Raw genomic sequence first — 144,135 nt, forward strand, 5'->3', positions numbered from 1 at the left:
CAAAATATGGGTTCCCAAAGGGACCAAGATCATTTATTTATCCAGACTTTTCAGCCATTTCGGTATTTCTGAGTGTCAATGCCATGTGTAAAGGTTGAATCAGCTTGAAACCAATCCACTGAAAACACTCTAGGTGTTTGCTTAATTTGGTCCATTTAAAACGCGTTTACTTTTAGGTGCAGCCTACCAAACCGCACCTTTTTGGAATTTATTATCCATTTTCCTCAGCTCTCTGTCTGATATGGTCTTCACTTGTTTACTAAAAAAAGAAGTTTGAACCTTTTCCATACTGGTTCATTTGCAACGATGCTTTTCTGGTCAGAGTTTCGCGTCATTATGTATGTGAACAATGCTGAATTGTGAATGGATGTAAAATGTGAGCTGAAAACACAAGTATCTGCTCTAATATCAGTCACACCTGCTTTGCAATAATGTTAAAAAGTCAACAATCTGAAAAGTTCAAGCCCCTCTGAGATATTTTTGGATTACCTAATAACATAGCTAATAACAGTGAATTGAAACATGTTTCATTTGGATTTCCATAACTACATGTTTTAATGTACAAGATAGGAAATGACCTGTGTCTTGTGTTTCCAGGTGGAATTTATGATCTTTAACCTGTATGTGTTTGGCAATGAAAGATCAAAATGCCGATCAAATAATACCAAATAAGAGGCCTAACAAAATAACAACGTGGGAGCTTTGTCAGTCAATTCTGTGGTTACAGTGGCTCAGTTTTCCATCTCATAGAAAGTCTATTTAGTGATGCACTGAAAGATTATAAGAAGTATAAGACATGTAAGGTAGTAATATTTGCTTCTCAAAGTTTCTTTTTTTATTCTAATCAAAATTATAGAGTTTATTAACAACTAAATGGAGTAAAAACATCTGCCACTGCTTTTGAACCACATTGGGCGTATTCGCAAATCAGCTAATAAAAAGAAAAAAGGTGCTTGATTTAGTTTTCCTCTCCATTCACGTTTGAAGTAACTTGCAGCTCTCAGTGGTCCCGCTGTATTTGGTTTCCTCCTTGTCTTGTTCTGTCAGCATGTCAGCACCATGTTCAGCTCACGCTGGGTCTCCACCTCCGCACTGGAATCGCTCTTTGAACTTCAACTTGGGAACGAGGAAGAAGTCACAGGCTGCCAAATCCAGTGAATAAGTAGGGTAGGAGGTGAAATTCAAGCTAGTGCTACTTAAGACCGATTTCGATGTGCTGTGAAGGGACATGTTGGTGTGATGGCGCATACAGAAATTGACTAACATTTTCATTAAACTGGCAGCCATAATTACAGTATATGGGGTAGTGTTCACAGACATCCTCAAGAAGTTTGTGTATCAAAAACACTTTTAAGTGGATTTGCGCATGGTCCCACTCACATGTGTTACAGGTTCTGAAGTTGACAACAACATAAAATACTGTCAACAAAAAAAAACATATGTGTGCTACAATCCAGTAAAGATCACTTATTCCTGCGATTCAAGTGTTCAGTAGTGGAGCTACCTTCCAATATGTTTGTCATGGGCAATTTTGTGATGGGGAAAATGTTCTGCTGATGACTGCCAAGTGTTGACATGAAGTTGGTTATTGTGCTGCTTTTTTATAAGCAGAGTTGGCCGTGCTGAGGCAACAAATCATGTACATGATCAATACAACCTGTGTAAAGCTGGCCTGAGTGACATTACACAGCATGCCAGACTATTTAGTCTATTTGGTCCAACTTTTGCTTGTTCAGAGAAATGTTGTTTTGGACAAAAAAAAAATACACATTTTAAAATTGCGGTGACAATTTTGATGTTTAGATAGTCAGAGAAATTGCATTGTTTCACTTATATTCAAGTTGCCTATTCACAAAACTTCATATTGGATCCAACCATTTCGGAATTGCTCAAACATACGACCTGTTCAACTACTAAATAGAATCCTTTTCACGAAATGATTTTGAGGTTGTGTATTTAGTTTGTGGCATGGTGCCCCACTAGAAGCTATTTTTACTCAGTAAACAGTATCTATAGGATAACACACAGGGATCAAATATGGTTGACTTCCATATTTATTTATTTACATTATCACTGGGAAGAATGTACGACTGCAAATAGCAAACCAAAAAAAAATACTGACACAAAGGAAAACAATTCTTACATTTAATTGTCTCAATAAACATGTGCTCATAAGACTATCATCAGTGTGTTGTGTCACATTAGATGAGCTGTCAGCATTTTGTGGATAACGAATCTTTTGAAAGTACACCAGGTAGTTGGAGGAATTATCTGGGATGTAAGTGTTTTTCAAACTCATCACAAGGAGAAGTGGCAACACAACTGCTCTAAATAAACTAACAAGATAACATGATATGTTCATGTGTTATATGTTAAGAGAACCTACAATAAAAGTAACAAGCTCAGATAAACTTTAATAGCAATAACTGAAGCGATATCATCGTAATAATAATCGGTTACGAGTGGATTAGTGTATTGGTATCATAGTAATAAGTATATAAGGTATCAAAGCCAATCTTTGATTCTGCCATCTAACTTTTTTTTTCCCCCAAGTCTTTCCAACAGCTATCCAACTTACTGCACTGCATAATTGCACGCAGAAGGAGATGAGTTAAACCATAAAGCCCCACACCCATGTCTCTTTCAAGGAAAAAATGTGGATTACACAACAGAATTAATAAACCACACCAAACATATCATCATAGCATGTTGAAAAGGTCAAACTCTGGCATCGAACATCTGTAAAAGTAAATATATGTCCAACACTATCCCAGCAAATTTCTATAGCATTACACTAGTTTGTGAAATCTGTGTCACTGTGGGTTTTTACTGATTTTAAGATTGCAGGCATGTGTTCGATAAGAACTTTCAAACACATGCTCTCTTGAATTGGAAAGTACTTCACCTATTAATTCAGTGAGATATAATGTTTTGACAGAGGTTTGCCATTGATACAGATGTAGGAGTACCATGTCTACCAATGTGCAAAATCAAATTAGTGATTTGAATCCCTTTCTGGATTTACCCAGTGTTGGCAAACGGATTCACATCCACCAAGCACAGCCAACTACTACAAATCTGAGACATGTTTTAATATCTGCTTCACTATGCTCAACAGGGGTCCATTTAATTGAATTTGTCTGAGTGGGCTTAGACGAACAGAGTTTCAAAACCGTTTACAATAGTTTCGTCCCTTTTTTAGATCATTCTGAAATCAAACCGTTGTTAATTATGACACTGCTTCAAAAAGTGATGGAGGCATGTTCAAGTTTTTTTTTTTAACCTCTTTTTTTATTAGAGAAAATGAGAAAAGGCATTTTTCCATCTGCTTGAGAAGTCTTTCATCTACGCACTGATAAAAGATCAGTCCTTGAGCTATAGTTCAGATCTACATCATTATACTGACCTCTTGTGCAATTCCTTCTCTATTCTTTTCTTTGTGCTACATTTTTATCCATGGCACATCTCACTCGACATAACGTCTTAGGAAAAAAAAAAGTATTTCAGTGGCTCTAATAGAACATGTTGTGATGTTCCATCAGACAAAATGTGAGGTCCACGGTGAGCGCCGTACTGATATGTGGCCTGGGACCAAGCGAAACAAAATTAGAAAGTTATGAAAATTGAGTTATCTCTCGGTGACCCATAAATAACTGCAGCATAGTTTGCGACATTGGCGTGACAATCGCACCGCACTTTGTGCTCTCTCTCTCTCTCTCTCTCTGTCTCTGTCTCTCTCTCTCTCTCTCTCTCTCTCTCTCTCTCTCTCTCTCTCTCTCTGAGCCACCTTACCCACTCTTTCTCCCCCAGTCTTCTCTCTCATCTTGTCCCTCTCTCTGCTGGATGACTGTGTTTTGTTAGGGAGGGCTGATTCTTCATACTTGGCTGAGGCTTTATGGACAATAAAGATCTGATTTCAAAGTCCGGCAGGGTGTTGGGCCTGGGGTCTTGGCTCAGCTTTAGTTGCCTGCTGGGAGGAGACACTGCACAGCCCCTAACCAGATGGCCATCAGCCCACATACAGTAGATTCATATTGTACATGATGTGTATTGTTGGAATTCTTGTCAGCTCCATTCTTCACCACCACATTCTTGCGCCGGAGTTTTTAAACTGCACCAACCTCCTCGGAGTGACGCTTAGCATCAGATTATTAATGCTCGGACAAACAATTGGCATTAAGATTTTACGTCAAGCTTGAGATATTTATTGCATCTCCTGCACTAAATAGCAGTGAGCTCAGCTTGACCAAGCGATTTTGAGTGGAGACCAGGTGAAAATCTTCCCAGCGCTAACTCAATCCAAGAACATATGGTAAGCTTTTTGCAGGGACGTCTTTAAGGTTAATGGGCCATCCGTGTTCCCCTCACCTCTCTCTGGCTGTTAGCTTTGCAGCAAGAATTCTCCCAATGTCCTGCTCGAAGACACTTCAGCAAACGGGAAAGTGGCCAGCACAGAAGCCGTAATCACAGTTCTCCAGCTTAAGTGTATTCATTTCTGCTTTCCCTCTTTCCCCCAGGCTGTATTCTCTTCAGCTGTTTACTCTCCGGCTGTTTCATCTTAATCGCATAGCTCAGAGAGGAGATATGTGACATGTCTTTCCAGCATGTAAAATACATCTGTGGGGACTTAGGTCAGTGCTGCGGAGGAGAACGCCCTGATAGATACGGGAGCTTCACTAAGCTCTGCCAGCAGCGCATTTTTTAGTCATTACATTAAACTTATAACATGAGTTTGTTCTTCGAGTTGTTTTGTTGCTGAGGGAGGACAGAATGGCAGGGGTAAAACAAAAGATTTACTCATGACGTGACGAAAGTTGGGGCTCGCCGTATCGCCCATGCAGCATGTGTCAGACCTTCTCTTAAGCACTCCTCATGTTTCCTTTGGCATCACTAAACTCCAACACTTTGTATATGGGCATGTTCAGTCAAACACATTTCTTTAATTTCATGCTGGTGCAGACCGATAGAATTTCACCCAGATTCACCGGGCAAATCAAACAGACATATTGTCTCTGTGTCTGGGTTTGTTTAAAGTCAACATCCAACATAAACCTGGAAACATTTTGAAATTGTGAGACTCGTACATGTACCAACAAATGGTAAACATTTTGAGCCATAATCAGAGTGAAATTTTGAACAAATGTTATGGCGATGTTCGCTATCACAGGGAGTTACACAATCATGCCAAAACGAAATATCATATAAGTTTTAATAACACCAGTTCTGTTAATGGTGTGTTGTAATAACACGAGTATATGAGGGTAGATTACAGTGGTTCCTCATCTGGGTTTGTGAAAATCACTTACAATCAAGAGCAGACAGAGAAAACTGCCCTTTTCCCTTCATTTTAAAGGTTCCTGCCTTTGTATGGTGGTGACAGTGGGTGTGTCCACCAAACGACTGGCTTCACATTGGCTCCAAAAATAAAAAAGTTGGCAACTATTGTTATAATAGATACAGGATGGATACATTTCTGAAAGTCACACACAGCTCTCTTGTTTTCACAGTAATGACATAGAAGCTGGAAACAACCTGCCCCTTTTATACATTAAAATGTCCATGTTCGGTTCATTTGGGCTGCAGGGCGGTGTAGTGGATACAACTCCGGCCTCACAATGACAGAACCTTGAATCAATTTGGAGCTTGGGGGCCTTCTGTTGTGGCATTTGCACGGTCCCCCCTGTGTGTGTGAGTATTGACTGGGTAATTCGGTCCTAACACATCCCTGATAGGCTAATGTTAGGCATGGATTGAACCTTGCCAGGGCGTACCAAGGCTGGATTTGCTCCAGCCACTCGCGTCCCTATAAGGTGAATAAAATGGGTATAAAGGACAGTGGATGTTGTGCCCAGCTGAATGTTGTTCACATTATTTTTACTTAATCTTTTCATTGTTGTTTTTGTTTATGTAATAATCCAGAAACTTTGAATATTTTATTCAATTTTCTTGTGCAAAACTGTTTCAATTGAAATAATTTCTAAAGGTGTTTTTAATCCTGGAGTATAAACAAAAACACACATGCCGCATTATAATGTCCTCCATGTTTCTACATTTCCCTTATAAATCTGTGCACAGGACAGAGCCTGTGATCAGCTTCTATCAAATGACTTCTGCCTTCTTTTGTTTTTCACCTGTTAATGCCTCACTTTTACCTTTCCATATAGCTTCTCCACATCTACTTAACTGAGCAAAGTGAGGTGCCACCGCAGGGTGTTTGCTGTGACACTTCACTGTGGAATCACGTATGAGAAAACTTTTCTGTACAGACAAAAGAAAAAATGAGCAACGGGCTGCAATGACTTGTGGTTTCCCCTTTGGCCTGTCATTAATTGCACTGAAAGAGCATTGGTCTGGATTATGAAGTGTTCCCTCCCACCCTCCTCCTCCACCTAGGAAAAGCTAACAGGCCTAACCCCTGTCCCGCCACACCTATCACACACACGCTACGCACACACACACACACACACACACACACACACACACACACACACACACACACACACACACACACACACACACGCATTCCCCCTCTGACACTGCTTTCATCTGGGCGTGAAATGGATTCCTACTGTCTGCCAGAATGCACCACCTATCTCTGGTTGTGATTCTCTTTCACCCTCTTTTTGTCCTCTTTCTCTCTCTTTTCTCTCTTGCCACACATGTGTGCCCTTTTGCTTCCAATAGAAAGAAGAAAAAAAAAAGCCTTATCCACACTCCAAGTCTACAAAACACATTCCCAGGCGATTATCATCAAAAATGATTAGAAATCCCATTGGGGCTAATATTTTATTTGACAACTTGAATTAGATCTAAATCAGAAACACATGATGGCCCTAACCTTTTTAAAACAAACCACAGTCATCCATGGAATCCCCAAGAGGAAGGCATGTTCATGAAATTCCTTCATAACCAGCACACACACGCACACACACACGCTCACACACACACGCACACACACACACACACACACACACACACAAACACACACACACACACACACGAACTGAAAGTGTGAGAGAGGTTGTTGTATAAAATATTAATACCTGCCGCTGCCACATGATTTTACATGTCCACAAGTGGAAAGTGTGTTTTCAAAGAGGAAGAAGGAACTTAAGAAATGCTAAATAATGGTCTTGTTACAGCAAGTAATGAAAGTGAATCCCAGCTACATTCTGTCAATTCAATGTTATAGAGAAATATCCTTCTCTGCCTCTCCCACACTGTTGCAGACTTGAAATTGACCAACTGCCACATTATGTGGACATAAATTTTGTTGGGAACTGATGATAAAAAACAATAAGGTTCCTCTGAATTGTAACTCATCTATTGAACAGTAAATATTATTTCTTGAACACGTCAGGATCTACTCCTCTGGAGCCATTTTTGCAGCAGCAGAGAGGGCAATGCAATTATTTTACTTCTACGACATCTGTAATTCAAGCATATCTTCTCATGCAGTTTCAGAGTTTTCCTTGCATGTTGCAAATTTTGTGTATTATTCTTTCTACCTGGCTTTTTTTGTCGTTTTTTGATATTTTTTTCCCTAAAAACTAGTGGCTTCCTGCTCTAACATTGTTTAGATTATATTTGCATATTCGAGAAAACAAAAACCAAACAAATTGATTTTCTCAAATCTAGAGAGGACCGTTAACAGTGATACGCCACTGAATTTGTCATAAAAGCTCCTGCCTTTGTTGTAACCGTGGTTGTGTCCATAGTGTTTGATTTCACTGTTATATTATAGCAAATCGTAGATCACAGTGGGGGTCTGCAGACATTCTTAAAGACAATCGATGTAAAATCAGGTTGGGAACCATTACTTCGAAGGAATACCTTAAAGCCAACGTCAGAACATAAAGAAAATATTCTACCATCTTGAGTTCCCAACTCATTTTGTTTTTTTTCCTGTATGCTGACAGTGTCCATCCATCCATTTTCTCCCACTTATCTGTCACCCAGATCACATTGCACCGATTAAGAACCTTTCCTGCGGGTGGTGAGCCCACAGGAAGGTGGCACCCGGCCTGGGACATGAACCCACTACCTTGAGATTTGGAGTCTCATGCTCTACCAACTGAGCTCGCCGGGGGCCTGCTGACAGTGTGATGACAATATTTGTGTGCATCCGATATTGTGTTGTTTCAGTCAATGTGGCGCCTTCAACTCATCTACATTTAATTAGCAATCACAATTAGATTGCATGTAAAACTTATGAACCATAACCTAATGGGTTTAAACTTTTCTACTGAGTTGCGGTAGGTTGACGTGAGCAAAGTCATGTATCAGTGGAATCAGTAGAAACTGGTAAATTACAATTTGTCGTGAGATAAAACAATGCAGTTTCAATACCCATCTTAAGGTTGTGCGGCTGTTTGGATCTTACTTCAGCTCTCACTGGAAGAAAGTAGGTCTCGCCATGAACAGGTGGCCAGTCCATCATAGGGGAAACACACAAAGAGACAGACAATGCACACATTCACAAATACAATCACACATGGAGCTAGATTGCATGATTTTTGGACGGTGGGATGAATCTCCAATACATAAAACTTTTACATGTACAGACATAACATGCAAACTCCACATAGAAAAGTCCTGAGTTTGGAATACAATCAGCAATATTCTCTCTGCAGCCTTTTAAAACAGAAGCAAAGCTTCCTGAAACATAACAAGACTGACTACTGTGTATTAAAACTTAATTACTTGTACATAAATCAATGTGATGTTTTTGATCTTTTTCTAATTTCCATCTGAACATTTTCCTTTAATTCCCATAATTGTTGTTCCACAGGGTGCTTTTTAAGATCTTTTGTCAAGTTTGAAAACAGCTGACTGTTTGTGAAATGAACTACCAGACTTTCCTAATTTCCCTTTGAGGTTAACCATTTGGCCTGTGTTATTTTTAATTCAATCGCAGTAATAATGCAGGGAAAGACCGGGACACTGTCGACATGTTCTCCAACTGCGTCACGTCCATTTGTGTGTAATGAAAACATCACCACTGAGATTTCGATTATTAGATTAGATCTGGCCAGCACATGTTGTGATGCTATTCCCATATGCTGTGTGTGTTTGTGGGTGCCCAATAACTCCCATTGCTAACATAGGGAAATGTGCTTTTTGTTTCTCTGTTTCAAATACCATAACACACAATCAGTGTGATTATGATTTATAGGGATGAAATGAGTTGATTCAACTTGAAAGTTCTCATTGGACATGAGCAGCTCCTGATTTGGAGATAATTTTTTTTTTCTTGAGAAATAAAAACTTGAAGCTTTTATACTCATTCTTCCACTTCTCTCATAAAACCGCAACCCACACATGGAGAGAGAGACGCATGGCCAGAGTGACTATTCAGTGTGATTCATCAGCATTACTGGCACAAGAAGAACTTTATAACAGATCTTATCTCACATGCCCTGCTCACCATTGACAAACGCTGGGTCCTTTTAAGCTCTCTTTTCTTTTTCCAACTTATATCCACAGGGCCTGTAGTGTTGCTGCTTTTTTGCAAAGAGATAGAGGGGACCGGCCAGATGTGTAACACATGCAAGCAAGTGCACACACACATAAACACATATGCATCCCTGGAGGACATGTTGATAAGGAAAAGGATTCAAGAAAATCTTGAGTTCACAGGGATGTGTTGAAAAGCAGGGTGCTGGACACACACACACACACACACACACACACACACACACACACACACACACACACACACACACACACGCACGCACGCATGCACGCATGCAGATAGTTTTAGGATAGTCAATTGTGTCCTTTTATGCCCTGTCAGTCACTCACACACAGAAAGTATCACATTGTCATATTTGAAACAAAAAAAAGGAATTTCACAAAAAGGATTAAAACAAGGGAGTTCTCTTTAATACAAAAACATTGCAAGATTCTAAAGACTAAACATGCATTCTGAAAGTCTGAAAAGTAATGAAACAGAGCATGTATGAATGAAAATGGTACCTTGACTTATAACTAATTTAAAAAATAATAATAATAATGGGGAGAAATTGTCTTTCCAGCTGTGGCAATAAGCTGCATTGTCATACAGAAACATACACATCATAATGACTGCAGCATTTTGAAGAGTGCTCCAAATCACTACATGTTCTTTCTGTTTAGTGTGCCTCACACTTGAGACCATATGACCTGTGAGACAAGTTATTTTCCTTTCACATGGCACCATCTGGTGGACACATATATATATATATATATATATATATATATATATATATATATATATATATATATATATATACACACACACACACACACACACACACACACACAATATATTTTTTTAAATATTTGATGTAAAGCACTTCAAGCTGTTTTTTGTTGTTTTTGTTTTTGTTTTTTACTCAATTTGCAATACAATTAGCTGCCCGACCTACTTTCAACACACTATTGTCAATCGTTCACAAGAAAATCACACTGAAAGTTTCATTCACGTTGCAATTCAGGAAAAAAAAAATTCTGGAATGTCCCCGTTGAAATGAGGAAACTATTTCAGATTTTTTTTTTGTCCATCCATCCATCCTTTTTCAATACCACTTAATCCTGTTCAGGGTCTCCAGGTGCTGGAGTTGATACCAGCTGACTATGAGAGAGGGCAGGATACACCTGGACAGGTTGCCAGTCTATCACAGGATAAAGAGACAGACAGCCGCACACACTCACATCCACACCTCGGGACAATGTAGGGTCACCAATTAACCTCACCTCAATCTGTTTGAGGAAACCGGAGTTCCCAGATAAAAGCCACACACACAGCGAGAACTTGCAAACTCCACACAGATAGGCTAATGTCGGCGTTTGAACCCATGGCTTTCTCACTGTGAGGCAAGAGTGCTAACCACTGCACCAGAGCCTTTTTTTTTTGTTGTAAACCATAACAAACCATTAATAACAATCTGAATAAGAATAAACTACAATGAGTTAAAAGATACATTTCTAAAATGATCAATACGTTTAAAACAAACTACAAGTATCCATCTCATTTTAAAAAAAAGTTTAAAGTGCTTGTATATGCATGTTGTCTTATTTTAAATTGTAATTGTGGATTTATTCATTTTTCTTTATAAAGAATAAGAGTTCGCAAATTACTTTTTAATTAAGAAGATACTTGAGTACAAAATACTTTGGTAAAAGTGCTGCTTGAACTTCGCTTATATAAATTTGTACTCTAGAAAGTAAAGAAATACAAAATAAAAATCCATTTTAAACTTGACTGACACACAATGCTTTGATAACATCATGAACCTTCTGTGGTCTTTGTGCGTGGACACACAAACTAAGTACTATTAAGTGCAATAACATATAATGCATTGCAGCAGCTTCATAATTGTACTTTATAGTGAAGTGCTATGGCGTAAACTTTTTACTCCAGTGTACAGCAGCACATCCAGAGGATCCCCTTCATACAACACTGACTTCACAACAGTTACCACACAACACGCCCCCTGCATGAACTCCAACCATCACTGGTTACGTATGTGCGCGTCCCCGGCCCTTCTCTGCTGTGTGGATACATAATCTGCAGCCATCTTGCAATATGCGTCTTGGCCACACGGTGGCAGCACGTGTACGCACATGTAACATTACACAACGTGATTACCAAACGCTGAAGACAAGTTCTGTAACATGCCTCAGCGTTAACATTGACCTGCTGTCTCACTGAGGGTAAGTCGTCTAAACTTTACGCCCGATGTGTTCAAGTGCATGCAATCTATTGAAGTGTTATTGTTTATGTGGGATTAGATGTGTCCGCGTGCGCGTAACATTCCGTTTCTTGTCATTGTAAAGTTCGCGTCCTGTCCGTTTGCACCGGGTTTTCTTTTCTTTTTACGAAAGGTCATAAAGAGACAGTTCATGTATAGCTCGTCTGTCAGTTCAAAATGTGTTTGAATCCATATGTAACGACAGAAAATCCACTTGTAGACTGTTCTTTTCATTTTTCTGAGACAGAACCGCCTGTGAGACCACGATCAACAATGAAGTCCATCGTGTGTATCTCCACATCTGTAAGGGCTGCTTGTCAGCATGCATCCTCGTGTTTCCCCCTCAGCCGGGGCCTGGTCGTCTGCAGTTCAGTGGGCACCAACGTGAATTTCGCCTGTAATTCTGTCATTGCGCAACAGCCGCGCGTCACCGACGTGCGCTGTTTCCAAAAAACGCGTAAAGCATCCGTGCAGTCTGCGATCACCGCTCCTCTCAGCCCCCCGGTGTCCGTACCGGGAAGAAGAGATGCTGAACTCGCCGTGTACCAGGCTGTCAGACGAGTTGCCCCTAAAGTGACAGCAACGCCCCTCCCTCACCTCTCTCCATACACTCCCTACACCACCCCACAGGGAGATGCTGCGGGACTGGTCCACCTCCAGTCTCTGTTTGAAGAGGATGTCATACATGAGCTGTGTTCCAGATTGTCAGACCTACCCAGCAGCGAGCGGGCAGAAGGACTGGCCACATTACTGGGAGCTTGTGTTGAATTTGGGTTGGAGGCCCACAGCCCTCCGGTTGTCAGACTGATGAATGAGTGCCTGGAGCTCCTCTCCGATGGGAGCATTAGGATGCAGCAGCTTTGCCACCTGGGCAAGGTGGCATGTGCCCTGGAAGACTGCCAGTCACCCATGGTGTCACGGGTCCTGGACTCTATCGGCACTGCTTTAGAAGAGGACATCGTCTCTCCCAGCGAAGCCTCAGCCATCTACTCCCTGCTGACTCTGCTTCACAAGCCTGGTAGCCAGCAGCAGGCGCTGGTTCTGTCCGCTCTGCACAGACACACACAGAGGCTGGTTCACCGGCTAAAAGCAAGCCAAGTCAGTGATATTCTGCAGTTCCTGCAGAAGTTACAACAGTGTCAGGTAGGGGCAGTTGCGGCGATCAGCTCTCACTTACACACTGCTAAATAAAGCATCCAAACCAAATATGACCTCAGACCTTGTCATTCAGTTCTTCATTGCAGTTAATCTGGCTAGAAGTGTAGAATTGATTAACCTTTGTCTGGTGTCGTGAGACGATATGACACTGATGCCAATATTCTATTTCACAGGCCATTTCTCTTGTGCTGAGGCTGAGTCACAGGGCATCACGGGTCTTTAAAGTGTTCAGAGATGATGAAATAATTAAGGTGCTGTCTGCACTGATGATCCTGGGACAGCACCATGACGAACTCCTGGCTGCTATGGAGAAACACCTGCCAGGTATCAAGTGTTCTTTAACCGATTTGACGTAATTTTCCCTGCTCTGTTTGCTTTATGTGTGTGTTATTCTGCTTCATAAATGCAATTACATTGTTTTGTTGGTGTACGTTGGCATCAGAGAGGCTCGGAAAGTGTGATCCAGAGCTGATCAGCACCGTCATGGAGTACTGCCTGCAAATGAAGTGCCGCTCTGAGCCGCTCTTTGAGGCTGTGGCTGAGAACTTTGTGTGCAGTGCTGAGAGCCACACCACTCCTCAAATAGCCAAACAGGTTGTCGCCATGGGGAGACTCAACTATCTGCCACAGGTGAGTCTGTTAAATACATTTTATAATGCCATACAGGATGAGCGTATAAAGTAAGGAGATGTATGTATCTCCTTTAAAGCAGATTATTGCTCAACAGAATAAAAAAAAAAATCCATAGTTGTACTTAAGTTCACTAGTACATGCATGCATTCATTATCCTTGATTGACAAAATACTATAATCTGCGATTTTCTGTAATTTCTCTGTGTCTCCTCAGTGCTCCAGTAAAATGTTTGAAAAGTTGGAGAGCATCTTGTCAACAAGGTTGAGCCAGTTCCCACCCCACTTGCTGATAGATGTGTTACACTCCTGCATCCACCTGGAACGCTTCCCACTCAACTACATGTCCAAAATCTTCAGCTCATACTTTCTGCAGAGGCTGCAAGGTATGGGAAATGCTGGTTGAATGAATCACTATTCTTCATTTGTATTTTTCAACATACACTGCTATACTATAGATTATGTACCATATGACTAGGTAAAACGGAACTACATAATATTTTCTGTCCTGCAGGACAAGGAGAGCCCATCAGCAAGAACACATTGGGACAACTGACACAGCTTCATCTATCTTCCTCATTGGAGTGCTCATGCTACTGGGTGAGCATCATGTAAAGTTATGTCTCCAAGCTTTATTTCATTAAAGGACTCCTTCCCCAGTGTGAGAAAATGTTCGAATAAATTGAACATGCTTTGAGAAAACTTGACCTAAAAACTAGGTTTGTGCTTTATTTATGGCCCGCTGTTTATGCTTGCTTCATTAGGGTCCCAAGCTGCCTTACTTCCTCCATGTGAAGAGGTTTTCCTCTGTGGACCAGGCCTTTGAGACACCAATGGAAACGCTGATGTACAAACAGGTCAAAGGGCCACTTGAACAGCTGCTGGGGGGAAGGTTTTACTCCACCTGGGTGTTCACTCACAGAGGGTACACCATAGGTAAGCCACAACATGTGCCCCCAATAATTTACACATGATTAATTTGTTGGCACGTTGCACAAAAGTACTAGTTACAGTAGCTTTGCTGCACTTTCCTGCTCCTCCTGTCCAGATGTGGAAATCTGCCTGGATGAGAATGGATTAGTTCTGCCTCTACCTCAGTGGGAGCACACTCACAAAAGGTAAGAACTGCTTTCACGTAGTATCAAAGGGTGAGAAAGTGTAGGCATGGATTCACATGTCTACCTCCTCTTAATCGATCGTAACACCAGTCTTTTTGCTTCGTACCCGTGTAGGATCGCGCTGTGTTTGGATGGTTACAGTCGCTTCTGCAGCAACACTCAGCATTTGCTGGGGAAGGAAGCCACAAAGAGGAGACACCTGCACAAGATGGGCTTTGAGGTGGTGCAGGTATGTGTGACAAAGACTTCCGCATAGATTCTTGCTTGCAAACTTGCTGCTGCTTCCTCTTGGTAAACACTCATGTAACTGGAAGGTCGCTGGTTTGAAATAGTAGCGTCCCACTCCTGACGGGATGGGTTAAAAGTGGAGCCCAAACCTCACTGTGTAGTCCGTCTTTATGATGTGACAATGCCTTGTTGTTGTATTTTTATATATTTTCCGTAATGCTCATTATCGTTTCTCAGCTATGTTGCGTTGCTTTTTTTTATTATTATTGTCTTGAGGAACAATTATGTTTATTTATTCTATATTATGACAATTAAGAGCTTCCTAAAGCAAGGTTTGAGCAACCTTGCTCTAATAGTCGATGTAGTGGATTCTAAAGGCCCCATGCTACACAATAATTTTTTTATTTTTTTATTTCATGTTCACATACCCTGGGGTGAAATTCTAATAAGCTCAGCTACTTTCATCAAGAGTTTAGTCATTTCCCTGATTCATGATCTCCAACACATTCTAATTAGAAAAAATGTTTGTCTTTCACTGAAATATCTTCTCCATCTCTCCTTCAGATTCCTTATTTTGAATTCGAGGGGCTAACAACTCACAGGGAGCAAGTCCAATATCTTCACAACAAAATCTTTCCAACCATCTCCAAGTTCAGCTGCTGATCCCAGTCGTTTCACAAAAGTGAAAACAAGGTTAATGGGGGAAAAAGTGGAGAAGAAAGATCCTCAGTGGCATGAATGAAGTGTTTCATGGAAGGGACACAAATTGTGACGATCACATTGTTCTATAGATCCACTGAGATTGAGATCTTGCCTTTTTAAATGTTGATTTTGCCTTTTTGTGTTTTTGTTTCAATCAAATCAAATTTTGTTGTTCAATGGAGATGAAAGTTACAATATGTAATTTTGAACTTTGAACTTCTGTGCTGTTTGTACTGCTGTGCAGACTTGGACTCTATTTTGGGCGGAAAGCTCAATCTTACATCACTGACTGAACTAAATGTCAAATTTTAAGTGAGACAAGATGTATGTGAGATGTAAATGTCATGCAGAATGTTTTTATTTATTGCAACAACAAAAAAAAAAAAGCCATAAATTGCCTCACAAAACCTGACTTCAGATTGAGTCTTGGACGTGTGAATCTTACAGTTGAGTGATATGATGTTTGAGAGATATACTTTTCTATGCCACTGACTCCAAAGTACTGTGAAAAATGCAACATAAAAATGTTTAGCAGACACAAGTCATTACTTTAAGTGGATAATTTGTATCATTAACAGACATCGATTCATTCAACAAAAAAACACAATTAAGCGAGTTTAATCACCACTTTTAGAAGATAGGGTTTGTGTTAAAAATCTAATAGCATGAAGTCAACTCTAATGGGATTTAAAAGAAATGTTTCTAAGTAAAATAGGCTGCAAAGACTAAAATGACAAGTGAATTGGAGCGGTAAAGATGGATTACACTTGTGGAAAATACAGGACATGTATCAAGTTGCATGAAATAATGCATTGTGTTTTAATGAAAACGGCCGGTGGACCTCATATCATGATTGTAGGTAGGATGAGGAGTTAAGTGTTTGATGCTTCTTTTATGTCTTTTTAAACTTCTTCTCCTCCCAACAACTCCTTTCTGCTTCTAATGGGGCACAGAAAATGTTATTTATTGGTTGAAAGATGCAACAAATCCTAAAAAAGCGGTAACGTGTGTGTGTGTGTGAAGCTTCTGTCTTCCCCTGTCATGTTGCGCCGGTCTGTTGTGAAGACAAGCTCTCCTCTGACAGCTTCCATCATCAGGTTCTGGATGGTGTTCATCAAAATATCTTCACAAATGTCAGCAGGAGCGTATTGGATCTTTTTTGTTTGAGCACTGTGTCCCGAGCGGCTTGTTGTGTCTTCCCTGTGGGCTTTCCCAGCGAATGGGAGCTGTGGCTGGGTTGGAGGTGGAGAAGAAGAGGTGGGACACGCAGCAGGAGAGGGGGAGGATGGAAGTGGAGAGCGGTGAGAGGACACCTGGTGGATGTCGGGTATGGAGGGCAAAGAAAAGACGTGTTCGACGAAGGCTGAATCATCAAGTATGTCTCTAAAAAGACGAAGAGGGAGGCAAGACACAACACAAAAGCAATAATTAAAATTTTGTTCCAGCTCTAAATACAACTGTAACTACAATAACATATTACCAAACAACTAGACTGAATGTGACTGAATCCTGCTGCTTGGAAGCCACAGCTGTAAGCATATCTGGGTGTTACCTCAGCAGGGAGGTGAGTAACTGTGCAACGAGGTCTTTCTCAGGGACACATGATGGTTTAAGTGGCCCAGCAGGCTTCTTAAACTGGCAGCACCTAGGAAAGGCAGCAGAGATTAAAAGAAAAATTCAAAAATTCATAAACTTGAAGCAAAAACAAGTCCCTTGTGAGATCAGACTTCTTAAGGAAACTGTCAGATGTTGCATCGACTCATTGAGTTAAGGATCACCTGTAATGTTTATCAAACTGGTCAGGGAAGAGTGTTCTGTATTGCTGACTCCCGTGGGAGTGTGCCGACACCTCCAGATGCAGCAGCGTGGCTCGGGGAGGTTCAGGGCGCCTCCATACTTTTGCATTTTCCCGCCGAAGCCGTCGATCGGCTTCCGTTAGCTTGGGATAAGGATTCCCCAGTGTTTCACAACTGCTGCTGGCACAGATGGGAGGAAGAGTCTAAAGGGGGAAATACACATATAATGCAGTCAATTATCAATGTCAATGAATTTTTGTTTATAATGTTAATGATACAGGCGTACTAAAAAACCTTGTATTTTTTGAGGGGCGGCCCTTTTCTTGAAGGACCTGCCAGACGTTCCTGTTTCCAAGCAAAGAGAGAATAGAGTGAAAACCAAGCATTTGGGTTACTTCAAGCAAAGATTCAACAACTCATCGCTGAAGTCACACCTCATCTATTAAGATTTTTTGGCTTTCTGTGGTGTTTTTGTCTGTGATCAATAATTCATTCTGCTGTCTCTCATGTTCTTCCTCCCAGCACTGTAAATCATGACGATACTGTATGAGAGCATCTTCTAGATAAACCTGGGAATGAAAGGGACACAAGTTTTGGTTAAGTAGCCCACAAAACTTCAGCTGTAATTTTGACTCATGAGATGGTATATATGGCTCTGCTGTGGTACCTGACAGATGAGGTCAAGCTGGTAAACAGTGGGGTAGTCGGAGGACGTAAAGGTCAGGACACACAGGGCACACTCCTTTGGACAGAGACGACCTCGGTCAGGATGGATTTGCACCACCTGAGGGAGCACAAACACAGAAATTGATCAGTTTTAATACATCTGTTTCCACATTTTAACATGTCTCATCTGACAAACACAACACTCCTTAAGTTACTGTACCTGTTGGTTAGTCTGCTGCTGCAGGTCCCACTGAAAGTGGACAGAGTCTGTGTAGGACACGTTGGTAAGGAAAACGATTCTCGAAGCTCTTGATTTCACAGGGATGTCACCAAGTAGGATGCTGTCTTCAGACAGGAATAATGCCTACCCACACATGCACACAGAACGTTTCAAAATGAATGACATGAAAGACTAATTTCGAAGAGGCACATGGTTTAAAAAATAGCTTTTTAAAATGTGATTGTCTGAAATGCTGATAAATAAATTCTGCCGATACCTTTCTGAAGACAAGAGTTCTGTTCGGCAGCAGGAACTGACTTTATTTTACACACAATATGTAGAACTCTATTCAGAAATGCACTGACCTGTCCTGGAAAGGGAACCCTGTGGGTCTTGCTGTCACCGTGTTTTAAAGAGTTTGAGGACGCTGAGGTCCAAGTACCAAGCCCACATCCTTCAAACCCCACAAGTGTGGAGTCTCCACCTAGTACGTGGATTGGAACATTCATCTGGTAATGCAAACAGGAAGGAAATAAATCACAAACTGACATCGAACAGATTGTAAAGAATAGTAATTTGCACAAACATTAGATATTTGGCTTTATTTTAAATGAATGAATCTGTGAAATTGTATTAAACTGATATAATCAGTTCACTATTCAACTATCTAATCGCTCTTGATTCCTAAAAGGTAATTGATAACTAAATGAAAGAGGAACACAGTGCTAAACATTACAAGGTTTTTAAACATTTTTCAGTACATACTTGGTACGTTTTAGCTTCTAGTGGAGAAAAGATGAATTCCAGCATGGCTGTGCTCCCGGGAGGGACTACTCCCTCTGGATTGAAGCAGCACAGCACCGGATGATTAAAGTTGTCATTCTGAAGTTGAGACAACACAGCTGTGTCCACCTCATAATGGACTGGCACTGAACCACCATTGTGTATTTCATAAACCTGCAGTGAAAGCATTTAAAGCACGTGAAGTTAAACTGCAACTTTACAGAGGTCTCAGCTGTAATGTTAACAGATGGGATTTTTTCAATATGTCACGTGCAATGTAATGTTCTCATCAGAGATTGCATTTGCTTGATGACTAATGATGAAGAACTCGCCTGCCTCGGAGGACTACAGTCCCCGATATGAACAGAGGTGAAGGAATGTTGAATGGAGGCAAAGTGGAGATATGGCTGATCTCTCTCAACTGTCACCCCTTGGAGGTTCAGCTACACACAAATACACAGAGCATGTACCCAAGGTTAATGTTTATTTTATTCGATCATTAATTGCTCATATTTATTTCTGTCACTAGTTTTCTATAAAGACGTTTAATATATTCCTCACCAGGATCTCTCTGCCATAGGAAAGTTTGAACACAATGGGAAACTGATCTGTCCCAGCGAAGTCATGACTGTGGAGGACAAGATTTACATTTTTAGTATATTGCAAAACATATCAGAGCTGCTTTCAAAATATATATATATGCATTCAATTGTCAACTGATTCTATGAAAATGTTGTTTCAGGAAACGTTTTATTTTGTCAAATATGCACAATGTAGTGTGACCTGTAACTGAAGTGGACTGCCCTCTTCTGGCCAGGGAGCAGAGTACCAGAACGAGGAGAGACACTGAACAGCTGATTGTCCTGCACCTGTCAAAAGAAAATAAATGTGACTATAGGTTTCCATCTCTTCTCACAACAGCCCACAAATTAATCAGAAATACAAAATCCAACTACAAAATCTTGAAAATATCATGAAGATTCTGACCTTCATTTGGTACAGCTCTGTGCTGCTGAACTTGCCTGTCACTGCCCAATACTCCAGCTCTATCTGTTGGTCCTTTGGAAACAAGAATGCCCTAATATTTGAACATAAAAGAAGATGAAAAATGTTGTAGGAGATCATCTGATTAGCAGATTTGAACATTAATTCATGGATGTAGACTCTGAATCATGAATCGTGTATTGTTTTGGTTCAATGTATCTTCTCAAGTCCCATACCAGTCCACAGGGATAGAACCAGGGTTGTGAAGCATCAACACAACACTTGCAGGCTCTGAATGTACTGGAGCACAACTAAAGTTGAAATCCAACATTGTTTCAGTGAAGACGGAAGGACAGTTGCTCAGACTGAAAAATGAAATGACATGACAGGGTAAATTTCAGATGGAAGTAATCTTTAAAATCAACACAGCTATTTGAAGCAAATTAAATATTGAATTGGCTTCTTACCTGTGCCTCGTTGGGGTTTTGAAAATGAGTTCTGCAGAAGAGGGGTTGGACAGCAAGTGTTCATTGAAGCTGTCCAATGAGAAGAGTTTCCACAGACGCAGCTTGCTGAACATGCCCAAAGAGCCACTACTCCAACCGTCAGTCACCTGTAAGGTAGGAAACACTCCTTTGGCTTGCACTTCACACAGCGTCTCAGGAAGCGATAAGACAGAACCTGGAGACAGATGCAGAGTAAAACAAGGGGGAAAAAAGCGTAGGTAAGCACTGGAAGATAAACAGTGGAATAGAAGTTAGTTTGGTGTGTGTGCTCTGCTCACCATTGGCACTGGTTGTTTGGTAGCTGATTCTCCAGAGGTACTGGGTTCGTCTGTGTGGTCTGACTGTGGATCGCAGTTGCATTGTGGACTGTGAGGCAATGGTTCCCCTGTCATGGTCTAGATGGAGAGCTAAAAGCACAAGGCAGAAAATATGAAGCCTTTATTTCACGACAAAATGATAAAAAGCATACAGCCTGTTGTCATGGAGAATATCATACAAGTATAGAAGAAATTACCACTTGGTTCAGCTTCAGGATTGTGAATTAGTTCATCACTGAGAAGTGTCTGCTCGACGGAGAGACAGAAGGAGACGGAACAGGGGCTGTTGTTCACCAGAGGAACTTCGATTAACCGATGGCTCCCAACCAGAATCTCTCCCACATCGAAGACTGCTTTTTCGGCCTGGAAACATGCACACGTTTTTTGAGTTGATTCAATTTACAGTTGATTATGTTCTAAAATTGCAGAAAAGCTTTGTTTGAATAAAGAAGCGATATATGCTATAACACAAGGGCCTGCGCCACCTCTATGAATCCCTTGGAGCCCGTCCCAACCACTGTCAGTGAAAGCTGTGACTTGTTGGAGCCATCACTCTGGAGTGGCCAGCAATAGAGAACAGGTTTGAGTGTGTATGATTTCTTTTCTAGCGGGCTGAAAGACCACGTCTGGATCTGTGACAAAACAAGGAGAAAAATAAGTCAACACAGTACATATTGTTTTAGAATTTACAAAGTTGATGTCTGAACAATTTTTGGGATACACGGGGCTTTCTCCGGTTCATACTAAGCTCTCATTGGGATGCAGTTCACCAGCGTGTGGTTCAACAATGATAATTCCCCGGTCTGGCTCTGGAATGCTCCACTGGAATCTACCATAAAGAAACAGTCACAGAAAAGCCGAGATTAATGATGTTGAGAAAGGTCCAAACAACAAAGAATACACTGACAAAATGTCAGAAATCACGACCAGAATAACAACAGCAAGATAACAAATCAGAGCTAGCCAACCTGACAGGCAGGCGATCAAGGTTCCTGATGTGATGGGTGCACTGGGTTTGTGAGCCCACAGCAGTTGGCTGGAAATATAAGGTGGTGCCACCTTCCAGAGACACACATGGCTTTTCCAACCCACTGACAACTGTCAGCTCCTACGAACAAGACAAGCATTCACAGATAGAAAGAAGGCAAATGAGCACGACCGATTGTTACTATGACCCTCGCTCTTGTGCAGTTTGCATACTACCTTCGTGAAATCAGCTCCATTGAGCTGCAGTTGTAAGTTGAACCTCTGCGTGGGACTGTCTTCCATTGGAGTTGTGCTGAGTGCAAGGATCCTGTGATCCCCTGGCTGCATCAAACCACAGCTTGGCACTACAAACATGGATTCTATCAAGGCTGGGATTGAGTTGTAGTCCAGGCAGAAAGTGAGGGGCAGATGTCCTTCATTTATAAGGAGCACAGTTTGATAGGGAATGACACCGAGGGCTGGAAACACCTAAGAAGAACCAAACACACAAATCAGATTATCTTTCATTTATGTACAGCCGTGGTCTTTTTAAAGGCTGTTACTAGATGTGTTTGTGCCTGTATCTCACCACTTGAGGTGGCTTCAGGGAGCAGCGTGGGATGAAGTGCTCCTTTCCTGGTTGGAATGAGTGACCTATAACTCTGACAGTCAGACACCAGAACGGATACAGCAGTCGTTTACCGATATCAACGCGCTCCTGCAGCAGCCAAAGAGGTAAAGGAGAGAAAGAATGTTTAAGTCCTGCAACCCACAACACAGTTGCTGTCTTTTGAATGCAAAACAAGTCTGATTGTACATTGTAATGTTGTGTACACTGCTGCGTGTCCAAGATCATGATACCTTGCAATATGCAAAGCACTCAAGCTGTGCTCCATGCAGGGTATTAAGCTGTTTGGGGCCATACAACACTCTGAATGAGGTTGACTTCAGTGGAGCGAGATGAGTAGATGAGGGGCTTATAGAGAATGGGGAATCTTTGTTAGGAGTCCACACTAAACTGGAAGAAAATGAAATGAAGAGAAACTTTACAGGTTGAGTAAAAGCAACACCAGATTTTATACTCACATGCCATACGTAGAAAAAAAACAGATTTGTACAATGAGGAAGAATGAGAAATCACAATTTATGACAAACAAAGGTACCTGAGTTCCTCTTTGGTGTGATTGGTAATGGAGACAGACTGTGAGAAAGCAGATGAAGTGGAGATGGACGTTGTTGTTTTGTGATTAAACAACAGTTCAGTCGGCACCACAGATACAGGTGGAGATGACAGAGAAGCAAGTACAGGATCCATGCAGTCCAATTCTTCAATATGTGACATCTCCACAGAACCGTCTGATTTATGGTGCAAAAGCTAAGAAAAAAGTAAATGAAATAAGTCTTTTTTTTTTTTTTTTACCATTTTTAAGGACAATTTTCCATAATCAAACCATTAAATGTCCAAAATCTTTCATATTTTTGGGAGTTTACCTCTTTTAAAGGGGAACAGACCCCTTGCTGATCCAAGTTCATACTATGATCTGGCAAGTGCTGTCTGCTAGACCAGTGGCGTTTGAACAGGGGCAAATGTTCAGGTTTCAGTATGACTGGTTGCTGGAGCTCTGAGTGACAAGTACCTATCAGGTCAATAAACACAGAATCCTAAAAAATACAAAAGATGACATGTCAGGTAATCCTAATTTTGTTTTTCTGCATGCTGTCGGATTGCAAATAGTCTTCTTTTTTACCTTATACAGTATGAGGCATGCAACTTTCCTGTGGTGTGAATTTGGCTGTGTCGGCCTGTAGACTACCTCCACTGTGCAGTGGCTGTGTGGGAGTACAGTGCCACTTGCTGGTCGGATGCTAAAAACACTGTTCCCACTACAGTCAATATCCCATTGGTATATAGCTTCAGCAGCAGAAGAATTAACCAACTCCAATTTCTTCACAGCTGATCCATTTTCCTCAATGCATCCAAAGTCCACCACGGAGGAAGATAGGGAGACTTTAGGACCTAATTCGAAACAGAAATGTTCAAACCCTTTCTTTGGATATCAAACTACATTCCTATTTGGAATTTGAACAGGGGGCTGGGAAAAAATACACTGATTTTTTTTTCAAAGTTACAAAGCAATTGATTATTTATTGTGTAAGTGCTTCGCTTACCTATACAATGTCCAGTCAGCCTGAGCCGAGGCTCACTGCATGCCCCACTATATTTCAGAGTCAAGTACTCTACGGAGACAGCATCCACCACAGCAGGTGAAAAAGTGAATGTAACCCGCAGTGACTCGCCAGGCCCCACTTTACCCTCTGTTACATCACAGCAGAACACTGATCCAAACAAGGGAACCCCACCGGACACTCTAGTTAAAGAGAAAGTCGCAGCTACCTGGGAGGGAGTAGGAAAAAAAACTGATGTGAACAAGGGTCACTAGCAGCATGCACATGTCTGTGTATGGGCAACGCACCGGGGATGGATTGAAGATGTCAAAATATTTCCCCAAAGACTGTCCAACTGCCACAGAGCCAAAGTTCAACACTGAAGTATTGTGTTCTTTCTCATCTTTGCCGCTGGGATTTCTCAATTCAAGATGTGGGTATTTGGCTGAAAGTAGAGCAAGTAAAAAAAGGGCAATCTTGACAATTGCTTCTTTTCAACACCATTCTTTATTATTAATAGTGTCTAAATAAACCAGGCTGAATTTGAAACAACTATGCCTTTGTTATGCAGAGTCAGACCTGAAAACATCTGGATCAGTTTATTGGCTTATCCTTGACGGTACATGAATGCTAGGTAACAACTTTTAAGTTTAAAGTCGCTTGTGGACCAAGCATGTTTATATATTCATTAAATCACATCATGTAACCACAATATTACATGTATCGGGACTAAAAATATAGTCCCATTCATAAATGGCAACCCACAGGCCTCCTGTAGCCCCAATAACCTGAGTTACACAGGTGAGGGACAGAGGGAGGTCTTTTTAACCAGATATGCATTAATATACTGTATTATTAAATGCATTCTTTATATAATCATGAAATGCATGCATTGCTCACCTAGTAAACCTCAAATAAAGCATTCATTTTGGGGGTTAAATCAGTGACAATAGTTCTGATTCATCCTTGTATTAAAGGAGCAATTTGGTGAAGACTGCTAGGACATCTATGGTCTCCAGAAAGAACACAATGGCCATCTTTAGTCTAAATACAATACCTTGTGCCTGAAGAAGCACAGTACAGCAGCTCTCAACCTTCTCTGCTTCTTCTCCAAATCGACAGCAAGCCAACTGTTGGTACACAAGCGCCTCTTGCGGCCTGAAGACCACTGTAATGGGACACTTCTGCCCAGGTTTCAGCAGGCCGTGCTCTGGGTTCAGTTGAAATGCCCCTGCACATTCCCATTGGTAATAAGTGTGGACTTTACTGAAGGAAGTAAAACAAGAAAACAATAAACATTTTTTTTAAGTAAAGCATTGGTGAGTTGACTCAATTTCCTGCCCCCAATGTATGCATATATTGACATAAAAAAAAGCATAGTAACAGTACCTTGTATTTTTCAAGACAAAACTTGCATGTGTGGAGTGTTGGACAGCACAGAGAGGGAGCATCACAGAGTCAGGCACCTCCAAGGCATGGCAGGGAATGACAGCATAGAGGAATACTTGAAACTTGCCGGCTTTTCCATGAAACTCTATGCTGTCCTCATATTCACACTGTCCCAGGCACAGATATAAACACATAACAGTGTTACAAAAACAGACACCATCAAATACACACATATGAATTATCTTTCTTTTTTCCCAAACTGTCTGTGTTTTACTAATTTGAGTAGTAGGAGCCAATTTGTGTTGTGGGACCATATCAAAGAATAGGCAGAAAGTGGTATTAAATGTTCAGTGATTCCCATGAGCCTCAATTGTCTTTGGATTATGCTTACATTTTTTACAATGTAATAGTTCATTCGAAATGTGTTTTTATGCATTGAACAACTCTGTACATATCATTTCAAAAACACGAGTCAGGTCGTATGGTTTTCTTCATAATTTCAGGACATGTTACCCTTTGTTGAGGCGTAAAGGTGACTGGAATAGAGATAGAAGTCCCTGGGCTGAGAACGAGCTTCTCCGGGATGATGGCAGAGAAAAACTTGGAAACTGGAGGTCTTTGAAAAAACAAAGAAATATTATGTTACCCTGTAAATCAATGTTTACAGAGTACAGCTTGAGCGTGTGTGTGTGTGTGTGTGTGTGTGTGTGTGTGTGTGTGTGTGTGTGTGTGTGTGTGTGTGTGTGTGTGTGCGCATATAATACCGTATATGTAACCTCTGCAGCTTGGTATGGATGTTCTTTAACACTAATGTCTTTGTTAACTCTTTTTCCAGGTCCCAGTCCTCCCACACCAGCTCACTGGAAGTTTCCAATCCTAAGAAACAGCAGGTGTTTTGGTTGGACCTTCGTTGTTGGTATTTTCCATCGCGTTTTCTGTGGTGAATCCCAGCATCCGGCTGCAGGTAGAATTGCAGACGTGAAATTTCGAAAAGACCAAACACTCTGAAAACACTTTTTCAAAGGCAACATGATTTGCAAATACTATTGTCAGTTGATTAAATAAGGACACTGGAGTATCTTTTGTTCATTGTGCACAGCAGTCACTGGAAAATTAACAATACCAGGGCTGTTTCAAGGCTTATTTGTTCGAAAAGTGTAAAGATAGGAGACATAAAAATGTTAAACATGAATTACATTCTAACCTTAATAAGAAAAACAGCAACGACTGGCATATTTTATTGTTGTTATTATGCATATTAAACTGGTGCATCAGCAAAACACCACATATGCTGTTAAAACCAGCACACATTATGTTGGTGATGCTGTTAATACCACCAGCTAGAACCAGGATAAAACGTAATATCAACGTCTCACTCTGAGTGAGAAAGAAATCTGTAGATCACAGGATCCGTGCATTTCAAATAGTTGGGAGATCAACCAGCCCACTGCTTCAATGAAGTGAAATCAAACACAAAGATTTTTACTTTGAGCTCCTTTTCAGCAGTGGAGACCTTCCATGGACCCGTGGAGAGCAAAGGATCGGAACCCTGTGCCATAACTGAAGAAGACAGACGAGATTCCTACGTTGAGAGAAGTTTAAACAATCAGCCGGCCAAAAAAGACAAAAAAAACAGCGTTACATGTAAAACCGAGCAAAAACGTACTTCCGGCTAAATTCAGTCGATAAATGAATAAACAGGAAATCCGGAAGTTGTGAAACTCAACAGAAACTCACTGACACAATAAAATATGTCATTACTTTCCGTGAGTGAACTATACCGCGGGGTTAAAGACAGCTTTTTATACCTTTTTTCTACAAGCGTCGACTTCAGGCGTTTCTATGGCGACAAGAGAGCTGTGGCACAATTGAAAGTACGGCACCTCACGAGGGACAATTGTGTGGGCAAGACAACAACAGAAAAAGCGTTTGAGAAAGCGATCTAGTGAGGCTTGGCGTGTCATGTCACCCATTGTTTATGACTCAATACAAACATCCGGTTGGTACAACTTATTTATTTCCCTAAAAACTATTATAAACTATTTCAACTTTTCCAACACACACATGGTCATCAACACACAGTAATGAATTCAACTTTATATTTTAAACAATTTTTCATTTTTACAGAAACAGCAACAATGTCTTCAAAGAGGAAATATATTAAATTCTTGAAATGTTAAATTATACTGACAACACTTTACAAAACACAAGAAAATTGCTGCGTTAACCATCATTTTAAATACTACACAGGATGTGGGTGGGTTTTTGTTTTTGTGTTTGTGTTTGTGACAACAACAATACCATGCAGAATGAACGACACAAAGTATAACATTAAATATAATACAACAGAATTGTATTGTTAAAAAAAATGGCACTATTGTTACACTTTTCTTGCAACACTATCACATTCCCATTATAATGAGTAACTAAGTGTGGCTTCATGTCATAATAGAAACTTGTAAAGTTGCCAATTTCATTCAAGTTCAAACAATACTTTGTAACAGAGCAGGGCACATGGATGTGTAACACTGACACTCTTACAACATATTATATCTGTTTCTTTATGTAGAAACTCACATGAAAGTTCTATTACCCATGATTTATACAGTTTAATGCCATGTTTGAATATAGAGAAAATGATCACAGGTGACAAAACATATGGGGCAACAGCTTTTTTGTGTCAATATAACATGTAAATAATATTGATAAATAAAATGAACCAGAGTCATTTATTGGTTTCAAAGTCAAGACGCTTTTAACATATTAATGTCTATGTAAATAAAGGTGGCATCATCCTGTTTGGATAATAGTGCAGATTTCAGCATACTCTTGCTGTGACGATGTGACGATTAGGTCACAAAAAAGCAAGATCTTCTGTATGACACAATACATATGCAACTGATTGCACTGTGTACTGACGCTCCAATAGTATTGAATGCTAAAAGATACAATAAAAGCAGACTGAAGTTTTATAACTATGGGAAAGCCCCACTTCTTGTTCCCAGGCCCCCTTCCTCCATTTCCTCCTCTGAGTAGGAGCTGTAATTCGCCGTGACTCCTCCCATGTGCCGTGTGAAGCCCACAGAGCTCAAAGAACCACTACTGAGGACCTGTATATCCTCTTTGTCATCTTCATCCTCTTCTTCTATCTCCTCTTCATCTTCAAGACTTAAGCTGTGAGAGCCCCCGCGAGACTTGATGCTCTGTATATCAATCCCAGTTGAGTCTGTGTCAGTCACAGTCGGGGTCACTTGTTCTTTAGCTTTGCGACTTCTCTTCCACTTCATGCGTCTGTTCTGGAACCAAATTTTTACCTAAAAAAAAAACAACAGGATTCACAACGGTGAGGACATTTGGGGTTAAAAAAAACAACATTTCCTTCTATCAGAGGGTTTGCTGTAGCTGATAAGTCAATTTCAATGAAGAAAAGCATCGACAATATGTGGTTAAAAAGGTATGGTATAAGCAAGATTAAACTCATGTGGTGCATACTTATTTCTGCTCTCTGAGAATGTTGCGTCTGTAAAATCATTTCTTGTGCTACAACAGGTTCTTACCTGAGTCTCTGTCAGCATGAGCGAAGTGGCCACTTCAAAGCGTTTAGGCCTGGATAGGTATTTGTTGAGCTTGAACTGGTTTTCCAGTTCCAGCAGCTGCTGACTGGTAAAAGCTGTCCTGGGCCGCCGACACTTTCCCAACAAACCTGCCTGAGCTGGAGCTGAAGGGGAAACGACAGAGGGAGAAAAGGAAGATTAGTAACATTATTTGCAATTTTATCACTTACACTGATGCACCAATCAGCAAAAGAGGTTACCATTGGCCTTTAGGGAAAAAAATATATTGAAACAGGAAAAACAAAGACAGAATAGAGAATCTCAGACTTTTTATTCTGTGGAATTGTCTAAATGTCACAGGCCAAGCTGCCAGCACATCTGAGTGTCTCTTTGTTAACATTTATTGCCATGATGAGAGGTTGTGATAGGGCAGGGGGTGCTTTGCAGAGGTAATAAACTATCACATAGGTCCATTACCTTAATGAAAACACTATAAATGTTGTCAATTGATTGAGTGGTAGGTCTATATCAGGTGTTACCTTTACACAAATATCACATGCTATTTTTATTAGGCAAATTGTCCTTAAGTGACAGCATCTCAATGTCACCAGTCTTTCCAAACCAGTGCAGTGCACAGGTTTCTTTGTTTCTTTTCACCAAAAGGCCTTTACATGAAAAGGTATTAAAAGACAATTTATCACTGGATGTGTTGATTGAAATGCTGGCAGCCTGTTGGCTTTGATAACTTCATACACACAAGAATCATATCGATAAAATTATAACCTGCAGGTAAAATGTTAATTTCACTTACATTTAAGTTTATCTTGAAATAGCCTGACCAAGGAAAAGTTTTTATATTAATTCAAAAAATGACAATTATTATTAACTAATATTCATATTTCTAAATTGTTTACTAACAATACTGGGATTCGCATTATTCATAAAGACATCACTGACAAAACCTATGATAGCACTTGCATCAATACATTTTTTTTTTAATCTATTACATTTGAATCCACTGTCATATGTATGTTGAAACTCACATTCATCTCTCCAAAGACAAAGAGACAGAAGCTGAATAGTAGAATTCTGATGAGCAATAAATAACCTCACCACCATACTCTCCGAGTCTGGGCATCATGATCCCGGCTCTGATCCAGGGCTCCAGCGGTAGCGCTCCGGTCATCGGGCCCCCTTTCAGATGTTCGGGGTACGGCTGGACCAGCTGCGTAAAGTTTGGATACATGAAGCCGTGGTGCTGGCTTCCCAGGGCCGTCAGAGGGTACATGGAGCCCGGGTGCATCCCGATCAGCCCCACTTGGTGCAGCGCAGTGAATCCCGCCTGGGGCAGGTTGAAGAGGTGGGACTTGGACAGGACCCCGGGTGGAGCTGGAGAGCAGTTTGCTGGGTTCCGATGAGGGGAGGGCGGCTCCGAGCCGCGCGTGGACTCCGGACTGTCAGCGGGGCTCATGCTGTAGTAAAACCCGGGTGACGCACCGTCTCTGTCCGTCCTCTGCTCTGCTTCGTGCGCCAGCAGGGCATCAATCCGAAAGTTTTTGGATTTCTCCATGGAAGAGGTCATGTTTGTACCAGAAAGTGAGCGCCAAACAGTTGCTTGGTACGATGCTGGCCTATATGATTCTTTATGAAAACTTAGTAACAAAACTTTTACCCGAACCTCTCCTCTCAGCCTTCACGATGTAAACCCGTGAAAGAAACGTAGATTAGCAGTATTCAAAACCCTCTGTCTGATATGATCCACTTCACACACACTATGCGCGTAATCTACACTTCTGCCATTGAAGGAAAAATTTACGCGCACCCATAAAGTGCGCCGAACTGTGATTGGCCAGAGGCAACAGGGGCAGGGCACTCATAAAGTGTTCAACATCTTTTATTTCAAGCCACTTCAGCTTCAGAAAATCCAATACAAACCTGCATAAAGAGGTTGTATTAAAATTATGTGATAGTACAGGGTTTTTTTCTTTCTTTCTTTCTTCTTGCAGTTTTCTAACTTATTACATTCTTTCTTTCTTTTTCTTGCTGTCTTTACTTCCGTCTTTGACATGCACACACACACACACACACACACACACACACACACACACACACACACACACACACACACACACACACACACACACACACACACACACTACATGTCCGGTTTGTGATATACACAAACACCCTTAAAAATTATATTGCTGAAATTGCTCTAATCACACTCTGAGTGACGGTGAAATCAATCATTTTACAGCTAACTTCATTAAACTTTACTGCCTGCTCAGGTTTACATAAACAAAACTGCTGTTATCAGCGGCTGCTGCTATGATTACTGGCCATCACCACACCATGGGGCAGATAAAAGGGTAGTAAAGTTACAGAAAGCAAACTTATTTTCTCTCCCTGGAAGCTCAAGCTACATAGACTAAATATGGACAGGTGAGACAAACTGTGTCTGAACTGTCTTGTGTTTAATCTCACACTGCACACATTGTGCACACAATGGAGGCTTATAAAAGATAGGCAGGTGGTCAACAAGTTGGTCAGGTGGTTTCAACTCCACAGCTACTTTTGCGTGAACTGTAAAGTTAATGTGATTGCCCACAAAAAAAAAAAAAAGATTTAGTTAAAATCTGAGATGAGTAATTAAATTTCACTTAAAGGGTTACTTACAGTTACTGGAAGTTATTTCCTGCTGGATCAGGGCTGATAAGAGACCGACACAGACCTGGGAAAAAAAAAAAACTGCTCTCATGTCAAAGACAAACACACCAAACACCTGCTGAACAGCCTGATGTAGCCTGCAAACTAAACGAACCCAGTCTGAAGTGAACACTGAGCTGCGTGTGTGTGTGTGTGTGTGAGTGCCGGCATGTGGCTTTAATATTCATCTACAAAAATCTGAAAACCATTGAAATGTTGTTTTATCTATTTTTAGAACACATGAACTTTTCAACTTTTCTTCTTTTTTTTTTTTACATTTTTAAAGTGATTATGTTATTATTTTGGTCCCCAGTTGAAAAAAAAATAGTAAAAACATCTGGTCTTATAACATATTCATATCTTATTAGATATTTTGTCATTGAGAAAGTTTATAAGCATTTGGTGTGAACCTCCCCCATCTTTACTAACCCATTGCCAAATAAGAAGTTTAGTTGTTGAAGGTTTCAATTACTTATCCACCATTTTGTTTCATCTGTTTCAACTTTATTGTTCTGTGTTGCTGTCATCAATTTCAAATATCTTGATGCGATTTACAAATTCTTATTTAAATTTACCCCATGCCATTACTTTTTTGGAAACAGATGTTTCTTTTCACAAGTTTTGAAAAAAAGTGCACCTGGGATCAAAAAGCTCAATCTCCAGCTTCATAAAGAAAACATTGCGATCTTTTGAATGAAAGAAAAGAAATATAACATTTTACAATATTGACCACAAGGTTTAGTCTGATTGATTCATACCGGCAAATTTAATACTCAAATATTCTGTATTTCTATAAGTTGTTACTGCATTATGTTGTTGATCGTTTTTGAGAACCACTTATGACCAGAAAAAAATGTATAACCACACAGAACACAACATTTTATTTTCATTTTTAAGGGAACCAGCTGTCAGTGGATCAGTATTGAGTGGAACAATCTTCCATTTCAATTTCTACTTTGAAGGTTACAACTTCACTATTTGTTAAAACCTTTGTAGGTACGTCTGGCAGAGCCCCCAGTTTACTTTATTCAATGTAATATCAATGTAATGTGCCATACAAATAAAACTGAATTCAATTCTTATCTCATTCCTCGCTTTTAATCAAAAGGAGATCACGTGATTTCTGCTGTCAAATAAATGTTTCATGTTTTCATGATTGGGTGTTATTTCTTTTCCCAGTGTCTTTGAAAGTCAGTATTATGAGGGTGATGTCTTAAAACTATATGGTAAAGTAATTAATACTCATTGATCTGCTGCTCTGAAGATAAATAACAAAGGGTATATGCCACCGCATAATAAAGTTTGAACACCAGGTCTTGATATCCTGCCACAAATATCGTAACATTTGAGATAAGGGTGTGTGGATATACGGGCAGGAGCATTTGAAATTTAACACCACTGATTCAAATGGTGTTAGGTAATATAATGGACATGTAATTTATGGTCATGATTGCCATGCTAATAACCACCAACAAAAGAGTCTTTGTGTTCATATAACTCATGCAGATGGCATTTATCTATTTACAAATAGATAGCAGTCATTATTTGATACTTTGTACAGTGATATCCTCTCGCCCTGAGGGTGACGTGATCAGGTGATTGAGGACAACCACTGAAACTAAAGCCAGGAGTCAGGGTTGTACTGCTGTTTTTGAATCTCTAACTGTTTAGTGGAAATGGAGAAACATGTTTACTGTGTCAAAGCCGTTTAAGGATTATGAAGTAGCCACTAAAGAGCACGATCCGTCTTTATTTAGTCCATTTCAACTCATTTAAAGTAGATATTGAATCCTTGTTTTTTGTTTGTATTTTCCTTCCCAGCAGGGTGAAAGGATGTGTGCTTTTCTTCGTGCATTAATATATTCCATTTAATAGGCTTACAAAATGCATGCATTTTCTTCTTTATAGTACTTTCAATATACGTCTTTGATTTCTTAAGTTATTGTCATGCTGCATGCTGCACATAATGTTTGGCTGCACTGACTGTTTGAGTGTTGAGTTTCATTCTGAATAGAAGTAAAATATTAAAGTGAGATTAAAAGATGGACATTTTGTTGTGAAAATTGTCTTGTTATAAGAAATGGTGACTTTGCTGTAGTTTGTTCAATTAAAACCAGTGAACATTTCCAAAATGGTCCCAATGTTTCTGCTATGTTTTTGTAACTCGAGTCATTTTCTACAAAGATCAGACACAAACGCACACACAAACGCACACACACACACACACACACACACACACACACACACACACACACACACACACACACACACACACACACACACACACACACACACACACACACACACACACACACACCACACAAACAAGTGCAACAATGCAGGCCATGGCGCTAAAACCCCAAAAAAAGAGAGAACAACTAAGCAGTCTCTTTACCCTCAGCTGTAAAGGAACCATTCATGTTGCCTCTTTTCATACTCAAATGTAAATGAGGGAAACCCATTGGGCAATTTTGTTGGGCCTCAGTAGTTAAGTGGCAAAAAAAAGGTTTGACCATTCTTGAGAAAAGTGGTGTGAAGAATTTAAGTAGTGTATTTTTTAAAAATGTCATGGTAATAGAGTAGAACAATTTTTTATTTGGCATTTTAAATAATTTACCCAGAGTGAAACATGATTAGGACCGGCTGTCAAATAAATATGTTTCCAAAAGGTTTGAATTTAGTACTATTTAATTTAAATGATTATATATATCAAAGTAAATGAGAAGAACATAACATGCAATACTGCTATTTTTTGGCTCAGAACATATCTATTTCTGCATGTATGTCTTTCTGCAAGATTACGTCAAAACTAGTGCATGGATTTTGTCGAAATCTTCTCCACATATAGCTATTCGGCCCCGGAAGATTCCATAACATTTTGGAGGTGATCCGGAAACATATTTTTTCTTTCTGAGTCTGGGTTTGGCGGACGTCAGAAATCTATGAATGCTCTTGCTTTTATTTTATTAAACCTTAATTTCACCAGAAAAGCCTATTTTTCAAGAGTGTCCTAGCCAAGACAAGCAGCAGTACATTAAAGTTTCAGACAAAAAACAGGTACACATGACAGCAATGATGACAATTAGTAACCGTTAAGCTTAATTTGCCATTCCACCTTGTAACAGAAGCTCCTTTATCTCAAATGACAAGATTTAAGTTCAACACTCAAGCTGATTGTGAAAACAGAGTTGAATAGGACTAGTGTGGTCTTAAAGTATCCTAGCAGACAATAAGTGAGGAGTAAAAATCTAAAAAAAAAAAAAAAAAAAAAAAAATCCTAACAGATCAAGAATAAAAAAGCCTGTTGTTCTCCTGCTGTCTGTGTCCTATTGTGGCATCTGGTTTAATATCTGCTTTTGGTTTCTATTGTGTCTATTGTTATCGGCCAGTTTTGCTCTGATTGACCTAATGGACCGCGGGGGAATAGAACACTTCCTGGTGCAGCAGGGGTGGGTGTTCAGGGTGGCAAGGTTCAACGTTGTTCAAAATGAGTTGATTAATGGCAGCCTTCACAGCCGAGACTGGAAGATAATGAGGAGGACAAGAGGGAGGGACGAAGGAGGGCAAGAGGGAGTCAAAGCCAGGGGAGGTGGGAGGAGGAGAGAAGAGATTGGATGATTATTACTTAGCACAGTAAATGGTGAGATGACAATGCAATGAGACAAGGCTTCGGGATGGAAGCAGAGGAGAGGAGGCGCACAGCTAATTAGTCCTAAACACAGGTCGATGAATGAGAGGAGGAGACAAACACACGTAGTGCTGGTTAACACACAAAGCCGGTGGAGTGATGGAGCAGCAGAGGAGTGGCTGGACAGAGTAGTTAAACATCTGTTGCTCTGTGGGATACCCAGACTACTCTGCATGGGCCCGGATCCCAAAATGCATATGCAGAAGTATTTTGTACAACACAAATCTATGAAATCTGACACAAACGGGCATAGTAGAAAAGTAAAACCTCCTGCATCCACAGTTTTTCTCCAATTGTTTTGACATTTTAACCACTATAATACTGACTCACAATGAAGGAAAGTGTGTAATATGTTTGTTTTTTTTAATTTTGTTTAAAGTATGTATAGGGTACATGAACAAATCTGAGAAGGACAACCTTTGTAGGGCATTCAATTCAGTCCAGTATTCAAGTGAATGATTTTATTAACCAAACATTGCTCAAACATTTTAATTGGTGCCACTAAAACATGGTGCATTATTCTTTCAACCTCATCAAAACTTAAATTTGATGTAATGTCTGGATTACTGTATTATGGGGTTAATTTTTGTGCCATCGCTCCATAAGAAAAGTGATTGGGATGGTTCTATAAATTGTGCCAAACACAATTCACAACAGTCCTGAGATATTTCATCTTTTAGTGTAAAGCTGGATCAACAGCCAAACAGAGAATTGCCAAGTATTCATGGAAAACCATGCTTTTTGTATGTAAACATAAAGAGGACAGATGTATCACCCTTCTCATCGTCTATGTTTCCTCCTCCTCCTCCTCTTTTTTTATATGCATTTTTCTATGACTATTACTCAATCTTTTCAGAGTGAAGGCTTCAATTAGCCTTGTGGTCCACAGACACTCCCACCAATCCATGTTTACAAGCTTTAATCAGACCAGTGCGTGCGTGCGCGTGTGTGTGTGTGTGTGTGTGTGTGTGTGTGTGTGTGTGTGTGTGTGTGTGTGTGTGTGTGTGTGTGTGTGTGTGTGTGTGTGTGTGTGTGTGTGTGTGTGTGTGTGTGTGTGTGTGTGTGTGTGTGTGTGTGTGTGTGTGTGAACTTTCAGGTTGGAGGATGAAGGGAACCACATCATTTTTTATCATCAGCCCGCCTGACACTGTCACACCAGCCTCACATTTTTGTTCCTCCCCCTCTCCTTTGGTTACTTACTCACCTGACAAATTCACCTTTATTGTTCAGTGAGGAAGATTAAAGGGGGTGGGTGGGGTTAGTCGGAGGCTTGCAACTCTGTAAATGAGTTTAGGTGGCAGGTTTGTTATTGCATAGCTGGCTGTGGGAGTTGTTGTAGTCTGTGTGGAAGTGTGTATTGAAATGACCTGCATGGTGATATATGGGATGTATGGCATCAAAGCAATTTGGATAAAAGAGGAGAGGAGCATTTCTCATTCTCATTTTAAATATTGATGTTGTAGAAACAAAAACACTCTCTTGCATGAACTATCTGGTAAACACAATGAAATCTGTCTCATTTAGACATTGTATTGATTATGTTGGTTTTTCATCTGTTCATGTTCTGTGCCGATTTATCCATTCGAGGATCAATCACAGCTGACTATTGGCGAAGGCAGGTTGCATCCGGAACAGGTTGCCGGTTCAACAAGGGACAAATAGAGAGACAGGTAACCACACACTCACAATCACACCTAACGGCAATCCTACAGTCACACATTCACCTCAAATGCATGTTTTTGGATTGTGAGAAGAATCCTCATGGCATCCTAACTTGAGCTCATTAAAACACAAAAAACAGATCCTGAGCTGAATGGAAGATGTCTGCCAGCAAAATCCCAAAAGAACATTTCAAGAAGCAGTGCTTAAATTGTTCACATTTTTATTTTAATCATAACTCATCAGCATGTACTGAGGATATTTTCTCTTTGAGGCAAGAGTGCAAACCACTGCAAGACCAAGAAATAAACTGCTAAGCTTTTCATTACAAGAAGGTTCTGCAGAGCTTTGATGAGCAAAACTCAACCATTTGTTGTTGGGTTCGGTTTGAGCAACATGATGAAAGTAAGTATGGTGGATTTTTCATAAAAGGAAAACATTGTTAAGCACACACACACGTGCACACACACAAATACACACACACACACGCACACACATATAGAGGCTATTTGGGGGTTAAAAGTGACATTAGCTTTGCTTTAATTGGTCATTTCAACACAGACGGGACTGACAGACGTAGAGGTGGGGCTGTCACCCCTCCAATCTCAAGAATAGATTTAATTTGTCTGATTCATCCTTAGACTTACACATTACTACTTCTCTTATTATTGTTTTCCTTAACCTTCTGTTTGACCCCCCCACCCCCACCCCCCCTGCATGCTTTCATTTCTTTGATTGCTCCAAACGCAGATGTTGCTTGTGTAATATCAACCCAAAGAGTTTAAGTAGCAATAAAGAAGAAAAAAAGGGGCTGGGGGTAACAGATGAGTGTAATTTGAAGTCATAAGAACTACTTGTTGAGGAATGACCTCAATTATTTCACCCCCAACGGTCTCTGAAGCATCCAACTTTCAGATTTTTCTATTTTTAATTGGGAATTGGGCATTCAAATTGGTTATGGCTATGGCTAACATTATGAGAAGTGTGGGGAATCATGAAGTAATTGTAAAGCAAGTTATTTCTATGCAGAGTATTACTGGCAATAAGCGTACTAAAATTTCCGTGAGTTTGGTAATCAGATATAAAGCTGCAGTCTTTTTTTTTATATCTTTCTCTGTTTGCAGGAAACTGCTTTGACTCACAATGTTTTAAATTCATGCGATGCACTTTTTTCCAGACGCACTCCCATACCTCTCACTTCCTGAGCGAAACCGGCTCTGCTGCTAAATGCCTGCAAATGGCCGCCTAATGATGTGTGTGCAGCTATTTGCTTATCCGTATCAGGTCCACAGCTGCGTGTGTTCACACGTACCTACATGCTTCTGCCCAACAGACACGACTTCTGTTAGCTCAATGAACGAAGTGATAGCAATGATTTATCACTTTGCCTGCTCAAACTTACAAGGGCAAGTGTAGATACTGCAGAAAGTGAACTGTGTGCGTTCCTTTACCAAGCATTAAGAAACATGGGTTAAGCACATGGCCCCTTTTTCTGAAAGTTAAGCATTATGTTCATATAGTTAGCCAATAAAACTGATGTTAGGTGGTCACTTTGTTACAAAATTAATTACAAAGTCGTCTTTATTAATTATTGCTTATTGAATAAGAGCCGTCATATTTATGCTTTCTAAGCCAATGAAGAACATTTAAGTTAAGGGATATTTAGGTGAAGTATTTCTAGGTTTGTAATCAGCTTAATGTTCATATCCAACTCACATGCATATTCTGGTTGTGTAAATTAAGCACAGTAGTTTAAATAGAGCGACAACTTTTTGCCTCACTCGTGTTCAGATGCCCACAGATGGCGCAGCAGAAGCGCCCCCTCCCTCCCCCCTTCAGTTCACACCAACCCTCCTCCGTCCATTCTTGTCCATTGACGTGATAATGGCTACAAATTGATGAAGCCATTGAGTGTGCTAGTGACAAGAGGGTGAGCGAGGACACAAACTCTCCACCACCCAGTAACACTCATTAATCAGGTCAGTCCCAGCCTCAGTTGCCTCCCTCCAGACAGCCTGACACGCTGCCACCAGCAGTAATGTAATACTCTGTGTCTGTGGTGGGTGTCCCTCCCTGTCTGCTTCCCACTTTAAGCTCATCTTCTGTATTGCTGCTGCCAGGATTGTGCCGAGTCATCATGCCAAGCGGCATCAGTCACTCAAGTGCCGACTGCTCCAAAGATTTAGCGTGAACAAAATCCTTATACAATATTGAGGTTTCAGAGTAGCAAAGCAGAGAGAGAAAAACTTCCCACCAGCCATAATCAAACACTTATACAAAAATGACCAATGGGTAGTTCCACTCACCCATACATCAGCCTGGAATAATAATGTGGTACGCAATAACAAAAAAAAAAAAAAAAAATGTGATAACAGCACAATGGGAATGACCTTCAAAATAACACATTAGACTTATTGGTCTGACTCAAAAGGTAAAGAAATTAATTTCCCCCCAAGTGACATATCGTCTCTTCCCCGTCCCAGTGACTGCTTTCATTTAAATCACTCCATAGATTTATGTCAAAGTAAATCACTAGAGTGGTGCCCACTGTGTTGACATCTACATCCTAAACTCCTTTGCTCAATAATGAAATCAGCCTTGACGCTGTGACGGCCCAGTTAACTAACATCCACCACGATAGATCAATGTTGCTTTAAAGCATAATTATAGCACGGTGGGGGCTGCGCAGGGGAGTAGTGGTTATCACGTGTGTCCTACAGGGAGAAAATCCATGGTTTGAGCCCAGGTTGAGCTTGGAGGTCTTTGTTTGGGATGTTTGCAAATGTAATATATGGACACTAGCTGTTGTCATTTCATAAGAAGTTCCAACTTAGAACTTTTGTTTTTGCCTAACTCTTGAAATAAGGAATAAACTGTCTCATTGGTTTGTTGAAATATTGTGCAAACTATTGTTGTATCTAGTTACTTACAAGTTCATTGTACTTCAATATCATCTGAAATATCTTAGTAAGAAAAGGTTAGATTTATTTTTGGTCAAATGAGATCAGTTTTCATAAGACAAACTTAAATAAGATACCATTTTTCTTATTAGATGACTTTCAGTCAGACAAATCCCTCTTATCTTACAAGTTTCGAAAGAGGTGCTTCCAAGAAACATATCATCCATTTTAAGTATGATACATAAACATGTATTCTCGGTTGAAATGTGGAATGAAAGATGTAAAAGAAGGTTAGAAGAAGGTGAAAAGGAGGCGGGGCCTTGCATGTTGTATTTGGGTATTCATTGTTTTGAATACCCAAACAATCTGATCTATTGACTCTCATTGACTGGTGGAGGTAAATTCATGGTTTAAAAGGGTTTGTGCTAATCAGAGACATAAAAATGGACAACACCTTGGTTTAATCTTAAATGCTTTTATGGGAGCTACTCGGTAACTCCAAAGAGCAAATGGATGTTATTTCCAGGTTTGATTTGGTGCTATGGATGAGATGATTAACAGAGGTTGCAGCAGGTCAAATTTACAAATCAAATGGCCTCAAACTTGGGATTTTAATTCAGTATCATTTGATGTTCTTATTCAAATTAGGATACATTTACAGTATAGGGGTGATTATAATCTCCTGCAGAGCCATGCTGGGAAGCCCTCCAGAGTATGTTAAACTCTTCATCATAGTTTTCATCAAAGTGTCATTTCTAAGTGTCTTTTAGTCTCACAAATGTTTCAACTCTTTCTGCTTTGTGAGCCATGCCCTGAGAGCCAAACAAGGTCGTGTGTGTCACCAGAATTTCAAAGCATTCACCTTAAAGGGGCTATTATCGTAAAACCTCTCCACAGTCATTGGTACTTTGTAAGGTTAATCGCAGCAACAAATTACTGCAAAAGGGATTCTGCAGTTAATAATTCAGTAACTTTCACAGGTCAAATGACAAACCTCATTTAAACATCAGATTAAATACCACTTGTTCCGACTCACCCTTTAATAGCCTTGTCTTTGCTTTAATACAAAACAAGCAGGAGCATATGTATCCTCCATGAAGGTAACTGCCCTATGATAATAATAACAGCTTCCACTGAGAATTATGTAACTGGCTCATTTGTTTAGCCTGGAAATTATTAATTGCAATGCAAGCCATTTGTATGGGCAAATAGTTCATATAGTTTTTGTCAAGCTTCCGAGAGGCATTTTCTTAAGATGTACAGCAGCAAAATAATATTTAGAGACAAAGAACTATGGGCAACTTGTCCAAAGACAAACAGAAGGCATGAGACAAAAAGAAAACAATAACAGGATATAAAAAGTCAGACTTGAATAGGATAAAACAAGGATCCATAACTCACAGCTCTATAGCATATTGTGGCTTTTCAGGAGTTCTGCAGCTTTCATACAATCAGATGTAAATAAATGAATTTCAATGTTGCTCTTATCACTTGGCTCACATTTCAAGATGATAAATGTGCTTTGTCAACTAAATTATACATCACATCCTATGTCACCAAACTACTATGGATTCTGGTGAAAGTGCTCAAAGCCTAAATTGGCTGAGATTGGGGGGAAAATTTATTTAAATGGCTCGGTTTCCCAAAATCAGACAAAGATGTGAAATTCACTTAAAAACATCGAGCAACTTTTTGAAATCTCAAAGCTGTGCTCCTCATGACTTGCTCCTCCATAAGGTTCCCTTGATTACTCTTGTGAATTTCCATCAACGTTCATTTCAGTTAATTTAATTTTAGTCCGAGATGTTTGATTTGACTGCCCTCTAGTGTCTTGAATTGAGAACTGCACGTGTGTGGTGACAAGCCCAGCAGGTGACATGTCCCTAGTATAACAGACCTGCGTGATTTAACGTGATGATAATATGACCCAGGGACAAAGCTTTCAGTGTGGCACGAGGGGGCAACATGTCTAATTGCCCTCCCTCCGTGGGGCCCTGAATGTCAATTAGTTCTAAATTATGTTAGTCACTGTGGCACATTGTCATTTATTATTGCTTTTTTTTTTATTTTTAAAGACAAAACATCCTTGATTTGACATTGATCACATGCTTTATTCACTTAATACATAATTAAAACCACACAGTGATCACAAGAGATCCTCTGAGAAACATCTAACTCAAAAACTTACTATTATGTTTGATTAACAATATTACCGACTGGGTCTATACTGAACAGAGGTCCAACAGCACCAAGTGATTATTATCACATGTCTAACAGGAGACATAGATGGTTAAATAAATATATTTACATTCTTAACTGAACTTTTAAGATTTTACAGCCCATCTAGAGCACTGAGGTGAGTCAACACAAAAATGATCCGAGTTGAATAAAACTGCCCAGTTTGAAACGATGCTCTTTGAACTGACCTTCAGCTCTTGTTCAATAACATGTACAGTTTTTGTCACATTTTGCAACAAAACAAATTCTGTCCTGATTTGTTTGACTTACAATATATTGATTTAATAGTGCTGTAAATTGTATTAATTTGTATTGTGTTGTATTCTATTTAGGTAAAACTTGAACTGATTCTATCTATCTATCTATCTATCTATCTATATGAGAAGGTAGCACTCAACAATTGTAATTGTGTCCCTCAACTCTTAATGATGTGCACATTAAGTCTGTCAGCCTGAGGGCAACAATTATTTCATAAAGCTTGAACTACATTAGATGTAGGAAGATGCTCAGTGAAATAGTAACTCTTGAGCAGCTTTGGTTAATGCCATGAACACAACAAGCTCAGTGAACACAATAGAGGGAGACAGCAGCTCTGCAGCTCTTTAGTGTAGCATGTCATAAAGGAAGCCGTTATTATTTGGTTAAAAGTAGGGAGGTTACAAAGGATCAGTCAGGAGATACATTCTTGCAGCATGATTCTACTTTTTTAAGTCATGTGAACAAATCATAACTAAAAACAACCAAGTGAAAGGATTAACTATAATAATATTATACATTATACAATTATAATATGGTATAATATTATTAATGGTTTTTCTTGATGATGGACCCCAACAGTCATTATTATCAATAATATTTCAGATTGTGAAAAGAAGGGTTTCTGATCCTCCCACACTTTGATAACTCCTACAATAGACTTTAGACATCATTTCCAACCCCGGCACGAGCGGACAAACTGCACAAACAAATGGGTGGTATTCCAAGTAAAGTGAGAGGAGTACCACTCACATTCCTGTGTGCATTTGAACTAACGTGACTGCACCAAAAATATAAAAATGGGCCAGAAAATGATCACATAGCTCTGATCTCACATGGCCAGGCCTTCAAAGTTGCAGGGAAAAAAACCATTAAGAAAACCATGGAAACCATTATCAGCACTATCAACGATCTCTCCCCATTTATCTTCACTGCTACCATCAGGTAAACTCTATCTTCGGATCAAATCACAAACCGTTTTGTTTTTTTCTCGACAGCTTTTATCCTGAGGCGTCTACAGTCACAAATTTCTCACCATGTATCTGTGAGAGAGAGAGAGAGAGAGAGAGGGGAAGGAAGAAAGAGAGAGTGGTGGTGATGATGATGATGATGATGATGTCTCTGCCGAAACAACCGGATGTATCTCATGTTTGTGTGAAACAGGTGTGTGAAAAACACTTCCAGCCGGATGAGAAGTTATTCAGACTCTGCAAGCTTTCAGTCACGTGTCAGTCATGATGCTGTATGGTAATGCAAGCTCAGATTATGCAGTTTGGTAAACAGACTCATAATTGGGCTCCAGACAAATGCTGGTGCAACAGCCTGGGCAGGAGCACACATATATTTGTCAAGCCGATTTCTTATTCATTGGCTGTATCGCCATCAGCAAAACCTACAGTCTACAGCAACTGGCAAGACTTTGAGCAGAATGTGAAATCCTCACACAGCTTCCCAAGTGATCCAGTTGTTTACAGGCGCTCCATCATATGAAATGTTAAGTCTATAGCTAATGACATGACATAAAAAGCAGCATGAAGAGCATTTTCTTAGAAAAAAGGGATTCAAGTTCAATAGGAAACCAAAGGGAGAATGTTACTTGACTTTTTTCCGAATTTCTAAGTGTTAAAGCAATTAAATTTGCTTTTCATCACATTACTTAAGCCAATTACCTAAATAAAATAGTCGCACATGTATATTACATGATGCAATGCTTTTAAATAATCATGAACACATATTTGATCCACATTAGAACAAATTATAAGCAGCAAGTTAGAGATTTGGTATGTTTGAAACCGATTATCACCTTGTCACAACATGTTGAAGATTTGTTGGGGGAAATATCAGTGTGTAGTTTTGACTTTCACGTTAATTTTTGTGAATTCAATACAGGTTTGTGTAATTTTATGTTTTATTTTTCATAGTGACATTTTAATATCGATAAACTGCATGTGAAATCTGTATCATTAGATATTTCAATGAATCATTCAATCATAGTAATGCTTTTATAAGTACTTCTTATGTCTTATGTAAATACGCTGTTAAAAGTATAGATCTATAGATGAAGTGTAGTTTGTCATGTACTCAAAATCATCAGTAAAAACAAACTACTTTTTAACTTTATTGAAAGTGTAGGTACACAATCTTAATCATTACTGATGACAGAGATCATGATTCAACTTGTATTATAGTTTTGAGTCCGAAGATAAATAAATCCCCAAATCAAACAAAGATGCTTTTCTATTTCTGTTCTTGAAACTGAAATAAAAAATAATAAAATAAAAAATATATATATATATATATATATATATATATATATATATACATAATGTAACATAATCACCCTGGATAACTTGCAGCTGCTTTCACTGTAGATTTGAAAGGCTCTGAGGTTCTAATGATAGAGGAACCAATATGGAGAATTAAATGAGAAGAAACAACAGATATTTTAGCCTTAAATGTAGAGAATAAAAGTCATCAGAAAACATATACTGAAGGACTGAAACATCCCAAAAATGTAAAGTTTGTACAAATGTGGCATTTCACAGCATAGTGTTATTAATCTTATTTTGTGATTTTGTTTCGTTTTATCAGTATGGACTTTTTTTTTTTTTTTAACCCACATTATCATTTCATTGTATTGGATTGGATTTTTTGTGGGACCACAGAGTTGCTGTACTGGATCATCTTTACTGTAATTCCATCTGTAATCCACTGGATGTCGCCAGAGACAAGCATATCACTGACGTGACATTTACTGTGTAAACACGAAGGACACTGGTGCCGCTGCCATGCTTGTAACTTAGAGAAAAATATGTTACAGCATTTATAATCATAATAAATATCGTTATTTGATGGGATGTATGCTGTATTTCATAATATTCTAGGAACTCACTATATAAAAGCGGCTCTGTCAAGAGCTACAACGCAGTTTTCCTGTTTTGCTGCATTGATGCAGATCAGCATCATCCAAAAGATGGGACCATTAAATTCCTCTACAGTCCCATCAAGGGTTGAGCCTCCACTGGGAGGCTGGGAGTCCGACTCCCTTTCCCAGCCTGTGGAGTGGTGGGAACCGGGTACTGGGCAGCCCAAAATGGTATGCTATTTTTACCATTCTGTGTTCAATCTGAGGGCTGCTCCCCAGAGACCTGTTGCCGGCAGCTCTCCCAAAGCCGTGGAATTTAACCCTAGGACAGCTCTCCCCCAGATGTGATGGAAAACATCTGGCCAGCTGCTTAACTACAAGTCATTTGCTGTCCAGCCTAAATGATGCGACCCCCCCTTAAAAAACATGTTCACGTCAAACCTTGGTTGATGCTGCTGATAGACGGTAACCAAGGTCCTTGGAAATAATGTGTGGTGTAACGTTCTGATGAGTGACACACAGGTCGGTGTTCAAAAGCCTCTTCACCTAAGAGCTGTTAAAAATGGTCTGAAGCACCATTGACTGTTCATTTAGAGAACATGAAATGCATGAGGAAGTGTGGATGACTGCCTCTTGAAAAGGACATCATTCCCACCCCCTTCTCCGATTTCACAATCAAGTATTTGGCTTCACTGTAATATTTTAACACGTGGCGCAAGCCCCAGATTGGGAACCATTGCCTTAAAAATTATGTGACGTATACAAAGGATGAATCACGAGTGTCACAGGAGCCCAGCATAACATTTATTTTAACTTTTATTTAATTTAAAAAAGGATTACTTGGAAATGTTACATTGAGTTCTACTAAAACATTTTTCCCCACCACTTTGTTTCTTTGCACAGGTTTACATTAGGCACACAAGAATGCAGACGTCATCTCTGAAGTTCTAGCCATTGTTCAAATACAAAACGGAGAAAAGAGACAGAGAGCAGGGGAGGAAGATGTCATCCGAGCAAATCTGTAGCGAAACAGTGCTCCAGAGGAAGAAAACACATTAAAGCTGGCGTTCAGCTCCATCGTTCCCGAGCGTGGGACGGGAAAAAAGGGAGTCTGAAGTCCCCGTGTCATGTGTGACATTGGTGGGGGAAAAAAATAAAAAATTACAAAAAGCAACTTACAAACCAAGATACCCTGGATTGCAAAACCTGACAAGACCAAGTTTGGCTATGCTATTCCCTCGTACAAGTACAAAGCCCTCTACCAGCACATCATCGTCTTGCCTGAAAATAAAGCACTCTCACTTCTTTTGACACTCAAATTTGGCTTGCGTGATACATGAATACCATTTTTACACAGTGCACTACAAAATTGTGAAAAGCCAAAAATGGTCGATTTAATCAGATCCATCAAAAATCTACGGTCATGTGCTCATTCCCGTTGAACAGATACACACGGGGTCGAAGAGGGTCAAGCGCCACAATAATTGAAGCTGCAGTGGCCAAAAAAAAACTGCTTAGTTACGATCACAGCAATTAAAAGAAGGATGCTAAAGAACCCTTTTGTCCATGTCAGGGCCACAGCCTACAGAGCCTATGTACAGCTGAAGGGCAACTACTCTGGATTCTCACTATGCTTATGCTAGAGAAGGATAACTGAAACTTATTGCACACAAAATATAACTTTCAAGGTTGTCACTTTGCACAAGAGAAAGCTTTGAGCCTGTTGCAGACTTTACTGGATGAATTTAGGTATCGTATTTCACCTCCTGCTAGATTGTGCGAGTCAAGATTTTTAAGTCCGTGAGGATGGTAAGTGGTTCTTTCTGATCCTCCCATGAATTAATGTGATATGAATTTAGTTTACTGTAACTTTTGGGAGAGGAAAAATTACTTGGAAAAGATTACGACCTGTGCTGTGTTGAAGAAATGTCAATAAAACACTTAATCTGCCACCACAGGCTGATTGACATATGCTCCTCATACAAAAGCATTTTTGGCATTGATTTTTCAAGAACACTGACTGAAAGGGATCCCTTGTATCTCTGTGGTTTGTACATGTGACCACTTCAATGGCACGTAGAATAGTATAGAAGCAAGCTTTTTTCTCTTTTGTTTTTTACAATAATCTCCCCAATTACACATTTTAACTAAACACTGTGCTGTTTTTTTTTTTTTAAGAAGGAGAAAAAAAAGAAAAGAAATAAGAGACCATACAATCAAATTTTCAGTTCGTCCTCGAGGTGAAATCAAGTGCAGTATTCGAGTCAGAAAACAGAATCTGACCATCTTAAAATTTAGGCCGTCTTTTTACAGCCAGAGTTGCTTAAAGGCTGATAAAGGCCAGACTCGTCGAGGCTGAAGCTTGTCACGTTTGATTTCCCTCAACAATAAGTCATCGTACAGGCAGAACAATCACGATCCCACCTCACCACTGGTGAACAGGATTTCCTTGTGCATACGCAACATCTCAACTGTCTTCTACCGTTAACCTCAGATTAACAAAAAAAAAAAAACACACACCAGTAAAACACAGGATTTCTGTGACATGCAAGCCCGGTGAGGACCGTCTTTGCCTCGCCCTCCCAGATACACAGTGGCACATGGTTACAGCTATAGGAGTGCCATAGCAAATCAGATAAGAAGGGGCTGGAGGGGAATAAACACAACAAGCTGAATAACTGCACATTTTGGGGGCTCAAAGTGGGCACTGGCGTGATGAGTCCAGAGTTTCTTTGGGGGAGTGGGCGGCAGGCCACTGGTTCGCCTCCGCCCATGCCGATTATTCATGAACAGAAGCAGAGGGAGGATTTCACTACGGTGATGTGGGCACCGACACCTCCAGCAGGCGGTTGTTTTTGCGCTTGCAGGCCACCGTGTTGCCATTTTTGGGGGTTGCCTGGATGAATTTCACGCAAACTTTGTCCTGCTTAAACTGCACCAGGAACCTGTCACAGGGGGGGGGGGGGGGGGGGGACAACAAAATGTCAATAAAACCATGAATAAAAATCAACAATAATGTAACAGCTTTAAAAAGAAGTTGACTTTAACGCAAACACAAGCATGAGTCAACGGTGGCGTTTCATACTCGTCTGAGATGTCGATGTTGAGCTGCTCCCTGTCTGCGGTCGTGGCCCCGATGTGGTGCAGTTTGGTGATGATTTCAATCAGGTGCTCGCTGCTGAGCAAGAAGTCTCCTTTAACGGCTGACGCGGATCCCTGAAACAAACAGACATTGTATACACAGCTCCATAATCTTTTAATAATGCCTCAGCAGGCATTTTGATATCTATCTTTGTGAATATGGCAACACAAAGGCATGCATGTCAGGTGAGTGGGGACCTTAAATTTGCCTGTTTTATTCCTGCAATGGTCAGGTGACCTGTTCTTTAAGTCTGATGTAAGCTTGGGTATTCTCTGATCCTAACTTTAGTTAAGCAGGCACAGAGGATGGCTGGATGGATATCTTTCTACCACTGAAACTGGACTGTAAAACCCCACAACACAGAAACAAGTTCTCAAGTTCTCACCTCTTTGAGTTTGAGAGCAAAGAAGCCGTCGCTCTGCGTGCTGACCGACACACTGGTCAGGTCTGGCAGCGGCACGCTGGCCTTCACTTGGCCCGTCTTCTGATCAGCCAGGACAAAGTTTTTCTTAGTCAGCAAGAAGATTCGAGCCGTACCCTGCAAACACAGGCAGAAAATATTTACTGTGTCCAACATTGTGGAAAGGAAGGAAACACACAAACTCAGAAGCTTTACAGTTTTTTTTGATGAGGGGAAAAGCAACAAATATATAACGGCTAAACAGTTGTCTGGTATGTCACAAAAATAAATCAACAGTCTAAAAACTCTTAAAGCAGAGGTTGTATGTCTGCATGAAGAGATAGATTTGAAAAAACAAAACAACAACAACCTTGAATGCGAGAATTTTTCACCTTATGTGTGGTACTCGCTGTGTACAGTCAAGCATGATCTTTCCTACCTTGCCATTAGCTCTGTTGATCTTGTTGACCACATCAGCCAACAGAACCTTGTCATCCATGGAGCTGCTGAGTTTCTGATATTTGGGGTTTTTGCTGATTTCCAGGTAATCTCCTTTGAACGGCTGACTCACACTGAGACACAAGACATATGCAAAGGCTTTGTAAAATGTGGAATTACAGATTTACTAGTCAGCCTTTATGCCAACAGGCACTTTTTACAGACCCACAGCATAAAGAAAAGAGACTTGAGAGCCCATGAATTTTAAGTACCTGCTCGGGTAGAGAGCCTTTTTATCTTTGAAGATCTCACTTGCTTCCAGTTTCTCCTCATACACTGCCTTCTTCTCCTCTGTGAATTGGCTCCTGTATTTCTTGCACTGAAAACAGACACAAGAAGGAAAATCAAGAACTGGTGTCAATTAGTGTTACTTTAATCAAGTAGATTCTTATTGCATCCTTTCATGCCTCACTCATCTTAGTCGCTATATACTTTGCATCAATTGGAACGTTTGAGAGAGCTGTTGAAACCGTTTGTGTGTAGTAAATGATTGACTGTGCAAACACCAGTAATAATTGACAAACCCTCCAGAGATGAAAGATTTTCCGGAGCTCTGTGTGGACTCCATCCAGGAAGAGGTACGGCCGGGCAGGCCAGCTCCTGTCGATAGGGGACATGGAGGGCAGGGAGCTCTTCAGGCCCAGGAAGTATTTCTGCATCTGTTTACACACAGGGCACAGAGGAGGATCCAAATAAATCATAATCAATAATTAAAAGGAAAGCGAGAAAGTTTATAAGCAGGTGTGGAAGTAAAAGGAAAGAAAGACGAAAGAGAGCGAGAGCGACAGAGGAAGAGTGTGACAGAGAGAGAGCGAGAGAGAAAGAATGATTGAAGGAACCAAGTAAGAAAAGGAGGAATAAACACAGAAAAGACTGGAGGAAGGAAGGAAAGAATGAAGGAAATAGTTAAAGAAATAAATGAATGAAAGAATTCATGATGACTGACAGGTAGGACAAAATTAATAACGTCGGACATAAAGTAATGAAAAAGGGAAAATGTAATTAAAGAAGAAAGGAATGAGAAAAGGAAGGAATGATAGAAAATAAAATCAACAAAGGGATGGAGGAAGTAAGAAACAAAGCAAGGTTAAACTGAAAGTACATATGAAGGGAGGAAGGAATAAACCTGCAATAAGTAAGACCACCACAGGAGGAAAGAGGGGATGAAAAAAGGAAGGAGTGGAAACGAGAGGAAGGGATAATGGTAGAAATAGAAGAGGGAAGGAAGGCTTGCTAGTTAAAGACTCACAATCCTCTGAATGGTGAAGTCGTAGATTTTCTTTCCAGCGTTTGCCCTGAAGAACTTCCTGTACTCTCTGCGGACCTGTAACGGCACAGGAAGACAAATAAACTGTCAGTCACTGCTTGGATCCTCTCAGCGGGACATGAAGCAAGAAAGAAAAGACACACACTGATGCAGGCATGACGCGTACAACACATTCATACAAACATACAAGCAACGCTGGAGGTTTGGTTAGAACACAAACAATCAACACTGGAAGCTCCAAACAGCTGGAATTAGTCGAAATGAGAGCAACGGCTTTAAATTAATGACTGAAAGAGACAATGATGGTTATGACGAGCAACCTTTACGATGACCTTGATAGCACAAATCGAGCTGTGAACCGGTGCTTTGTGAAAAGCTTGGTGGTCAATTAACATGATGAGAGTCATAAGACTGCAGTGAATAACCACGTGGGAAAGACAGAACACAATACACTACGACATACACCTAAAGAGAAAGAGACACTAGGTAAGAAATAAATACAGTTGGACACACAAGCAGTGCTCTTTATGGGTTAGTTGAACCGATGCACATGATGCAGGCAAAGAAAGATGTGGAGAAAGTAAATTATCAGAGAGAACTTGGTTTTAGAATTGTAGCATTATCAGGTCCAAGGAGGAAAATCACCATCTGGTCTGCTATAATCATGTAAAATATTAGACGGCTCTGAGTAAGTTTCCTGCCAAAAATGGAATAAAACAGCTGATGTGACGATTGCACTGTGTATTGTTGCAGATTTAACGCCCCCTTCTCTATAGAACAGAAAGTCCATGCATCTCTATCAGTGCATACAGACAGTTTTAGAATTCCCAAATCATAAACTATTTACATCATTAGAAACTGCTAGCAATATTTTGAAATCTTTTAGTGAACTGTAAACTTACGAACACTCGCTGTGTTTGAATAATTTTTTCTTGGTCACAGTTAATACATCATAAAAAAACATGAGGTCTGCTATGTAGATCGACCTTATATGTCAAACTCTGCAGGAATACGATGGCAGCCTGGTTGAGTTATTGTAATTAAATGCTGGTTTTGCAACGAACCGAGCAATGAGAACAAATTCACCTGGGTCAGTCATAAAAATGTCATACATTGCTAGAATATCAGATGAAATGTAATGCATGCATTCAACTTATAAGAATGACCTGCACTTAAAACTGTGGCTAGGCTTGTGGGTTGTCCTTCAGTCCCTCATCACCCTCCTGTCCGTATGTCAAAGTGCTTTTGAGCAAGACGTTAATCCTCAAATTGCCCCAATGGTTGGTTGAGCACTTTGCATGGCCGACGTCACCATTGCGGTGTGAATGGGTGAATATCGCTAACACAATAAAGCTGGGAGTGCTGAAGCCATTAAAAAACAATTAACATTCACCATGCTATGAGCAAAGGTCTATCATTATAATTCAGTGTGGATGATGCTGGCTTTGATTTTAATTTCTTGATAGGTTGGCATGCTTTTATTTAACTTTTCATGGTTTATTTTGACCATAGTATACTGCTAGTGTGATTACATTTATTCCACTAAAAGTAATGCTATTATTAATACACCATTTTATGTTGCTAGGAGATTTTTTTTTACCTATAAAGAGGCAATCAGATTAAAATAATATTTCAACATTAGATAAAGCACGATTACAAAACGCTGCAGAAGGTGGCTTCCTGAACACAACAGCAAAATAGCTGCAGAGGATGAGGAGGAGGAGGAAAATGAGGAGGAGGGTGGTCACGGGTGCCAGGCAGGTGTCAGACTCTGTGATGGCTGCGCCGTGGGGCTGGTGGGTACCTTCAGTCCCTGCCAGTAGGCCCAAATCACAGCGACAGCATGCTTTCGTTTGGCCTCTTCTTTCAGTTTCCTGAGCTCCCTGCGAGCCTGTTCATGGGAGGGGAGGTGGGAGGGAAAGAGACAAGAGAGCAGGAACAAATGAAGCAGGAGAGGATGAGAAGAGCAAGAGGGCACTTTTGCCTGAAGTCCGCAATATCAAATACACAAACACACACACACACACACAATGCACACAAGCCCAGTGTGACCATTTGTGAGACTGTGTGTGCAGGTCGACTGCTCGAGCCTCCAGAAACAAATATGAAACTGCGGGTCACACGAACATTGATCAGGCAACTTCTGCAAAGTAAACAGAGTTGATGCTTTTCAGTCGAAGTCTGAGTGTAACAAGAGGAGAGCAAGAAGTCACAACTCAGGCAGGGGAGGTCACTTCAAAGGATCCAGGCTGTTCCATCTAGAGACGACAAACTGTGTTGCAATGCAAAGGACTGATACGAGAGCTGGCCAGACAAGAGGAGGAGTCATGCAGAGAGAGCAGGCAACATGCAGCAAGTGAAGCGTGGACTTTGAAGGAAAAAGCAGAAATTTTTCAAAACGAGACAAATGTGCCCCTGATTATATGTGTAACTGTAACTTCAATGGGAATGGGTTTCCTATGCGGTATTATTTCCTGAGCTTGTACATACACTGGTAAAATGGCAAATCGGTTAGCGTTGACAACCATTTTCTCAATCCGAACGACTCCACCTTCACACCTGGCTCTACTGTATGTGGCAGCGTGTTCGACAAACTGGATTTCATCATCAATTCAATGAATGAATGAATGAGTCGAGCAGACCGATGGATTTGTTAGGTGGTGTTTCGGGGGGAGGGAGGGGGGGTTCGATGGAGGCGGCAGGTCAGACAGTCACGGCAAGTCGAGCCAACAGGCTTCCCAAATACCTTGGTGCCCTGCCAGCCGGCCCAAATGACCGACACGGCATGTTTATTCCTCGCCTCCTCCTTCAGCTGACGCAGCTCTCTCCGGGCCTGATGGGAAGCGGTGGCAGTTGTGGGAGGAAGTTAATTTCAGTGGCAGTCAAAAAAGGCAACTGTCTCAGGTGGGGTGCAGAGTGGAAAAGCATGGAGTGACACATGGACGAACGGTAAGAAAAGGTGGTGAGCAGCACTCACATTTTCTCTGTTTGGCCACAATTAAGAGGATCAAGGAAATTAAATATGACCATGCTGGGATGGTCTGGGTTACATATTGCATAATCTATATGACCAACTGCAAGCTTTCATGTAGCCGTTTTGTACAAAGTTCAAATACAACAGAGAAGAGGTCGGACTCAAACACCATCTACATATACGAGTCTGGTGGTGATACTTTGAAACACAATATGGATGACGAACAACCAGCAGTCATATCTGATATGATAATACTGTGAAGTTTACAAACTGCTGATAAGATAATGGTATATAACTCATGTGAACTGGCAAAGTCCTTTCTACATTTTAGCTGTCAAGAGTATCAAGTACGCTACAAAGAAGCTTTCCAGTTTTAGCTTTGTGGGAGGATAAGTGTCTCCTCACAGAACTTGAACCATATCGAGTCCCTCAACCTTCTATATGCGTTGTTCCACTGCATGCTGTAACATTCCATTGAATTCCTAATGTTTTTAAATATATTATTGGCTTATGGGATCTTAAAGCAATAAAGTTTATCGTCTTGTGCTCGTTAAATACTTTAAATTTAAAACATCCAAGAATTGATATATAGTGCGCACCTGTTACACTGATGATTTAGTACCACTGCTTATTTCATGATTTGATTCATCTCTATTTCACCAGGAAGACAAATATGTTTTTATAACATAATGGTTTGTCCAATTCGGCTCCTATCATGATTTCTTCTAAAGAAGCGAAATCAAAGAAGCATGCTGGGAAAAGGGATTGGCTTGACCCTCCCCAAGGGTTTACTTCTCCCCACCAGAAGCTCAGTGGCGCCTCCCCCTAGAGAAGGCCTGACCCACACTTTGAAAACCACTGGGATAAAATAAACAAAAAGATGAACAGAAATGATTTGTGTGGCACCCAATGTAAATCCAAAATATTAATTGTGTTTACAACAGAGATGGGACACAGTTTACACACCACACTGTATCAAAACCAAACTGAAGACAACAACGCTGACAATAATGTCGTCAGCGATTTGAACGAGAGTCAGCAATTACCTACGCAAACTTTGTGAGTTGGAGAGCTTTTCAGACAATTTCACATGTAACAGATACAAAGGGGACGACAACGTGGCCAGCAGGCTGACCCGGGTTCACTCAGCTGGGTGCTGCTCTATTAGGCGGTTTCTGAATGACAATGGGACGGCAACATGGCGAACAGGGATGGCAAGACAGCTGGGACAGCAACACACTCCGGCTGGGTGGAAATACCTGGGTTCCCTGCCAGTATGCCCAAATTACTGTCACAGCATGTTTATTCCGCGCCTCTTGTTTTAGCCGTCTCAGCTCCATCCGTGCCTGGTGGGATGTGGTGGGCGTTAGGGAAGGCAGGTCGAATATGTGACGGGTGGGGGGGGGGGGCAAAAAAGAGAATCAAGGAAGGGAAGTTGAAAAGGAGCAGGGAGATAAAACAAGAAGGAGACATAAGTGGGAGTTGTGTGATCAGCAAAAGAAGCAGGATTAAAGGAAACTGGTAGCAGAACAGAACTTTTTGTGATAGTGTAGCGCCATTAGGCAGAAACACCGCATACAAGAAAATATCAAGTGTTTCAGGAGATGCTGGCAAGCGATCAAGGGGAGCTTTTTCTTTTTTTGGTATCAGGAAATAAAGGCAGGCTGACGCACCATCAGGATACAGGATCGCTCACTTTCTGATATGACTCGGCGCGTTAATCCATCATTACCTGGGTGCCGTGCCAGTAGGCGGCGATGGTGGTCACAGCCTCTTTACATCTCTTCTGATATTTCAGCTCTCTCAGGAGTTTACGGGCCTAAAGAGAGTCAAGAAGACACGATTGTGATTTCTACGACGCTTCTGCCACATTTGATAGTAAAGTGAATTTATGAAACAGCTGCGCACCTGCCATCCTCTGGTGTAAGACTGCACCACAGTGGTGGCGCTCTTGATCTGCTGGTATTTCTTTTGTTGCTGTGAGAAGGCAGAGGGAAACACTTTATTAATAACGCCAAACGCTTCAGTGGCCATATGTTTATTGTGCTTTGTGTTTTGAGTGCAACTAATCAGAGTCTCACCGCGTATCGGCGGTACCAGGCTGCCACCACTATCTGGCTCTTCTTCAGCAGCAGGAAGTGGCTGCGGCACTTCCAGCCTCGGTAGATTTTCTGAATGAGTGTGGCCAGGTCTTGCAGGCACTGCCTCCTCCTCTCCTCCAGGAAAAAGAGCTAGGAGAAAATCAGGCACATGGGAGACAGCACCATTATACATTGTGTCATGTCCTTTGTTAAAGGTTATCAAAATGTTATTCAACTCGGGTGTTCATAGTGAAGATAGTTTATTTCTTGCAAATTGCCGAGGTAAAGGCACATCTAACCAACATGAATGCGGATATAAAGGAAGGTTGAGAGGAAAATCGGCAAACAAAATAAAGAAAAATTCGTTTTTTTTAAGCCGAGCAAATAGTGAATCAGTGATAAGAAGAACAAAGTCCAGTCTATTTGCAGGTTAACAAAAACAACCCCATGTGTGAGAGCTTAGTCCAGCCAAAAAACCTTTTCATGTATTTTCACCCCAGAGAAAAAGTTCACGTTTTCAAAAGTTTTTCTTTTTCTTTCAAATGCATGAAAAAAACATTCCTTGCTCTGGGTTTTTTTTTTTTTTAACATTTAAATATTGAGGCAATCAAACCACTAACACCCTCTACACAATACACTGATCCCTGAATTTTGACTTCTACTATTGATTAATTTAATATTTTTACTTTCTAAAAATGATCTAATGTTGTGTATGGTGCCTCATGATTGAGCATATGGGGTTATCACAGGTAAGTTGTCAAATTTTGTGTCAATGGTATTATTTTCCAAAAACAAACATAGCTCAAATAAGTCTTAAAGAGGCGTTTGTCTCATTAATTTAGGAAAAAACAGTAAATATATCCTTCTTATGTAAATGGTATATGTCTCTGTTGTGATTTTTATTACTTGTGGTATGAAGAGGAAAAATTGTTCTAAGGAAATATTCTAATATTGAGAGAGACCGTTCATAATTGAGTAATTTGTGATCCAAAACCATTAAGAATGATATTCCTGACTTTCTCTCATCTATTGTAACTTTTGAGATGTATTCTTGTAAGATTTCCCTCAAGGCTCAAAATACTGGTGAGTTTTCTCCAACACTAAATAAGAATCAGCAGATTCTCGTGCAGATCGCTACACAAGCTGTCGCCGTCAGTTGTGTTGGTATGCTTATAGTTGAAGGATGATGCGATTAAGCCTCACCACACCACAGAAAAACATCCATTAAAGCAACTCCTACAGGGCTGTGTCTTTTTCATTTTTCCAGCTTTTCATATTTGTATACTCTACCACACAAGTGGAGCTTTGGCCTAAAGCGCCTTCTATTCATGCTGCATTGTTTAGCTGCGCTTTCTTCTGCATTTTCCACCAGTAGCACCAGACTTGATGAATGAAAGTCTCTGACACAGTGCCGTTATTTGTGAGAAGTTTTCTGATTTTAGTATGGAGAGAATGCTTTAAGCGTTTGGGTGTTGCACAAATACAAAAAGGTGGAGTTAACCAAATTCTGGTAGCAATTTGAGAATAGGTGTGACCTCGCTGATTAGCAACCAATATAAATATTGTTTTGAAAGCTGAATCAAAATTTGCTCCTCCAGACATGTGCAGCTGTAGATATGTAAAGGAGATAAGCTGATCCGATAGAAGAAGCAATTATCGGACGAAAAATTCTCCCAGTGTGAGATCATGTTATTTCAAGCTGTGCTCAGTCTTTTCGCTGGTGGTGGGGGAGAAAGTACATTCAGATGCTGCAGGCCCGAGCAACTGAAGATCCCGCGAGCACAGAGTAAAGACGCTCATTTCCCATGTTAAAGGGGATAGCTAAGTGAAACCATGTGTTTTCAGAGCAGTGGTTGCATGCTAATTGCTGAAATGGGGGATTTATGTGTGGCCCACCCCGCTTTACTCACAACATACTGTGAGAAAACAGGCCAGTTGAGCACACTGGAATCAACCATTAGACTTTAAAACACGGCTTGGGCTGCTGGGCAATCCACCAATGTCAGAAGCGACTGGGGGAAATCCAAGTTTAAGGTGCATGCATTTTAACCAATAAACATATTGTACCGTTCTTGGGTTCCTGATGAAGATCTTTGAGCGGCCATAAGAGAACTCCTCTGCTGGAACCTGGAGGTCGGCCATGAGCACCTCCACTCCTTCCCTGTAAGAGAAGCCAGAAGGATTAGAGGGGGTCAGCCAAAGCACACTTTACACTCCAAGTGCCCATATATAAAAGAAACAGAGCGACATAGAGGCATATAAAGGGATTTGGATATATGGAAGCATGGAAGAGTGAATTGCTGGGGATGTTTGAGGATATTGGAGAACACAAATAAAGAAACTATGAAAACCAAGCTGAAACCAGTCACATCAATAACAAGCCCCACTAAGTGGCAGCAGATAGGAAACAGTGAGTTTATCCACACAGTGGATAAAACCTGCAAGTCTGTCTTATGCGGAGTGCAGGACACATAAGGATGAGACGTTTCAACACGCTGTAGTTTGTAGAAATAACGACTCATTTCGGCTCAACAATGAACAGCTAGTATGTGACAAGAGTACTGCTCAATTATGAGAGGACATGAGAGGCAGGATATTGAATGCAAAGACTTTAAATTCTTTGTTTGGGCACCAAAATAAACATGCAAAACAGCCTTTTTGCCAAATGGCTAACATTTCACTTAAAGACCATGATGTCAGGTTCAGCCTATGGGTCTATTTTATCTGGGGGAAAAGCCATCGAAAACCCTTTTTCAGCAATTACTTGCTTCACACCAACAGTCGCACCTGGGAGCTGACCACTCTGACCACAGTCTATTAGCAGTGGTCTCACACACACGCTGTTCTGAGTGCAGCGTGTGAGAGCAGTGCCTTACTTAAAGACACCTGGTCTCGGTTGCCATGACACACACTGAAACCTTGGGGGAACCTTTGCTTTGGCAGTGTTTACCAATGACAAGTTCCCCCAATTCCAATCTAACCTAATGTCGCTGCTTCCGTGTAAACAACCCTTACCTGGCAGGCCCTCTCCAATGTGGCCAGGTCTTTTTGCAGAGCATTTTGTAGCGCTCCAGGCAGGGTTCGTAGGCCTGGCGGAAGGCATAACCTGCTCTCCTCACGCGCACGTTTTCCATCAGACCCAGATAGCGAGCCTGATGTCGGACCAAAGAGTCAGTGAAGATGTGGGACGCCTTCTTGTCATTGGGCTTGATACATCTGAAAAAGACAGGTTATAATTACAAATCAGAAAGACTTGACTGTCAAACACAACATACTAAGGATATCCCCATGAATCAGTGGCAGGATCAAACTTACCGGATGTAGTTTGGGTTCTTGGTCTGAAGGTTCTTCATCAGGGTGCCCACTGATGTTTTGAACTGGGACCCAGCAGTCAGTGGTCTCTTCAGGTTGACTTTGGCTGGATTGCCTTCAGGAAACAGCTGTTTGATGAGGCTGTGGTTGGCCTTGTACATGGCTTGTGACAGGTCCCGGTACAACAGGTCGTTGTTCTTGTCCACGAAGCCCTCGACGCGATACAACACCTTGATACAAAGTGGAAAAATTGACAAAGTTCAAAGAATCAAGTACACAAAATGATTAGGTCTTTTCCCTGTTATTTTAATAGCTGTAACACGTGCATAACAAGTAACGCAATTCCGAGATTTAAGTTTATCATTCTCTCCAGTACCTTCCCGGCATAGTGTTGGATTCGGAAGCAGTTATGTGGCAAGCTGTGGTCAGTAAGGAACTTTGAGTTCTTGCTTAGACGACTCTCAAAGTGCTGGTGTTCAGCACAGATGGTGTTCAGCTTGTCCAGGAAGGTCTCATCAGTGACTGTCCCAGGCCTCAGGCACTCCTCATCCAACATGGCAAGGATCCCATTCTGGTTCTGATACAGCACGGTGAGTAGACACAAAAGGTGGTACAAGTACAAGCTTGAGCTTACAGAATGTGGAAAAGTGAAAAGAAAATCTGTTTATGGAATGGGCCTGAAAAAAATAATGTTTTGGGGTTTTTTTTTTTAGTAGCCAGTCTATCTCAGTAAAACACCTGGCATAGCTAATCCTTTATAGCCAGCTACTTTCAAATACAGTGTCAGACTTTATAGACCCATTCATGCAGCCCTGTGCACTCTCCAAGGACTGGCAAAGTGACTTACATTCTCAATGAGGTCGCAGATAATGGCATTGTTGAAATACTCAATGTTTGTCCACTCGATGCCCTGTAAAAAAAAAAAAAAAAACAGACACACACATGAAGGTCAAAGTGTCAAAGTCACATGGGCTTTTCCACCTTTCAGCTGAGCATGAATGAAACTTGTATAGACATATGAAATGATGCACACGAGATGTTCAATCTGTTCACATCTGTGAAACCTGGTAAAGAACTTGATCTGTAGAAAGTCACCAGGACGTGTGGCACAACACACATCTACAAACGGATCTTAAGTTGATGAGTTATGGTTGACTTTCTGAATGCACAATCAAACATTACAACATAATACAGGATAAAGTGCAGGATTCTTTACAAAGCCAGTGAAAAAGTTTTATATCAAGTGCATACTAGTGATTATTACTTGTTTTTATTTAGAAAATTGTGCAGCTTCACACTCAAAACTATGATACTGGTTGACTAATGATGCCTGTCATTACTTAAGACTAAGCTGAAAACTGAGTTGCATTATGAAAGGCATTGTAAATCAAAAAAGTTCATTTTTACTTTAAACTTTTGTACTTGTAAAGAAGAAGTTGAATTGGTCATTTCATTTTAAACAAAGCCTTTTCAGTGCTTCTGTCATTTGCTTTAAAATCACAGCCGTATCAAAGAGCTGCATGACCTTGCCACAAGGCCACCTGGCTTACAGCAAAGCTCTTTGGTGAGGGGAAAAATGACACGGTGCTGTTTCTGCTCCATTTAGGGAAAACGGACGGATAACAGAAGGCATTTGCACTTTGAGTCTAATGTGTTTGGTGAAATAGACACAAACACAAATTGAAGATGACCCCTTCACAGCTATTTCTCATATATTATTCTATTGTGAATGCAGGCACCTTTCAAAATCAAACATCTGTGACACCTTCCTCCTTAGAAACAAACATTGATGCCATCTAGTTCACAGGAGCTAATGAGTCGGGCAACAGAGGTAGATTGGAGCAATAGTCCAAACATCTTTGGGGGGTGGGGGTGCTCAGAGGGTGTGGCTTAAATTGTTGGTTGACGGATGAAAATCCTGACTGGAGGCCTGTGCTTCTTTCTCCAGCTCTGTGGTATTTTCCCATGCAGTAACACTGGACAGAAGCCAGCCGTGGAATATCATTGGTGGTGGTGTTAGTGGGGAAGGGGTGTGGGGGTCACCATTGCTGAACTCATACACAGAGCTTTGAAAACAAACAGAGCTTTAAGGCCCACAACGGGGAGTGTTTACTCTCGGTGGAGTGAGGGATCATTTCCGTCCCAGAGGATCCTCCGAGGGCAGATGGGGAGGGGATACATGGAAGGAGAGCGAGATGACAAAGACGGTACAGAGAGCTCGGCTCACAGGAATGCAGATTTATGTGAAATAGCAAGGAAGGGGTTAAACAGATGAGTGACACGACCAGGGTGAGATTGTGTTGCCAGGACCTGCTGTAATGAGCTGTCAAAACACGGCTAATTGTGTGCTTAAATGATGACATACAGTTGCAGAGTTTAGGACAACGATCACGAAAAGACATGCACAGTTAACTACATATCAAAGAAAAGTGACAGACTTCCAAAGAGACATGACCATTAATTGTACTGCACAATCACCTCCGGTTATTAATGCGCTCGAGACGGCTACTATCTGTCCTAGTTTGAATACAGAAGCAACCAGTTTGTATTGTACAGTTGGAGTAATTAAGAAATGAACAGGGAGTCGGATCATGGTAGAACTCTGTGTGGTTATCTTGACCTTGAATTAGATTCTGTGCTTGATGTGGATCCAAAGGTTTTCCATGTTTCAAAAAATAAGGACGTTGTTTTTTAAGTGTCAAAAGAGAAAAGTCTTAAAATGTGTTTGAAAACTGAGTGGAAATGACCATTATCAGAGGAAGCTATTTCAGTAAGAGTCTCAAAGGGTTGATAAAAAATGAATTGAAAAAATAAAAAGCAACACATCTGTAAAGTTATCTAAATGAGAATGCATACATTTTCAAAAGGAGGTCAAACATTAGTTATGGAGTGACCAGGGAGGGTTTGTTTTACTGAACCCTCGACTTTAAGGCTGTCCTCGACTTTGCCATCATGCACTGTTCTAAGGAGCTCTCTGAGGACTTTACTACAAAGGTTTAGGATGACTGCCGGGCGAGAGATTTACAAAGACCAAATGATTTCAAAATACCCAAAATGTTAAAGAAGAAATGTCAATCATTTCTTATTCAACATTTTGTCTTTTAGTGTCGTTTTGACCCTTCCAGTGAAATAAACCCAAGTGGAGAAGATTAGATGCATTCAGGAAACATGGTAAAGAAACCCACATTTTAAAAAAAGCAAAAATTTGGATATGTTGTTTAACAATGTGGCAATATTTTCCACTGCTTCAGTTGATTCTACATGATCAAAGGTGGAAGTACGTAAACACAATCTTCGGTGTGTCCTGACTTTTGCCAGTGACCATATGAGTGACGACCGTACCTCTCGGACATACTCCTCCTGCTCCTCACGCAGCGTCAGCTCGATGAAGATCTGCTGCAGCTTTTCATTGCAGTAGTTGATGATGAACTGTTCAAAGCTGTTGTCCTGTTTGAGCAGTAACAGAAAGGAAAAGAATTAGAAATGAAATATAGCTGGGATATTGAGGACACTTATCGATTTAAAATTCTACGTTTCAAATATATTTGCACTGCTTTCACTGATATGCTACAATTTGGAGGTACAAAGGGGTAACTTTATTTATTTTTTACCTTCATGATTATTAAAATTGCTTAATTCAGTGAAAATCCAATCTTTTAATTGAATTTTAAACTGGCTGTGGAGCGTCAAGTCACTGTATCACTTCATGAAAAAGTAATGGTCAAGTGGAGGTTGTGCATATGTCTCATCATGTTGAACTAATTAGGTTTGTGTGCCTACAAACTACTGCTACAAATCTAGGAAACAACTGAAAACTTAAAAGCTCAAGATTGTTCTAAGAGACTTGCAACACTTACCCCATTCACAAAAAAGCTTTATCATAATATGTGAAGTCTTTATGTTTGAGCTGTGTTTAAGAATATGCTTACATTTCTAAATCATCCTATATGACACCAGCAATAATCAGCTTGGATAAACTAGAATCAGCAGCTGACAATGATTTGCACTGTCCTCCTCACTCTGACAGCACTCACCGAGTAAACACTTTCTCACTGTGGACACAAAACAACTGACGCAGTATATTTGCTCTTGTAGTTTATGAGCAAAATCTCTTATCGAGACAAGCTCCGGTAAATCGTCACCGATTTCAACAAACATTGATGGAGCGTTAACATTTCCACCGCTTTCGTCCCGGATATATCCAAGTTTATATTGTTGTCAATTATGACCATTGTGTTGTGAGTCATGCTTCTTGGCAGACGGCCTTATTGCGCACACGGTTAGGTTGCTTATTTCTTAAGGGCACAAACTATGGTTAGAGTTTTTTCAAAGCAGGTTTAGTCAAAAAGCTCAGAAGGAAGGACACGACAAGGTTTCATAGTGACCAGGAAATGGGACATATGCCTCTGGGGAGAATCGGCTTTTGTGAGCTTAAATCTCCTATTTCCTTTTACTAAGAAACCAAAAGGTCATCTTCACCTTTAAACACACATACACACCAGCAAAATGACTGCACGCCTATCCCCGAGTGGCAGCAGATTACAGGCTGAAATATGTCAGAGAAACCAAAAAAAAAAATACTTTGAAGTTTAATGACAGGGGGGTTAATGGCTGCTTGAGGAAGTAACCATTTTAAAAACTACGTTTGAAGCTAATGGGCTCATTTCTCTCAGGTGTTGGCTCACTTATCCCTGAAAGCAGGAGATGATACTTTGCATGTGGAGCAAAAGAAAAAGGCCTCTGAAGTCATTCAAGAGCGATGAAGCCGAATATTTCTATGCTTTCAAATGGTCTTCTTGCATTTGTGTCAACTGTAGCTAAGTTGATATCGGGCTGTAACACTATGGCAAAGCACCACTAAACTACTAAAACAACCAGAAACCATCAGCTTAAAGATGCAGTTCAGATTGGGGTAATATGTCTTTTCAATTTGATTTGAGAGAGTTGAATGAAAACACAAGATTCACTCACCAGAACAAACAGGTAGGATGGATATAATCAGCATTTTGGCCTCCAAACCCTATTGGCACATTCTATCATCTCTGCTTAAGCCCAACAAAAAGCGTAATATTAACTTGCTGTCATTTTTTGTTGCATGTAAAAGTTGTTAATGCAAGAAACACTACTTTTCAGGATGATGCTACTCAGTATATTTACTTCAAACTTGACTGATGGATTGATCCTTTTGCTCAACTCTCAAAATCAAACATAAAACATCCCAAAATCATGAAATTCTCTAAAACTAATAGTTTTGTTGTTTTGCAGTTTAGAGGTGGAATCTAAAATACAGTCACTATATAGTAGCAATACACTGAATTACCAGTTTAATCAACTTAGTTTAACTTAATATCATGCATTCTTAACCGATAGTCATCTTATGGGCATTTCAAATTTTTGGGGTTTTCTTTAACATTTATTGACAAGATATTGACAACTACAAAACATATCATTTCACAAAATACTTCCAATATCATGTACATCTTGTTTATAATGATGTGTGTGTTAAAATATCGATTTTTACAGTGTAGGTAATTATTGTCAGATGAACATGTTTATTCATCAACGTTAAAATGCATTACACTGCAAGTCGATGCCCTGCTGGTTGGCACAATTAGATATTCCATGTGTGCTTAGTAATTCTCATATGACTGTATATATATGTACCCACGCATGTTTGAATTTAAGATTGTGTGAGAGGCTGAGATGTGTTCAAATGATGGGTGAATGTTAACAGTTGTGTTTGGAGCTGATATAAAGAAGAAAAGACTTGGTTTGTGTTGGTGTATTTTTGATAGTTATAAGAGAAAATAAAACACCTTTAACTCCTTTGTAGAAAAGCCTAATATGTTAAGATTAATTCTAAGCTTTTGTGGTATTACAAAGTATTGACATCACACTGGTATCGGTGACACCAGCTATAGTTTGACTTGGTATCAGATCATGGGTATTGGTCTAAAGTGCTGTTTAAAGTTCTCTCAAAAGACCACAGGTGTGTGAGAGTGCATCACTTTTAGCTCAGTGAACTGATTAAACTGCCCCCCTGAGTGCACTACATGACTCAAATGATGTAAAGGCTTCTTTAGCATCTTTTCAGCCGTGTGGTCGTGCTGCACACCGGGAGGGCCCCGAGTCGTTTTTAACGGAGGGGAGTTGAATTAAGTCAAGATGAGTTTAGATCACAGCATGCACGCTGCCACAGCAAAAAAGGCCGGTGCAGGTGTTACTTACTCCATCCTGGTGACCGAGACAAAACACAACATTTAGAGGAGAGGAAGGACTTCAGAGTGAGTGTGATGAACAGGCAGGGATGTGAAAAACAAATAAACATGAACATGTGGGGGTGTGGCATAGAGCAACAGAGCAGGGAACATTCAAAGGCATTTAGTTTCACAGTAGTTCACAATGTTTGCGTGCACATATTTATTTACATGCAGATTGTTAGCTCTGTTGCTGCTGTGGTATCAAAGATTCACAGCTTAGTGTGTTGCACATTTGACAGTGTCCGGGACGCACACTTTCTGTGCGCTGATGTTGTGGTGAAATGAATTTCAACACTAAACTCAGCATTTCACAGGAAAGAAAAATGAAATGGCCTCAACAATCATTTCACCCTCTCCAAGATTAATAAAGCTGAACTAATCTGATCTCAGTATGATTTATCTGCTCTCAGTTCCTGCTGATAAGCTCTGCACAGGTACCAAGGCTTGCACATAAACAGCCTGGGGGAGAGAGAGGGGGGGGGGGGGGGGGGGGGGGTTCTTTGGTGTCATAAAATGTCGGCGGTGGTCCGATTCTCTGATTCTGTCCTTGTAGCTTATCGGGAGAAGAAGAAGGGAAAAAAAAAAAGAAGAGATGGCTTGATTATGCCTTACCTCGAAAATCTCAAAGCCATAGATGTCCAGCACACCCATGACCTTGTGGCGAGCTTTGGTTTGTGCCTGGTGGAGGATGTCAGCATTAGAAATGAGGTTCAACAGAGAGATATTATTAACACATCTAAAGCATCGACAACCAACGCTGATAAAAATTAATTGAAGATGAATTTCAGACGAATTCACTTACTTTAATGCTTTCGTTGATCCTGGTAACCAGCCAGCTAAACAGACGACTATAGAGGTTTTTGGCAAGTGCATCTCGAGCATAGTAAGCCTATGGAACACATGCATTGTTGGTGAGAAAGTGACAAAATCAAAAAATATATAATTTGTTAGCTTTTGCAAAAAAAATATATATATTCAAGCTCTTATCTTAAAAATAACAATTCCTACATGACACATCAAAACAGCTTTTATTTCCTTTATTCTACATAATATAAATTTTGAGCCTACATTCATTATAAAATAGATCCAATTATCAACATACAAAACAATAAAAAAGTGTAGGTCTAATTAAAACTTAAATATCCCTTAATCTATTTTTTTTTTTTTTGTCGATTCCAAATCATCTTCTCAGGTCTTGCTCGGACCACCTTTGTAATTATTGTAAACTGTGGATGCAGACATCGACAGGAAGTTGCCAAACATAAGTGGTGACATGATTACAGCCATTAAGAGCCATTTCCTTTTCTGCTGGGGCCACGTCTGCAGCTCTCATGTTATATGAACAGTCTGAATGAACTCGCTAACCTCTAAAATGTGACCTACATTTGAATTTCCAGGAGGAATATTGCTCATCTATAATAGAGAGGTTTTGCTCTTGTATTGACATGGATCAGAGTCGGCAGCCGACGGAGCAAGTCGAGGGGAAGAGATGGCCCTTTATCGTTTTATGCACCGTAAGAGAGAGTGTGTGTGTGTGTGTGTGTGTGTGTGTGTGTGTGTGTGTGTGTGTGTGTGTGTGTGTGTGTGTGTGTGTGTGTGTGTGTGTGTGTGTGTGTGTGTGTGTTGATGATGCCAACTCAAGTAGGACAGAATCTGGAAAACAGTGTCGTGACGTCGTCTCTGACCTGGGCCACATTCAGGGTGGTGGAGACTTTCTCCATCTTAGCCTCGACTGTACGGTAGCTGAACGCCCTTTCCAGCACTGACTGTTCGATTCCCAGAAGCTCACACATCTCCTTCAGATCTGTATAGCAGAAAAAATAAATCACTAAGGAAATCCCTCAAAAACTTGTTGTAATAGTTGCGAAAACACCATGAAGGCTTCAGGCAAAAAACCCCCCCCAAAAAAACAGTCATGGTTTCAAGCCGAAATAACCATATTATATCCAAATATTTTACAATTACAACGATTAAACTTTTGTTTATTTTATGAAAGCACATTTCATAAAAAAGGCAGTAAGATGGATTCAGTCAGGCAGGCAGGGACATATGTAAATTAAATATTTGAATAAAGGCAACAGCTGTGGATGTCATAACATGCACTGTTGTGGTCATGCAGATCATAAAATGCAGGCATTTGTTGAGCTGGTGCAGAGAAGGGAGAAAAGCAGCCAACAGGGGGCGGTGGCTCTGAATGAGGTCATCGGGCATATGGGTGAGTAGAGTGTAAGATAATGATCTGATTAAAAACACAGTGACAGAATGAATGGAATTACTCTGCTGATGTGATTACTGTCTAATAATGGCTAAACATGCAGCAGGGTCATTAGTGTGAAGGTGGGATCTGTTGGAAGGTGACCAGACCCACCGTTCTTGTCCTTGATGCGGCTCTCGTCGGTGCCGTTGCAGCGGGACTCTGGTTTGAACTCAATGTTGCCGAGCTTCAGCACGGCGGCCACCAGCTCCAGCACCGACTGCACCTCATCCTCCATGAAGCCCACAATCTGCATGGCATTCTGGGAGGGTGGAGAAAATAAACTGAGTTGAGCTGGAAAGGAACAATATATTAAGGGTCACTTCAGTGTCACTGACTGCAAGCTATAAATCTGACACGTTGGTCCTGCAGCAAGTTGGTACTGTGAGTAACACCATCACTACTGACTCACAACATGATAGGCACCCAGTATAAACACTGTTGTTGCAAGTGGCTGAAAATTTGCAGTTGACCCTTATAAGCTTTTCAAAACGTTCTCAACTTTGGTTATAAGCATCCCAGGAGAATTAATAATCATTATCCAGGACTTGTTAGCCATGCTGATATTCAGGGCAACCTTGAGTGCGATATTAAGTAATCTCATAAATAAGAGGTGTTTGGAAAAGTAACTCTCTGTGTGGAGTTTACATATGTGGGTTTCTTTCTTAGCCTCAAATACATGTTTTTGGAGTGTGGCAAATTGGTGACTCTGTTTCTGTCTCTGTTCACCCTGCCTTGAGTCATAGTCAGCTCAGATTGACTCCAGCATCTTATGACCCGAAATTGGATAATGCAGAATTGAAAAGGTCTTGTCTGTAGCAGACTCATTGCTATAATTTCAGAACAAATCAATGTCTGTTTTCATTATGACGTTTTGTCTAATTCAGCCAAAAAGGTTAATAAATTATTTTGATGTTATGGGAGAACAAACACCTTTTTGTTGAGTCAGGCTTATTGCTGCTTTAGAGAGTTTGATAACACATCAGCGATACACATGGCACCAAACCTTTTTATAAAGCCACATGACATCATTAATATCATATATGAAATATCAATATCATATGAATTAACAGCATTACATATATCAGCCACAGATATCCAACAATATACAATATGTTGAAGGGAAAAAAAAGTGTAGCCATCTTTAACTGCTACCCAGAATGAGCCATGCGTTTGTGACTCTCATTGTTCAGAGGAAATGTCCTCTTGTGTTTCCTTTGGAGAAATGCAGCTGCACGGGGACCGGTGTGAAAAGTTAGTGTGGGAGTTGATGAGAGGCAGGATGTGAAATGCGGGGAAAATGAGCACAGTAGACTGCGGCGGCTTAAACAGTAGCTGAGCAGAGCGTGCTGGAGCAGGACTGATAACAATGCGGAGCAGCAGATAGACTTTCTCACAGACATAACATCCAATGAGAGGAGGAAAAGAAGCTGGTATTGCAAGCACAGCTGAAATATTGCATGTACACACATATTAAAGTGAAAGGAACTAAATGTCTTTATTCCAGTGCTTTTCTCCCATGAAGAACTGCTACTGCGCTGTTAAAGGATTAACTATTTTGGATGCTTTTCTTGAAGTACACACGTGTAAATGTTGGTGTTTTATCAATCTAAACCTGGAAGCTTACATTTCAGCTGATTCTGGAGTGGGATTCAGTTCAAAGTCCAGCTGGTTTTGCAACAGGTGGGAGGAGGGAGAGGGTTTTCTCAACTTTCATACTCTCTTTTTGTTTGTTATGCTCATGAGATAAGGAGAAATCAGGCAGCCCGCAGCCTCTGTGCAGGATTTACGTTAACTCAGCATGACGTAACAAAAAGAATTTTGGCGAGGGAAATTCAGTGGAGTGTAAAGCTGCTTGTGATGATTGTGCCTCTTGTTTGTTTGAGGTACAGAAAAAAAAAAAATTATCCTGAGAGGTCTCCAGGAGACATTAAATTATCAGCTAGTATTATGTGCTACTCACTCGGACTGTCCTGAAATTGGCTGCATCGTCCAGCCCGTTGACTGCGGCCGAGTCCAGACTCAGGTAGTTGTACTTGCTGAAGTCCCGGTCCAGCTTTAGCTTCTCTGTGACACACAAAGCATGAGGTTACAATGCAAACTAAACAGGTTTTCTAAACACAACTGAAATCTTATTTCCATTAATGCATGTTTCACGCTTACACGCCCACAGCGGCTGTATTAAATTACCTTAGGAAGAATAGAAAGAAAAAAACAAACATTGAAAACTTGTTCAACCTGCTGGGTATAGTCAATTCAAATGCAATTTCTACACCCGCTATACACACACAGCCAGTTTCTGCTGTGAAAATTATTCTAGAAGATCAAATTGCCCTCTTAAAAGCCCCCCTATCATGAAGCAAAGAGATCTATTCCTCTTGTGGGCGCATGTGTCAGATTTCATTAGTTGTTGCATTAACTACAGCTAAACCTAGTCCCTCTGATGTGTGCACTATGGAGTCAATGAGCATTATATTGTTCTCCTGTGCTCAGGACATAAAACAATGCCCTCTGTCCAAAGCAAAGGTAAACAGAGAGAGCAGGTTTCATTGCCACTCTTTGTTCTCTGCGCTGTTTGTTGGGCAGGAAGAATGAGTCATTAATGTATCAGCCATGTGTCCCCGCAGCTGCACTTCTGCAGGAATAAGCTTCACATCAGCTTTTAGCATTCGAACTGGCACACAGGTGCCTCATAACACAAACTGTATCAGTATATCATGTTAACAGTTCCAATATCATTGTTTGTAGTGTTGGGAATTAATCATAAAGTGACGTGTTGCCATTGTTGGCAGTGATGTGCTAGTAACTGATTACCATTGTGAAACTAGTAATGTTTTACAACATTAGCATCACAGGATGAGTGAACTGGTGACTGGAAGGCTACTGGTTTGAAGCCCAAATTTCTGAGGGGAAATGAGGACCATCTTGAGTCCTCACACACATCTCAACCTCTGTGGGCCCTGAAGCCACACATAATCCACTACTCCTTCCTGATGAGTTAAAAACAGAGAAATCTAGCCGTGCCACTGTGCACAAATGAAAAATAAAATAATGTATTATTTTTCTTCCTTTAATGAAGGGTAGCCCCATGTCATAAAGCCTTTGTTCATAGATTTGCAGTTTATTTCAACTGTTTTGTTTTTTGTATTGTCATTACTTCATAAATCAGTTTCAATCAAAACTGATCAAATCTGGAATAAAGAGCATCTTCCTCGAACTAACTGATGTAACTCCAGCTGAACTTAATGACAGTCATTAGACACAGTGCCGACAGCTCAGCTAATATGTAAATTGATAAAATGAATCAAGAAAACAGCTATGTTCACATTATCAAAACGTCCCGATTGAGAGAGGTGAATAAAAGCAATGTAAAAGTTGCTTGATTCACTGACTAGCTGTTTTTTTTTTTTAAAATAACTTCTCAATCAAGACCACTAATTTTAAAGATCTAGCCGAGATGATCCAGAAATTATTTTCAATAACTTGCATAGCACTGCTTGTTTGTCACCGAAAACAAAACCGCAAAAGGAAGAAGATCCAACAAGCGCGAGTCTCGTTTCTCTCCTTCTACCGTTTTCTCAAGCTTGATTCATTGCTTCCTGTGAGCATAGATGTGTGTATTCGGAGGGAACTGAGGCTAAATATATAACAACCTCAGTTTGTGGTTTGGGCTAATAAGAAGGCTTTCAGTGTTTCAGAATGTCAAACTGATGTTACTCTCAGATCCGTGAACCCTTTAATCCTAAAGTTTGTCCATATCCACAGCATTTATGAAAAGCATTGAGGATTTCATACAAGTGCCGCTTCAAGCACACTTACTAAGTGTGTCCTCCGAGGCTCCAGACAGAAGCTGATAAAAGATGTGGAAGTTCCTCTCTCCTCTGGGCTGTTTGACCACACGTGACTTCTCCAGCAGATCTAAAAAGAGTACATGCACAACAAAGGGAAAGAGTGACACATGATGACACAAGTCAGTCCCGAACTATAGTCTTTAAACTAAATGTTGGTGCAGTGATTCTCACAGGTGTCCTTCACTGATGAATTAAGGGCCGACGCCCTCCGGAAATCTTAGTGCTGCCCTGCCTGCATCTATGCAGAGTTGGACCACTGATGTATTTACGTTGCCAAGGCAACTCAAACCAGCATTTGCAATTATCTGTGTGCATAAACACCACAGGAAGTGTGCGAAGGAAGAAACCACACAAGGATATCAAACGTCAGCCCTTTCTCCCGGGCTGGCAACCAAGTGCAACAGTACCTGATTAAAAGGGGACCCATCATCTGCTCACCGCATTAGGCGGAGTATGATTTAATTAAAGGCTAAACGGCAGAGCTCAGCAACATCACAGGCTGCACAAGATCCTCCTCATGAGCTGAATGATGCCATCCAGTTCATTCTTTTCAGTAAAAAAACTCAGGAAGCCTTTATTTCAGAACAAACTGGACATTTTGGAAAGCCATTGTCAGCGCGATCAAATTTCCAGCTATGAAAGAAGCCAGTCAGGGTTTGAGTTTTCTTTTTTTACAATATTTAGATTTCAGAAACTCTGACTCACCAGTCTGTGGGTGTTGAGAGGACACAAGTACTACTTTGCACAGAATCTGTGGATACACAGCAAACACCAAACTAGAGAGCTCTTCACTGAGGCCCCAGCTTGTCACAGTGTTAGCGCTGGATCAGGGTAAATGCGAATCTCTGACACCCACAGACCGTGAATCACGCAAGTGGCTCTATAGGAGCCAGCACATAAATAATATAAACATCTGTAACTCACTAGCTGGCTGGCAGTAGCAATACTGATCTGCGATCAAAGGAACAGAGATAAAATATCGGTGCAAAGCCACTTCCTTTATCTCAGTCCATTTTTTTCCCCCCAAGCCCTAATGGACAGCTTTTTGACACCGTCCTGCCAACACACACGAGGGAAGTCACTGAAGAGTAATATTCCCCACCACAGAGGGGATAAAGTGACCTCACACAAACCCGAGCCTGGACAAATGTTTCAGTTATCCTGCTTTTAAAGGCCAGAGCTTCCCATTTTCTACTGTAAAGCATCTTGGAGCTGTGTTTATTGCCCGCTCTGTCCACAGCAGGCTCCCTCTGCTTATGATAAGCAAACACATAAAATCATCAATGTGGGGACAATATCCTGTTATGGCTTGACCAAAAGCATGCCAAAAAAAAAAAAAAAAAGCGCTTAGTACTCATTTATAGAAAGCTTTTCGGAAGTTACAGCCATCTATTCTCAGTAAGAGGAAGGACTGGGTGCTTCTCTACATCTACCAAAATAATGAGGAGAGAAGGAAATCCATCCAAGCTTGCCCTGCAAGTACATCCACGTCCCTCTGTCTGCCCAGCCAGCTCTGACTGTGGAAGTCACATGTCAGTGCCTCCTCTTCACAGATGCTCCCCTTGTGTTGAGACTGACTCAGGCGAGCAAGACAGAGGTTCATTTGTGTCTCGGCCATCAGATTCGACCTCTGTTTCTGTGACCTCTGCTGGGGAAGTTGCCACAGACAAAACAATGTGAACAAAGGCGAAATCAAACCAAAACAGTCGGAGAGGAGCGGAGGAGAGAAAGTCGGTAGCTGTAGGGCAGCCTCTCAGTCATGTCTGGGAAATTACTTTGATTTCAATCTAGCAAAAACAGACGAATCCTATACACTCCCAGGAAAGTAGAAAATTGCTGTTCCTTAACGAATTGAGGGTCAGAGGGAGTGGAGACTAAAAAGACCCTCAAGGTATATTTATGAAAGGGATGTAAAAAGTAAAGTCACTTGACTACTCCCTCAAACATTTTAATGTTGCACTATCATGTGCATCTCATGTACAGCATGAGATCAATAGAGACCCTTTTTTTCTTTTCTTGCTATTCTGTCAGGCGTGGGTTCTCGCTTTTTATACAGTAACAGTGATGGATCCCTCCCTCCTTCAATATAGCTTTATCCAGCCCAGGGTCGCAGGGAGAAGGAGCTAATCCCAGCAGATTATGGAAAAAAGCCATATTTCCTGTAACAAAAGTATTCTAACCAATCACATGATATGTATGTTACATATCCAAGCCTTTTCACGTTGATATCTAAACTCTCAGACAATTGCCACTGTTACTGGAGGACAAAATGAGATAATTTGACTTGGAAATTATTCCAATCATTTGTTACAGATGAGGATATAGATTAACTGCAAGCCCACAAACACATGATAAAAACTAGATACCATTTTGAACTTCATTTCATTAAAAACGATTCATGACATGTGTGATCCCAAAACCTGAGAGCACAGTTTTTTTGTTTTTTTCTTCTTCTTTTAACATTGAGGAGACAATTACTCACAGTTACTGATGACTCCACCCAGGGGATCTCCTTTGAAGTCAAACTCAATGTCCATGTACTTTCCCTGAGGATCACAGTGGAGCAGTTAGATAAGAATTGCTGTCAAACACATTGTGTGGTGTTGTTAACACTATTGTTAGCACATTTCGGGGAAACTTTACAACAAGCCGAGCTCCAAACCCAGCTCAAGAGTTCATAGATCTCAACAAAAAGAAAAAATCAAAATCAAGTTCTAACTATGGCACCAGCTGTCAATCATAAGTGTAACTGGGGAAAAAATAAAAACTGGTCTCTGCAGAGACGCCCCCCCCCCCCCCACTGCAGGTCAAGTTCTTTCTGCTGCAGGACTGCAACAAACCATTTTAAGCCCATTTGTTCCTTCTTTCCTAAACTTGGACGTTAGAACAGAGAGTCCTGTGTGATTTTTTTTTTTGCCCCCTCCTCCTCCTCCTCTGATGTATTAATAGCAGACAGGTCCCCAGGACAGGCCATGCTCTACTGGTGAGCGGGTTCCAGCCAGACTCAATAAGCCTTATGCACTCAGCAAAATGAAGCGGCGATTTGATTCACGGCTTTCCGATAAACCAATGGAGCTCTGGTGAAGTGGTATCTGGCAAGGAGGCCCAAGGTTCATGTCTAGAGGTTGATGCCAAGGTTACCTAAATATAAACAGATCAGGGGAATAATCCTTTATAATACCCTCCGTTACAATAGAACGTCCGAGCTCTGGCGTGTGCTGGTATCTACCAGTGTAGGTAGATGATTAAAATAGTGTTAAAAGTCAAACTAAAACTGGGACAGGGAAGGTAGATTGGTGGTTAGCATGCATGCTCTTTGTAGAGGAAAAACCTTCCTATTAGATTAGAACTGTGATATCTTGGAGGAATAAAAGAAAAGTTCTGAGTCTTGTGTCACCTGTAGAAGTGTACTGAAGTAGTTCCTAAGAAAAAGCCAGATAAAATAAACTGGCTATTTGAAGATTTTACAGCGACATAAACAACGAAAACACATGGCAGCACGGTATGAGTAAACTGATGTGATCATGTCAGGAGGGAGAAAATTGCAGCAGGCTGGTGTTGGATCAGACCTCCCAGATATTACAGAGCCAGGGAGTGTGAGAGTGCACTCCTGGGAAAAACAAAAAGCAAAACACACCCTTCTCCTTTCATGCTGCTTGGAATCGAGTTATTTTTGAGATTTGTGTCTGTCTACACAAAGGCTCAAGCAGACAGTGAATCATCTTTATGATGGTATCTCTATGTTGGAGATAAGTGATAGATTTTCCCCTGCTTCCTCATTCTCAAATCCCTACCGAGTCTGAGATATTGATGGTTGAGTAGGAAAACAAATATATACAATACAGGTTCACAAGGGGCAAACTGTTTCCTGAATTGTGCTTATTAGCATTAGGGCGACATCAGGCTGAAAATAAAAAGCAAGATGGTAGGGAAAGGCTTTTCCTAAACTTGATGTAAAAAAAACAAACATTGACTGAGGACCTTTAACACCTACAGGCGTAATCAATCAAGTGCACACACCTTGGTAAACTAACCGAGGTAATGTGGGAGCTGATATGCAGTGCAGAACCAATAAAGGTCTTCCAATTAGCTGGGAAAAGTTGGAGAGGACACGCATGATAAAAGCCCTTCACCCACGACACCAGCAGCTGACACTGAAACGTCAGTCCTGATTATTTGAAGAGGGGTAGTATGAGGAACTTATCACTGAGTGCATTTGCTGCAGTTGATGGGGTCAGTGTGTCCTCAGTTAAGAGGAGCAGGGAGAGCTTTCTGACAGTTTCCGTAATTTTAGGATCTGTAATTTGAATTGAAGCAGCAACTTTGCAAAAAAAAAAAAAAAAGACAGCAACACTTTGGAGTTGCTGGTTTACTGCTGCTTTCATTGATTTGGTTAGTTTGTGTGTGGTGTGACATGCTGTAGCTGATACAACACACAGGATAGACTTTCCACCAAAGACACACAATAACACAAATATATTGACTGAGAGGCAACAATTTCCTGGAAAATGTACAATTTGTATAAATGGTGGACTAGAAGAGAGTAATAAAACTGTGTAGTTTCCACTTAAAAAGACATGTCTGGTGAAGAAAACTTTATAAATACTACATCCACTTAGAACAACATCAATGTGAAGGCCTTCACATAAGTGAGTGAAGAGGGTTTTATTGCTTAAACTCCCTACAGCAGTACATTAGTTTAGCTTCTCTCTGTGTAGAGGGGCATGCTGCTACCCATCTACTGCTCAAAAGTAACCTATAAGACTTGCATAAAAAAAAAAATAAATAGTCTCTCTGAGGACAAGCGCTTACAAGTCACTCCACACAGACAGCACAAACCAGTTTACATGTGCATAAACACCTTTGCTTTAGCCATCATGCCAGCACAAACACTGCTCTGACTTTTACCCAACAGTGTCGCTCAACAGTGTCACTTGTGTCTGGGAGTGAGTGCAATTTGTCTACCCAAGAAGTTGCAAGACTTGATATTGGAATATTTGAATAGAAGTTCAAAAACGCTAATATGGAAGTTAGGATCCTACAAATTTCACTTTGGACAAGAAGAAAAGTGGAAAGTAGCATTGGGGTTAATATTTGCATTCATTAAAAAAGAACACTGGATACTTACAAATCTCGAGGAATTGTCATTTCTTACAGTTTTTGCATTTCCAAAAGCTGAAAAGGAGGTAAAAAAAAAACAATAAAAACACAAATAAATGTACAAAGCAAAAACGGTGAATAATATATTTATAATTCAGTATAGCCATTTCTTTTCAACCAAATACAAATCAGTTTACAAATATTCGAGAACATATTGATGACCCCCTGATGATACGCCTCACTCTCGTTAACTGTCAATCATGTGAGGTCTGGATGTCATGGCCATTTGCACTGATGAAGCCCCATAATTCTGCATGGATTAAGCAAAGCGCCAGAGCTTTCCGGGCTTAGGAGGGACTGAACCTCGATGTAACGTCACATTCAAGTCCAAGTGCTTTGATATATCTCCCCTGCTTATGCATATACAACAACAAACACCGTGCAAGAGCCCAGTATTGTAGAGGGTTGTTCTGTGTATGTGTGCATCAAATGCATCGCCGGCGCATGTGCCTATGAAGACCTTACTTAAAGTACCTGAGCAAAGCTTTTCACAGGAGCATTTTCTGCTATGTGGACCCTTTCACTTGCATTTCTACAATAAAATTCTCTTAATGTGTCATGCATCACAGTGCTCTTAGCATAACTGTTTAATTGCTGATAATGGCTGATTAATGTCACTTAAGTTTACAGTTAATGTGAACGTGTGGGCCGCTCGTCTGGTACAACGATAGCCGGGGGCCAAGTGACATGAGGAAGGATCGAGGGGGGGGGGGGGGGGGGGGCTGAGTGAAAAGAAAAGACAAATTAAAGCAAGAAAAGAAAAAAAAGGAAAGAAATAAAGGGTGACAAAAAGTGAAACCAATAAAGATTGTGAAACAAAGTGAAGCACAGTGTCACAGCGAGACCAAAGGCGTGAGACAGATCCGGTGCTTTTAGCGTGGATAACTGGGCTCCCCCGTTCCCTTTTTTCAGTGTCTGGGCAATTAGATCGGCAGGAGCTAAACTCTTACAGATGTGTGGGGCTTTCTGCAAGCGAGTCACCTCGGGCATACAGCTTCATCATTCACGGGCATTTCCTGTCCACTGCCCCCAATTAAAATACAGCTGTTTCTCTGCCAGCACTGAGCTGTGGGAATGACTGTGAGCGCGCGCGTGCGTGAGTAAGAAGAGGGAGCTGAGAAAATAAAGAGGGAGTGTGTGTCAGTGTGTTCTATCTAGTAATCTTTGGTGCGACTTATGTGAGAGACGACTAACTGACAAGTGATTAAATGTGTTTTTCTTTTCTTTGTACTTTGAGTTTGGAAAACAAGCCAAAATATCAAAGACTATCAGAAAACGGAATCCAGCAACTAGCCAGCAAATAGTGGATGGAACATCAGTCAGGTTGTAAATTGTGTTTCCTATATTTCAACCCCAAAAAACCACCAAAAAACAGCTTTTCCTTCGAAACGAAGCAGACATGCCAACCTGTTAAAGCGCCTATCTCAATGAACTGTGACAAACTGAAATCGTAAAAAAGTTTAAAAGCAGGTTTTTGTTTGTTTTTTTTACTTCTCGTGTGACACTCCCGGGCCACAAAAACATCCAGAAGCGTGTACAAGTCCTATATGAGCTTGCTTTTCTTCATATCTGATGAGAAAATGGAGTGGGGAGAGACTTTGTATGTATTTGGTCTAAAATTCTCAATTGTGTTGTGGGACATGCATGAATTTTGCCCCAAGTTTCACCGCAGGTTCGTGCAACGTGTTCACTACATTTGTACAACAAACAAAAAAAACACAAATTCAATGTGAAAGTTGCAGCTAATTTGGAATGTCTGAGTGTCGTTGCAACGCAGTCAGACGGAAGCTTAGCACAGATTCAGTCTCCCAACGCGAGCTTCACAAGACTCCGGCTGGCCTGAAATTGGGCCACAGCGTGAACGTCTTCACTCACCCTCCAGCACAGGATTGGACTGCAGCAGCTGTTCCTTGACCTTATTCACCTCCTGGCCCTTCCCACACACCGCCGCCACATATGACATCACCAGCTTACTGGCCTCTGAAACACACACAGGCACAAATGTTAGTTTAAAGACATGATGGACGAGCGGGTGCGACACGCTCACCCCATTTCACTGTTCGCCCCTAAAATCCCCCTTACATCATCTCCCTTGACACTCATCAGGGCAGGGCGTGGATCATTCATTAGTCTGAAGGTACAGAGGAGGAGGCCCCGTTACAGAAACCTGCTCTGTTAGGATAGGTGATGACCAGTATTGCATCACATTATCATCATTCAAGCTACTGATTTCAATGGGAACCATAGGGAACACACTTTATTTGGATAGAATTTTTTCATCCACTTCTCAAGTTAGCGCTGATGATTTAAAAAACTTCCAGACAGTCGAGTTGTCAGTGAAGTCTGATGCATAAAAAAAAAAAATGCTCTGCATGAGAAACGTAACACAGGCTCAAGAAAACAGCTAGTCAAGAAAGACGCTGTGCGGGAAGCCCACTGACATCAGGGTCATCTCTCTTGACCAGTGAGATGACAGTGGTCCAGGAGCGATGATGTGTGTGCTTCTGCCAAGAAGGGATAGAGAAGAGCTCGCTGGTACAGAAAGCCGATGAGTCTGGCATGTGGTCAACACAGAACATGCTCATATCGTTTGTACTTGTAGTGAGATTTGGTCAAAACTAAGATGCCACAGGAAAAAATCTAAATGACAATGATAGGAATCCAAAGTTGGGTAGTAACCAGGCGTTAGGTTTTCTGCATGAGTCCCAACAACCTGGGTCAGCCCTTACAGACAAATGTGTTGTGTCTACCCACTGATAACGTCTGATAAAAATGTTTGTACGAGCTCCTGGCTCAGACAGGGCAAGGAAATCCCCACACTGACATGAATGTCAATGACCCCTATCGATGGGATGTATATTTGATGGCCTTATTTCACTACAAAGCTTTGAGACTTATGAGATTACAAAAATCCAAATTTATCTTTGGCTTCTTGAAGTCTGGTTTTTAATATACATGAGAGGCTGAGAGAGTCCAACTAAAGAACTTCATCCAAAAAAGAACCAGTCAAACGTCACTCTGTTGCTTTGTTTTGGTTGGATTCTTATTGCTGGATTCTTAGTTTACTCCAGTAATTATTGTTATAGTTATGGAGGGGAGATCATCTTAATGTGTTGACGTTTTTTTTAATGTGAGCACCAGTCAATGATGCACAAAACAAAGGCTGTGAAAAGTGCTTAGAAACACTAAATTCTAATACATACAAGTACATAATGCACAAATGTTTGTATGGTAACATGATGAGGCATGTCACCTGTTTAAAAGATTGTTTTCAGATTATATATTTTTTCAAAGATTTTTAAAAAACTTAGGGTATTGTAGGGCCATTCTGACATCTTGATTAATTCAAAATCAAAACATAAAGATAATTTAGTGAATTTGAGAGTCTAAAACACTGTATGGGAAGTAAGACGCAAGTTGATGGAGCATGATATTCAGGTTCTGTGTAAATGTTGTGTAAAATGGGAAAATACATCCATATTGTTCTCGTTGATACACTGATTTCTCCCCTGCTGCACGTACATATTAAATTGGAACCAAGCAAACAAAAATAAAAAGTCACTCCCAGGCACAAGTCCAAACTATGCTAATCAAGTAGGGGGGGAAGTTATGAAACCGAAATCCTCCATAAACAGCAACAGCACTACTCAACAGGACATTTGGAGAAATAAATATGCCAACTTTGAATGGTTATTAAAGATGAAACAGGAGTTATTTATTTGAAGATCATAAGCTGTTTCAGTTATATTTTAAACAATGGATGAAAGAATGAGTCTGTACCATACAGAAGAGCATTATCTGATTATATTGTGCATTCCCCACTGTTCCTGTACTGCCCGTTCAATATTGTCATTACCTGTGGCACAGTGTTACACAGAGAACAGGAAATGCCATCCCTCCCGTGTTTCTGTACGGTATGTGATAGGACTTCAGATCATGAACACAAGATTATACAAAACAATGCGATGAAAGAGCATAGACAAGTTTAAGGTAGGTCCAACTCTTTCAGTGTCTGTAGTCTAATGAAACACTGAACATCAAAACTCAGTGTTGATTGTACATATCTTAAGAAGAGAGAGAATAAATCAGAATCCCATCTGTTTGTTACTGTTCCACTTTGATTTGTCTACCTCTATTTACGGGTCACCACAGAGGTAAATGTCGTGTTTCATGTACCAACATGCTGTTCTTAGAACAAAAACCAACTTCAAGCTTCCTTTGAAGGTAGATCAGATTTAGTCTGCTATGTGGTTTTATGCATAACAACTCTTATCTTGAGGTGGTCTTTAGAAATAAGTTTTGACTACAATTTGAACAAAGCCCTACCAACAATAACAGCCCAGCTTACAAAAGCGATGTATTGTAGCCTTGAGGGGATGTATCGTATAACTACTGAGAAACGTGTCGAGACGCTGTGGGTTTGAGTTTTGATTTAAAGTGGTATCTTTTTCCTTTCATTTTTAAGCTTCATGCTTAAAATAGATCAAATCGGTAGATTTAAAGTATACATGCATCTCAAGCAGATCTCAATAATGAACCCACACTGTTTTTCATGTTTTTTCTTCTCTTGTATCAATGATGTCCAGGGTAACTTTATGGATTTTCATGGGGTGGGCAAAAAAAAGCCTTGGCTTCAGCCTACACCCATTTTGGCTACAGAAAAAAAAAGTCTGAACTTATAAGCACTGTAAACTGAGTGCACAAAATTTTTGTTTTTGCGCTGTAACTGTAACCGAAATAATCCATTCATTCATTCATTCATTCATTCATTCATTCATTCATTCAATGCTTGACATAGATGTAAGTAGCTTGACATGAGGGCTCAAATCGACCTGCACTGATCACGATTTTAGGAGCACTTACCAGTTTTGCCAGCTCCGCTCTCCCCCGTGATTAGAATGCACTGGTCCTTATCCTGGTCCCTCAGTGAGCGGTAGGCCTCATCTGCCAGGGCATAGCTGCAAGACAAAAGGCACAAACCATTAGCCTTTAAATTACTCCACCATGCCTCATAGCTAACATAACCCACTTATTCTCGAGTATTTTTCCAGGATACTTTTGGGTTGAGGGATTTAGAGGTAGTGGGGTGAAACAAGTTCAGTGTGATGGCTCTAGTGCCAGGCTACATGGCGTCTAACCTAATCAATAGCATGTGGCTTTATTGAAAAGTGTGATGCATCTGTGGGACATCCGCAACTTTATTTAGCAGCACAGGCCGGTTTGAATTTGGTATTTGGCTTTGACTGTTGACCATTTCCTGCTCCTTTTCCTGGCGCTCCACTGCTAAACTAATGCTGCTGTTCAAGCAAAGAGCTAGAGATCACCATGTGGCACTCACACAATCAGACTGTCTTTGTTCATATCCAAATTAAGATAAAGATGAAGAGAAAACGTGGTAGGTTAAATATTTTACCGTGATTATTTCCTGCTGCAGTGACAAAAAAAATCTAATGAATATATAATTAGGAAAGAATCTGCTTCAATCATGCCCTGGTAGGTTTTTGAATAATGCAATTAGTCAGTGGCAATCTAAAATAACCCTCAGTGGATGAGAGGATGATGACAAGAGGAGAGTTGCTTTTAAAATAAAGCCTATGAAGCTTATTGTCATGCATTCCAGGACACCGATACAATGGCAGAAGCGGGTCTCATGATAGCCGTTTCTCCCCCCTGCTGAATTCCTAAACAATCTATTATTTGTTCTCAATATACGCACAATCCCTCATGATGGTTTAAGAGCAGAGTGTGAATGATCTGAAGGCCATATCACAAAGACGACCTTTTATCTCATGTTTCACATTGGCCAGTAATTTTGATGCTGTACGTCCACAAAAGGCAGAACGCTGAAACGGTACGGTCGCATCAATCGGTTTTTACAGCTTCCATTTGGCAAGCAAACAGTTGATTAGTGGGTAGCAAGAATCATATTCCAACTATCTGTTATCATCTTCTATCTCTATCACTTAGACACAAAGGGGTTGTGGGGGGTGGACATAGCATAGCTTGCCTATTAAACTGGATTGGCTGAATTTCACACTAAACTTTTCCAAGGTTTAGGACAGTCGGCCTGCCTGCTGAACGGTTACTAGAAATTAGTACTTTATTGCATTGGCACGTTACTTTTTTATTATTAAAAAAAAAAAAAAAGTTACTCATTCAGAAATGCAAATCCTTCACTTTAGATTGTCTCCTTCAATTACGATGTCCAAGAATTACAGGAACTACAAGCGTTCACAGTGACATTGCTTTTTGATCCTTCAATGTCGGTACTTCCTATCATTGTGAATCAGAATTCGCCAAGGGTTGGATTGCTCACCCACTAATAAGAAATGTGAGCTGGGATTAGACCGTCGTCAGATAGGTTAGGTTTACCCTACTGATGATGTGTTGTTGCAATCGTAAAATAATTGATGATAAAATAAAATGTCACATAGAACATGTTCAAAACAAAATATCAAGAAGCATTTCAGTGCTCAATAAAGTAAAACACATTCTGGACCACAAATCACTCCAATATTATACCGTTCACTGGTGTTACCATATCTAAATTACTGTGCAGAGGTTTGGGGCAACACTTATAAATGTTCACTACAGATAATCCAAATCCACTCTTCTTAAAAGCAAAACTATTAAAATTCACTGACCTGGGAAATTTTCGAACAACACAAATAATGTATAAAGCAATACACAACCAATTTCCTTCAAGTAATCAAAACCAATATGTACATATATACACATATACAGGGGTATGAATGACTGTTGCTTGGGGTGAATAAGGAGTAGGAGTAAATAAGCTTTGCTTCTTCCGACTCCTTTCAGGAGATGTTTGGCCATTATTTATTTAGTTGTCCGTTCCTTTTTTTTTTTTTTTTGCTTGCGTTGCTCTGTTATGTTTGTGTTTTTATTTTATTTTGTTGTTGTACCCACATGTCCGAAATATACTTTAAAAAATAAAATAAATACACTTAGGTACGTACACTTAAGACGGACATCCGTCACTTAAGCTCAAGTTAACAATAAGAGCATGAGCAGGGAAGGAAGACGGCAGTTTTGTGGCTCTCAAAATATTTTGTTGTTTGAGAAAATTAGCAACAAGCTCACTAAAACTTTAGTAATTCTGACTTTTGTACCAATTCCATAACAGTGTTCATTTACTTGTCTTTTACCGCCCAAAAAGTGGTAGCCTTACAGTCATGTTTTACTTTTTATATTCCCAACACTGCTATGATGCTACGTTGCAGGGAAGATCATAAATGGGAAAAACTGATAACTGGTTGGAAACGTTCAATACTAATCCGCCCTCAAATCATTATCAGCTTCAAGTGTAAACAGAACTTAGTTCTGGCACCTTCGAACTATCCCTCAGCTTGTTAAACAATAAGTAGAGATCAAGATTTGTAAGTCTTGCATTTCACGCTGAGTACAGGGTAAATATAGCTTGAGGTAATTTTTTAGGAATGCTTCGAAATAGTCTATCCCTAGTGTCTAATTTGGTCTTATTCCTTGCCTAAAGGGTGGGAGCACTCCAGATCTCTCAAGTCTCTGCATTATCATTAATCAAGTATTTATATGCCCCGAGTGTACCAGACACGACTGCAGGAAGGAATGTTTGACAATCACAGATGCTGACAAGGATTTCCATGCGGCACTACCAGTGGGTGCTGTGTCTGAAATGGGATATTAGTTATGGCTATATCTACTTGTTGAGGCAGAGCTGTTGTGAAGTTGAAGCAAACCAAACATGTCAATGTGGCATGGCATCGAATGGAAGATGCTACAACTAATTAAATGGTTTTCAAATGAATTACTCTCAAACATGTAGAAAGTAGTGAATCAGCTTTTCACAAATACTTAAGTATCTACTCAAAGTTCCATAAATATGCCAAGACATGGAAAAAGAAATAAATTCTGGGTATATGTCTATTATTAGGGGACTGGAGCAAATCAGTTCATGCTGCAAACAAAAAAAAACTACAAGCATGCAATCATACACTGAACTAACATTGACCCCTGATTTGCAAAGTTCCTGATTGCTTGTAGGGAGCCTTGACAGAGTGGGGGCCCAGAGATGGACGGCCAGATGAACGCATTCCAGACCCCAATACAAAGTTAAAGCACAGCCTCACTAATGGTGCTTAAGGTTCTGCACCATCACACATCGTTTTGGACCAGAGCCCATTCGACCCTATCACTAGCCTTCTTCTCACATCAGACCCCAGTGTGGGTAATAAACCAGCAACCCTCGAGGCTCAGGGGCAAACTCATGCACCATGTCTGTTGCTCTTGCTCTTTTTGTCAAGCGCACGTTATTGGGTGATATACTAGTAAACTGGTTAAAAGGAACTCTAGAGTCTGTGACAACTGGAGAACTTATAGAATGTTATAGACTTAATAGGACACAGTAGACAGAAAGAATGGTGTGAAAACTTGCTTATAAGAATTTTTGTTTTGTTTCTTGATTATGCATTTTTTGCACTCTTTACATACAGAGGAACACCCTCTCCACTTACAATCAAGTGCTGATTGTCCTTCCAACATGGTCATGCCCAGGGCTTTGCAATTGCATTGCAACAATAGCATGTCAAAATCATAAAAGCACGCGGCTTAATGAACCAACCTTAGTTTGCAAAGTCGGAGTTAGAATCGCATGAATTATCGATGTTTCCAAATGAATATATATAGAATTACCATACACCAATGTGAAGGCAACTACTGGATGAATTCAGTTTGCTTGAGTGCACAGAACTAGAGGGATTACTTGCATATTCATACAGTGAAAGGCTGAGGTCTAGAGTTTAATTTCAGCAATTTTTCAATGCCAGATCATGACCTTCAGCATTTCAAAATATAGAACGTAATGAGTGATCTTATTTGTAATTACAGTATATTCACAGTTTAAACTGGCCACCTACGGAGCAGTTATAGAACATCCACTACATATAAACTGCATGATGGCTTCTGACTTACCACTTGTCAAGCAAACCTCAAGAAAACAAGGAATTAAGGAAGAATAAATTCTTGCATGTCCTAGAATCCAAGACAAAGTGTGATCTGTTAATAACAGAACACACTGTTAATAACAGACTGTTATATATTTGAAATGATAATGTTTTGTTTACTGTCAGCTGAAGTAGTTGTCATGCTCACTTGAAGGTAGCCGCATTAATTCCATGTTTCCGGTGAACATAGAGGAAATAAATGTCTTGGGTTTTTGGAGTTTTTTCTCCAATTTCTATCCATCCAAACATAAGCCTCTCACTCAGTCTCCACCCCCACAATCTCTGATCTCTCCTGTATGCCAATCTGCCAGTTCTGTATGGACAAGACTCGCCACAGGACATTACGTCACTGCTGAAAAGGGCAGCAGAGCACAGCAGATGTCTGCTTTGTGAAAACACTCCTGTTGACTGACCTAGTCCTGACAATGAGCAAACCATCACACCATTATTTCACCCCCAGAGGAGGCCAGAGGGCCAGTGGAGGAGGGGGGACGTACTTTTAGAGGCGAGGAGTGGGGGGTCCTTCGTCCGGAACTCATCCCAGTAACAAACACACACTATGCAGGTCATATGAATATCAATAGCCTGACAATTAGAATATGAATAGAGCCAAGCAGACACAAGCCACACCCATTAACTGCTGATGACACATATTCACATCTTAAAAGGAAAGCAAGCCATCACTGACTATACAAAACCTAATAGATATATCACCCTGCCATTATTAAGGTCTTGAAAATTAATCTGAGTGATATACCAATTCACAAATGTGAAAGTTAAAATGACAAAGCACTGAGGTCACGATCAAAGACAAAGGGAATAGAGAGTGAGACACTGAAAACTGTGAGGTCTGCCTGATCTGTGCGGGTTAGGCTGGGATAAAGACCTTGCACTGGCAGCACTGCTTGGCACCTCCCATTCACATCTGCCTGCAGGCTGTAATTTGGACGTGCACGTGGCAGCGGTGAACATGAAGCCACACTGGCATGAGGTAAGCGGTAGAAAATAATTCCAGTCAGTTCTTATACTACCAACCTCTGGTAACTGGGGCACAGGAGGGGATGATGGGCCTGCAGTGTGTGACCTGAATCTTGCAGCGTGGAAAGGTTGGAGGGATCCGACACACTGTAAACCCGTGAACTGTAGATGCTAATGAAGCTATAATGCAAAGGCTGGGGCATAGCCCACTCACAAGAGTTTATCCAGAGAATCCACAGGGAGCACTTTATAACTTGGGGGGCCACCCTCAAAGTGATAAAAAGAAGAATGTCTTTGACAAAGTCTCTACAAAATGTGCCTTCAATTGGTGTATTAGTGCCTTCATCTTGGTTTTAATGGCCAAGTTTAAGCTTTTTTTTTTTTAATAAAATTTTGTTTCAATTATTCTCTATTTGAGCTACAGTTTATATCTTTTATCCATTTAATCCATCAGATTACAGTTATTTAATGTACAAAATTACTTCGAGAGGTTTCATGCATTTATTGTTTGGGTAGCCGATGCAAATGCCTGTGATCTCAGTGAGACTTGGCTCCTCCAGAGGCCTCAGGAAATCCGCCTGACTCTACTGTTGCAGCCAAGGAAGCAACTTTTTCCTGATGCTGTATGACCAGGTGGTAGACTTAGTGGCTCTTCCAAAAAAAAAAAAAAAAAGAAAAGAAAAGAAAAGCGCATTCACGAATACAGTGGCACACAGTCAGAATTGGCTCAAAGGCCAACCTGTTGGTCTTTTGGGGCAAAGGAGGGATACACACATGCTTAAGATGTTGGCGCTGAGAAATGTGCAACATCTGCAGACTTTTGCTTTGCTGTGAAATAAGTACTAAGAAAAACATAGACGCACAACATGCAGACTTAAATGAGACGCAGGATTATACTCCGTCTTATACTCCGAAGAGAGTCGTCAGTGAGGTGCAATAACAAATGCTTCTAACTCTAAATTAAAAGTGTGAAGTGAAGTGCTTTTGGCCACACATCTCTAATTTATTCAACACAGGCTGTCTGGGACCTCAGCTAAATTGCTCATTGATACTCCTCCACCCATACATCAAACTTTTGAGGGGGGTCTCTGGCTTTAATTCACTTTATCGCACAGCAATTTAGTGTTCCACAGCAGGGGGAAAACACCGGCCTGAGCTGCTTGTGTGATCTCTGGGGGGAAAAAAGCAGGAAAGACGCATGCTGCGGTCAGTAGCAAAACATCCTCAAAGCAATACTCAACAAAGAGCTCTACTGAGTCTCCTTCAGTAGAATCTGTATGCTTTACAACTGTCCAATTATAAGTCAGTAAAAAGGCTCACTTATTGAGGCCAAACTATCATCAGAATACAATGATGAATAGCAAATGTCATGGATGAAACCTTGAGGCTTGACAATACAGAAGAAACCACTTGAAGAAAAATACAGCCACATGTCCACAGACAGGATGATGGAAACAGAAGAGTAAGACATCTTTTTATAGCCCTTAAAGAACCAGTCCAGTCAGGTTTGAGGACTTCCTCTCTTCATGTTTCAGTCTTCCACTGGCTCATGGACTGAGATCATTCCAGACACACAAAGGCCTTCAAACAACACTTCAGACTAAACTATGAGGCTGATGTTGTACAGATAAACTTTACTTGGTAGAAACATGCCAAACTGAGACTAGAGCAATGTTTATTTCTAGTAGCAGTGGAACGTACAACAAGACAGAACCAATCCTGTCTGTGTCAGCTTTCTCCAATATCCGTGAGTATAAGAGAAACGTTTCAATTCAGCTGCTATTCAACAGTAGAGAAAATAATATGTAAACTGACTTGATACTTAATGCAACGTCATAATAGGCCTAAATTGCATGTGCAGCAGACAACTTAGGCTGATCGAAATGCTAATTTATGCTTGTCAAGCCAAAGCAACAAATGAGCTATAATTCTGACCTCAGGAAACCTTTAAGCACTCACATAACTGGAGGAAATCACAGACGATTAAAAGGTACAGAGCGTATGATTTCAGTAATACTACTTCTTTTCTGTGTGGTCGTAGTGGTGAGTCACAGCAGAGTCTGGTCTGCTCTGTTTTGGACGTCTGATTTTTATTTTGGAGGTACAATAAGTTGTTTTTTGGTTCAGTTTACAGTGGAAAAGTAGATGCTTTAATTATTCATTAAAAAACAGCTAGCTGATTACCTAAATATGTACATACAGGATTGTGAGCTCTGATTATTTTTTTATGTTTTTATTTTTGAAAATCAAAACAATAAACAGATGAGAAACCAGAAATGAGCCAGACCATCCTTTGTACTTAAAACAGCATCAATTTGTTCAAGTGAAGTTGCACAGAATTAGTGTAGATCCTATGCAACCAATGTCACTAAAACTTGTTTCAGTCCAAGACATAGACTTGTGGATGTAGAGCAACTTGAATTCTTGGGGATAATCATACATTCCCAGATAGACTCTATGACAACAAGGTTTAAGATTTGTGGCAATTGCCATAACATACTATCTTTACAGTGGTTGATAGTCCTGGTTATATGGTTATGATTGAGCTTACTGTACACCCTGTCGATGAGTAAATCTGGATCAATTCAAAATCTCTAATGTCGTTAATGCATTTCTTTTAGAAACACCCAAATCTTACCGCAGTGCTGCATCTTTGTAGCACAATACACAGACTTATTAAAAAAAAAAGATGACATTCTCTACCCCTTTTTGTTGTTGTAGTATGTTATAAGTGAATGCTTTTAGTAAAAACGTGCATTATAAACTTGGCTAAAAGGCCCCTGTGAGCATAATAACTATGAAATATAAAACGTTGTAGAGGCATTTCAGTTTGGACCTGTGTGGCCAATTGTTGAACCAAATTTGTTGGTTAAGAATGTGTGTAGCCTTAGTCGGACGCGCCATGTACACACACATGCAGACAAAAGCTGCATAGAAATAAGCCATTAAGCTTAATTTAGAACAGCGTCATTTGGCATGCTTTCAAAGTGGCCCCAGGCCTCGGTCTCCGTGACCATGTGACCCACTGTGTCGAGAGATAACAGACGGACTTATTGTAGGTTTGACCTGCAGCATGTTGTAGCGTATCAGCACATTACTGGTGGATGAAACCATCTCCCCCTTGGCTATAGTGGTAAATAACTCATAACTAAAGATAATATTGCTGAAATATAGTAACCATTTCACCCGCACATTAGCATGCATAAAGCCTGATTGTTTAAAAGCAAAAAGAAAAACAGCTTGACAGTTCCTTTGTGTTATGGTGCGTTTACGCTATGTTCACAGCGTCCCCGGCAGCCCCATTTCAGGCCACCATGGACAAAACGGGATGGACGTGAGACAACGCAGGGGAACGGGATAGGCAAACGTAACAGGTCGTGACTGCCGTGCCAGACTTTTAAATTGTCAAAAAATTGGCCACAGCGGCCACAATGAGGAAGAGAAACTTAATAGCCCGTAGCAAAACGGGATGAACGTCATTGGCAGCACGTGACTGGCCGTAATAGAACGTGGAGGCGGTCCGTAGTGGGACGGCACCGTTTCATCACGTTCAATCGCGGCTTGCCACGGCACGCTCGGTCTGGGAGGACGCAGACTCCGAGCCCGGAGGGGAGTTTCATTCGAGTCTGAGCAATCAACGACAGAACACCTTCTACAAGCTCTGCTATCGAAAAAGTAATCCAGAGGTATGCATGCACCCAGCAAAAGTCTCAGGATACAATGATTGCCTTCACTCTTGGTGGCCCTTTGAGGCATAAAGGTGGTTTCAAAATGGTCCGGCGTCCACATTTCATCCGTAGAAAGCCTTGACAGAACGTGAAAAACGTGCCACGCCTTCCTCAGAATTCCATAAAATCCCACGGCGCACTACGTTTCGGGCAAACGGGGCTGCCGGGAACACAGTGTAAACATACCCTCATGCAAGTCCTCTCTGGGTTCTCTATTGACAAATTTTAACAACAAAACAAATCATTTCTAATCTCTGTCTGACAGCGCTTTAGATGTCATGCGACTAATCACATGATGGCTGTCCATGGCTGCACACTATTCGAAGATCTAAAACAGCATCACGCTTCTCCATTAAAAGAAGTCCTTTATCGTGTGGCTGTAAACTGCTGAATACGATGTGCTAGAAATTGGATAAACACACTTGGTGGATGTAAAATGACATAATCAAAACATGATATGATTCCACCTGGAACTATAACCATATTTCAAATCAATTAAAAATGAGATGGCAGTGCGTGTCTGCTATCATTGTCCAATACATAGAGGCTCCATCGTGGAACAATATTCTTCGAACAGACGATACAGGCTTTATCTATTGGCTTCCATTTTGGAATGCCCTACACATGTTGTGCAAGCTGTGTACACAGATAATAGCTCTGCAGCTATTGTTCTGGCTGTGAATAGGCAGAGTTTACAATGGAGACTGGACCCTCATAGACAAATGAAAATCCATAAATTATAATATTGCACTCACAGAGGCAATAAATGACAGCTCAAGCAAAGTTTAATCAGTCTTGTTAAATTATTGGTGGGTAGATGCCTAATCTTTGAAAACATTTGGGGAATTCCCAACTTTCCTTGATTAAACATTGCCAGTGGGGCTAGTAATTTTTATGCATCGCCACCAAAGTTAACACAGTTTGAAAAATCCAATATGGACAAAAGACGAGTGGTCAAGAAGAAATAATTGGAGTATGAATAAAACCCATTTTAACCAGTTTTAGAGCTTTCAACAAACACAAATACATATTTTATCAGAGCGTATGTAGGATGTGTATGAGTTATGTTGAGTTTTTGGCTTTTTTCACAGTTTAACAAAGTGGTGGCAGGAGACGTATCCCCAATAAGTCCTCGGCCAAATTCAATTCAGGGGCACTGCGGTTTCTGCGTGCGGTCAGTGACGGCTCAATTAAGTGCCCACGGGAAAGCCATTGCTAACAAACCAAAGGAAAAATAATTAGTGGTGGTCGATTACTTCAAATACCTGTTAAGTGCATTTTCAAATGTACTAGACACAGATGGGGATCTATGAGTCTCCGTAGTCGGAAAAAAGGACCAGAACTGTATGCGTGAGTGTGTATATATAAGGTGTTTTAACTAAGAGTACTGCCTACATACAAAAATGCAGCAGTTGATTGTAAATGGTTGCATTATACAATGTTTTGCATAAGCCTTTTTATTCTTGCAAAAAGGTAGGTGGAGAAAAAAAAAAAAAAAAAAGCACATCAACACACTGCTCATATCTCCCTCGTTTCACCCAGCTCACCATTACGCCAACACACATGCTGGAAAGGACTCATGCAGCCCACCTGAGTCAAAATGTCATTTCGACAAGTGCCCACTTCAAGCTACCCACGTACAGGTGCTCCTCAAAAACAACTCTTACGATGCCAAAACAGAATCAACGAGGCATTAACTCATTATCAAATAAGTGGATGTGCAATATTGTATCAGAACAAACAAGGATGAAACCTTTTTACTCATGTTTGAAGAGCCAGCAGTTTATTCCTTTTCTTCGCAGTGTGCGAGTTTAAAAACAGACCTCGAACAGAAGTCTGTTCAAGACACATCAGTCACATAATGATTTTGCCTCCATTGGAGGAAAAAGTAATTTATCTGTTAGAACTGAAAATGAGTGCAACATCTCACAGGTTAACCTTCAATAAAAGTAGAAAAGGAAGGCCAACATGGCACGGCTGATGGAAATGTGTCTGGGTGCAGAACAAAGAAATTTTTAATCAAATGTACAACTTTTATTCAATGCCTTGTGATTAAATTGCTCTGAGCAGCAAAGCTGGAAAAGCAAACACAGGTGTGATGCACCAACTCATTGAATCCAAAGTCCAACCTACTCACGGATAAAGCCGTAAGCCAACGCATGGTTCTTTCCTGCAACGTCCTGCAAGTAAACAATATCCATCCACGTCAATCATTCAGAGATAATCTAACTAACAAGAATGGGGGAGTAGAGTTTTGTTTGGTACAACAGTGTGAATTTACTGTGAGAATCCTTCACACTTGGCATAAGCAGATGGCAACAGGAGCCAGAAAATAAATTAAAATGGAGCTCTACACAAAAGGGGAATGAGAAACAATCTGATTACCCGTTTTGAACCCACACACAGTCGGGATGGACGGTAAAAACAAACATTACACATCAAATAGAGAGACAGCAGTCGCATGCAATCAGCACAATTAGTTTACTCCCACATGTGATCTCTTATCTCTTTGACCGTTTTTGACATGAGCGTCACAAGTCTTTTCCTCGAAACTGTCATACCAGCACTGTGAAGTGCCTTATGTAATCAGTTCTTGTGTTTTCACTCAAGGGACGCACATGTTCCAGTTGTGCAAAAATGGTAACAATTTTTAATTTCTTTTTTGTTTTGGACAATAGAGAAAGTAAACATCTTTCATAAAGCGCGTAACAGACTGAACAAATACTCTCTACTGAGCAAAGCAAGGTCACTTCACTCGCTTTCTCTTTATTTTTATTCTGACAGGAAAATACTACTACTAGATGCCAGAAGCTCTGCAACAAAGCAGATTTTACAGCCAAGCTGTCAAACCCTTGTGTGGGACAGCTGGAGGCTTGGATGTACACCTTGTACGGGGCCTCTTTGCTCCATTAGCCAGTCCTGGTGCCACTCTGTAGCCACTGCTCTGCGGTGTTGAGTATTGAGCGCTAAGAGCATCAGGGGCTCTCAATACCTCATTAACTATTGGGAAAACACGATCCTACCCTGGAGACACTGGAAGCTTGCTGACCATCAGCGCGCGCACACACACACACACACACACACACACACTTCAATCTGTGTCTGGCTTTGGATACATAAAAGATGGCTCCAGGCCATCTGCAGGGCTGCGGTGCATGAAGAAAGGCCACTGATTAGTTCATCGCTAATGCGCCGACTGTGCTTAGAGAGCAGGAAAACACCTGCCAGTTAATTATGAGGTGCCTCATCTGGGCAGACAGCAGTTTTCTAAATCGCCCAGCAGAGAGAGTGATAGATAGATTAGTGGGGATGGGTGTGGCCGTGGAGTTCTTTTGAATATGAATGAAACTCCCCAGATGGGTTTACAATCAGATATTTTTAGAATTGTGACAAAATAGAACAAAAACACCCACATTTTGTTTTACAAATGCAAGAGTGAACTACCAGGACACTGCACTGAAATGTGAGATTTTATTCTGATAAATCAATATCGACCGTACTTGACTCTAACCTGGGCACATGTCACAATTTATCTGCAAAAGCTCTAATTAAGCTCAAATTTAATACGCAATTAGCCTAACAACTTCACAGTTAGGGCACCGTCTGCAGTTTTTGCTTCCAGCTGATGTACATTATTTGCCTGGATTGTATGAGCGCAAGTGTGAAATATTGAAGCAGCTGCATAAAATGACAAAAAACACAAGGTAAACATGAAGATGAGGCAATTCTGGCAAAATAGTTCAGAAAGATACAATAAGCTAGAAAAACATCTCAAATCAGATAATCAAAACCATGTTCTTCTAGTTAGTCTAAAGAGGATATTTTGGAGGAGACATCCACAAACTTAAAAAAAATTTATAGCAGCACATACATTTTTTTAAAAAAAGATGAAAATTGGTGTGTTTTCCCTTTTCCCTTGTCCTGTTTGGCAGCTTGGGCAAACAATATTATGTGATTGAGAGCTTTTAAAGATGGAGATAACCAAACCTGTTGTCACGCATTGGACGACCTCCACTTAGCAATGGTCCGTACAGTATTCACTGTCTGCAACGGAGGTCATTAGAAGCAGTCCTAAACTGACTTTTCAAAATATTTCAGACCACTTAGTTGGTGGGCACTGGGGTTAGGAAGGCATTAATGGACCCCCCCCCCAATGACGCCATTTCACTCCGCACTTAAACTCTAAATGTGTGTGTGTGTGTGTGTGTCCTCTTTAACGGCATTTCTGCAGTGACGGTAAGATGCGAACTGAACCAAGCCAGCAGTGATCATGATAAAACAAACATGAACACTTTTAAATATTTAAAACAAAAATGCAGTGGACATAATTTATTATTAATCCACTTTCAAAATAATGAAGTGTGAAAATGTTAATCATCTTTCAGAAGTTATCACTATGCTCCTTTTTTTGTCCATTCAACTTTACAGTTGCTGCAAACTATGAGATAGTCGTGGTCCACCTCTGGGCTTATTAGTTTATTGAGTAATCAAATACAACCAACACTCTGAAGACGAAAACCACTGCTTTGGTCATTTTAACACCTATTGCAACAATCCACATTTGCCTTGCTATTGCAACACATGAAAACACACCTCCCATAGGACGGCAAAGGACACTCAGTGCATATCCATACAATAAACAATTACAATAAAGATTCAAACGTTACACAACACCATTATGCATGCTGGAAATATCAATACTGAACGAGTTGTAGAGATTCCCCCACAGCGAGTCAATAAAATTTCAAATACATTTGTAAGCATCTTTACAGCCAAATCCACAGAACTGTGACCTTGTTCCAACAACCTGCAGATTATATACAGTTCAAATGTCTAATGAGGTTTAAAGAGAGGAAGAGGAGTTTGCAGGGCCCCCTGTTGTTGCATTAATTAAAGCTCAACGCTGATTCAATCCAGCACTGCTCCACCACCGAGGTGAAACGGCCAGCTGAAGTCAGCCATTCGTAAATCATTAAATCATAAATATTGATTGGATGCTTGATTGATTTTTTTTTTGCCCACCAACGCTGATCGGATTGCTTTGGCAAGCATTTATGCAGGTTCACCTGAAAATGTTTGCATTGACTGACAGGAATTACTTAATGGTTTTGGTACTCGCGCTGCTCTGCTTTGAATACCAGTCAAGTCAAATATCATGTATTCAAATATCAATAATCAAATGTGATTCTCAACCACAGCAGCTGAACCTTGGGTCTGCAGATCGTTATGTCTAAAACAATTTTCTGATGTCATGTACATTTTTCTTTTTATTCAAACGCTCTAAAACTTATAATACTTCATTATCCACGGTCATTTTCTTTAAAGTCATTAATCAATAAGAGTATATTTTAATTAATTAAATTATACATAATTTATTTTTATGTCATACATTTATGTTCTTTTGGCCTTTTTTATGCCCTAATTCACTCAGTAGAGTGGTACATGTTATTCACTGTATAAAACGCAATGAAAATCAAAATGGATTTAAAAACCACAAAATCTCCATTTATAAAACAGCGTTAAGTATAAAGCTTGATGAAAATACAGTATATTGTTTAAGGTGTATCCAACGTCTTAATATACACTTGTTTGCATCTTTGAAGAATTTCTCTCAGCGAAATAACTTATCAGAGAACTATCTTCATACAATACAAAACTATCAAATTATGTTTTGATAAAACTGGATATTAAATTGGAAACTTTATTGGAAAATTAAAACTGTTGAGAATAACTGGGCTAAACCATTTGACCACCACAGTGAGGATTTATTGTGACTTGAGGACGATCAATGCAAAGCTACAAAGCTTGGTCCAGATGGCCTGACCGAAGGATTAAGATCAATTTATGTAGCCTGTTGAAACAATCTTTCGTTGACTGGCATTTTGGGTCTTCTACAAGAGCTTGTCCTGTTAAACACAGTATAATCCTCTTTGTGTAAACACTAATGGTTAGGCGATGTTTAACATGCTTAAAGTGTGCATTTGTCATCTCAAGAGATTGTTTAATTTTCAGATTAAGCAGAGAGAAATGTTGCGGATTTCTTTAAGGACTTCTTTATTTGCGCTTTTTATAGCTTTTTCCATCAATACAGAAACTATCATGCTGTGTATTGTACTGCAGCTCATCCAAAACAATTTAGCCTTCACTCATAAGCAAGGGTCTCAGCTAAACATTACCTTTGCACATTCAGTGCTACATGATTCCTACAATCTGGCTCTATGATCGGAGGATTAGACATTGCCCCACTTGTCAAAATTTAAGCAGATCAGTTGAGCTCAGACGACACCAAAGCAGTCGATTCTCATGCAAAGACAACATGCCTGTTTTTCTCAAGTTTCCCGTCCCGTAGGACCATTTCAAACAAGAGAAACATGTACCATTTCCAATGTAGAGGTCACAAAGTTAACAGGACCATTAGTGTGCTTTTGAGTTTTCAATTGCTGCTTGTTTAAAGCAACCAGTCTTGTGTCAGTGTGGAATGAAAATGATCATGCAAACAGGTTTGCAAATGGCCAGCTATTTGGCCTTTAACCTTGGGCAACTACTTGCAGAATCTTTTCTAAGGGTAGGTCACAAACTCAATATAGTTATTTGGTCAATACTTCTGTATTATTGTTCTTTCATTGTCCCTTTGCCAATCTGTGTGTTTTACTACTATCCAAGTTTAATTGTGATGCTTGTAAATCCCAATTAATGTGGGAACAGATGGGAAACCGTGGCACCTGTGGAACACAATATTTATCAAAATACAAATTGTAAATTAGAGAATTTATGTTTGGACCAAAAGCCGACAGTAGACACTCTTCATCCACTCTCTGTGTGAAGAGACAAAAAGCAAAAGACGGAAGAAACAACCAATGAACAACAAAAGGAAGGAGAAAAAAACAGAGTTGAGCAGCCTGAAACTGTGTCATGTTGGCTCTGTAGAGCTGGCTGTAAAGTAGAGCCAAGGAGCTTGCTTTTGTCTGCAGGGAGTACGTCTGTTCTGGGACGAGGGCACTCTGGCTCTTCCAGCGCGTGTCTCTGAGGGGTTTTGCTGCAGCCTAGAGACACAGCAGGCTAATTGACGAGTGCTGGGCATTGTTTAGTCTTGGCAGACCCACAGAAATGCGGACTTAATGTTGCCAAAGGACAGATGGCATGCCACGGTACTAAATGGCCAGCAGAAGCCCCAGACTGACTCTCTATACAAGAGTTGGTGTCACTCTGATCGCGACCACCCTCCCCCTTCTCTCACCCCTCCACATTAGTTGCCGAGTCCAAATTGATAATCCTTACAGAGGTTTTAACACACTGTATCTCCAACAACCAGATGACAGTTCCTGCTCATCAGGAAGCTTCAGAAAACACAGACACAGAGTGCAATGATTCATGGTTCTTTGTTACAGCAAGTTATTAAATGAAATACTCATCAAAAATATCAGAAACCACTCTGTCAATCACATTTGGTCTTGAATAGGGTGTTAAATTACAAAATATATATAGGACTCACATGTGGGGACTAAGTTCGTAAAAGTTTCTGTTGCGGTACTCCTCCACCTTGTCCGGCGTGAAGATGGGCAGTGACCTGTAAGGGTTCATGGAGATGACCACACTGCCAATGTATGTCTGCAGGGGAAAAGAAAAAAGGCACAACAGTTAATTAATTTGCATCCACATGTAGTCTTCATGCTTTTGTACACCAACTGCTTGAAACGCCTTCCGTCCACCCTCACTCTGTCCACTCGGACGTTAATAGAGGAAAAGGTGGCAGGAATTCTGCGGCCGTCAGCTTTTCCCAGCTGGGGATTCCTAATGTACTGTCGAGGCACGCAGCGCCTGGAGTGAAACTGAAAACACATTTAAAAAAAACAAAACAAAAAAAACAGACATAAACAGGTTTCAGGAATCTGTGGGCTGATGCCAATGGGCTCGAGGTGCTAAGACAAAATTTAAAGTGCATCTGTCGGAGCGCTCAAGTATTCAAGCTGCCATACCAAAACACACGGCGTACCGTCACTTCAGTTTAGTTTAATGGTAAAGCATGCTTGACGTTCAAACAACATACCTTCCTGAAAATAAAATGCAACTCAAAGTGCAACACTATGGTTGACAAAACCTGTGTTTAAAAGTAAAGCTTAAAATGTTTGATTAGCACACTTTGAAATAACTTGGTAAAGTTTGCAAAAGAGGCCTGGGTAAAGGCAGGGCTGTGTCATAAGTTCTTTATTGAATTATTTATAAGAATAACTGTCTCACAATAAGTCGTCCTGGTAACCATATTGGCTGAAAAAGTTTTTTAAAACATTTAGTGCACATTTTAAATACTTAGATAAAGATCCAATCAAGTTCAAACCCTATTATAGAATATTTTTATGCAAACCAGTTACATAACATCCAGGTAAACTAAACTATTTTCAATGTGAAAGAATAAGCTTTTTTCTTTCAAAATTGTCAAATTTATAGAGGTTATTTTCTGTGTCTCACATTTTTACATAAAAATCACACCTTTATGCAACATTCCAACATGTCCCGAGGAGCAAATAACACTTGTCAGATATATCTGAAAGTGAATGCAAGCAGCCATCATCTTCATCATCCTCCTACGCGCAAAGCAGAGCCCAGATCGCACTTTGAAGCATCAACCTGAAACATTTTTTTTTTTTTTTTGCTCTCAGTGGTAATGGCTGTTGCATAAGCCACTCTGACAAGAGTGGAGCACGGCCTTCCCTATGGCAACACCACCACCTCCCACAGCCTCTTGTTCAATAGCACACTAGAGGCAGAATGAGGCCTTTTCAAGTGCAAAGAATGGCTACAAAGGGAAAGTGTATGCGCAATATAAACAAAGTATCATGTGTGAATGAGGGCGATTTCTTAACCAGATAGCAGAAAGCACAAGGTAACGCAGGAAAAACAATGACAGGACTTCACGTGTCTGCAGATTGTCAACAGCATAATTTGCAAAACATTCAAATAGTTTCACAAATCATTATTACAAAGCTCATAAGGGAAATCGTGAAACAGCTTCAAGGTGAGAGCTTTCAGCCTTTTCACATCAACTGCAAAACAAACATATAGCTTATGAAAGAAGGGAAAATTGGGACTTTTATGCTCGGAAATTTCTTTGCAATCAAATGTGGTGATTTTCCATTTTTTCACACAGATGCTTCACACCAAACTTTTGGTGTCCACAAAAAAAAAAAAAAACAGTTAATTTGAATTTTAGATGAACATCACAACTGAAATTTGAAGTCATGACAATCTGAAGAAATAAAAAAAAATGAACGACTCAGTTTATTGGATGACCCAATGGCTGCACGGTGGCCTCATGGTTCGTGCTCACAACTCGCAGAGTAGATTCTGATATTGCTGTTCTCCCTGTGCATGTGTAGGCTTATCAAGGAACTCAGACTTGCTTATACAGTCCAAAGACGTGTTAGTTGGTAACGCTACATTTTCCTTAGATGTGCATTTCTCTGTGTTTGCCCTGTAATGGAGTTGGGAACCTCCCAGGGTGCAAGTTCCGATTGTCAGCTGGGATCAGCTGCAGCCACACGCAACCTGAAGTAGGTAAAGTTTTTAAAGAAAATGGACGGGTGGTGCATCATATGTACAGTAGCTACATACATCAGCTGAAGGGGCTGATGGGAGCACAAGGTCACACAGACTTTCTTATTTCTTCTTTAGAAATTTCAGTTTGTCTGAAGTGAACTGAAATATATGATTTTGGAATTAGTAGTGAGAAGTCTGCATTCACAATAATAGTAAATGTGAATATCTTAATCTCATGACATCGTCATTTCATAATTATACTTTTCAAATGGTTTATGTATGCCCAAGTAATGTTGCACAGCCTATTATGGGCAAAAGGCAGAGTGCACACCGGATAGGTCTGCAGTCAGACACAATCATCAATTAACCTCAAATGAGAGTTTTAGAATGGTTTCAAGAAAACTCAACAATCCAAAGAAAACCCATGTATGTACAAAGAGAACATGCAAACCCTGTCCAGAGACATCCAACCGAGTAACTAACCCGGGTGATTCTTGGTATGAGTGGAGAGTGCTTTCCACTACACCACTGAAGGGGCAGCCTAGTTTTTCTGCAACAGATTTGGTGAGAAGAAAAAAAAAGGAATTTCCTTCGAATGCTTATTACGAGGCAAAGGCTGCCAACAGAGGGGTTTCCAGTCGTCCAAGTCCCGAGTAAGGAAAAGAAGACGTCACACCTAATCATACAACTTACTGTAGAGAGCTGCTGGTCGTAAGGGGACCATTATACACTCTGTGAAACACAGACGTTCTCAGTGATTCCTCCTGCTTAGCCAGACACAAGCAGAAGGAGGGCGACGGCAGTTAACTGGGTGATTTTCAGTCTCTTTGATTTTCCACAGTTATTGGATACATGATGCGCTGTCCCTCTGGAAAACAAAGCTATGTTTCTTCTACTGTGTGCTGTCATATGATAGTTTGGTGAGGGGGATGGGGGAAGTTCCCATTTGTAAGGATGATGCCTCGTGAGGGAAAATACATTCACAAGCAAGAAACTGTTCACCGCAGATTTATTGTTTAAGTATAGGTTCTGATGCTTTTCCTGGTCATCACTTTTGAGGTACAGCTTATGTTACTGAAGAGCTTCTATGCTGGACTTTTAAAGCTAGAGATTTCCTACTTGATAAAATACATTTCAATTGCTATTTATATCATATCTAGGCTGTGCAGCAAGAACGTCAAGCTATCAAAACAACTCCTTTTGTTTTGATATTTATTTTATATATGGACAAAAAACATGTAAATATGATGAAACTTTTATATAATTATTTAAATATTTGGATCCCTGTTTTAACCCAAATAAAAGGTTATATCAAGACGTAATTACTCTCAATAAATGCATGGCATTTATGTATTTAATATTGCAAGTAGTTTACATTTCATCTTGATCTTCTATACAAAGATCAATCCGATTTAATGCAAGTACTGGGGATGTCTAAAATTGGACATACCATCTTTGTTTTCATATGTTCAGGCCTGATTTCTTACTTTTCCCCCTACTTCTTTGTCATCAACTTCTCAAAGGGAAGACATCCTCGAATTGGTCACAACATTGGAAGTACAAAAGCACTTAGTTTTTAGTCTTAGACAAAAAAAAAAAACAACGAAACATTTGAACTGTGAAAATGTTCCTTTTTCTTCATCAGGATGTAGGCTGCCTCAGCTAAAATATCTGGCATGTCACTCAGACAATCATCTCTCTGAGGTGACATTATCCCTTGAGCCCTGCGAGCCAGTGGAGCTGTAGTCATCTTGGGTGACGTCTCGAGGCAGCCAACCTGTGGAGCAGAGGAGCCCTGAAGTGCTTCAGCTCTGAGCCCTCAACCGACGGTCTGATGTGGGAAGATAGTTCAACAACCCCCTTCTTCTCCCAGAGATAAGCAGCCAGCCAGACTGCAAGTCCCGTCCCCCTCCGTGCTCCTGAGCTCTGGATTTCACGCCTCATTTGAAAGCAGTCTACATTCCTCTGTGATTTATTGATTGGTTGCTTGCTTGCTGTGGTTTCTTATTCTGTACCACTCTATGCCCAAGACTAAAATAAGTGTGGGAAGGAGGAAACAATGGAGTCATACAAAATATGTGAAGACTTTGTTGAGGGAGCTTTTTTTTCTTTTCTTCTATAAACACAGGAGTATTTGGAGTCAATCATCATTCATCAAGCGACAGACTTACGTAGATCTCATTATGGTCAAAGCGATTCCTCAGGTTCTCAAGAAATGAGTCCTCTGACAGGGGTTCTAGGAGGACCATGTCCCCCACCCCAATCATGTTGTCCAGAAGTGATGTCTTCACCTCCATCTTGGCCTGTCAGTGTCCCCCCCCCCTGTAAAGAAGCACAGAGGAAAAGATTAATAAATGATTAACAAATTTTTGCACATCATTCTTCCATTTCAAGAGAAACTCTGCAGCAGCAGATTAGTAAATATGTATGATATAAGCACTACAATAGACATGGAAACTCATCTTTGGTTATACATTTAGAACCCCACTTGCCTGGATTTTAAAATAGACCATTTTGCAAGAAGGCTGACACTTTTACCTGTTGGGCAGATCTAAACTATATAGGCATTTCATCCTATGCTTCATACCATAATGAAATTAAAGTGAACACTGTTGAACTTAAAGCTGCTGTGATGGAAAGCAAAAGATAAACAAAAACTGACATAGGCAAACAGAAGCTAAATAAGAACCTGATGGTCATTTTTCAACTTGGTCATCATCTTGAAAAAAGTATTGCAAATCTGCCAATTTGAATTTAAATGGAAAATAATATTTTTTTGGGAAACCAGCATTTACTACTGTCAGTTGTCATGGAAACTAAAAGAAGCATCAAATTAATTTGAAAAGAAAAAAAATAATTCTGAATATGTAATTTCCTGAAATAGTAAAATCAAACCAGAAAGCATAAAGATTAGTTGAACTGACCAATAATGTGTAGTTAGGCTTGAAAAAAAACTTAATATATTGGTGGTTTTATTGGTCAAGTCTTCAAAATGTTCAGATTAATAATTCAAAAGGGCCAGTTAACTTCGTAAAAAGAACATCTGAACAATGTGCAAATGTTGATGTTTGTATCACGAATTTAATGAGCTGCCCTATAACCCTGTGGCATTATTTCCTGGGTACTAGTATCCCTTGGAGCAGTGCCATAACTTGTGAAACCCTGTTATGTTTTTTTACTGTGCATGTTGCTGGCACATCCTGTTTCTGGATTCATGCAAATGAGATATAAAAAGTGCTGAAACAGCTTCTGAAAATCAAGCTTTGTGTGTTTTGTGAGGAGAAAGATCCACTTATCTGCTTGATAACCACCGCATGTACACTCAATGCATTTTGGTTGAAGATAAGTATCTGTTTAGCATGTATTGTGGCTTTGGGTCAACTTTGTTGTTGATTACTTGTGAGGTCTCCAGCAAAGGTTTAAGAGGCATTCTCTGATTACAAAACAAACGGTCCTAAACTTAGCCAATACAAATAAACTCAGGGGTGGACATGTTTGTACAGCAGTGGGTTGCCTCCAGAGTCAGAATGGGCCCTTCGGATTGGCTCCTCAAATCTCATTCCCCCCGTGGCATCCGAGAATGTCCCATAGGAAATTGCATAACAAAGGAACTTTGCCCTTGTCTTATGGGTGTCTACTCCAAAGTTTGCTCAATTTGAGGGTTTAAAAAAAATAAGAAAATCTAAGAACTACCCCCTCCCCCCCCAAAAAGTGTGTGTTTTTTAAAAATAAATAAATACATAAAAACAGTCAATTTATCATAACTAATTGTCTTTTTAGCCCGGAAGCTAAATAATATTTGGGGCCATTAAAGGATCTGGGCAGGAGCACTGCATGACAATAACAGTGCTGGGGGTGGCAGATTTCAGTCCAGTGCTGCTGCCCATTTCTGTTCTGACAGTAATCCCGATGCTATAGGCCTGGAGACAAAAGAGGGGCCTGGGATACATGGGATACATTCATTGCCTTGATACAGGGGGCTTTGCTGTACTAAAAACCTGGTGTCCCATGTTGTGACAGACCGTCTACACAAGACCAATAGCTGAGGCCATGCAGTCGTCCATTGTTCGTGGTTATTGGGGGTACAGGCATCTCTCGCTGCAAAGCTAGGGGGCACACTCTTGCATGCGACAAATCAAAATATGAAACATTTTAAGGCAGTTATCCAACTGCCATAAACAAATCAATCAAAGTCATATTCGGACAGCTTCAAAGTAAACCAAAATCTAACTGTCTAAAAGCAAATGTCTAGATTGCTCTCACAAATATTTGACTCCCAGTTTGAAAATAATCAACACAGATGTGGCAAGTTCCCGTTTGGGGTTGAAACAACTCCATCACAGTGCGAATTTGAGAATCTAGTGATCTTCAGCCAGTCCTGAAAAGAAAGTAACAAAGGTCTGAAATTTTACCACGAAACAAAAAAGTTGGTCTTAAAGCATTACCCTCATTCTCAGCTGTCCAACCAAGTTTTAGAAACAGCATGACATTTTGGAGGAAAAATAAAAAAATTCCTCTGTGTAGACATCAACTTCACTCTTTCCCTGGCTTCTCTTGCCCCTGTAGGGCGACAGAAGCATTATTGGCCCATAAAGTATTATCCCAGCTCCAGGTAGAAAGCAGGAGTTGATTTCCTAATCCACTCAGTTTCAAACTCAGCAAGAAGACAACTTTTTTTTTTAAAAGGTTGTCCAAGAAAGAGGGCTGAAGAATGTGTTGGAATGAGCAATCAAGACATTTTAAATGTCTCCAGTAATGTCATCAACTGGACCTCGACTCAGAAGGATTGAAGTCAGGAGGACAAATACTTGCCTGCTTGTCAAATTGCAGGCTGCTGAGGTCAGTTACTTTGTTCCCACCGTCGCTACAGCAAACGTGGCACTGTGCCAAATTCCCAATTCCCAGTGATGGCTCACGTCTACCAGCTGCCTTGGTCATCTACAGCACACTTTTAAAAAAATCAAGCTGTTTCCTTCTAGCATAGTTACCAAGTCTCTGGGGTATAATGTGACAATCACGTCCCCTGTGATCTCACTCCATATGTTATCTTTCAGAGCTTCCTAATGCTGCTACCCTTTACAGGTTTTTTTTGATTATCAGACAACCAGATTTGGACTTAATGTACTTTACTTAATATCATGCAACCTCTGAGAGGACCATTTATTTCAATGATGTTATAAATGTTGAAACACCACATAATGCAGCCCTACAGTACATAAAGATATACAAACTCCCATTTACCAACACCTAACAACGCTCCCTTTGAATATTGACGATACACAGCATCACAGATTGTCTGCACCCTCCCAAACAAAATCAATATTGTTGAAACCTATTAGTACAAACTAGTTAAATGCTCAGTGATGACAAACAGTGCTCTGCCACATTGACTTTGGATCCAATGCTTTCAGTGTCGCATGCCTGTGTACTCAGTCTCTGGAATGCACAAACAATTGCTTTTAAGGACACAGCCTATGCCAACTCAGTGAAAACAGATGCTGAAGTTGAAGCCTCCAGTTAACCTGTGAGAGAGCACCGTGCTCAAATGTTTCATTAGTGCAAAAAGAAAAAAGAAAAAAAAGACATCATCAGGGCATCAGTCAGCAGCCTGGACACCCTCATGCAATAACCCACTACCCCAGATTCACAACTGGCTTCCAGGCAGCCAGTGACACAATCCCATTAATAAGAGTTGCTGCCTGCTGCTAAATGTTGTACTGCATCCAAAGAGGGAGAATGACAGAAAACCTGACAGCCTTGATTAAACTCGGGGGGATTATCCTCACTGCTGAGTGGTGGCGGGGTGAGGAATACAACCTATGTGCACTACGCAGGCAAATGTTTTGAGCACAGGTTGTTGGAAGTTTTCGTCACACGAGATGCATGAACTACTAATTTGTTATGATTTTAAAAAGAACAATACATTCCTAAATCAAAATCACCTTGTAATAATCTTTGGGGGGGAAAAAATTACTTGGAGATTAGAAGTATCCTGCTTTATCAAGCTCCCTGATGTAGTTTTTGTATGTTCACACAGGGTAAGCATCAGATACGCTTGCACAGTTGAGCTGGCAATAATCCACATCTAGATCGCGTGAATCAGTGATGTGGCAAGAATTTAGATCCAAACGCCCTCATTTGGGTGGCACATCACCTTAACTCTTTGCAGTCTTGAAGAGCTGACTGGCAGAGAGCCTGTGTGTGGCAGATGGCCGTGATTTACACATTTACATTTGGCACAGGAAATGCTGACCCCATGCTCCAAAAACATTCAATTACTTTTGAAATCTATATGCTTCACGTCATATGGTTGGATCTGATGAAATTCTCTTGGAATACTTGCAGGAATGATGAGCACATGAAATGGCAAAAAAAAAAAAACACTTTTTTCTCTCTCTAGTGTCAAATTGTTTGTGGCTTTCTGCACAGTCCTGTTCTCCCAAACTATCCTCGAACAACACCTGTCTGTTTGTTTTATTGGTGAATTTTTCCGAGGCCAAACACAATAATTCCTTTTCACTGTCAGGATTTGTTTTTGTATTTCTATATTTCATTGGTATGCAATGTTATTAGACAGCTATGTTTACCTGTCACTAAAGAAATAAAACTGAATTGAGGAAATACCTTTTCCATTCCATCGCAATAAGCCTCTACGCTGGGAAGATCAAACGAAGCTTACACCGAATGTCAGGAGAGCGGTCAGTGCTGAGTTAGGATTCTGATCCTGCATTTAAGATACAGCGCAAGTCATGGAATTAATTTCTAAATCAAAATTTGATCTATAATTCCCACAGATTAAAGTGCTGTATTTAGAAAAGCCGGGTTGCTCAATGGAAGAAAAAAAAGAAAAAAAAACATGAGTGAACGATTTTATCATCAGAAGTCTGGGAGTGATGGGTGGCTGAACCTGGGATTTCACAGTGATATTATGAGACATGCTTTGCTTGATGCCTCCGACAGTGACCTAGATTCCCTTATCAGATAAAGCTATGGGGAAACATGAAAAAAAACACCATTAAATGTACATATATTATTTACAGGCCCTTGGCTGGGGCAAGGCATTTTTTTTTTTCTTTGCGTCCTTTAGCAAGGAGAAAGTGTAAGCAAAGGTCAATGGCCGAGCAGGCACTCAAGTGCATGCAGTCATAGGGCAAAAAGCAAAGCCAATGAACTAGCTGTTGCATATATTTGATTAAGGCGGGGGAAAAAGCACATCTCAGAGCAATTAGCAATTTTGAAAACTGTCAATGTGTTGATTGTAATCGAAGCCACCCTGTGACCTCCAACCACATGTGGTTGGAAGGTGATCGTGTACACAGAGTGGCGAGACGCAAAGAGAGTCGGTTGGCGTCACACTACCTTCGGAGCATCAATGTGCAAACAAATGATAATGAAAATCTATTATGGGGCATAATAGCCTGTAAATTTTCCACAGATCAGTCTGGCCTTGTCACGGGGAACAGAAGTCAGAACATCACGGGCTGCTGGCAGTGTTGGAGATTACAAACACTCCCTAATTGAGCAGCAGAAGCAGCAGCAGCCGGGCATAGTGCTGCAACACAGGGCAGGAGCAGACCAGGAGGGACGACAGTTTTAGAGAAGCAGAGAGCAGGCAGCTGTCCGGGAAGTGACCTGGAATGCAGAGTCCTCCACACCGCTGCAGGTGCAGATTTGTGCGTGTGTGCGCGCATCAGGTCTGTCATAACAACAGGCATTCACATCCCATGTGAGGGCACTACAAGGCAGAACAATGTCAATTTTTTTATTGCCTTCAGCAACAACAAAGTAACAATGGTGCTCAAATTTAGGATACACCCAGTCAAAAGCTCAGAAGTTAAAGCCTTGAACCAACAGCAGCATCCATGACAGGTTACACATACACTCATACAAACATTGCTTATTGTGTGCAATGCAGCTCAAAACAACAATTGGTCCTCGTGGTAGGTTTCCAATACTGGGTTGTTTTTTTCTGCTATGAGGTTGTCAAAAATGCGATTGCACATGTCAAGCAAATCCACAATAACACACTGTCTAGAATATAGAGCAAACCTGGGAAAGTACAAATACGAGACAGGATCTACAACCAGGCAATTTGATGAGAACTCCAAGAGAAACAAGGGTTGAAAGTCACTGCAATGAAGAACCCAGTGAGCAAACAAATCTCAATTACTCAGCTTCTCGCTCTGAGAACAAGAGTCTTACAATAATGAGACATTTGTAATCTGGTTGTGGGAAACCCAAAGTCAAAGAAACAACTAAATTTATTGAAATGCTAAACTCTCTCACTCTGAAAACTACATTTATTTAGTTTGGTCACAAATATGGCTATGACATAAATATAACTGTCCAAAAGAGTCATTTATATGCTTTTCTCTTCCATTTGAAAATGATAGCGACGTTAAATAGAACTTAATGCAACTCCATATCTTTAATTAAAGAAAGCTTCCTCTGCATCGAATTCTAGCCACTGTCTATATTATTGTTGACAGTAAAAACTTGGCACAAATGTGCATTATGAACAAAAGTGACTCTACATAACCGCTGAAAGGAAATTTGAGATATTAGGGGGTTGAGAACGTGCAGTAATCCAGAAAGGAGATCAACTACTTTTTTGCCACATTTGGGTCTATTTCATTATGATGTAATGCGAATCAAGCTCATTTTAAATGCGACAATGAACTTATTCAAAAGGAAAACTTCTCAGGCAGCAGGATCAGTGAATGTCAGCACTGTAAGTAGTCAGCAAGATGCTGCTTCCTGGAAGCTGGCCAATCAAAAGAAAGCTAACTTTCAATGAAGGCGAGACTTAAAGAAACAGTGCGTAAAATAGCTTTTTTCAGTGTGAGTCTAAGCATTAAACCAGTAAACCTAGTGAAAGAAGATTATACATTTCCCTTTTGATGGTTAGTTATGAAAAGGTACTCCAGAAGAGATACAAAATACAAAAAAATGTGATGAGCATAAGTACATCTTTAAAGTATTTTATTAGGTAGTATTCAACATATGAAATGTGATTCAGTAGAGAACGCAATTCATCCTGGCAATCATTTGCAGAGTCAACAAGTAGGTAAAAGATTTTAGCTCAATGAAGTCCATGCACTAATGGGGAGAGTTCTCATTCACCACCAGTAACAGTACACAAACATCTCGATATAAGGATTTATTCACACTGTTGAAACTACCCACTGGAAAAAAAAAAAAAAACTTTTTCCAAAGAGCCTGCTGTGTTTTTAACATTTAATGCCTTTAACTCTCTCATTACTTAATCATCCGGGTTTGCCATATCGGACTTCACCAGCAGCAATACCTCAGAAGTGATTAAACCACTTACTGGCTCCTAAACACACTCAGGAGAGCAGGAATGTCTTCATGACCTGCAACACAGACTGCTCTGCCTCGACTGTTTCTGTGTCGTATGTACAACAGGCAGTCAAACACTTTGTTCCGGCTCAGTTTTATATAAGCAAATGGAGAAAGCAGCTGGAGTAGTGCTTGGTGAGAGAAATTGAAAATGTACAGCGTTATTACTGCAGCTCCTTAGGGAAACAAAGGAAGTGAAGCACAACCAGCTAAGCTGAAGACTTGGAAAATGTTTGGCATAAAATGGCAGTTTAGTTTAATTTAGAGATGATGTTCATATCTTTAAGTGCTTTCAAAAGAGGGGAGGTTACATTTTGAAGGAGTTTTGATGCTTGGTGGCCTCAAGAAATCCCCCCACTGGAGGACCAGCAGTAGGAGGCTTTACATGTTTCAGTCTGAAACTGCACATGTGCCCCCCTCCACCCCATCTATCTCTGCTGTCGCAGGGCGAACATGAGACACACGCCTCGCTACACTGAAGCTACAAAGGCCGAAACGTACAAACACTATTCATCACCATGGCATTAGCTGGGGGACTGGTCCTCTGTGCACCCCGAATTAGACCAAAGCATCCCACCCCACAGTGCTCCCGAGGAGGCTTTTGGCACACTTCAAACTACTGTTGAAGCTCCCATCAAACTCACACAGAGTGGAGCTACTAGCACAGCCAATAGTCCCACACACTTCTCTCATCCAGCTGAGCTAAATGGTTGTTACTTTTTCCAGGAGTCAGTCTCTCACTCTCTTTCTGCAGCCCTGCAGGCTCACCACACGCTATACCTTTCACAGTCGTCTTACATCACTGTTTGTTTTATCATTGTGGGTAATAAAGTTCCCATCTGGGTTCCCACTGGTGAACGTGGCCAATCGGGGCGGGACAGATTTGCCTAAACCCACTAAAGGAAATCCATAACCTTTTTGGTCTTATCAGATTGTCTCAGGACTTCAAATTAACCGGTGGGATTATAAACTGGAGGAGCCAAAGAAGAAATGAGCACACCAAAACAACACATGGATACCAGTTAAGCAGTGTCTGAACTTCCCATGTCCCTGCCGAATTAAAAAAAATCCAGATTAATTAAGGGGTGTTATTTGCTTCTCACTTTTTCGGGGGTTAGCTTCAGAGATTCTCAAATTATGGTACACCTCCCCTGGAAAAGAAGGCTTCAGCACCAAGTAATATCTGAGGGTTGGGGAGACTCATTTTCTCAGCATGAGTGGAAGGTTAATCTATCAACTATCTTATTAAAAAACAATTTTCAAAGTGTCATGTTGAATAGACTTTAGTACAAGTCTATAAGTGTAACAGTAACATACTATATAGCAAGACAGATTAGATTCCTCATCCAAAGCAAACATTTCAAACCTCTCCATAAAGAAGTATGCATTGCGTTCAACTAGTCATTACTGCTTATCCAGGGAGACACAATCTGTGGTCAACTCCTATGTCTACATTATGGATTTCAAAAACAACACAAAACCCAACCAAAACATAAAATGCCAAACGTTTTAGATTCTAGTGTTGTGGATGGACTCAATCAAAAGTTTGAATGACCGATAAAACATATGTTATCAGAAAGAAATACAAGGTAAATGTTAAATTCAAAATAATCCCAACAAAAAAAAAAAAAAAAGTGGGCAATACGTACAAAACACCTTTGAGCAGTGTTTCCTTACCTCTGTTAAAAATAAATAAACCTGTCAACTTTGTGTAGGGGGCACTTTGGGTTGTTTCTTACAGAGGTGAATAGTTTTATTCATGCAGTTCATGCAGAGCAGTAATGTATTCCAGTCAGAGGCATTAAGATCTCTTTTAACCAGCAGAGTACTGGAGGGTAAGCCCACTTTCAGTCACTTTATCCAGCATTAAAGCTGACATTGATCATTTCCAGTAAACTATAAACCCAGGTATATCCATTGATCACACTGCATATAATGTAACCCGAGGGCTCCCTGCTATTTAAATAGCCACTGCTTTGCTTTAAATGATCCCCGAGTTTACATTTTCATTAAAACTCCACCCTATAAATATAGAGAGATGCGTGCATTGCCTTTCCGTCGGCCGGGAGGTAACTTTGACCAAAATAAACTTAAAACAAAAAAACCAATCTGTGCACGAGTCTGATGGTTTACATATGCTGGGTTTGCAGAAGTCGAGTCACAAAGGACTGTTGCCTGCAGATGGAGGCAATTAGCGACCGTGGTTTTCATTGACATAAGCCTCCAGATATGGCGATCACAACCATAAAGTGTTAATTAGATAGGTTTTCCATCAATCCAAACGCTAGAAATATCTCAGAAAGTAGCAAAAAATAAATAAAACATACACGCATAAAACGTCCCAACCCCCTCTTGCAGGGCTACAAAGTGAGGAGGAATGAATGAGTTGGGACGCTCTGGAGAAGACAATGAAAAGTTTTGAGGAGTTGCTGTGAACGCACCACACGTGAATCAAACTTAAATATTAAAAGAAAAAAAAATGGCTTACAGGTTTTGCATCCCAACCACATCAAACTAATGGAAGAGATCCAACTTGCCTCTTTATATCTGCAAGAGTTGCTCCGTTTCGCTCCTAAATCCACTCCGCGGATAAAAGTATGATCCAAGTGTTTTGCGGCTCCTGAAGTCCTTCCCCGCTGGATGCACTTCAGCTGCAGTCTGCTGCTGGAGCCGGAGCAGGAGCAGGAGCAGGAGCAGGCTGGACGAGGCTCTCGGCTCTTTGAATGGGGCTCGGGTCTGCCGGCCAGGCGTAGGGAGTGGCTGCTGGAGCGGCGTCTCCGGGAGCGTCCACACTCCACAGCCCCCTAATCACCTCCAGCTCCGGGGGAGGTGGGGCTGTGGCGCCTTCCAGGGCCGTAGGACGAACCAGAACTTTACGCTGCGTAAATTACGCAGCGCGTGTCCGAGTCACAACTTTTACAAAACCAAACACTTATGAGCAAATAGTTACTTATAGTGATATATATATATATATATATATATATATATATATATTGGATTGGAAGTGTGTGCCATTTTAAAAGTGGTGTGTAGGAAGGGTGGAGTTCACCCTTTTGAGACGAAGGGATGTGTTTGACTGAGTTATTTTTCTTTTAACCTATTTGCTTTCAAATTAAATATATGTTAAAATGACATATGCTTAGCTTTCTTCAGACCAAACGTGACTGACAAATTGAATAAAACCAAAGAAGCCAGATTTACGAGGTGATAGAAAATGCATCATTAAAGTTTTGCCTTCGTCCCACAGGCAGATCCGCCATCGACCGGACAGCACAACACTCCCCTCCTGTGTCTTAATTCCAGATAGCAACGGCCAGTTGAGTGATGTGTAATGACAAACTCAGTCAGTGTGCTGCCTTGATAAAAAGGAAAAAACATTTCTGCTACCTTCGATTCTGACTTTCTTGCATTTTTTTCGACATACACTTTTCTTTATTAAAAAAAAAAAAAGAAAATATTTTTAATTGTCTTACTTTATTATGCATTAAAAATGGGAAACGGGAATCATTTTTAAAATAATGTGTTGGATTCAGGCTAACTTTTAAAGCACATGAACTGAACATTGCTCTGGAGTGGCGACTTAAACGCACCGCGACACTGCGCATGCGCCACTTCGTTTACAATTTCCCTTTTCCTGGAACTGCTTGTACTGGAGAGCTCTTGTATTCGTTTTTGTTTTCACGGACTGTTTTTGTTCTTAAAGAGGATCTCGGTGAGTTTGTGGTTGTTTGCATCGTCTCGTGTGATCAGGCGCAGGGCAGGTGTGTTTCCTCACCGTAACACTGCGCCAGAATAAGGGAGGATGCTGGAAACGCACTGTACCTAGCTAGCTCGCTAGCACTTCCAACATGCTGTCTAAAGTCCAAAATCACGAGTGGAGTTTGTTAGCTCAGTATAAAACTGTTTAGTCCAGTTTCTTCGTTTATTATTACCAACGGGTAATTATGATTATATATATTTTTTTAACGACGTAAGATAAATGTCCTGTTGCATTGTAGCACTGCACTGCCCAATGACGGCTAAAACCGTCATGCTATTGCTGGTAATACTCGGCTCCGGTCCAATATATGGTAACCACAGCATTAAGATTGTGCTCACTTTAGGTACAACTATATGTGACAATAGTGTTTGTAACAGTAATTACTGTCTGCTGCCTGTCAGGGTTTGTTGCCGCCTCTCTGCACGATTCAATTGTAAATGGAGCAGGCCTGGTTTGCCAAGCGTCACACTCCGCGTGTCTTTAACATGTCCCTAAAGGGTTCTCTGCAAATGGCCAAATTACGAGATGCAGATGGATTCTAATGTTCCTGGTATTATGTTTTTCTTGTCTTTCAGAGTGTCTTTTATGAGTAATCAAAGGCAGCAGAAGCCTACGCTAACAGGCCAGCGTTTTAAAACCCGAAAAAGAGGTGAGAAACTTTTCAGCGGTGTTGCAGCCATCAAAATATGTAATTGTAATATTTGTAATTGTTTATCTATATCACAATGTGTCTAAGATATGTGTTTGATTTCACACTCGTGGTTCCATGAAACCTATAGCACTGATAAGATGGGGTCAAAACGTGGTCCATCTACCGAGAATATAATAAAATCGTTCATCTCTTGGATTATATTAATGTATCGAGATTAATTGCAAAAATTGTAATAATAAAGAAAATTGAAATTGTCAAATTATATATATTCACACGCATCAATCAATATTTCTCAGAGGTGCTCATGTTTGCAAAGCTCATACAGTCTTCCTCTCTTTCTTTGTTAGTTTATGCAAGAGGGACAGAACAGAGAGCATTGTTACAAAAATAACAACCCATGCCATGTCCATGAGCAATCTAGCCAAAGGCTAATTTGCAGACCCGGTCCCCAACATGAAACAGACACAAGCAAACAGTTGTACATAGTTATACATAAAACATGCTATGATATAAATAGTTAACAGATTTTTTTTAAAGTGTATTTAATGTTCGCATGCTTGGTTGGTCTTTAACCAGCGCTTTGCTTTGCTGTTGAACTGGTTCAGATCTGTAAGGGTTTTTAGTTCGGCAGGTAGGTTGTTCCAGATCTGTGGACCCTTAACTGAGAAGCTGCTTTGACCGAAAGTGGTTTTACATTTGGCTGGTTTACAGTCACCGTTTGCAGCACCTCTAGTGGTGACACCACAGGGGTTACATTTCTCTATTCATTCATTTCTCTTCCTGATCCATAACTTGTTCCATCGTCTTTCAACTGCCACTTGTATTGATTAAACAATCTGTCCAACAGATGAAAAGGAGAAGTTTGACCCTTCCCAGTTTCAAGAAAGCATCGTACAAGGTCTGAACCAAACTGGCACAGATTTGGAAGCTGTTGCGAAGTTTCTTGATGCCTCTGGTGCCAAGCTTGACTACCGACGCTATGCTGAGACCCTGTTCGACATCCTGGTGGCTGGTGGAATGCTGGGTGAGTGACGGGACAGTTTCACAAATGGTGTACTTTTTGTTCTTTTTGAGTAATTTTCCCAATTTCAGACAGGTAGAGAATGGGATGAAAGTGAATGGGTCTATCAACCTCAATAAAATCATGGTCAATTTAAATAAAAAATACTAAAAAAGTTCTATGCAGTCCACTGCATGATCTGTTCTAAGTTGAGCTGCTCATGATACCGTATGGCACAACATTGAGACGTTATGTATACGTTTCCAGCACCAGGAGGGACCCTTTCAGACGACGTGACCTGCACAGAGTTCTGTCTTTTTAAAGCACAAGAAGACATGGAGACCATGCAGGCTTATGCGCAGGTCAATAGCCTAATATTCACTCTTGTTTCACACCGTTACCATCACAACTAAGGTAAAAAAGAAAATAAATAAATAAATGCAGCTGGTGTGAATAATAAAATGTATTTTTGTGTTTTACGTAGGTCTTTCACAAGCTCATCAGGCGATACAAATATCTGGAGAAGGGGTTTGAGGAGGAGATCAAAAAGGTAAGTTTTAAGCTTTTTGTTAAAATCAATTTTTTCTTTGTGCCCAAAGATGGAAAAGGTATTTCTAATAAGAACTGCTGAGACCAAAAGTGGCAGTGTATTATCTCATGTATTAAAAATAATGAGCTTATTGAATAAATTGACTGAGTTCACAACTATAATAACTTATGAACACATTTATTCTCACACTAACTGGCTCAGCAGACACAATCATTCCACAAGTTTTCAGGATGCAATGACAAAAGCCTGATGAAGACAATCTCACAGTCCTATCAAGTGGAAATTAGTAAAACCTATTAGTGTAAATTGATCACGGCAGACATACGTGAAGTTGATTGTCCAGCAAAATGGCTTTGTAAAGTTAACACACCTATTTATCTCAACATTTTGAAAAAATTTAAATTTGAAACTGCTGTTCTGCCTTTTTTTTTTTTTTTTTTTTTTTTTGCAACCTAATTCTTAAGGAAGGCACAACAACTTTTGCAGTGGGAAGTTTCATTGATCCTGCTCGCATTGATTTGGAGTTGTTCAACTTGTGCATCATCAGCCCTTTTGTTTCTGACCCACCCAAAGAAATCTGAAAAATCAAAGAATAACTGATTCAGAACTTGAAGCCTCTCATGGTTCTATCAGACATTTTCTCACATCTTTAATGTATCTACAAACAATGCTCTAAGTTTGTTTTAAAGACACAAATACAATACTGTGTACTCTGGTCACACATGTGCCAGCAGTTTGTTTCTGAGACTATTTTCAATATGCTGTGTAACCGATTGAATCCAGGCTTTGGACTTGTGTTAACATGTTTACTGTTTGGCAGTTACTGCTGTTTCTCAAGGGCTTCACAGAGTCTGAGCGCAACAAGCTGGCCATGCTGACGGGGATCCTGCTGGCCAATTCCAGTATCTCTGCCTCCATCCTCAGCAGCCTCTTCAATGAGAACCTGGTGAAAGAAGGTACTCTTTATTCTTATCTGTTTAAAAGACTGTCTTTATGTCAGACTAAATGCTTTACAGCAGTGTTGGATCAGTCCAGCATACCTGACATGAACAAGTTGCTGACTATCAGGCTTTAGTTTGAGGTGTGTTTGAGCAGGGAGACATTGAAAACAAGCAGGAATGTGTCCCTCCAGGGCCAAGAATACATACCACTGTTTTACTGTCTTTTCTTTACAACAGTTAAACTGATGGGCAATCATGTTAACAAGTATTGAGAGTACAAAGTTTTAATTTTCACACTTTTTTAATGCCTTTGGGTTACATTGTTTCTTTTGATGAGAGATAATCACTTCCAATATAAAAAAAGTTCTTTAAAATGGGCTTTGAAAGATTTCCTCTGAGGTAATGTCACTTGTTCCTTTGTTGTTTAAACACTGCTTGTATTGTTTTTACATTCTTTAATTTGGGTTGATGTGAATTGGTGCATTTGATGCTTTGTATTTATGTTAATTACTTTGTGAAACCAATCGCACACTTGCGCCTCCAGTACCGTAAACAATGGTTCAATAAGCATTATCTTTTGCCATCAAATGACAAGAGTATTTTATACGACTGACTAGACAAAGTTAACATTTAGGAAAAGATCCATAAAAAGCTGGAGCTATTGGCTTTCACGCCATCCCTGTGACAACTGAATTTTCATTATGAGTGCAGTATGAATGTGTACAATAAATATGTTGCTGCAGCCTGAAAATCTATACATTTCTTTTTTTCCCTCTGTGCCATATCTTCACACTCTACATTCACTATTGTTAAAGTATCATCCTACCATCACGTGGCCTCCAATGGGGTGTGTTAGGTTTCAATGTGGCCCAGTACATTAGGTGAGGATTTAGAGGAGAGAACATGAGGTTGAGCTGCAGTTCTTGGTCGCATCTTCAATAAAAACTCCACTTTGACATTATTCAACAATGAAATTGTGACATTACTTGCAGGAAATAAATTCAATGTAAGCAGTATTTATTTATATATATATATATTTTTCCTATTTCAGATCTAGGCCTAATCTTATCTGGCTTTTGTAGCTGTGACTGACCAATTTATTCTCAGAGAACGAGTGCCAACAAAGGGCAACTCAATTAGTCAATAGACCCCCCCCCCCAAAAAAAATGAACAGTGTTCCATAATGTGCAAATCAATAAATTCTTTAAAAAAAATTAATAAAAAATCATGTCGCTAGATATGAAATGTTTAGACCAGAAAAATATTTGAAAGAATGTGTGTATTTCTTATTAGGTTTAAATCATCCATCAAACTCTGCTTGATGGATGATTGAAATTCGTTGTCTGGATTCAGTTCAGGATTTACTTTCATATATTTTCTTGAAACAACAGTCCAGATGTTCTCAGCAGGTAACGAGCCTGGACTGGAGCCACATCTTTGTGACGAGGCATCGTTTTTCAGAAAGATCTGCCCTGTAAACTTTATCATCTACTCTATAGCATATGTTGATCCAGACAACAATATGTAATGTTCAGTCTAAATTTAGACTTTGCAGATGCCTGAATCACACACCATTTCTATATCCGCGTGCATGCTGTGCACTGATGACAAACCCACTTTAGATGACAGAGTCCACAGTTTTCAAAAAGAAAGTGAAAATTTGATTCATATGACAGCGGCTTCGGTAGCTTGATTATTTCAGTTTTTTTTCTCTGCTCGGTTGAGTTTGAGCTTGTATTTGTAGATGCAGTGAAAAAATAGTGTTCTCAGGTGATATTCAGAAGTGCTTCTGAACCCAGGCAGTGATTTCCACTACAGTCATTACTCTTTTTATTGCAGTGCAGCCTATGGGTCTGTAGATCATGATTATCCAATATTGCCCCTCCCATCATGTAGGAAGATTTTTTTCTTTTTATTTGTCCATATATATGAACACAATTCTTACAAATGCAATAAAAAGAAAAACTGTCCTTTTGGGAGAAGTTGGATGTCTAAATTGTGAATTACTATTGCAAAAACAGTGTTTTCCTTTCTTCTAACTGGGCAGTGGCATCTATTAGACCTTTGTTTGGAGAATATTTGTCACTAACAACAGTCAGTGGACACAATGGGCCCCGAACCAGAAGATGAATGGAAGCATTGCCTGCTTTAGAGTTTGAATTTCAAGTCATTGAAATGGTGTTTACTGAAGTCATATTTTCTGTTGCTCGGTTGTTGATGCATATTTAATGTACCTTGGGTCCAAACTCTGACTTTGAAGCGGCATTGTTCCAGTTAAAAGCTGCAGAGCTGTGTTTACCAGCGTATTACACACAGGCCTAACTTTATCCTGGCAGGTCTGTTGGTAACAGCTGAATCTTATTTTTATGCATTTGTTCAGGTGTCTCGGCATGCTTTGCCGTAAAACTCTTCAAATCCTGGCTTTCGGAAAAGGACATCAACTCTGTCGCTGCCAGTCTCCGAAAAGTTGGCATGGACAACAGGCTTATGGTGAGAAGGACATCTTGGATGCAAAATCTTTACAAGGCGGAGGTGGAAGTGTGTCCCAGACGTGACATGTTCGTTCTAAACCCATCTGAATGAGAATTAAACCCCAAAAACGGAGATTAAAATCTTTTTTTTTTTTTTTTAAAGCATTCACTACTTGAGACAACTGATTAATAAAGGCCTTCTAACTGAAGATGAATCCTTGTGTAGTTCAAAAGGGCCTGCCCCAATCATTCAGAGATTTTCCTTTTTTTTCTTCAGGAACTTTTCCCTGCCAACAAGCGCAGTTGTGAGCACTTCTCCAAGTACTTCACAGATGCTGGGCTCAAGGAGCTTTCGGACTTTGCCAGAAATCAGCAGTCTATAGGCGCTCGCAAAGAGCTACAGAAAGAACTTCAGGATCAGATGTCACGTGGAGACTCCATCAAAGACGTAAGTCCTCTTTATTATATATTTTCATATATTTAAAGGCTTTGCCGCCTTTTTGCACAACACTACATGTGTACGCTCTCACGTCTGTCTTCATCTTGGTGTCTACCTTCTGCTTTCATTGATTTTGTTGTAAATTGTAGTAATTTCGTCAATGACAAAGGGTTTTAAATGCACTCAGGCTGAACACATTGTGCCCTGTTCTCATTCCTTGGAGTTCTGCAAGATTTGATAAACAGTCACTGTCAGCAACGCTTCCTATTGTCAATTAGATGAGTTTCATCTCTGGGCATGTGTCTTTGCAGATCATTGCTTACCTCCGAGAGGAAATCAGCAAGAACAACATCTCAGAGCAGGCGATGATTGGACTAATTTGGTCCAGCGTAATGAGCTCCGTGGAGTGGAACAAGAAGGAGGAGCTCGTCACGGAACAAGCCATCAAACACCTAAAGGTGACTCCATCTCCTCGTCCGCAGTTATGAAACCACACGGGGAAATGAGAGATCGAAGGAACTTAGAAATGTCACCCCCTAAATTGCGCCTGAGATCCAGGCTGCTGTAGATAATAGATTTACCTGCCCAACAGCAACTAAAGTGGGTATAACGGGAAGAAATCAGAACGATATCTCAGGTTGCTGTGTACTTTTGCAACCTTTAACTGTAATTTTCCCTTTTTGTCACATTCCCAGCAATACAGCCCACTCTTGAATGCGTTTACCTCCCAGGGTCTCTCTGAGCTCACCCTTCTGCTGAAGATCCAGGAATACTGTTATGACAACATCCACTTCATGAAGGCCTTCCAGAAGATTGTTGTTCTGCTTTACAAAGGTGAGTTAATTGTGCCCAAAAGGCTTCTGTTTCACATTTGTGAAGAAATAAAGAAAAAAGTTCATGTAGGCATGTGTGAGTGCTTCCAGATGGCTGGAGATTACAGCCAAAAGTTTGTCTTGACTGACATTATCAACCTGCCTTACGACATTTGTTTGTCAAGCACCTGCACAGACATCTGTGCTGTTGGCGTCATATTGAAAATACTTTCTTTTTTTTGTTATTCGTTTGCTTTTCAATTTCTTAAGCTGATGTTTTGAGCGAGGAGGCGATTCTGAAGTGGTACAACGAAGCCCACGTGGCCAAAGGAAAGAGCGTTTTCCTCGAGCAGATGAAAAAGTTTGTCGAATGGCTCAAGAATGCAGAGGAAGGTAGGAATGGCATCCGCTCCTCTTTTGTCTCCGTCTCAGTTCTTTATTTTCTCGAGCTTTAGCTCTCACAACTGTAGATGCACCATGTTTTTGCACATCTAACTTGATAGTAATGAGAGGTGAAATGGTGTAGAAAAAGACTTTGGTTTGGGATTAACCATGGATTAGTCCCCACCCATCACCTGGCCTACCGGTCATACTCTCCTCACTTTCCCCATTGAAATATTTAACCTTCATCTGTTGGTGTCAAATTCAGGATTTCTTGTAAAGGAAAAGGAATATACATGGAAATCCCTAAAATCCTTTAGCTTCCGACAGTCAAACCATAAGTCTAAAACTGAACTTGAACCGAACCATCTCACCCCTAATAGTATATCACATAAAAATGCTCGAGCTGTCCACTGACTTCAGCTGTTTTTCTCTTCCAGAGTCCGAGTCTGAGGAGGAGGAAGCCGACTGAGCACCTCTTTCTGTACCAACCATCCTAATTTGTATCTTCAAAGTAACACAATGTCAAATGCAGTACAAAGATTTGTTACGGAAGTCTGTCTAAAGTCCTCTTTTTTTTTTCTTTTTTTTCTTCTCTTCTCTACCTCCTCATATCTAGTTCATTTTTAATGTAAGGGCTTTAATATTTCTTTCCCTGACAAGCTTTTTGTTTAAATCAATATTTCTCTTTGCACTCCTTCAGGAGTTATTCACAGTGCCACATTTGGCTAATTGGTGTAAAACCTCTTTTAAAGTAATAATGCCGGGGATCATTTTGGGGGGGGGAAGGTACTTCCCATTTCATTTCTGGTGTATTTAGCCATGGAGCTCCCATCTCCCAGAGGTCCATTTGTATCGGTCCATGATATGGCATGGTCCTCTGAAACAGTTTTGTAACCTCATAAAAACTCAGAATTTATTGCCAGTTTGCAGATTGTGGGTCATGGAGATGTGCCATTTTCAACTGTTGGCCGTGCCGCCTCCAGAAATGATTTTTCTTTTTTTCTTCCTCCCAACAAATCATGAATAACTCAACCATGCTAGCTTTGTAGGGTTTTTCCCAATTCCTCATTTCACAATAAATGGAAAGTAATGGTTTTTATTATTACTGTGATTATTTATATATCAAAAGCTTATTGTACTGTGAACACAGTTAGGACAAATATTACAAGCAATTAGAGAGTATAATGTGCAGCCTGTGAAATGGAAAAAGGTCGAACGTATAGAGAGGAGAGGAAGGTCGCGTTTGGTGTGACAGCCTGAGCTATGTTCCAAGCAAGTGTCTGGCTGGTTGAGCCGCTTTTGCTTCACCTAATCATGCAATCAAGAAAAGCAGCCTGCAATACCTCACCTGAGGTGCAAACAACCATCTCCAGTCAGTTTACTCCTGTCCCACTTTAAATGGTAATTATGGTTCAGTCAGGCATGCAAATATGAGTGTGTGTGATGGTGATTCAAGATGATATGAGACCCAATGTCTGCATGCATTCATTAAAGCAGGTAGTTTCACAGGCACCCATTTTAATGTTGTGACACAAAGAATAGAAAGTCTGTTTTGGACTCCATTCTGGGTCAATTGTAGTTGGCGGTCTTGTTTTTTTTTTTTTTTTTTGGTCAAAGGAGGATTGTCGTTTCTCACAATGGAAAGGTTCCATTGCTTGAGCATCTCTTGTAAATTACTCACTCTAGCAGCACCTAACTTACTTCAATTTACCCAGAGGTTTGAATACACTGGATGATTTAAGGTAAGGAGAGAGATGTCAGGCAAATGTACCTGGATGTGGATGTTTTATTCCAATTTCCAACAACGACCTTAGTTCAGAGACTTTCTACCAGACATGAGTTCAAGTGAGCACTGTATACTCTGTATATACCATATATAGAATAAACAGTGCTCCATATATGGTATACAAAGTGTTCATGCTATACCATATATAGAGCACTGTTTACTCTATATATGGTATAGCATGAACACTTGGTAGATTATTAGCTGTTAATCATTTTTTACTTGGTACCAACAGATGGCAGTAAGTCCTTAAGAGATGCTTCCTACTCATATTAAAGTCCTCCTGAGTTTAAGAGTCAAGCTCAAATAGGAAATGCTATTTTTTATTTTATTTTTTTATAAGAAACCAGACTAGAAAGTATTAGACACAGGCACAAGTACAAAGTATCTGACACAAGTATTTTCTCTGCCTCCCTGTCCCAGGAGGATTTGTTTGCCTTTTGGTTTTATTTAGTCGCTGTAAAGAACATGAAACAATTTGGAAGAGTGACATGCCGGCAGAAGGAAACATGACTGCTCTTGGAACCGTGTGTGTGTGAGAGAGAGCGAGTGAGTGCACGTTTGCTCGCGTGCAGCACTGAATGGCAATGATGCCTCCCCTCAACTCCACACATCTCTGACTGTGCAGAGCATCAAGCCACCGTGTTATCTGCTTGTTACCAGCATCTCCCGCCTTCACACCACATATAGAGAGCTCCTCCTCCTGCATGTCAGTCAGCACAGAGCTGTACGGTTTAATGAGCTACACACTGTGACCTGCTACATCTGTTTGTTTTGCTTATCCCCCCCCCCCCCCTTTTTTTTTCTTCTCCAACAGTATTATATGCTGAAGATTTACTCTAGCTTTTCCAGACCTTACCTGATGTGCTTCCATCTATTTCCCCCCCTGAGTATTTGACAGCATGACAAAGTGCAACTTGTTTGCATACTTCATAACAGTAGTTCTCAGCATGCGGACCGGGACCCCCTTGAGGGGGGGCGCCAGGGATTATTCTGGGACACAGCGCTTTTGAGGTTGTCACAATTAGATGCACGTGTTGACGAAAACTACAATCCACTTTCTATAATATACAACAGACCTGGGAAACTATCCGTTGCATTTTAAAGAGTTTAGATTTACTGTAAGTCATTCAAAGATCAGGGGTGGTCTATGGATATTCTTACATACTTATCTGGGGCATTTTGGGAACCACTGCTTTATATAAACTCGTACTTCTCTTGAGCAGGAATCATACTGGTGCTCCAAACCAAAGTTCAGTGAGGGGAAAAAGCCAGATTTGGTTCACTTTGCTCACACTTGCATTTTGAAATTAGGAACTTCCCGTGGGCTCACCACCTGCAGGAAGGTTCTTAATAGGTGCAATGTGATCTGGGTGACAGTCCTCAGACTGCCACCCCCGTGACCCGGAAACGGATAAGCGGGATAAAATGGATGGATGGAACTAAAAGATGGAATCAAAATTATATATAATAGTGGCATATAATCTGCAACATGACTTCTCCATTAAAGCTGCAGCACTTGTATGCAATATACACTCTTCACAAAAAGTTAGGAATATTCGGCTTCTGGGTATACTATAACCTTTACAGGTGAACTTCTGAATGTGCATGTCCAATGTTTCAAGACGACGTCTAACAACTGATCAACAGTACCTCAACATTGAAACTTCAAACGGGATGTTTTCAGACAGAAGTGGTCACTGAGGTCAGTGTCAGAGTGTCATCAGCAGGATGAGCAGAAATACAGAGACTGGAAGAAGTCGCAGGAAGGTAGAGAAGTGGACGTCCTTTGCTCACATCCCACACTAATGACCATTTCATTGTGAGCGGAGCCCCGGGAACTGGATGATGAATGCCACTCAACTTCAGCCACATTAAAGGGAGGTGAGAGGCACCAAGTGTCTCCTCAGACCATTAGGCACCACGTCAGCATGGCCTGCGTGTTGGGCGACCTGCAAGGGTACCTGACCACTCCACCAGGCACAGGCGTCATCGTCTTGATGGACCAGGGAGCATTTGCGCTGGACGAGGGACCAGTGGGCCCCACTGCTGTTCTCTGATGAATGTCCATTCAAGTTGAACAGAAATGATGGCCGACAACGATGTTGGAGATGTCAAAGAGAGCACTATCCGTCAGCCACTGTTGTCACCAGATGACCCTTTGGTTGAGGTGTTAGTGTGGGAATGTGTGTCACTACAGAACTACACTTTGTGAATGATACAGTGACAAACCCGTACTATTTGAATACCATCATTAATTCAGTCATTGTGTCCCTACATAAAGAACGCAGGCCTAATTTCATCTTCATTAATGACATGGCTCCAGCTCATCAACATGGCATCATTAGGGAAATGCTGCTGGAGACTGGGATACCTCGAAAGCTGTGACCTGCACATTCTCCTGACCGGAATCCTGTAGAGAACCTCTGGGATCAGCTGAGTGGCTGTGCAGAGGCTTGTAACTGTACCCCATAACCTGAATGATATGAGGGCCGTACTTCAAGAGTGAGAGGCCATGCCTCAGCATACAATAAGTCGACTTGTCAACAGCTTGAGAGGTTGTTGTCAAGCTGTAATGGATGTTCAAGGGCACATGAGCAGCTATTGAGACATGGATATTTTTAGTTGTGATGTGCCTTCCACTGTTATTGGATTTTGTTTGAGATGAGGAAATCACCATTGTATGCTTCTACTTAAATGTCCTCCTTTTATGTGGACGTTTTTACATTTTACATACGTTTCACCCGAAACCCAAATGCCAAACGTTTTGTGAGTATTCTATTGCAATTTGAATGACTGAGAATTAGCGAACTTATATGTATACAGATAATTGCAATTAATTGTAAGGATTTATCACTATCTTTCTAATCCTGGATGCATTTTTCATTTCCATAGGATCAAAGTCAAACTGCATCACAGTTGATTTGCAGGCCGACTAAGAAATTCTTTTCCAGACAAATCGGTTTACTTATTTGGTGTGCACCAGGTGGCAGTGGACGGCACTAGCGCAGCAGTTGTTGCAACCAAAAACAGAGTGACAAAGTGTGAACTCACTCTTTGTGACAAGGGGCCAGGCATTCACTTAGTGACCTCAGATTGTTTATTACCGTGTCACATTCACACAAACATAAAAGATTTTCATAATCTGTGGGCTTTTCAAAGACATGACAAATGTAAGACGTGGAGAAGAACCCCACATTGACTTCATTTATCTCTGGATATTTCTGTCTCGGTTGGACTTCCCGCTTTAGCTGAATAGAGGAGCCCGATGTGCCAGGGGGTGCCAGGGGAGTTGTGGAGAGCAATTATTCTGGATTTCACACTGCGGCTTTGGTCAGTAAACATGACTCAGACTGCAATGCAGAACTCATCTGAATAATACTGTCAGAAAACAGGGAGAGAGGGGCAACCACTTCTTTGAACAAGAAGAGAGACTTGAGATAATTCCTCAGTTTTTCAAGCATAAAGGGGGGGTTAAAAAAGAAAAAAAGCAACTTCTCCGTGACGTGCTGAGCTTCTAATGGGCACTGTTATTGTTTTGGGAATAATTGTAAGTGATCGCAGTTTGTTTTGCATTTCCAGAAACATTGTGTCAAAGGTCAGTGCTGTGCTTCTTGTTTTTGTTTTCCTTTCTCCTTTGCTGCCTTTGTCTTTCTACACAGCATCTCTAATGCTTGGCTCAGCATCCAGGTGAGATATGGAAAATAGGGCCAACATGTTGAGTCTGTAAATGCCACCAATTTGCCCTCACATCAACCCTTGCCAAGGATCCTGAAGCCGCCCAGCCTCCCATATCGGTTGTAGTTTATAGACTTTTGAGCACCTCTGTGACAAGAAAACATCACCTAAGCCCCTAAAACCAAGAGGGCTGAAGAGCGGTTTTGGATTATTGGCTGACAGATGCTCTTGTCTATCATCACTGTTGGTCTCGGTCTCTGGAGGTAACGCAGCTGTTTCAGGCAGGAAACCTGTTAATGTAATGTCTCAACACAACCTGTGTGAATTTGAACCTTTTAAAGCCTTTTCTGCCTGACATTACAGTGTTTCTACATTTTCAAACATGGCCATAAAGTCATTTTATACTGTTTATTAGGTATTTTGCTCAAGTATACAATGCAAATACACACTTTCAGTTTATGCAAATTACAAAAAAATAAGTGTTTTTTTCCCTTTGAGGCCCTGCATCACTCGGTTTTGCCACAACATTAAATTGAAGGCAAACAATCCCACTCAGATCGGAGCTTCCAGAATAAAAACACTTTCTAAGATCTACCATTAGATTTTTAAAAATATCTCATGCTTTGTTCTTTTCTTTTCTCAAAGCAAACACAGAAATGTTTCTCTGCCCTTGATTCCCTGCGTTACCACAAAGGGGGGTCCCAGACCCCAGGATGAGAACTAATGTTAAAAAAATAAAAAAGTATTCAGAATTGTTTTTGTCGGGCTGCATGGATCCAACGGAGATAACAACTAATGGGTATAAGGCAGGGAAAGCGCAACAATATTGAGTCAGAAAATGAACTCCAAGCTGACAAATCCTAACATTCAGTGAAAGTAGTGCACAATGACGATTAAAAAATATTCCATAAATGTCTGATGGAGTTCTGTTCTCACACAAACATTTAATTTTGTGTGTGTGTCACAGTCATTCCAGCTGTATTAGTAAAAATGCATATGCAGCAGTCCACTTTTATTAGACACCAATTGTGTTATGTTAAGCTGTACATCTGTGTTTACACAAACCTCATCAGCTTTTATTTTTTTTTTTTACCGAAGATGTCTGCTTAGAATAAATTTGGAGAGTGCGAAGCCAGGCTGCTTTTCATATAAATGAACAAAAAGCCGTCTTACTGAAAATGTCAAGCAGCGAATGAGTTCTTGCTTAACCATCGTGTGAAAACATAAACAGATAAAAACAGGACTCTAACCAACTTCTGCCTCAGTGTTAACCAGGTTATCATAGAGAGGACACAACACGTCTGTGGCTCAGGCGGGCGAGTGAGTCCTATCCAGATTTCAATGCAATTCAATCCCACTCCCCACCTGTCCATCTGTCAAAGTGTCCTTGAGCAAGACGCTGAACCCCCAGTGACTCCCACTGACGGGCAAGTATACCTCACGTGGCGACCGTGAGAATGAATGTGACAGATTGTGTGAAGCACATTGAGGCAGCCTCAGCAGTGAAACTTCTTAAGCAAAATTAACACTCCGACCCTTCTCTTCCCATTATGACATGTCAGTCTCTTGTCCTGCTAAATTAATGAAAAAAAACTGCAGATCTCCCACTGTAATTCGTCGTGTTTTGTTGGCCTGTCTTGTATGGTATATATGACTAATTTCATGCACTCTGCACTGTTTTGTCCTCTATCTTTCTGTCCTTGTCGTTGTAAACACATTTTTGTCATTTTCGCATTAAAAAAAGACTCCAATCATGATTCATTGCACTGGCATGTAATTTTAAAAAACAAGACAACATTCTTAAATAGGCCACAGGCGCACTGACCTTAATGGCATATGCACTTGTGACTTTCTGAACATCTCATCTGACTATAAACTTTTTTGTATTTATCTGTTTATATGCAACTTTTGTTTTTGCCTTTTCTGAAACAAAACGAATAAAACCTGAAAAAGTCTGACAAAACATAATCACTGTGCTCATCAGAAATGCTTGCACAGTACATAAATTTGGATCCAAAATGTTGAATAAATTAATAACAAATAAAAGCAAATGAATTATTTGAAAAATAAAAGTCCTACATTTTGAAAAGAATAAAATCAGGTCAGGAATACTGCTGAAAAAAAACACAATCAAATTTTTTTTTAAAAAGTCTGGAAATGTTTCTGTAAAAGCTATCATAGACAAAGCACAATCATCTAATGGTAATGTTATAGGTGGTATAAAAAGTGGAAGCACCTGCACTGATTTGGGAAGGTTCCAGCATGTCACAAAACTGCTTTTCTGCCTTTGGTGCTGGAAAAGCTGTATGGAATCGTAATTTTGTGAAATCAAAACATCAACACATAATAGACCGATTGGTCATATTGTGTTAATTAATGTCAGAAAACCAGGTTTGCATGAAAGTCTTGAGTCTTTTAGTACAACATCAACCCCAAGTACTTCTCTAAGAAAAAGGCACTTTATTAAGTAGTCATGGCCAAAAATCATGTCTGTAATCCAAATAAAAACTTTGGGAATTTTGGAATATTCACCTCGGTTATACAGTCACACTGGCAATGAGAGAGAGTGTCTCTCTTTCTGGCTATAAAATTCACTGGCTCAAATGGCTTCCAAGGGTGGTCATGAATTTGCAGTTTTACCTTCAACCTTTGTGATATTTTTTCACAAATTCCTCTTGAAATTCAAAGGCACCACATTTTAAAAACTAATGTCAGGGTTCATGTTTGTCTCTTGAGTTTTTTTTGTGAGAGTCAGATTCTGTCTCTTGTTTCAGGCTCCTTGGCTTCCCGTCCTCATGTTTGATTGCTGTTCCCTGCCCTGATGTCTTTCACCTGTGCCTGACAGCGTGATTGTTGTCACCTGGTTCCTTCAGCATATAATGAGCTTGCCGTGTGTGCTCTGGTTGTTGGTTTGTCTGTGTCAGAGTTTGACATACTGAGCCCCCATAGCGCAACCAACACGTGGCAAATCTGACTTTAAATACAACATATATGTCTAAATCCTGAAGGCCTTTCCATCTATTTAAGCAGAGGAGCCATCCCTTATCCACGACACACTGTTGCTGGTTTTTCAAGCCACATTATCATCTTTGCATGCATAATCAATTACACCACTCCAGATGGCTTGACCACAGCCTGAATGGCAGCTCTCACTTCTCCATAACCGTCCTCCAACATAGAGTCTGACCTATTTTGTACAGAAAGTCTGAGCACTCAACTCACAGCTGTGCCAAAGATAAATTTTCTTGCGTGTGTGAGCGCGTGTGTGAGTGCGCACGCACTATAACAGTTGTGGCAGTTGTGCTCTAAATGATCATTCACATGCTCTGTAAATCTCCAGGGTGAAGACACCAATGCAGAGTTGTGAAGAAAATGCCTCAGTTGTCCTTTCACTAAATCAAACCAGAGAGCTAAAGCAAACAATTCGAACTGAATAGTGAGCATGAGAGTGTGCATCACTAAGAGAAAAACGTATAAAGCACAAGTTGTGCAAACAAGGCTCAGTGATGTGGTGGTCACCACTGCCCCACTTAAGAGCACCTTTATTCTCTAACAGCACCTCGGGCAGCTTATAGGAATGGTGTGTATGTGTGTGTGTATGTCTGGGGATTTAACAGCTTGACTTAAGTCAACACTGACACTCATCACAAACATCATTACTTTCCCCCGGCTTGTCCTTCTCCCCCTTCAGTTGCCCAGGTCTTACAGCTGTGTACACATGACAGGGAGCAGGAGAGGTGCTGATGGCCTAGTTTGATAAAGAATGATCGACTCGAGGGTTGCCATTTTCTGGATAAGTGCCTGTCTTGCCTCTGATTCCATATCCCGAGAGTGAAGTTTTCATGGTTTCTTGTAGCACAGAATGCTATTACCATCTTCAGCCGCAGCCTTTTTTTTCCTCCAGTTTTCACAGACTTTTTCAGCATCGAATCATTGTCATTGAGTCCGAGTGGGCCATTGCTGGAGGATGCCATTTCTGTGTCTAGTTGAAGCTGTGCAAAAAGTAAGAAATAAAAAAAAAAAAAAATGAAAGGATGGGCCTTTTGACAGAGCCTCCGTCCACAATCTCATGGGAGAGCCAAAACTACATCACAACACTTTGGCTGTGACAAACCTCATTGATAACTTGCAAATGGAATGAAAGTTTGCATCTCCAGAATGTTTTTAACGAGTCTCCCTGGAGTGCAGCGTAATGACTGTGACTCTGGAATAGGGAGAGTGCATGTGCTTGGTCTGCGTGCAGCTCTCAGCTTTTCTTTGCCCGTTTATGCACCAGCGGCTCTGGGGACTCCGACTGTGGAAAGACATGAAAAAAAATCCTCTACAAAACAAACAGTTTTGTAGAGTAGTGGCAGAAGAGCTTGGAGGAGGAGGAAGAATCCATTTAATATTAAATTACTGGAGTTTTTTTTTGTTTCTTTTCTCTCCCCCATTTGGTGTCACATAGTAAATACTCAGCTTTACAAAAAGAATGTGGACATACTATGAAATTCATTGAGCAACACACAAGCAAGGACAAATGAGGTGTGGAGAAGAAAAGGCTTTTATGTGTGTTTTCCAAGGTTTGGTGCCTTTTGCACTTGAGATGAGTGTAGAAAATACTGACTTTCAATTGAATTGCAGGATAAACATATAAAAATTGAATGAAATTAAGAAAATAAATTATTAGAAAGTTTAAAATGGAGAAAAGAGAATAGCTCATATACCTGAAAACACAACGTTCTCTCGTTTATGACTGACAGTTTTCACTGTATGAAGGACATTAGTTTTTCTAGTATTTATCAAGAAGATGGATTTAAATTTAAAATCAGAAAATCAGCTTTATTTTGTTATCAGAAGTGTTGATGCAGCACTTCTTATATGATTTGTGCATTTTCTGGGAAAGGATTGGGCAGACCCACCCTCCCTGGTCACTGCATCCCATCTTCTGCTGCTCTGCTGAATTATTATTATTATTTTCTAAGGGAGGGATAAAATATGTCTCTCTCTAAGAGAGATTAAGCCTCCTCCACCAGCAGACCACACAAAACACTTTTAATAATTATATTCGTAAACCTAAGAAACACAGCGCTGCCAACTCACAAGTGTCGACAGTAAAAATCACACTAATAACTCCAAGATGTCCAATTACATTTGTCATCTGTAAATAAAAGATCAATAGTTAAATAAACAGGATTACTGTTCATAGGCAGTCAGAAACTTTTACTGAGAAAATGAAAGTCAGGCAATTCCTCATATATTAGCCTGTGCTTCTCATACTTGTTACACATAACTATATTTATCACTTTCATTCATGCCAACATATTGGTGCACTGTTGTGAGGTGAGGGTGAGGCCACATTGCAGCAGCATAAAGGAAAACCACCCGAACAAGAGAACCGGTTTCCTCCTCATGAGCTGTGCTCTCCTCATGTGGCCTCCCCTGCCAGCCATTTTCACTCTTCCATCACCTCTGCTCCTCCCTAGTCTCCGCCCCGCCTCCAGACACCTCCTGCCCTATCAGTACAGTTAATGCTCAAGGTTGTCGCTTTCAGACCTCTAGCCTTCTGAAACACATGTGGGAAATTAACAATTGGATTTTAATAGAAACTGTGCTTAAAATTAACTCAAATTATTCCGAACGTGGATTGTGTGATCGTTGAACAAAGATGAGAAGGGATGAGTGCAGATCTCTGTGAGGACCCATACAAGCCAATTTGATTAAAAAAATAACCAACATATTGCTGCCATGCAGGAGTTCCACTGCTTATATACACTATTTTATGAACTTTGATATATCCGGGATGGATTTCTCACCTTAAAAACTTGTCTCGGTGCCTCCGGAGCAGAACCACACAAACTGCTTGTTCAGGCCACATTGTAGCACACTGGAGTGACCGAAGATATTCTTTAATTCAACATTTAACCACTTCATTTGAACACATGTTCTATGAAATGGTTTCAAGTACACCAATATAATGTGAAAATGACTTTTTAACTGTATAGATATGCAATACTGATATTAAGGAATGTTGAGCCTTTTTCTGGTGATCTGAGTGTTGGTTATCTGCACATTCTACACACACACACACACGCATGCACGCACGCACGCACGCACACACACACACACACACACACACACACACACTAAGATGATTGTTATTGTAATACTATTTTTTAAAATCATCAGCAATAATATAGATCATGATTCTTTTATGTCACAATTAGAGTTGCACACCAAATTATTTTGGAGATAAAATATAAACAGGCTCTTCAGTAAAACTAATAGATTGATGTAAACCTTTTTTTAAAAATCATGTCTGGGCCTTTTTTGGCGGGGTAATGGAAAAACATTTGCTGTACCATAATCAGTCTTTCATTTCTCAAAGTATTGTTTGTATTGTTATTTTCGTTACAAAGTGATCGAGGGAACAAGGGTAGCATGATGAGAGTTGATAATGGTGGGGTTGGGTGTGGGTGCAATTTTTTAATATGTAAAGCACATTTCGCCAAATTTTATTGTATGAAAAGTGCTCTGACATAGTTTGATTGATTGAGCTTTTACAGCTTCACAATCGATACCTGTCAGCTGCATTGATTCTTTCAATGTAACTCTGAGTCTTCATCAGCAGAAAAAGACAAGGAGCAGAAAATAAACTATTGGGAGTAAAAGTTGTATAAAAAAAACTACAAAGTCAGATACTAAACCTATTCAAGTACAGTAGAAAATACAAACACTATGTTCCTTGCCATCTATGGGTGAACACAGTTGCATCACATCTGCTGGAGCCTCTGGAGTGATGTGAGACCCCAGATCCAGCACTTGTAAGGTCTCGGTCCTCAAGACCTTCCAGAGTCTCTTTCATTTAACAATAAAGGCAAATAAAATCATTTCTTCTTCCAAAACAAACTTCGACATGTTTTCTTTCTGAACAGATCTTGAGAGTTGGCCACCTTTTGTAGAACTTTCTTATTTTCCTGTTTTTATTTTTTGTATTCTGCAGCTGTTTTTCCTCATTTTGAGATTTCAGCAGGGCCCGTTCATCACTAATGGTCTTATTCTGCTTCCCCAGACTGTTTTCACATTCGTTCACATCCTGCGACTCCATCAACAGGATTTTGTTCCGGGTCTGCTTTCTGTTCATCACTTGTTTCAATTTATAGACTTTCTGTAAGAGTGTGTCTCTCTCTTTCTCTCGCTGTACTCTGGCTGAGCCTCTGGAATCTGGAAGACATTTCTGCCCATCCCTGCATTTTTGGATTTCATTTCTACACAGTGACCTGCCTCAGGAGGTTATTGTTTCATACTTTGAGCAGCTTCTCCTTGTCTTGATGATTCTCAAGTGGTGCTCCATCTCTGCTTCTTTTGTTTTCACCGACACCTTGGTTGGGTGGCAGATTCTTGTTTGTGAAGCTGAGTATGCCAAAATTGTTTCATATAAAGGATTTTTATTGAGAGGTTTTAGATATAAAATTGAAAGTGATATTCTTATCAGCGAAAAAAACAAAATGTGGCCAGATACCAAGCTTTGATGATGTCTGATATAACATTGTGATATCAAGAATTATCATGCATTGTAAGTTACACCTGGAATTCAATGGACATGAACCCGATGCTTTATTTCTGTATTATAAAATATTTATGTGATTTGAGGCTAAGGTTACAGAGCTTATACTGTTGCTGTTGTTGTTGTTCTTCTTCTTCTTTGTCTTTCAGTCACGCCCTTCAGGAATCATCCTATCTCTTTACTCTGGTACACAAACCACCTATATATCCTCCTTTACTACATCGATACATATTCTGTAAGGTTTTCTTTTTTTCCTTCAGCAGCTTCATCACCAACATAATTTCCCCAATATATCCACTCTCTCACCCTACTGATTCTCACTCTGGCTTCTCCATCTCTAAACTGTTGAACCTCAGCTGTCCCTCTGACTTCCTGAAATGTATAAAAGAGCCAAGAATAAAACGTTATTTTTCAGGGAGCTGACTGTGATTTTTAATCATTGGTGTGCCAGTGTTATCACTATTGAAGAGTTGTGATGTATGAGGATTCTTAAACAGTTCAAAGATATAATTTTGATTGGCTTAGAGACCTAATGTATATTAAGCAGCTCAATGTGGAAAATCAACTGCTGAAGCAGTGATACTAGCTAATAAGTAAATTTGTATCTCATTGTCAAAGTGCACACACAACCTACTTCACCATTCAAGTCATTGTTTTATTTAGGCCCAATTTTTCCTTGTGTAACAGTACTGACAAAGAACATAAATGTCATTACTGCTTGGAAAGTAGTCACTCCAAGAAGAAGTTAATAGGTGCCATTACTTTTTAGATACGTGACACTTGATCACTTTAAGTAGGAGAGTCCGGCATTGTTAAATAAAAAGAAAACCAGGTCAAACTCTGAGAAGCAGCTGATGTGTGCGGCTCCTCCTGCTGTCCTGCTGTTGCTGTCCAAGGTGCTGAAAATATGGTGAACCAGAGGCTGGTGTTTGTTGCTGTCCAAGGTGCTGAAATGTTCCATTAAAAAAACAGAGTTTAAGTTCGGTTCGCTATGTCATCTGTCCCTTTTTTTTTTAAATTGTAAGTTTTGTGTTCAGCTTCCCGGCACGAACTTGAGCTGCATGCAGATCTTGCACAGGACAGAAGAGTTGTGGCTTTGCATCCATTTGTAACATACAGAAGAGTTTTAGGGCCACTGAAGAAAAAATAAAAATAAAAATTCGGAGGCTAAAAAAACCCCAAACCTTCACGCACTTCACAAAAAGCCAAAAATCAAAGTTGAGATATTTTTTTTCGCAGGTTAAAAAAAAAAAAAATCTTCATGCACTCCATAAAAAGTCGAAAATCAAAGTCAAGATTTATTTTTTTCACGGTAGAAAAAAAAGTTTTTTTTTTACAAAGTCCGTCCATCCACATGCCAGCGCGTGTGACTGCTTCCTCAAAATGCATCGGGGGCGGTTTAATGAAGTGGTGAAAAGATGCTTCAGGACATAATTTAGCTCATAAACACGGTGCCGTTATCATCAGTATCAGGACTATAAGAGACAGTGCAGCCTGCCGCGTTGTTCTGTCGCGGAAGTGCGTTGAATACGAAGGACAAAGGCACGGATCCCGGGCTGCTTATTTAAATGTGTTCTTATTAATCAAGGAAATTCGGTGTAAAAATCAAATGTCCATAAGCAGTAAGCAACCTTATATAGTCACAATTACGTAATTTAATGGGATTTCACATCTAAGAGCAAATGATGAGGGATGGATAGACGTCTCTCCGTGAAAAAAAAAAAATCTCGACTTTGATTTTTCCACTTTCTCTGAAGCGCACGAAGGTTGGTTCTTTTTTAGCCTCCGAATTATTTTTTTTCTTCAGTGGCCCTAATACTCTCCTGTAGCAACACCAACATGTTTATTGTGCAAAATTATCTTATTGCTTTTTTTTGTTTTGTTGTTTTTGTTTTTTTTCTTGGGGGCTACATATATAAAACGCCTGATGGTGCTGATTGTGCAGGGGGAGAGCTGCTGCACTTTCCCCCTCCATCCAATCATTGCAGGCCACTTTAGAAGATTTCAAGCAGGAGGCACATGAACTGTAAGGCTACGCACTGTCCTATGCATACTGTAGACACAGCTGGCTGTGTGCTGCCACATGCTCCCGCTCGCTGTTAATGAGTCATACTTTAATCATGTATATCATGTAGCTTCGCTGGTGTGTGAGCCCAGAAACTCTTGCATGTAGAATGTAGCTCAGAGTCATGTACTGAGCAGCTAAACTAAAGAGCATCAAGCTAACTCACTGGTCCAAATATATCTGGTGATTAAGTTGCTGGTGTTTGACCAACTATCTTTTGCCCCTTCTCATGATATTTTGGCTGATCCCATTTTTATAGTCTGTCCTATGTACTGTATGGCATTCTTACTTCCATTGCACCAGGGATCTTTTTCCAGTTTAAGTACTCTGTACAGGATCAGACCCAATACTCATTACCAAAATCGGTGGATCCCTGATCTAAACTCTTATATTATTTTTGTTGATTTTATAGATACACTATATACGATCATGCCCAGTTTATGCAAGGGGAATGTGCGTTTAGTGTATTTTTGTAAAACAGTCAATGAAGTATCTTACAATATTACAAAGAGTATCATGGACATCATCTGAGACACACAGGCCTTGTCTGTATGAATGGAGACTGTGGGAACACTTTTCAAACCCAAGGTGAATTAAAAATTCAATTTCAGCTAAAGTGTAAAAAACTAAACTATCCTGGGATTTGTATACATACTCACAGCCTGGTAACACTGACATATATTTTTCCAATTGAAGATTCATTATTGAAACTGGAGACTTGTTAAATGTCCATTTACAGGACGCCCCTTCAAGTCTAATGTACAATCAACATTTACTGCTCATCAAAATCAATATCACAAGAATAATTAAGAGCAGAGATTTTACTGGATCACACACTTTAAAATACACAAACAGATCAGGAGGGGCAACTTTTTTCTGATTGTGTTACCTGACTATGATGATTCTGTCCGTGAAGCTGAAACTGCCCTAAACAATGAGGAGGCCGACAGACTTTAGTTGGTGTCTTTATTATTTCATGTTCAACGGTATCTAGCAATAAAGTGTTTGATTCTAAGTCTCTGATTTAAATTTTTCATCAAGCAAATTTTGGAAGAATGGAATTGTGCATCTGATGCCTTGGCTACAACTTTGTTGTTGACTGAAGTACAAACTTTGAACCCACTAAATTCCTTCAAGGCTAGGATATTCAGGCAGATTGGATAAAGCAGACACACACTACAGTCACTGAGCCAATAGAGTATGTGCTAAATGTACCTTTACGTTACTGAAGAATTTCTTGGAAAGAGAAGAGGTCCTTCAAACATTAGATAGAAGAGGTGGAGGTGAATGTCATTATCATTCATTTAAAAATAGTGACTACTTCAAAGATAACAAACCTTTCACTCAAGAATCAGGCATAGCTTTTGACTCGTATATTGATTATTGGCCATGACACCCAAAATGCAACAAAAGTTTTGTGTTTTCACTTGAAATCATTGCCGTGCAAACAGGCCCTAAAGTGCAGAAACAGTCTAAAGCAGAGCATTCCATACATAAATTATATTAAAACACTTTAAGAGTCACAGAAAAAAAATATCAAACCAAATGCAGTTTATGCAGCCTATAGACTAAAATACACAAATCATTCAAGCAAAACTATCAGGTGTAACTTTAATAAGACTGTAGTAAAACCAGTACATCAAAAACTTGATCATTTTACTGCTGTCTTAGGAATGCCGGAGATGTCCATGTCCCGAACCTTCAATAGAGAAATGAAAGCTAAATAAATGGATCTCAGTGCACAATACTTCCATCTTCCATTTAAAACTCCATGTTTGTTTTTTAGGATTTAAATTTTTTAGAGGAGCCAATGATACAAGTTGACTCTAAACGTTACATAGATTCATCAAACACTATGGACACACTTAGTTCACATGGCGATATAAACTAACGTACCTAAGCAGCAACTTTGGATATTAAACCCATGGACACTTTTCTGGACTGTGTCTTAAATGTTTTGATTTTGAAAGTTTTCCGTGATGAGCAAATCTATTTTGAAAACCTTTTAGAAGACAACTTTTTGCTTGTGTTTTCCATATGCAATGTGGTTATAGTCTCACCAAGAAGGAAATGATACTTCTTCATGGGTTGTTTGGTGACAAAGACACATTTCACTGGAATCACTCTATGAGAAAATGCACATGGCCAAATGGAGCACAATAACAGTATACATTATCATGAAATAGTTTGTGGTTGTTTGGGGGCAAAATCGTTGCCATTTTTCCAAAGTGTTGGGAAACGAAATTGCTCATGTTTCTGTTATTCATGATTCACGACAATCAAAAGCAACTGCCAGGAACCTGGGCGACACGCTGAAAATGAAAATAATAACATTCAAAGAATATAAGAACAGGGTGCTTCTATTCAGAGTTTTATTTGATTATTTTTATTTCCTCAATACTGCCACTTAAACCGCAGTTGTCAAACACATTTTAGTTCAGGGGCCACATGCAGCCCAGTTTCATCTTGAGTAGGCCGTACCAGTAAAATAGTGCCATAATCTGTAAAAATACACAGTCTACGTGAGGAAACTGTCAATATGTTTGTGAAAAACAAATAATTACTACTGAAAATGACTACAATCTCAACATAAAGCCTATATGAATAAAACCTTCTGGTGCAAAATACAATGAAATGTAAAAAACAAAAAAAAGAATAATAACAACAACAACAAATGCCTTCTCCTATAGCTTCTGGATTATGCTTGTTTTTAGAAACCCATGGCTTTGAGAATGATGCTTGTTTGCTGGCAATGAGGGAGCGGGCTTTCATAGCAGCATCACTGATATCTCAACCCGGATTTTAGTGTTATGTTGTGACTGCCACTCAAAATGAATTAGTTTTTTAAAAAAAATTATGCTTTCTTTAAAATTTTTACAATTTGATGGGCCAGATTGGAACCCCTTGTGGGCAGGTTTTGGTTCACAGGCCTTATGCTTGACACCCCTGACTTAAAGAGACATATGTGAACAACAATGTTTGCCTCCAGCGTGTCATGACTCCCGGGCCATATTCTCCTGGGATTTGTAGTTTTATAGTTGTGGGTCATCTGTAATAGCAATCCTATTTGGTCGCCTCTCCATACGAATGTCCGCTTACTCGCCATTGTTAATGTTTATAGCATCTTGTTCTCTGCGAGCATTTGTGTGTGTTTTCATTACAAAAACAAAAACACAGCACCCACGAGGAGCCCAACATGCTAACTACCTTGATTTCAACACTCCTGTCGTTTCAGTGGGAACGGATAGCGTTGTCAAAACGTCGCCTTGTAAACGCAAAACTCATTCTGAAATGAAAATGCAAAAACAATGCAAAAACAATGCGTTTTCACTTGAAAAGTTGTCATGCAAACGCAAAATCTGTCCTCATCTGCATTATTGCTTTAAGTTTCATTGCACATTAGTTTAGCGTTTAATGGGAACTTATTCCAAAGAACAAATGAAAGTTTTTCTTCCTATAAGGTTTTTCACCCATGTGTGCATAGGTTTCCTCTCACAGTCCAAAAACTTACATATGAGGTAATTGGTAAACCCAATTGGTCTATCCTGTATCTATTTCTATATGAGCTCCCATTTTGAATTGCTCATTGACAAAATGTGTCATATGAGGATTGTTGTCACACTTTGTAACAAATGACAAGTTTCCGGTTTTGTTTACACATGATTAAAAGTGAACCCCCGCTATAATTGCAGCTTATGTGAATTGTTTTGCTGCCTTGTGGTATGTGCTGTATTACAGGCTGCATGATAACAGCTGCTTCTGCGAATGTAACTTTCTGCCCTCGTTGTGGAAACTGATGTGTACAAGTAAAGACATAAAGCACTTCGAAGTAGTGTGTTTGGACGACTCGTACTAGTCGACTATGACTAGCTAATAATTATATTACAATGATTTTTTTTTTTACAATTAAAGTCAGGTGATTAACAAAAAATCCTGTCTGATAGCTATTCAGGTGATGTATGTTTATGACAAATAAGTTTGTTTTACAGAGAGATGTTAATGTATATATTTCCATTGTGGGATTGATTTACAATTTATGCCCGCTGACGGTACTTACAGTGCTTCCTGCGTGATGTCTAGTTTGGCAAAGTTTGTGGCACATAGTTCAATCAAATGTTCTCTTATTGCATATGCAATTTTGCAGTTTTGTTCCTTCAATAAAGTAAATTATCAAGCTTACTTGTTACTGACGTGTTATTTATCGGAATTAGTCAATGACTAATATGGAACCCGACGAGTCGACTAATGAGTTTCAGTACTCATCCCAACCCTACTTTGAAGTCATTCATTGCGGGTTTGTAAAACTGGATCCATGGAGGACTCTGACCTGCCACACCAGACATAATCAAAGATGTCAACCTGAAAACTGCAGGTGTGAAAGTACTTTGTCTAAATACAATAGTGTGCCACACAAGAGACGCAAACTGGGTTGCTTGAAGGCATCAACAGTCAATTGATGAAAAAACTCAAAGCCATATCATGAAAGGACGTGTGTCTTTTCTTTTCATTTCATTTCAACATCAACACATCAGTCATTAGCTGCATTTGTGTGATGCTCCAGCTTTATGTCGTCTTTTGATGTGGCCCAGAATACAGACAATAAGGTCATTTTGTCTCTGTCACCAATGAGATAAAAGAGGTGATAGGCACTATGTTTCATTGATTCCCTCTTTCAAAGCGGGAGATGAAGATAGCAGCTGCATGTCCAAATAACATGGATTTTCACTCAATATTGGTGCGTTGGGTTTTGTGCGACACATAACAATGAATCTACACTTTTACCGCAGTCCATTAAGTCAACATGGCACACCACAGCATACTGTTCAGTGAAAGCAAAAGCTTGAGAATGATTTCACAATAGTGTTACAACTGCATATGCTGCAATGACTCGATACCAACAAGCTTGTGTGAAGTCTCCGTCACTACTCATCTCAAAGTAATGGTGATAGTTCCAAAGAGATGGAATGATATTCAAATACATTTTCACAGGCTGTTTCCCAAAATGCATATGAAACAAACACCCTCTTCTTTTTCTTGTCCTTGCACCACCTCACACCATGGGGCAAACAGGTCAAGATGGCGCCACTCAAGGCAGCTTCATGTGGACGTTTAGCCTCATGCTTTTGCGATCATTATTCACTGTTATGACAGCGGTGAAGTTGGAACAAGATTCATTAATGTTTTTGCTGCTTGCAATTGCACAGAAGAAACAGAATAGATAGGAATCAGATCTCTGTGATCTCTGACCTCTCACCATTGATATTTTCTCATCCTGCAGTCATCCAGGTCAAACAGGACTCTATTCTTAACAACATGACTGTTAATTGCCATAGCTTAGTGGAGTGGAGCTGTATTTTTATTGAACGGGGGCCTATATTGTTAGTCGCCCTTGGGCATCAAGGAAGTGCCAAACAATATTCACTAAGCTTCATGCTGCTGAATAGACAGAAAGTCTTTTAGAATCCGGTCATTAAGGAGCACTGGATATTTTTCCCCCAAGGATGCTTCCTCTTCTTTTTCTCCCTTCGTCTACAACAGTTTTTTATGGTTTTCTTGATGTGGACCTTTGAAGCAAATCATAAGTAGATTATGCGCCAAAAAAAGACTGAAACTTCTAAATTACAAGAAAAGATTTCGATTTCAATCCAGCTCACCGCAGTTTTAAAAACTTTAAAATAAATGGCAATTTGAAACTGTGGCACAGAGAAAAAGTGCTTGTCCATTGTGAATCGTAACAACAAGGCTCCTATTGGCAATCACTTTATCTCAGGGCAATGTGCAGCTTTGACAAAACACAGCAAAGATGAATGTCTGAGTAACAGAGGCCCCAGGTGTGACTTCAAACTATAACAGATTCCACAGCTCTTCTGAGAGCACAAGTCGCTGTTTATTAGTGAAATAGGCCAACGCTTTTAAACACAAAGTCATTAATTACCAGCACAACATTCACTTAGCCCAACAAACCAGCTTCTGTTTGTGGGTTACCAAAGACGTTTATGCATCTTTGTTGTTCTAAATGTGACTTAATATACATAAGGGAAATGAACCACACTGTAAATCTGCTAGAAAGGAGCAAAACACTCACTTTGTTGAATTCAAAAGAAACTTCAGTAACATAGGTTGTTTACACTTTATGCCCCGAGGAAACTCTGCCTCCACTCCTCCAACACCCCCATGACTAATGTAGACACAAAAACATACCTCTTTACAAAAGAGACCCGATTTGCCAGCTGGCTGAACATCTGGCACTGTGTTCAAAATAAACACATCTGCACAGTTTCTTATTGGTTATATTATAGATGTATTTGGATAGAGGTAAGTTTTCCACTCCGGTGACACAAAATCTCAGTTAATAAGCTTTGGGATATGTTCCTATATCATCCATTACACAAATTTGTCTATGCGTGCGTGCGTGCGTGCGTGCGTGCGTGCGTGCGTGCGTGCGTGCGTGCGTGCGTGCGTGCGTGCGTGTGGTGCATTTACATAGATGCAATAACAAATGCATTTACAGTTTACACAAACACACGTACACATATTCAATTTAGTTTGTCAGCGGAGTGAAGAATTCATTGTGATTTCTCAGAGGAAATGATGATGAATATTTAATAAGTAATCTTTCAATATAACTAAATGTTTTGAAACGGAACGCCTTAAGTGAATTCAACTAAATAACAGCAACGGGCAAATTGACAATGAAAAGCATTTGGTTATCATTTCAAACTTATTAAAGTAGACTTACCTCCTCAGATAAATAGTTTTTGCCTCTTAGAAAGTTCAACATTCAACTAAACACTACAGATCAGTGTGGATTAAAAAAACAACAACCTGGGAATCGGAATTCACGGTCTGTAAGAATCTGTGCGAGGAAGATTATTGGGGCATGGACAAAAAAATTCAATAATAATAAAGTAATTTGGGTGTTGCTGCTAAATCAAAAACACATCCAAAGTACAGCTCATTCCAGACCTACATGCTGACTCCTGCAAACCATTGGCAGTTATTTTCTTTGTGTACAATTAGGCAGTGGATTGTTGATTGATTACCTCTCCCAATTTGTTGGTGCTGTTTGTCATTTGATGTTAGATATTAGTGTTTAATTGGGCAACGGAAAGCTTGTGCAGTGTTGTAGTGCAGAGGTTTTAAAGGTGTGAGAATTTGAGCTCCCACTCACAGGGATCAAACTGTCTTTGTATGAAAGCTTGCCTTCTTAATGTATGTCACATTATAATATATTATTGTAACTGATCGATGCGTAACTTGCCTTCTGCTCATTAGATTTTTTTTTTAACACGTGGTGAGACTTTAAATATTTCTTGCAAATGTCATAAATGTTAAAGTTTAGCACCATAGCTACTTGTATCGGTCAACTCATCTGAATTGTCTTAACAAATCTATGCAATTATTGATAGTTTGACGGTCCACTTATGTGTTTCTGACACAGTTCATTGGAAAAAAGAATCAGGCTCGGAAAAAGAATCTACCTGACCTCCAGACATTTCCTACAGCCTGATGTTCTCCGGAAAACCCACAACTTTAAAAGGTACTGGTACGCAAAAGCTTTTTTCAACAATGCTTGACGAATCTCAATGTGACTGACCTCAAAAAGTACTTGGTAGTAAAGATCAGTGTTGAGCAGTGGCCGTTCCAAGGCAAAATGATGACTGCATATGAATGCGCATATACATGCTTGTATGTATGAGTGGCCCTCAGGTCAGCTCATGAGTACCGTCACTGCAGCTGTAAATTTAACAAGCCAGAAAGTAGTCATGGTTGTTAATTTGCGGAGAGCAGTGGACCTCAGTGAAGGTCTGTGCCCTTTGAGATGCGTTTTGCTCTTCACCGTGTTTGAAAGCACAGACCTGGCCTTGTTTATGTGAAAAGAGTGAGATGGGACGTAAGGATTTATATCAAATAATACATTGATTATGTCATGTGTAATGTGTGTTATTCAGTATTCACTGTCAGTTTTTGATGAAATCATAATATATATATTTTTATTTAATAATTCATCTGGGAGCACTTCATTATTCAACAAGGGATTTACATTGCAATACCTAATTCGCTTAGGACATCTTGTACCAATCAAATATTAATTTCTTCATTACTGGTACTCACTGTGAAGGAAAACAGAACTAGAGGGAACATTGGAGTAATATTTTTTTTAATTTTCATTGACGTGACATATAAATAGAAATAAAATGAGATATTCTGAATACCCGCAGGGCACTGTACTGGGTGACAAAAATAACAACAACAAAATGTAACTTTCCTCTACATTTGCAGTATTTAAAATAAAGACAACTTGCATGCATTTTTCACTGACTGGCAAACTAATGCACAGTTCTGAATGACACAAGAAAATATTGTTTTGTCAGCGGCGAGAGGAAGAGTAAGTCAATTAATATAAAAGCTATAATAGTAATCTCAAATGTTAAATGAGAACCTAAAACATTTCTTCAAAATTTATGAATATCATATACTGAGTGTTGAAGAATTATAAAGCACAGATCAGACAGTGCAAAAAAAAACACAGTACAAAAAAAAAAAGTCCTCAGTAAGATGAGATGAGACATTTAAGTGTTCTTATATAATGGCTAGCATTATAGTGAAAATACATCTGAATAAAATCAAAGACTTGGGGGCTTTTATGTTTTGATATAACCCGTCATTAAACCGAGGAGGAACATATTCACACAAGAAGTTATTGGCCAAAAAATAGTTTTATTTCTGCCCATTTTCATTCTAAATGAATACATTTAAATCCAATAAAATCTTACTAACTACCAATATTCCTCCTGATAAGTAACTAAAGCTTTGTCACAGTGTGTCGAAGGAGAACCCAAACGCTCAACCAAATGCAAATGTGAAGCGAAATTTATTAAAGATGATAATGGATGATGGAGCAGCATTTCTAGTTATTCAAGAAACTTGCAGGGATCCAAAAACACAGGATATACAGCAGGAAGAACAGAGAGAAAAACACACTTTGACAGACTTAAACACGCACAATGCGAAGCAGGGCAGAAG

At 40.2% G+C, this 144,135-nt stretch overlaps 5 protein-coding genes across 8 annotated transcripts; 2 read left to right on the top strand and 3 right to left on the bottom strand.

The window, feature by feature from the left end:
* Positions 1 to 11,603: 11,603 nt before the first annotated feature.
* Positions 11,604 to 16,491, top strand: LOC308118422 (FAST kinase domain-containing protein 3, mitochondrial-like). Of its 2 annotated transcripts, XM_080477826.1 has the most exons (10): positions 11,604 to 11,697; positions 11,983 to 12,878; positions 13,067 to 13,217; positions 13,336 to 13,523; positions 13,740 to 13,908; positions 14,037 to 14,122; positions 14,287 to 14,458; positions 14,571 to 14,640; positions 14,755 to 14,869; positions 15,433 to 16,114. In XM_080477826.1, the coding sequence occupies exons 2-10, from the start codon at positions 12,009 to 12,011 to the stop codon at positions 15,529 to 15,531; spliced, it is 1,920 nt and encodes a 639-aa protein (XP_080333952.1). In that variant the 5' UTR covers positions 11,604 to 11,697; positions 11,983 to 12,008; the 3' UTR covers positions 15,532 to 16,114. The 2 variants fall into 2 exon arrangements, with proteins under 2 accessions (XP_080333952.1, XP_080333953.1); XM_080477827.1 differs by having other exon boundaries at positions 11,618 to 12,878; positions 15,433 to 16,491.
* On the bottom strand, positions 15,912 to 26,921 carry cfap65 (cilia and flagella associated protein 65; the record flags this gene model as incomplete). The annotated part of the gene is made up of 33 exons (XM_080478210.1): positions 15,912 to 16,953; positions 17,123 to 17,215; positions 17,349 to 17,569; positions 17,661 to 17,711; positions 17,801 to 17,935; positions 18,034 to 18,150; positions 18,253 to 18,396; positions 18,618 to 18,761; positions 19,018 to 19,209; positions 19,368 to 19,478; positions 19,597 to 19,663; positions 19,819 to 19,904; positions 20,023 to 20,113; positions 20,256 to 20,384; positions 20,487 to 20,700; positions 20,804 to 20,932; positions 21,040 to 21,205; positions 21,328 to 21,474; positions 21,587 to 21,671; positions 21,811 to 21,950; positions 22,046 to 22,297; positions 22,398 to 22,526; positions 22,670 to 22,826; positions 22,972 to 23,164; positions 23,344 to 23,470; positions 23,557 to 23,825; positions 23,978 to 24,203; positions 24,283 to 24,419; positions 25,032 to 25,240; positions 25,364 to 25,530; positions 25,877 to 25,979; positions 26,128 to 26,321; positions 26,850 to 26,921. 33 exons carry the CDS (start codon positions 26,919 to 26,921, stop codon positions 16,560 to 16,562), a joined length of 5,091 nt encoding a protein of 1,696 aa, XP_080334336.1. The 3' UTR covers positions 15,912 to 16,559.
* Positions 26,922 to 27,365: 444 nt separating this feature from the next.
* Positions 27,366 to 30,718, bottom strand: mnx2a (motor neuron and pancreas homeobox 2a). The gene is made up of 3 exons (XM_080478903.1): positions 30,031 to 30,718; positions 28,921 to 29,081; positions 27,366 to 28,677 (listed from the first exon to the last, which is right to left on the bottom strand). The coding sequence occupies exons 1-3, from the start codon at positions 30,497 to 30,499 to the stop codon at positions 28,339 to 28,341; spliced, it is 969 nt and encodes a 322-aa protein (XP_080335029.1). The 5' UTR covers positions 30,500 to 30,718; the 3' UTR covers positions 27,366 to 28,338.
* A 15,294-nt stretch (positions 30,719 to 46,012) lies between these two features.
* Positions 46,013 to 111,843, bottom strand: myo1b (myosin IB). Of its 2 annotated transcripts, XM_080478429.1 has the most exons (30): positions 111,565 to 111,843; positions 101,839 to 101,989; positions 97,626 to 97,741; positions 81,292 to 81,386; positions 78,304 to 78,408; positions 76,397 to 76,443; positions 73,751 to 73,814; positions 71,237 to 71,335; positions 69,381 to 69,484; positions 67,532 to 67,679; positions 66,849 to 66,967; positions 65,966 to 66,052; positions 65,776 to 65,841; positions 62,246 to 62,350; positions 59,751 to 59,813; positions 59,280 to 59,480; positions 58,907 to 59,133; positions 58,607 to 58,807; positions 57,659 to 57,752; positions 55,592 to 55,741; positions 55,419 to 55,487; positions 55,243 to 55,329; positions 52,341 to 52,427; positions 50,519 to 50,593; positions 49,794 to 49,928; positions 49,482 to 49,588; positions 49,211 to 49,343; positions 48,757 to 48,909; positions 48,315 to 48,445; positions 46,013 to 48,174 (listed from the first exon to the last, which is right to left on the bottom strand). In XM_080478429.1, exons 2-30 carry the CDS (start codon positions 101,962 to 101,964, stop codon positions 48,042 to 48,044), a joined length of 3,327 nt encoding a protein of 1,108 aa, XP_080334555.1. In that variant the 5' UTR covers positions 101,965 to 101,989; positions 111,565 to 111,843; the 3' UTR covers positions 46,013 to 48,041. The 2 variants fall into 2 exon arrangements, with proteins under 2 accessions (XP_080334555.1, XP_080334556.1); XM_080478430.1 differs by lacking the exon at positions 52,341 to 52,427.
* A 772-nt stretch (positions 111,844 to 112,615) lies between these two features.
* Positions 112,616 to 121,547, top strand: LOC308119313 (eIF5-mimic protein 2-A-like). 2 transcript variants are annotated; one of them, XM_080479249.1, is made up of 12 exons: positions 112,616 to 112,739; positions 113,363 to 113,436; positions 114,287 to 114,463; positions 114,707 to 114,801; positions 114,924 to 114,989; positions 115,810 to 115,945; positions 118,311 to 118,420; positions 118,679 to 118,849; positions 119,152 to 119,298; positions 119,536 to 119,674; positions 119,923 to 120,045; positions 120,474 to 121,547. In XM_080479249.1, exons 2-12 carry the CDS (start codon positions 113,373 to 113,375, stop codon positions 120,503 to 120,505), a joined length of 1,260 nt encoding a protein of 419 aa, XP_080335375.1. In that variant the 5' UTR covers positions 112,616 to 112,739; positions 113,363 to 113,372; the 3' UTR covers positions 120,506 to 121,547. The 2 variants fall into 2 exon arrangements, with proteins under 2 accessions (XP_080335375.1, XP_080335376.1); XM_080479250.1 differs by lacking the exon at positions 114,707 to 114,801 and having other exon boundaries at positions 112,624 to 112,739; positions 120,474 to 121,131.
* Positions 121,548 to 144,135: the final 22,588 nt, after the last annotated feature.

This window comes from Lipophrys pholis (genome assembly GCF_963383615.2).
Source record: "Lipophrys pholis genome assembly, chromosome: 13".
Lineage (NCBI taxonomy): Eukaryota > Metazoa > Chordata > Actinopteri > Blenniiformes > Blenniidae > Lipophrys > Lipophrys pholis.

Coding starts and splice junctions, on each gene's coding strand:
- mnx2a (XM_080478903.1), bottom strand. CDS start 30,499: ATGACCTCTTCCATGGAGAAATCCAAAAACTTTCGGATTGATGCCCTG. Junction 29,082..30,030: donor CAGACTCGGAGAGTATGGTG/GTGAGGTTATTT, acceptor TTTCCCCTTCAG/CTCCAGCTCAGGCAGGTTTG. Junction 28,678..28,920: donor TCATGCTGACAGAGACTCAG/GTAAGAACCTGT, acceptor TTTTTTTTTTAG/GTAAAAATTTGGTTCCAGAA.
- LOC308119313 (XM_080479249.1), top strand. CDS start 113,373: ATGAGTAATCAAAGGCAGCAGAAGCCTACGCTAACAGGCCAGCGTTTT. Junction 114,802..114,923: donor CCATGCAGGCTTATGCGCAG/GTCAATAGCCTA, acceptor TGTTTTACGTAG/GTCTTTCACAAGCTCATCAG. Junction 118,421..118,678: donor GCATGGACAACAGGCTTATG/GTGAGAAGGACA, acceptor TTTTTTCTTCAG/GAACTTTTCCCTGCCAACAA.
- myo1b (XM_080478429.1), bottom strand. CDS start 101,964: ATGGAGGTGAAGACATCACTTCTGGACAACATGATTGGGGTGGGGGAC. Junction 59,814..62,245: donor AGGAGGAGTATGTCCGAGAG/GTACGGTCGTCA, acceptor TTTTTTTTACAG/GGCATCGAGTGGACAAACAT. Junction 59,481..59,750: donor TCTGCGACCTCATTGAGAAT/GTAAGTCACTTT, acceptor GTGCTGTATCAG/AACCAGAATGGGATCCTTGC.
- LOC308118422 (XM_080477827.1), top strand. CDS start 11,913: ATGTGTTTGAATCCATATGTAACGACAGAAAATCCACTTGTAGACTGT. Junction 12,879..13,066: donor AGAAGTTACAACAGTGTCAG/GTAGGGGCAGTT, acceptor TCTATTTCACAG/GCCATTTCTCTTGTGCTGAG. Junction 13,218..13,335: donor TATGGAGAAACACCTGCCAG/GTATCAAGTGTT, acceptor CGTTGGCATCAG/AGAGGCTCGGAAAGTGTGAT.